Source organism: Oncorhynchus mykiss, chromosome 20, assembly GCF_013265735.2.
Source record: "Oncorhynchus mykiss isolate Arlee chromosome 20, USDA_OmykA_1.1, whole genome shotgun sequence".
Classification (NCBI taxonomy): Eukaryota; Metazoa; Chordata; class Actinopteri; order Salmoniformes; family Salmonidae; genus Oncorhynchus; species Oncorhynchus mykiss.
Genome location: NC_048584.1, coordinates 27,561,603 through 27,705,781, shown reverse-complemented (window position 1 = coordinate 27,705,781; position 144,179 = coordinate 27,561,603). Strand labels below are relative to the sequence as shown.

The window sequence follows — 144,179 nt, the reverse complement described above, 5'->3', positions numbered from 1 at the left end:
GACATATCCCAGAAAGGTGATAGAAGAACGGTGGAACTCACACTTCTCGGCTTTCATGAACAATTGATTCTCCAGGAGGTGCTGAATTACCTGTCTGACATGGAGTACATGTTCTTGGGCAGATCGGAAAAAAAACAGGATGTCGTCCAGGTAGACGAACACAAATCGGTTTAGCATGTCCCGGAGCACATCATTGACCAAAGCCTGGAAGACAGTGGTGAATACAAATGGCATGACCTCATTCTCATAATGTCCACTGGCTGTGTTGAAGGCTGTCTTCCACTCATCCCCTTCGCGTATCTGGAACCGGAACGTGGGGAGACGCAATGAGAAGGAACTGTATTGTCTCACTGTGGTTACCAGAAACCCATAATTGAACGGGCACAGTACTATGGGTGACTTCCCCTATAGAGCGGCCGTCCAGTGCCCTAGCATCCATGGGCACAGAGAGAGGCTGAGTGGGAATACCAAACTCCGAAGCTATTGTGGCATCCATAAGACATTCATCAGCCCCAGAGTCAATGGGCACTCGGAGAGACTTAGAATAGTCTCCCCACAGCACAAGAGCAAAAAGGGGTGTGCGGGTGATGGGAATTAGGGAACTCCCAGTCTGACTCACAATAGTACTGGTAAGCAAACTGATAGCCTAGGTCTTCCCAACTGCATAGGCTCAGGAGTATCCAACTCACCCGTCATAGATTCACGAGCGAGCTCGGGTGACTTCAACGCCTCTCGGAAGAGCTGCCTTTGGATACTTCTGAATTCCATAGGAGGTGAACGCGCCATATCGGGTGCACGAGTGTGCCCGAGACCAGACCTCCTTTCACTCTTGCATTCCCTTAGGCGTCCATCAATTTTAATGGTTAAGGCGATAAGAGAGTTGAGGTCCACCGGCAGTTCCCGAGCAGCTAGCTCATCCTTTACCTCCTCAAATAATCTGTGCAGAAAATAATTGAAAAGATACTCCAGATTCCAGGCACTCTTGGAGGCAAACGTGCGAAAGTCCACCGCGTCGTCTGCCACACTGTCAGAGTTTTGACGTAAGTCAAGCAGTTTGCTGGCCGCCTTTCTCCCGGACACTCAAAAACTTTTAGAGTAATAATATACGCCATATTCGATCGGTCTGAAAAAAACGAAGATGGCTGTAGCTCAAACATAAGCGAGCACTGACAAAGAAAACCCCGGCAGGCACCAGGATTCCCCGAATATCGCTCTGGAGGAGGTAATTGGGGTTCGCGGGGAGTCGGGATAGGCTGTTCAAACTCACCACAGATAGCGGAAAAAAATACTGGGTGATTGGGGTTTTTCAGAGGTGGCAGACAGTCTGAGCTAACTCTCTGATTTGCTCCATAATAGCCTTTAACCCATGGTCGTGGCATTCCGTCAAGGAACTGAGCCCTTCCAAAAGGCCCTGTAGCAACTCCTGATGTCTCCCAATGGTGGCTCCCTGCAGGGAGACAGCTTGTCGGAGCTGGTCCAAGTCTGCTGGGTCTGTCATGGCCAGTTCGTACCATTATGACACAAGGCGAGACCCAGATGCAGACACAGGAGGCAGATGGTGGGAGTCTTATAATATTTACTAATCCAATAGGGTAAGGCAAGAGAATGGTCGTGGACAGGCAAAAGGGTCAAAGCCAGTTCAGAGTCCAAAAGGTACCAAAGGGCAGGCAGAATCAAGATCAGGGCAGGCAGGATAATCAGGCAGGCGGGAAAGTAGTCCAGAGTCCATCAGGAGTCAAAACCGGGAAGACTATCAAAAGAGAATATCAAAAGGAGTACGGGAAAAACACGCTGGTTGACTTGACTAAACATACAAGATGAACAGGCACAGAGAGACAGGAAACACAGGGATAACTACACTGGGGAAAATTAGCGACACCTGGAAGGGGTGGAGACAATCACGGTGACAGATGGAACAGATCAGGGCATGATACAGTGTCTGTTGGAAAGCAGACTGAACCAGGTTTTCCTCTAGGATTTTGCCTGTATTTAACTCTTTTCCATTTATTTTTATCATAAAAAAAACTCCCTAGTCCTTGCCGATGACAAGCATACCCATAACATGATGCAGCCAACACCATGCTTGAAATTATGATGAGTGGTACTTAGTGATGTGTTGTGCTGGATTTTCCCCAAACATAACACTTTGTATTTAGGACAATTAGGTAATTTCTTTGCCACATTTCTTGCAGTTTTACTTTAGCACCTTATTTGCAAACAGGATGCATGTTTTTTACTATTTTTATTCTAGAGGCTTCCTTTTTTTCACTCTACAAATTAGGTTCGTATTGTGGAGTAACTACAATGTTGTTGATCCATCCTCAGTTTTCTCCTTTAACTGTTTTAAAGTCAGCATTGACCTTACGGTGAAATCCCTAAGCAGTTTCCTTCCTCTCTGGCAACTGAGTTAGGAAGCACGCCTGTATCTTTGTAGTGACTGGGTGTATTGATACACCATCCAAAGTGTAATTAATTATTTCACCATGCTCAAAGGTATATTCAATGTCTGCTTTTTTTTTTTACCCATCTACCAATAGGTCAACTTCTTTGCGAGGCATTGGAAAACCTCCCTGGTCTTTGAGGTTCAATCTGTGTTTGAAATGAACTGCTCGACTGAGGGACCTTACAGATAATTGTATGTGTGGGGTACAGAGATGAGGTAGTCATTCAAAAAGCATGTTAAACACTATTATTGCACACACAGTGAGTCCATGCAACTAATTATGTGGCTTGTTACGCACATTTGTACTCCTGAACTTATTTAGGTTTGTCATAAAAGGGCTGAATACTTAGACTCAAGACATTTCAGATAAACATTTTTCATTAATTTGTAAAAAATAAAATAAAAACATAATTCCACTTTGACATTATGGGGTATTGTGTGTTGGCCAGTGACCAAAAAAATCTAAATTTAATACATTTTAAATTCAGGCTGTAACACAACAACATGTGGCAAAAGTCAAGTGGTTGAAAACTTTCTGAAGGCACTGTGAATCGGAATGGTCTTTTTAATATGTCCCAAATAGAATCTCAGACTCAGAGGTACAAAGCTGTGACAGAATAGGGACCTGGGATGCCACCTCTGTTCAGTTCCCTTTCTATGAATAATTAGTGATGTGTGTCAATATTGCGCCCCATAGTAACCATATGGTTAGTCCGGGCAGACAGGCGATTGTTTGGTGCTGTGAAATATTGTGTTGCCCTGTGAGTGCTGGAGCCAGTGGACGCAGGAACTGACAGTTACATTGTGTTAGTGAATGGGAAAACTTCTGAGGCAGAGATGCGAGTGGACCCAGACAGAATGTCCTGACCCTGGATAGAAAGGCCGATTTGACATGGTATAGGCTCTTCCTTCATCTCCTCAGACTAGCCATTAGGCAGACCAAAAGGAAGCCCACTTAACTTATGGATGCCTTTCAAATAGGACATTTTCAAAAAAGAATATATTTATGTCAGACATGTTGTGGGAAAAGCCTTTCTCCTCCACTTTGATTTAGTTAAACTGGTTACTTAACAGTAGTAGCATACTGGTTAGCTTTCTTCTTTAAAAAAAAATACAGTTAATACTATGATACCAGAATACAAGTATTTTGTAAGATATACCAGAAACAATATCTTTATAAACGGTCATATTCAGTGACTGTCTTGGTATTTGGATGTCATCCATCCAAACATTTTCATTATTTTATTTGTCAGGGACCATATGCAACTTTATTGCAGTCAAATGCAGCCTTTTGATGATTTTGCTTTCCAATTTGATTTCCATATGCAGTTACTCTATCCCACAGCAAATTCAGTGTGTATGTGAATCAGAAATGTATTATGGCAGCTAGGTACCACGTAATTGACTTTTTTGTTTGCTTATTTATTATATTTATAAAGTAACACATTCAAATTAATTGTGGTTACTTTCTCACCCATAACTATTTTGGGGGATTACTTAGTTATCTCTTTTGGGAGTTTATTTTCAATACTTAATATAGAAATAGTACTCAGAGCCAACCAAAACTATACTATTTATATGTACAGTAGGCTATTGCTTCCAAAAATGTGTAGTAAGAAAGTTTAGGAATCTCAGAATTAAAGTAATTCCAGTAAAGCAGCTTTATACCACCATCATATGCTTCTCATTGTCATTTAAAGGTCCAACACAGCTGTTTTATAGCCTAGTGGTTAGAGCGTTGGGCCAGTAACCGAAAGGTTTCTAGATCGAATCGCCGAGCTACAAGGTAAAAATCTGTCGTTCTGCTCCTGAACAAGGCAGTTCGCCCACTGTTCAATGGCCCTCATTGTAAATAAGAATTTGTTCTTAACTGACTTGCCTAGTTAAATAGAGGTTAAATAAAAAATACAAATAATAATAATAATATTTCAGTATCAAATCATTTCTGGGTAACAAGGAAGTACCTTACTGTGATTATTTTCAAATAAAATGGTTAAAAAAAAAGAACAAACATAACTACTTAGCAAAGAGCAATTTCTCAAACAAGAATTCTGCTATGACTGTCTGGCAGTGGTCTGAGTGGGCAGGCCAAAACTCCATCCCACCAAATCAAGCTGAAATTTCAGGCGGTCTTTTCAAACTACTCCTACACTAAAATGGCATTTTCACAATATTATTCCAACCTCATAGTGTGGAAAAATATACAAAACACAGGACAATCAGGTTTTTAACTGCACTGGGCCTTTAACAACTGTACAGGCCATTTGATATAGACCATATGCATAGCAACTTTGTTAAATCAATTAATAAAAACAAAGAATATTAAGTTGTTCTTCCAACAAACATGTGATATGACCATGTTATTTGTGATACAGTATATTGCAGAATAGCTGTGCTTAAGTCTGAGAAAATGAGAGCAAGTGCTTATATTGTATGTGCAACCTGATCAAAAACCCATATCTCCTCTGATGTTGTAATCCACATCACTTTCATCATCCCTCTGCCAATTAGCATTCTGTTAGCCCATTCGGCTTTGTTCTCTAATAAAGACAGGCTAAATTGATGCCCCGTCCGCCTTTATCTTAAAAATAAAGTTGAACAATTAAGGCTCATGTCTCTTTGCACAGCTTTTGATCCTTCACAAAGCTTTCCCACTTGCTGCTTTTGGGGATGTAATGTGAGCGCCCTGGTGGACCTCAAGCGAGGCAGTAACAAGCATGGGACGGCTCCCTTGTTTTTGCTCAATCAGGGGCATTGAGCGGCAGCGTTTAAACTATCAGTATGATTTATTTGTCTACATTGACCTGCAGACACTGCTTAATTACCCTGTGATAATATCAGGCAGCGCCTCCTGACACCAACAGAAAGGCCAGCCCCTCGTGCTCTGTGGACCAACTGTTGACCTGATGGTCGGCATGACAGGCAGGGGTTATAGGTCAGGCCCGCACTGACCACTCCACACTGTTTCTCTGTGGAGACCGGAGCCGAAGACCATGCCCATGTAGTCAGGCCGACGAGGCTGCTGGGTAAATTATTCTCATTCCCCCTAACGAGGTGTTAAAATAGGACGATGGACAGGACAGTCCCCAGTAACGTCGTGATGGCACTTAACCAGTCAGTCTGGCCCAGAGTGATAAATCCTTGACCAAATGCACTCCTCTTTTACAAATGCTAAGCTCATAATTGTCATGTCCAACACCTTCATCATTAAATATTCAGTGTTGTTCTGCTTTAGGTTGATTACCTAAGAAAACAGTGATGTTGGGGAATTGAACTTTTCACTTTCTTTAGAAGTTCATAATACATGACGGAAAGGAAAAGTAATTTTGCACTTTAAAAATGTGAAATAAAGTTAAATCTTTGCAACAGTCAAGGTAATGAAAAAGGATATAGAATTGCTTGAAGTGAATTAAGGCAAAGTTAATTACAAGGCGAATGATGTCTGGAAAACAAACATTTAAAAAACACAGCTTGATACTAAAGAAACATTTAACATGTTCCTTCTTTGTTTATTCAATTGTGTTTTCTATATGCTTTGACACCGGGGGGTAAGCTTTTTTATATCAATTTGAACAGTCAATGAAAGTAAATGAGAAGGTATGAAAAAATCATGAGACAGAAAGTCATTAAAATCCATACTGACTCACAAAGTATTTTACCAAACAAAGTGCTGCCTTGTCATTGCAGAAAACTGAAAAGGAAGTTGTACCCTGTCATTAGATGGTTTCTCTCTGTCGCCTTGATGGAATATGATAACTTGTTGCAAGTCAACACATTATCAAAACAACACGAAATGTCTCTGATTTGGAAAGAATAGCAAACACGATCAATACAGTAAGTCTTCAAGGGTTTGGCTATGCAGCTACAGTATTACTTTGATCTCTCCTTGACAGTTCTCAGCTACAATAAACCGTTTTCTTTCTCATTATTTATTATCAAATTGACGTTTCATTTCATGACTAATGAAAGTTTTTCTTTAGGTGGGTACATTTGCAGATGGAATTTCACAAATTAAAAGTGTTAAACCCTTCCATCAAGGCATCAGTAAGGCACTAGAATGGATGTAAATACCTTATGTGCAAAGACAAACAGAGTTCCATTAAAGTTGTTGCCTCCTATGTTTGACTGATGTTGGGGGTGCCAGATAAAAGTAAGGTAGCCTGATTCTTCTAGTGTGAACAAAAGCCAGTCTCTGCGGGCCACAGCCGCGCTCCCCACAGACTCCAGTTACCTGGGAGCCTGCAGCCTGGAGTCTGAGTAATGCTCCCCACACAAAGAGCATGACAGCAGAAGTGTGGAGAGAGTGATGAGGCGCCCCACTGGCCCTGCCTCTGCGCCTCTTCTCTGGTTCTCTTTCAGCCCTGTCCATGCCCTAGTGCCAGAGGAGAGTAAACACTGTGTGTTCACACCAATAGCCTCTTTTCTCGTGCCGCCATTGGGGCCTGCCAGCAATGTGGCCTGAGGAGCTAGTGAAAGCCAAGATCTACTACAAACAACATCATTTGTGATTCAAATTGAAAGGGAGTTATTTGATAGACATGTCAAATTAATCTTCCCTTCAAAACTTCCCACTTAAGTTAAGCAAAATCATTACAATAATCACAATTACATTTGGTGTAATACTAAAAAAAATATATAAAAAGAACGCCATCCGACAAAACAGACTGTTAAACAAATCCCAAATATTGATATTGCTGATATTGATGTACTAATGCATGTTGAATTAGAGATTGATTTGTAACCAGTAATCAATAATAATATATTGAAACTAAAATTACTCAATGCTTAAAGCCTGATGCAAAATTGCTGCTAAACAACTGGACCCTCTCTCATATCTTATCACCCACCCCATGCCATAAACACCCTCCACCCCCTCCTCCCACAGCCACAAGTGTCCCACAGGGCAGAAGCGCCAATCTCTCTCCAGGGTGAGGCAGCCCTCCCTCTACTCAGGGCCCCATTGTCAAGGAACCCACATCCCCTGGCCTTGGGAACTGACTCGCAACAGTTTGCAAGTCTATGTGCTTTGCTCAGAGCCTGCAGATACCTTTGTCTACACCAGGCAGGGGAGCTGATAGCGAAGTTGGAACGTGTCATCATAGGGCACCCCAAGTCTGCAGAGCAGCCACATGGCTCCTGGGCCTCCCAGCCACCATATCCAACAAGGACATTCAAAGCACTGGCCATTCGTTAAACAGAAACTGGGACCCGGTCCCCATGCTCTTCCTGGTCTCATCGCTGTGGCAACAAACAGTAGAGTATGGATTTGTAAAGGCTAGACGCAGCCCTGAAGTACCGTTTCTAAAGGGTCGTTCTTAAGCTCTCCTTAAGCTCTGGCTGAACAAGCCTAAGAGGCTTTTGGTTGGTTGGGGGGTATTGTCCCATTGCATCAATGCAATAATATCTACAGTGCCTTCAGAAAGTATTCATACCCCTTGACATATTCAACACATTTTGTTGTATTACAGCCTGAATTAAAAATGTATTAAATATATTTGTTACCCATCTACACACAATAACCCATAATGATAAAGTGTAAGCATGTTTGTAGACACTTTTGCAAATGTATTGAAATATCTCATTTACATAACCATTCACACCCCTGAGGAAGTACTTTGTAGAAGCACCTTTGGCAGCGATTACAGCTGTGAGTTTTTCTGGGTAAGTCTCTGAGAACTTTCCACACCTAGATTGTGCAACATTCGGCCATTATTATTATCTCTTACAAATTGGTTGCTGATCATTGCTAGACAACCATTTGCAGGTCTTTCCATAGATGTTCAAGTAGATTTAAGTTATAAATGTAACTCAGCCACTCAGGAACATTCACTATCTCTTGGTAAGCAACTCCAGTGTAGATTTGGCATTGTGTTTTAGGTTATTGTCCTGCTGAAAGGTGAATTAATCTCCCAGTGTCTGGTGGAAAGCAGACTGAACCAGGTTTTCCTCTAGGATTTTGCCTGCGCTTAGCTCTTTTTTAATCCTAAATAACTCCCCAGTCCTTAACGATTTGTAAGCATACCCATAACATGATGCAGCCATCCATCTTGATTGGTTGCATCACTGCCTGTTATGGCAACTGCTCGGCCTCCGACCACAAGGCACTACAGAGGGTATTGTGTACGGCCCAGTACATCACTGGGGCAAAGCTTCCTGACATCCAGGCCCTAAAAATTGTCAAAGACTCCAGCCACCCTAGTCATAGACTGTTCTCTCTGTTACCGCAAGGCAAGCAGTACCGGAGCGCCAAGTCTAGGTCCAAGAGACTTCTAAACAGCTTCTACCCCAAGCAATAAGTCTCCTGAACATCTAATCAAATGACTATTTGCATTTTCCCCCACCCCCTTTTACACCTACATATTACCTCAATTACCTCGACTAACCAGTGCCACGGCACAAAGACTCTGACCCTGTATATAGTCTCACTATTGTTATTTTACTGCTGCTTTTTAATTACTTGTTACTTTTATTTCTTATTCTTATTATTTTTTCTTTTTTTTGAACTGCATTGTTGGTTAGGGGCTCGTAAGTAAGCATTTCACTGTAAGGTGAATCTACACCTGTTGTATTCGGCGCATGTGACTAATGCATTTGGATTTGACTATTGTGTTGTATTGGATTTTCCCCAATTATAACACTTTATGTAGACTTTGTTTGCCTTGTTGCAAACAGGATGCATGTTTTGGAATAGTTTTATTCTGTATAGGCTTCCTTCTTTTCAGTGTCAATTAGGTAAGTATTGTGGAGTAACTACAATGTTGTTGTTCCATCCTCAGTTTTCTCCTATCACAGCCATTAAACTCTGTAACTGTTAATGTCACCATTGTCCTCATGGTGAAATCCCTAAACAATTTATTTTCTCTCCAGCAAGTGAGTTAGGAAGGATGCCTGTATCTTTGTAGTGAGTGGGTGTATTGCTGCACCATCCAAAGTGTAATTAATAACTTCACCACACTCAAAGGGATATTTAATGTCTGCTTTTTTTTTGCCTTTTATCTAACAATAGGTGCCCATCTTTCCGAGGAATTGGAAAACCTCCCTGGTCTTTGTGGTTTAATTTACATATGTTTGAAATGTACTGCTCAACTGAGGGATCTTACGGATAATTGTATGTACAGAGATTAGTAGTCATAAATAAAATCATGTTAAACACTATAATTGCACACAGAGTGAGTCCATGAAACTTATTATGTGACTTGTTAAGCAAATCTTTACTCCTGAACTTATTTAGGCTTGCCATAACAAAGGGGTTTGTATTTGTATGTATTATGGATCCACATTAGCTGTTGCCAAGGCAGCAGCTACTCTTCATGGGGTCCAGCGAATTTAAGGCAGTTACACAATTTTAAAAACATTACAATACATGTATTACAGAATTCACAACACACTAAGTGTGTATACTCAGGCCCATACTCCACTACCACATATCTACAACACAAAATCCATGTGTACGTGTGTGTATAGTGCTTATGTTATCATGTGTATGTGTCTGTGCCTATGTTTGTGTTGCTTCACAGTCCCCGCTGTTCCATAAGGTGTATTATATCTATTTTAAAAAATCTGATACTACTGCTTGCATCAGTTACCTGATGTGGAATAGAGTTCCATGCTGTCATGGCTCTATGAATACTTATTGACTCTTGACATATCACCAAATTATGTCCTTTCAGCTTTTAATTTTTTATTAATTTGTTCTATATATAAAAACATATTAATTAAAAATGAAAAGCTGAAATGTGTGTGTGTATATATATTTAATCCATTTTAAATTCAACATGTGGAAAAAGTCAGGGGTTGTGAATACTTTCTGGAGGCACTGTAGACGCACAACATACAATTGCTTCAGAGCAGGTGAAGATGTGACATCTTGACATAAACAATGTATTATTTGAATATCAATTGACAAAACAGTTGGGGCAGGATGGCAGGATCAAGGAAATTTTTAAATTTTGGATTAGTAATTTAATACTTGAAAAGGGGTGTCTACTGCAAGTAAATGGGGAAACGCCATTATCAACAATTATTGATATATAGTGGCAATGACATGAGATATTTGGTCCTATTTGCCACCAAAATACTGATATTGTTCACATATAATTTGATGATATGTCAATAACATAATGGAAATACATATGAAAAGAAAGTTAAGGTCACCATACAGCTAGACCTTTAAAAGAGGGTTGTCTCAGGAATACCTTCCCAGAGAGTGAGCCAACAGTCAAGGCAGGAGACGTAGTCAAGCAGTTAAAGAGTGACATGGGATGAATTGTTTCTGCCTCTGCCTATTTCCCAGCCCCCGGTTGCCACAGTAAATGTCACAATGACCATGGGATCAGTTCAAAGCCCAGCAGGGAAGGTCAATGTAATGTTATGTGTGACATGATATTCAACAATTCCCGTCCTTAGCAACAACACAAGAATGCTGCTGAGCCAAGCGCTCAACAAAAATCTATGAAATTGCATTAATATCAACAATATTTCCATGTCTTTGTGGAGGAATGGAAGGAGAGGTATCAGGATCAAAGGACTGTTGGAGACATTGATGGGTTGAATATGCTGCATGAAAGGGAAGGGTATCCTAAATAATTGTAGATATTACTGAGAAGACTTTATATAGCTACAGGTGTAAAAGTTAATACACTATTTTAATACACTATGAAATTCTAACTTGGAAAAAAAACTTTCCCTATTTGAATGGTAACTCTCCAGGCAAATAACCTAACTTACAGAGGACCACAAGGAAAAATATCAAGTGGTCAATAAACCCAGTTGAGTCGACCAAAATGCAAGAGACTAGAGGGGTATGCACAGGAGTACTGGGACATGTGCTCTCCCTGGTGGAACAGAATGCCTCTGTTCCTGAATCTACTTACTAGGACAAGTGTCTGCCAACACACTGGCCTCGTAGTTCAGATAAGTCTACACTGCCACCAAGTGGTTATTTTTTGCAACCCCTTACGGTCTTTCAAACACTGATGGAACACAATCCCATTGAAAGTTGAGGAAGATTATCTTTTTTATTTTATTTGACCGTTATTTAAGCAGAGAGTCAGATTGAGACCAAGGTCTCTTTTGCAAGGGAGCGTTGCATGTGCCATTATTCATACAAAACAATCAGGTTGTGTTCCCTGTCGTAAAGCACTAAAGCTAGGGCTCCCGGGTGGCGCAGCGGTCTGCAGCACTGCATTGCACTGCTAAAGGTGTCACTACAGATCCTGGTTCGATCACAGGCTGTACCACAACCATCTGTGATTGGGCAGTGGTCCAGTGCCTGATCACAGTTGGTCCAGCGTTGTCCAGGTTTGGCTAAGGTAGGCTGTCATTGTAAATAAGAGTCTTAACTGACTTGCCTAGTTAAATAAAAAAGCTAATGGAAGCAGAAAACATTCATGTCCACATCCAGTGTAGAAAACTAAACTATGTTCTGCTTCATCATCATTATACACACACAAGCATGTAGTTTACACAAATCACATAGATAGTTTCTATGGCGATTGACTGAAGATAATTCTTTTTTTGGGGGGTATCAATGGGCCCTGATTTCTTAGTTTAGGGGTTTGGTCAAAATTGGTAAACATTGTCATCAACCATGTTTATTTTTCATATTACTTTCATATGTGCTTGCACTGTGCACCCAGCAGGCACATGTTTTTGACTGCATACAAAACAACTTGCCGAACAGAGATGGTGGCAATTTGCAGAGCATTTAATTATGAAGTGTCATGCAGAAAGAGACAGGAGCAGGTTGCATTTTATTTATTTATTTATTTATTTATTTATTTTACCTTTATTTAACCAGGCAAGTCAGTTAAGAACAAATTCTTATTTTCAATGACGGCCTGGGAACAGTGGGTTAACTGCCTGTTCAGGGGCAGAACGACAGATTTGTACCTTGTCAGCTCGGGGGTTTGAACTTGCAACCTTCCGGTTACTAGTCCAACGCTCTAACCACTAGGCTACCCTGCCGCATGCATGGCTCCCTCCCATGAGGGGAACAAGACTTTTGGCACCAGTGGAAAGCAGGAGCCATTTATTGCAGTGAGCCAGTGTTGGACAACTCAGTCCTCCCATCTATACCCTTAAAGTCTGTTGTTGTTTAGAGAAAGAATTACATAACATGTACTTTCTTTTCAAGAAATGGCACTCTCTGTGCAGAGCCGTGTTGTAGTGGAAACATTCCCCGGAACAAGTCGCATGTAAGACTCCCCGCTGGGGACCAGGGTTCAATCCCCGTGTCCACTGTTCCTCCCACCTGCCGGTCTCCCCCTCTGATTTCCTTACTGTCTAAATGAAGTGAAAATATCTAAAACATATATCTAAAAAAGTAATGGCACAATTTGAGACATGCTATTATGTAAATCTAACCCACCCCTAAAAGTGAAGTGCGAAAATATACCATCTGCAATGATTGAATCCTGACCTTATTATATTGAAATCACCACAAGGATAAACATTCTGTTTGGTCAAAAGTGATTATGAAGATTGTAGTCACAGACATAGGTAGTGGTACATTGGCAATGATAGCATAGAAAAAAAGAATCTGCATTAGTACAGTATATAAAAAATTACAAATATACAGGAAGTCTCTGGTAGCTTGACTTCAGACAGGAGATATGAAAAAGGGAGGATTCCGTTGCTGTCTATATTGGTTTGAAATTTATAGGCCTTCAACATTGGATTCTCCCATCAGCACTGAGCTGTGGATGATTCCTAGCCTGGTCTCTTCATAGTAAGGTGCACCCATTTCCCTCCCCAGTATGATGTCATATGTCTGGCCAGACCCACACACGGGGTAAGACACAGTCAGCCTCTGCAGATGTTGTACTGTGAAAGAGTCCAAAAAGGCTGGCTTGCTTCCTACAGAGTTGCACTTGATCAGCGTGAGATGTTACACCTCCGAGTTGTTCAGCAGGAGGTGGGCTAGTTTGTGGGCTAGTTTGAACTCTGGCCTGAGGAGGCCGGAAAACGCCATCCATATCAAGCAGTACAACTAAGCCTGACCAGGGTGCCTGAGGGCCAACATCTCCAACAAGGCCCTCACACAGCACAGCAAGCGTGATTAAGACATCTCTGTGTGGGAGAGAAAACAGACCACACAGTCCATTTAGACAGAGAAGCACATCTCAATGAAGTCAGGCCAAGATGGTGGCTCTGATCCCTTTATGAAATGGATCCTGTTCCCCAGCCAGAGACTGAGGAAATCTTCGGACCAAACTAAACAGCTTTTGGACGATGAAGAGAGAATGCCCAATCACGGACTGTCTTTATTATCTGTTTGTAGCTCTGTCCAGGCTGAGCTGCTCCGTGGGCTGTTTAAGGCTGTCCTGACCAGCTGGAATGGAGGATATTGGCTCAGGAGCCTTGTTAGCACAGGGTCACATCTGTAAACAACAGAATGAACAGTAAATAGAAACAGTTCATCCTGGTCCTCACTCAAAGATGACTCCCACAGTACATCTAGCAAGTCATTAGATGTCTAACATGATTTTAATCTATATACTTGGAGCATTCCTGTGTCTTTCCACATTGGTTTGTATTTTCAGGCCAATGTGTGTGATTAAGTGACATATTGGCAGATATTAGTCTCATACTTCCTGTAATTGCATGATTGTTTGGAGGTGTTATGCAAAAACACGAGGGCCTTGGATGGAAAAACAGATAGGTTAAGTGTTTTTAGAGACAAGCTATTGCTTAGCAGTTCATTTCTAGTATGTTTCAGGGATTCTGAGAACATCTGTTAAAGATGTGAGATGTGTGCCAGTAACTAGTTTGAGTGTTTGTTGGTTGTGATCACTGATCAGGAACACAGGACACATCCAGCTGTGGTCTATTAACTCCCTCCCTGAGAGATGAGTGTGTCCCTTTGTTTCAACTCGGAAGGGTCATTGGATACTATGTGCAGTTCCTTATTGAATCACATTCATGTGCCCGCGTGGAGACACACACACTTGCTGTTTAATAGTGCTGGCCACTCTACCATAAAGGCCTGATTGGTGGAGTGCTGCAGAGATGGTTGTCCTTCTGGAAGGTGACCATTAGGTTCTTTTTCACCTTCCTCCTCCCCCGATTGCTCAGTTTGGCCGGGCAGCTCTAGGAAGAGTCTAGGTGGTTCCAAACTTCTTCCATTTAAGAATGCTGGAGGCCACTGTGTTCTTGGTGACCTTCAAAGCGGCAGAATTGTTTTTGTACTCTTCTCTATATCTGTGCTTCTACACAATCCTGTCTGGGAGCTCTACGGACAATCGCGTCAACCTCATGGCTTGGTTTTTGCTCTTGACATGCACTGTCAACTCTGGGACGTTTATATAGACTTTCCAAATCATGTTCAATCAATTGAATTTACCACAGGTGGACTCCAATCAGCTCAAGGATGATCAATGGAAACAGGGTGCACCTGAGGACTCTCATAGCAAAGGGTTGGAATACTTATGTAAACAAGGTATTTCCGTTTTTTAAACAATTGTTATATAATTTCTAAAATTGTTTTTGCTTTGTCATTGTGGTAGTGTGTGTATGTTGATGGGGAAAACAATCTGTATTTAATTTTGCCAACCAAAGTGCCTAACAGCAGTAGCTGCTTATGAAAATGAGCTAGGTAACCAACGACTGTAGTTACGTGTACAACGCAAGTTACCTTCCTTTCAAGTAGAAAGAAAACCAGCATAGGCTAGTATAATGACTTGTGACCTTTTATTGTTGAGAGTACATTGAGTTAGTTAACGTTAGCACGTGTTTTGTGTAACATAACTCGTACATCGCCTTAGTCCATACAAGTGCCCTTATTTTAGCGCACCAAAAACGTAATACTTCCAGATCAACACCATTGTAAAGCACAATTTCTCCCCTTTCCAACAGAATCAATTACATTACCTAAACGCTGCCCGTTTCTGCATAATTCAAGCAGGAAATTAGCCCCGTCGGGTCTTTAAAAAAAAAAATAAATGTTTTTAAATGGCGGGTGGGGAAGCGAAACTAATGTGTGATAGTGAAATTGAGAGATGTGTGGGGAAATAGTTTTTTTTTCACTCGATCTGTCCAACTTATCGCCTCTAAAATGTAAATAAAACACTATAAAGAGTTTGTGTGATTAGATACCTATTTGAAGGTTTGTGTCGAATTTGAATTGGGTTTTTAGGGCGGTGCTAAAGTGATCTTAGAAGTAAACAGCGGCTTTGAGAATGATGATCACATGCAATGATGACGAAAAAAATTACTAGGTATCCCCCTTACCCTCGTCACTGTCCATTTCTTATTTTTAAAGGATGATAGAAGTGCTACATCTGGTGGAAAGAGATTGTAAAACAGAAATAGTTGCTTTATACGTGCTGTACGTTACGACACGTCAAGATGTAACGGAGGGTCTGTTTTTTCAACTTTTCTCCAATACTATTGGATTAATACTAGAGCCATTACCATGTCGATCAACGCTTGAATAGAAACCTAGTTCACACCCCCGATTTTGACGTCAACACAGTCCCACTTGGTAGCCTCGTTTGAATGTTGCGGTTGCGCACATTTGTACGGAATGGGGTGAGTTTACGTTAGTGACATGCAAGCTAATGTTAGCCCACCAGTGCCGGGATACAGCTAGCTAACTTAACTATTGTCTGGTGGGCGCATCTAGTTAACCTCAGATTTGACCTAAACAAAATAGTTAAAAAGGCTATAATATCTAATTTCTAGGTTACTTTGCAATGAGTTTGCATCGAGAAATGTGGATGTTTTTCCTACCCTGCTAAGTGATGACGTCAAAGGTTGCGACAGGAAGTGTAGTTCTGTATGATAGCCACATTAGCGGCTGATTAGCGCTTCATTACAGGCAAAACGTAATGCAAGGGTAAACCTACATGAAACATAGACCTTCCATAAAGTAGTTCTAAAACTCCCCACGGAAAATGTATCTTGGAAAAACAATTGGAATAATTTCCGGGTTTTACCGGTCGTTGTATAGGTATTATGACTCGAACTGTGGAACTCAATTCGACAAGGGTTGTTGACGTCAACTGCATGCGTTCAATGGAGAGACTCATATCATGAATAGGCATCCTCGAGACAACTCCAATGTAAAGTGTTTTTTCTCAAAGTTGCCGGGATGTCACGTGTCCTACTTATATCAGTGCACTCGTAACAACTTAAGCATTACGAACATTTTATTATATCAAATAAACCTCACGTAGCAAATAAGCCATTAATGTTTGTTGTTGACCAAATTCGACACTCTCACTGACCTCCCATACAACGAAAAAACGTCACCTGCTGGAGGGAAAATATTTTCCGCCGAGTTGGGTCTCTATTTTCTTCTCCGTCTACACCCATTGCATTTGCTAGGTGCGCTTGAGCTACACATTGAGCAAATCCGCTGTCAGACCGAACAAACCAAAGTACCATAAATATATCAATTTCACAAATGCCGCGTTCAAAACAACTCGGAACTGGGTACTCGGAAATCTCCGAATTCTGTGCGTTCAAAACAACTGGGACCAAGGGGAAAAACGAGCTTCGATTGGGGGAAAAAAGTCGTTTTGAACGGTCATCCAACTTGGAATTCCAACTCGGAACTCGGGCATCTTTCTAAAGCTCAGACTTTCTGTCCTGAATATTACTGACGTCATGATTTGATTTCGTATTTTTCGGAGTTCCCAGTTGTTGTGAACGCAGCATCAGTCAAAGCGTGGCCTTTTGGGATAAGTAGTTCCCAAGTCCCGACGTCAGGAAAATCATTATTTCCCCAAACCCCTTTTCAGTCCTGTAAGCGGTGTTCAGCGGTGGTTGCTACCGGGGAGTGACGTCAGTGATAAGTTATTTTTCACCAAGACATTTCCAGTTCCCAGTTTATGATTTGTAGCCCTATCAGCAGCACTGATTTGTTCTAGGCCTAATGTGTTTTTGACAGTCCAGACGAAATTATGATTTTTACCATCTTTTACAAAAAGGAAGATCGCACTTCTGACTCCAGGGTAATTGGTCAAAGCGTGAAATACTCGTTCTTAAAACTATTCTTGTTTGCATATGATTTTGTAAACCTTCAACATCAATTTAAAGCTGCAATGTATAACTTTTTGGGCGACCCAATCAAATGTACATAGAAATGTGAGTTATAGACCAGTCATTGAAAGCAAGTCTAAGAAGCGGTAGATCCGTTCTATGTGCGCTATTTATATGCTTCTCATTCTTAAGTAGATTTTTATCACCTTTTACTTTTGTACACCAGCTTCAAACGGCTGAAAATACAATATTTTTGGCTAATGAAAATATATTTTACAGTGGTTTAGATGGTTCAATGATTTTCTACACTATAAATTGCTTGTGTTGTCACATCAACTGAAATTAGGCGAACTTAGAATTTTTGCATCTATGAAATGGTGGAGTGATTAGAACGGCACACAGTAAGTTGTATCTTTTGTAGTTGTAAAATCATTTTTGGGTGATATGAAGGTAGACTTCCTAAGCTTTCCAAAACTGTATTGCAAGCAAGGATTATTAACAGTTAACAGAGCATTGGAACTGTTGTACACATTGGCCACACTGTGGTACATGGTTTGAATGAGAACCAAAGAGGTCTGGATATGGCCCCTTAGGAGGAATGGAAGAGTCTGGGTCTGGTCTGCATGGTCTTGGCAGTCTGGGAGGATTTCTATTTCTCTATTGGGGCTCAACTGCTTGCAAAACAAAGCGCTGGTTCTATAGGGAGACCAAAACAAAGCTCTGGTTCTATAGGGAGACCAAAACAAAGCTCTGGTTCTATAGGGAGACCAAAACAAAGCTCTGGCTCTATTGGGAGACCAAAACAAAGCTCTGGCTCTATTGGGAGACCAAAACAAAGCTCTGGCTCTATAGGGAGACCAAAACAAAGCTCTGGTTCTATAGGGAGACCAAAACAAATCTCTGGCTCTATAGGGAGACAAAAACAAATCTCTGGCTCTATAGGGAGACCAAAACAAATCTCTGGCTCTATAGGGAGACCAAAACAAATCTCTGGCTCTATAGGGAGACCAAAACAAATCTCTGGCTCTATGGGGAGACCAAAACAAATCTCTGGCTCTATAGGGAGACCAAAACAAAGCTCTGGTTCTATAGGGAGACCAAAACAAAGCGCTGGTTCTATAGGGAGACCAAAACAAAGCTCTGGTTCTATAGGGAGACCAAAACAAAGCGCTGGTTCTATAGGGAGACCAAAACAAATCTCTGGCTCTATGGGGAGACCAAAACAAATCTCTGGCTCTATGGGGAGACCTGTGACAGATAGGAAGACCCTCTTGATTTGTTTTGTAACTGAACCAGTCATGAGGGTGTCTTCATCAAAAACAGAAACACTATTAAGTTGATTGGCTGTTAAATTGAAATTTGACCTCCAGACATTTTGAACAAAGGCTAATTTGAACAAACTATGAATTGTATCACCCTTTTTATCAAGCCAATGCATATAAATAACAGCCTTTGTGTAATCCTGTCCATAATGACATTTTTGTTCTGCACTATTAAACAGCAAGTGTGTTTGTGTCCGCGGGCACGTGAATGTGATTCCAGAAGGAACTGCACATAGTATCCAATGCCCCTCCCGAGTTGAAGCAAAGGGACACACTCATCTCTCAGGGAGGGAGTTAGTAGACCACAGCTGGATGTGTCCTGCGTTCCTGATCAGTGATCACAACCAACAAACACTCAAACTAGTTACTGGCACACATCTCACATCTTTAATAGATGTTCTCAGAATCCCTGGAACATACTAGAAATATACTTCTAAGCAATAGCTTGTCTATAAACACACTGCTAAATCATCTGTTTTTCCATCCAAGGCCCTCTTGTGGTTTTGCATAACACCTCCAAACAATCAGGCAATTACAGCAGGTATGAGGCTAAATGTCTGCCAATATGTCACTTAAAAGGATCCAACCCTGTTTTTCAATTTTTTCCTAAAATGACATACCCAAATCTAACTGCCTGTAGCTCAGGACCTGAAGCAAGGATATGCACATTCGTGATACTATTTGAAAGGAAACGTTTTGAAGTTTGTGGACATTTTAAATGAATGTAGGAGAATACAGCACATTAGATCTGGTAAAACATAATACAAAGAAAAAAACATGCATATTTTTATTTGTACCACCTTCGAAATGCAAGAGAGGCTATAACGTAATATTCCAGCCAAGGCGCAATTTAGATTTGGGCCACTAGATGGCAACAGTGTATGTGCAACGTTTTGGACTGATCCAATGAACCAGTGCATATATGTTGAAAATGTTGTATCAAGACTTCCCAAATGTACCTAATTGGTTTATTAGGTACATTTGTAGGACTGTTACGCACGCCTACAAAAATTGCAAACATACAGTTTGTAAAAACAAAAATCATATCGCATCCCCAGTTACTAAACTCGTGATAGAGCGTCGGCAACCACATTTGCCGAGCCCTTCACATAGGCTATCTGTACATTATATCCTTGTACAATCAGAGCCCACCGCATAAGGCGGCGGTTCTGATTGTACATTTGTTTCAAGAACACCAATGGATTATGGTCCGTGAAGACCATTACAGGCAAGGCACTGGAGCCCACATATACCTCAAAGAACTGTAAGGCAGGCAATAAAGCCAGTGTCTCTTGTTCAATTGTAGAATACCTTGACTGACACGAGTTGAACTTACGGGAGAAGAAACAGACGGGCCGATACACTCCGTCTTCATCTTCCTGTAAGAGAACCGCACCCACCCCCACTATACTAGCATCTACCTCTAACTTAAAAGGTTTGTCAAAGTTGGGGGACGGCAAGCACTGGGGCACTACAAAGTAGCGCTTTAGCGGACTCAAAAGCATAGTTAAAGTCCTACACGTTGGCCTAAAAAAAAAAAAAAATGTGGAAAGACATAGGAATGCGCCAAGTATATAGATTAAAATCATGTTAGACCTCTAATGACTTGCTAGATGTATTGTGGGAGTCATCTTTGAGTGAGGACCAGGATGAACTGTTTATATTTACTGTTCATTCTGTTGTTTACAGATGTGACCCTGTCCTAACAAGGCTCCTGAGCCAATATCCTCCATTCCAGCTGGTCAGGACAGCCTTAAACAGCCCATGGAGCAGCTCAGCCTGGACAGAGTGACAAACATAAAAAAGACTGTGATTGGACGTTCTCTCTTCGTCATCCAAAAGCTGCTTACTTAGGTCCGAAGATTTCCTCAGTCTCTGGCTGGGGAACAGGATCCATTTCATAAAGGGATCAGAGGCACCATCTTGGCCTGACTTCATTGAGATGTGCTTCTCTGTTTAAACGGACTGTGGTCTGTTTCTCTCTCTCTTGGTCAGGCTGTTGTACTGCTTGATATGGATGGAAGTTTCCAGCCTCCTCAGGTCAGAGTTCAAACTAGCCCACGTGACTGACCACAGCCTGTTATACTGTGCAGGTGTCCATGATCTGGTGGCCTGTGGCGTCATCAGCCCAAGAGTGTACCTGTAAGGACCACTCATTCTCTTTGCTGCACCAAGCAGACAGCTCCAGCTTGGTGCAAATAAGATGCCTGACCATCTGGTACATGTCCCAACTCAACATGGCCCTCCTGCTGAACAACTCGGAGGTGTGGCACATCATGCTGTTTAAGTGCAACTCTGTAGGAAGCAGGCCAGCATTCTTGGACTCTTTTGCAATGCAGAATCTGCAGAGGCTGACTGTGTTGTACCCCTTGTGGTAGTCTGACCAGACACATGACATCATACTGGGGAGGGACATGGGTGCACCTTACTATGAAGAGACCAGGCTAGGAATCATCCACAGCTCAGTGCTGCTGGGAGAATCCAATGTGAACAACAAAGATAGACAACAACGGAATCCTCTCGTCTAGAGTGAAACTACCAGATACTTTTCTATATTAATGCAGATTCCTTTTTTCTATGTTAACATTGCCAATGTACCACTACCTATGCCTGTGACTGCAATCTTCATGGTCATTTCAATATAGTAAGGTCACGATTCAATCATGTATTTTCACACTTCACTTTTAGAAGTGGGTTTGATTTGCACAGCAGCATGTCTCAAATGGTGCCATTACCTTTTGTTTCAAATATATATTTGAGGTATTTTAACTTAATTTAGACAGTAAGGAAATCAGAGGGGGAGACAGGCAGGTGGGAGGAACAGTGGGAAGGGTGGACACTGGGACTGAACCCTGGTCTCCGATGGGGAGTGTTGTATGCGACTTGTGCAAACACACATCCGACAGTTTGTACTTATTTAGTAATACTTTTCGAGGAAGCATTTCAATAACAGCAGTTAGGCTCTTTCCTTTTAATTAAAGGTCTGCTTCAATATTCATCAACACAATACCTGTTGTTTGGCTTTGCTGAAATATCTACTTCCTTTACGGTATAATTTAATTGACATGAAATTGAATTTCATTGACAAATGTCCTTCAGTCTACCCTGCAAGGATAACAATTTGTTTGCTCTTTCAAATCTGCATTTATTAACATAGTAATTACAATAATCCATTGAATTAGCTTTGATTGTATATTATGCAAAGAAAATACAAAAAAATGAAGACAAGGGAAATTATTGGGGAAAGATGATTTAAAACAAATACAACAGAATTAGTTTGCACAGACTTTTTTTATATATAATTTTAGCTGTATGAAAAGTATAGCGTCAAAATTGTACACAATTAAAAACTAAATAATTAGGTATAGGGCAAACAGCAAGGCACTGATAACAACATTCATTATTATCACCACATCAATCCAATTGCATTGGTATAACTTGGTCATCTGAAATTAATAGGACCTAATAATACATTTTGAAACATTGTACATGTATGACAGTTGTGTAAAAAGTGCAAATAGAACTAATATACACAGCACAAGACAATAACCTAATGAATATCATTCATTCTGCTCTTGCAACCCTTATTCTCTTGCTACCTTAGAAAACAGTCATGTCACTCAAGTAGGCACAGTAAAAGAATGGACAAGAGGAACACTTTTTAATTTTTTTTTTTTTTACAAATATGCTGTCGGAAATGTATTAATTCGGTCTAATGAAATTCAACATTACAATGGGGCAGTTCCCAGCATTCAAGACCACTTGGTTTTCACTATCCCTGGTTCACCTGAGTAAGCAACAGTCCCAGGTTACCCCTCTGATTATCCTCTCCATCTCCACCATAGGCTGCCCATTTAAATGGTTAAAGGAACAGGAAAAGTATTGGTAGGACTCCAGGCTGTAGGCCTAGAACAACCAATCAAAGACTAAACTGAATACCCTGCTCTACCCCAAACAGATTCAGGTGTGGTTAAGTAGATGCACGAGCTGAGCATATGTAAATAAATCACCATACTTTCTCTTGAGAGAAACTCAGATCTTGTATCCTGTAACAATGTCCCCAGGACTCATCTCCTCTATCACAGGAATAATCACAGGTCTATGGGGGCAGTCATAGTCCGACAGCTCAGATAAGTCACTCTTCACCTCCAGTCCCAACTCTCTCGTTACCTGCAGTGAAGAGCCTGACCCCTCGTTAGGCAACATGACCTCCCCACCGCTCCACTCCTGGTCCTTCAGTCCAATGGGGAGGCGGAGGACCTCTTCCTGGGGGGTACTGATGACTGTGAGGGTCTCATCTGGCAAAGATTCCATGGGGGTCTGCAGCAGGGGGGAGCCACCTGTTTGTAACTCACTCAGAATGTCTCTTTCAGGCTGCATAAGGGACTCACCTGAACTCATATGTGTCAGCACGGAAGCCTACCAGAGAAGGAGAATATGCAACATTCAGTCAAACATTCTGTGGGTGAAATATGTTTTTAAATTTGCTATTGTTTTGACAGTGTTTACAGGTAGTAGCATATCAATAGTTTGATAACTCCAATAGGAACATGACACTCCTCATTTCTACAATGTACCACCAAGTGCTCTCCTGAAACTCTCTGCATGACTATAATCTAGTCTATATGTAGTAGCTTTATGACTAAATCCACTGCAGTGCAGGCCAAACAGTTGAAAGGCTGAACACACCAAAATCTTTGGTTGAGGGAATGAGCCGCTTGTCAGTTTCCTGTATATCAGCCACACGATGAACGCAATCACCACCATGGCAACGATAGGGATCACAATGTAGAGGGCAGTGTAGCTAGGACCTACAGGGAACAAGTCCAGCAGTTAGACGGACAGTCAAACTGATTTCACATTCAAAACTGTAGTATTCTAATTGAGCATTTGCTGCTAAAATCAGCCATAATATGACAATACAGACAAATATAACTTTCAAAGGACGTATCAGATATTAGCAGATGTGGTTTAGAGCTAATATGACTGACGTATCCATCATGTGAGAAATTTAGAGTCTTACCAGAATCCCCATGCTTCCCCTCAATGCATATGTTCTGGTGAGCTGAGACATGAACATTGTTCATTTTTCCTTTCATCTTGACGCAGTGCCTATCCATCTTTCCATCGACTGGTATTTCAGCCTCACACACATGGTGTTGCTTGTAGGAGCAGGTAAAACTATGCTCTTTCTGGGGAAATAAAAAAATGAATATATTTAGCCTATGTTCCAAAAAAAACTGTTTTATATAATGTTCATAAAAATATAGGAAATGTGTTCCCTTTTTAAAAATAAAGCTTCTTTGCTTGCAAGTGAAAACTATTTGCAGCGGGTATACACATGAGAAAAATCTAAATTTCTACAAAGGTGGTTCCCAGAAACCATCATATAGTAATTCCTAAGTCATGAATTTCCAGCAGTTCTCACCAACGGATCTTCTGCGACAACCATGTAATGAAATTCCTTATGATCCGGTCTTTCATTTTTGATGATGGCATATTTGTAGATGTGAAATGGGTGAATGAATTGAACTTTGATAATTTGATCAGATACAGCAGAGATGTTGACAGGTGGGAAATCCAATGAGCCTAAAAAAAACACACAAAAGACCATTACTTTGTGAAAAAATCTGAGGTCAGAAAATATGTTCAAAATCTCCCGGCTCTGAGCATTGTGTGGTCAGATCAACAAAGAAATGCTACATGTGCTGCAGTGCATACAGTGTACTTACAAACCCTTTCAAGATACTACCCCAATTCAATCACTACATACTGTATAACATTGTTCCCATAATTCACCTTTTGGTTAGCTCAGTATTTATTTCACCTTTATTTAACCAGGTAGACTAGTTGAGAACAAGTTCTCATTTACAACTGCGACCTGGCCAAGATAAAGCATAGCAGTGTGAACAGACAACAACACAGAGTTACACATGGAGTAAACAGTAAACAAGTCAATAACACAGTACAAAAAAATAATAAAGAAAGAAAAGATTTTATATACATTGTGTGCAGAGAGATAGAGATACTAGTGTGCAAAAGAGCAGAAAAGTAAATAAATAAAAACAGTATGGGGATGAGGTAGGTAAATTGGGTGGGCTATTTACCGATGAACTATGTACAGCTGCAGCGATCGGTTAGCTGCTCAGATAGCAGATGTTTAAAGTTGGTGAGGGAGATAAAAGTCTCCAACTTCAATGATTTTTGCAATTCAGTCCTGTCACAGGCAGCAGAGAACTGGAAGGAAAGGCGGCCAAATGAGGTGATGGTTTTAGGGATGATCAGTGAGATACAACTGCTGGAGCGCGTGCTACGGGTGGGTGTTGCCATTGTGACCAGTGAACTGAGATAAGGCGGAGCTTTACCTAGTATGAACTTGTAGATGACCTGGAGCCATCTGGCGACGAATATGTAGCGAGGGCCAGCCGACTAGAGCATACAGGTTGCAGTGGTGGGTGGTATAAGGTGCTTTAGTAACAAAACGGATGGCACTGTGATAAACTGCATCCAGTTTGCTGAGTAGAGTATTGGAAGCTATTTTGTAGATAACATCGCCGAAGTCGAGGATCGGTAGGATAGTCAGTTTTACTAGGGTAAGTTTGGCGGTGTGAGTGAAGGAGGCTTTGTTGCGAAATAGAAAGACGATTCTAGATTTGATTTTGGATTGGAGATGTTTGATATGAGTCTGGAAGGAGAGTTTACAGTCTAACCAGACACCTAGGTACTTATAGATGTCCACATATTCTATGTCGGAACCATCCAGGGTGGTGATGCTAGTCGGGCGTGTGGGTGCAGGCAGCGAACGGTTGAAAAGCATGCATTTGATTTTACTAGCGTTTAAGACCAGTTGGAGGCCACGGAAGGAGTGTTGTATGGCATTGAAGCTCGTTTGGAGGTTAGATAGCACAGTGTCCAAGGAAGGGCCAGAAGTATACAGAATCGCCCGCAGCAAGAGCAACATCATTGATATATACAGAGAAAAGAGTCGGCCCGAGAATTGAACCCTGTGGCACCCCCATAGAGACTGCCAGAGGACCGGACAACATGCCCTCCGATTTGACACACTGAACTCTGTCTGCAAAGTAGTTGGTGAACCAGGCAAGGCAGTCATTAGAAAAACCGAGGCTACTAGTGTGAGAACTTACAATGTACCACCACGTCTGAATACACTGTATCATCGTAGGTGAATGAAATTTCGGGAGAATTGGTATTCTGTCCAACAGCAGTCAATATGAAACGGTAGCCCTCTTCTATTACTTTGGTAAATGAGGAGACATCGCAGTGGTAGAGGGAAGTGTTTGAACAAACCAAGGCAGCACTGAAAGATAGAGGAAAACAATTTTTGTGGGTTAGTGGCAACCTCTGATTTGGACTAAAATGTTAGTTCACAATTACAATGGAAAAGCTGACAAAGAACTGTTGACAGGACTTTACATTTGTATGGGTCTGACAGTGCATTTCAATTTTCCAATTTCTACTTGAAATTGTGGCAAGAAAGACTTAAATAATATTCACTGGCTATTTAACCTACATTGGATAACATAGGCCCTATTTGGTGAGAGATTAAGAAACCTCTTAGGTGCTGCAGCACCTACCCAGAATATTTTCTTGTCATTTCCACATTGAACTGTGGCTGCAGAGATGGTTCACTGTAGTTCCAATAGATCACATTGTGAAAATTGTGGCAGATGAGGCTCACGTTGACGGGAGGAGGAACTGTAGGATAAAATAGTAGAAAGTCAGTCAGAACCAGTTTCTAAAACTGTGCTATAATTAAGCAATAAGGCACAAGGGGGTGTGGTATATGGCCATTATACCACTGCTAAGGGCTGTTCTTAGGCACGATGCATCACGGAGTGCCTGGATCCAGCCATTAGCCTTGCTATATTGGCCATATACTGGTAAGTTGGTGGTTGAAGATATCCCTCTAGTGGTGTGGGGGCTGTGCTTTGGCAAAGTGGTTGGGGTTATATCCTGCCTGTTAGGCCCTGTCCGGGGGTATCGTTGGATGGGGCCACAGTGTTTCCCGACCCCTCCTGTCTTAGCGTCCAGTATTTATGCGTCGGGGGGCTATGGTCAGTCTGTTATATCTGGAGTATTTCTCCTGTCTTATCTGGTGTCCTGTGTGAATTTAAGTATTCTCTGTCTCTCTCTCTCTCTCTCTGGACCTGAGCCCTAGGACCATGCCTCAGGACTACCTGGCCTGATGACTCCTTGCTGTCAACTCTCTAGAGACAGCAGGAGCGGTAGAGATACTCTGAATGTGATCGGCTACGAAAAGCCAACTGACATTTACTGCTAAGGCTTCTTAACAGCTTCTACCCCCAAGCCATAAGGCTGTTGAACAATTAATCAAATGGCCACCGGACTATTACATTTACCCCCCCCCCTCCCTTCCATTTGTTTTGTACACTGCTGCTACATGTACAAATTACCTCTAACCTGTACCTCCACACACTGACTCGGTACCGGTATCCCCTGTATATAGCCTCGTTGTTGTTATGCTATTGTGTTACTTTTTATAATTCTTTGCTTTAGTTTATTTGGTAAATATTTTCTTAACTCTTCTGTTGGTTAAGGGCTTGTAAGTAAGCATTTCACGATAAGGTCTACACTTGTATTCGGCGTATGTGACAAATAAAGTTTGATTTGAATGTCTGTTTATGTGAATAAACAAGCAATGAATAGTGTAGAGAATATTGTACCATCTAAATTTCTGTGAAATATATTTTCAATAACCAAAAATATTGTATTTTCAGCTGTTTGAAACTGTGTACAAAACCAGAAGAAAAATATGTAAAAAATACATGTAAGAACGAGAAACAAAGAAATAGAGCACATCTACCACTTTTTAGATGTGTATTTTACCTTTATTTAACTAGGAAAGTCCGTTAAGAACAAATTCTTATTTACAATGACAGCCTAGGAACAGTGGGTTAATTAAACTGCCTTGTTCAGGGGCAGAACGACAGATTTTTACCTTGTCAGCTCGAGGATTCAAACTAGAAACCTTTCAGGTTACTGGCCCAATGCTCTAACCACTAGGCTACCTGCCGCCCCCATATGCTTTCTATAACTCACATTTCTACGTGCAGCTTTAAGTTCACTGGGATATATTCAAGATATGGGCTGCATTGTGTGCAAGTTAAACAACCTGATAAATCTCCAGCACAACATATGGTATAGTAAGTGATTGCAGGGAAGATAACATCTCACTTGCAGTAGAAGCCTGGCACTATTAGCTGAGGAAGGTGAAAATATCAGCCTGTATGAAGTCAGAAAGGAACTGGTCTCATTGTCAGGGGATAATTGGATGTTGGATATAACAAAATGTTCATTAATTACAGAAGAATTACTCATGTTTCAGTGGGCCATTATGTATGGTATGTAGTGCACGTACAAACGATTGAACATTTCCTCACATAGCATCTGTGCTGTTTTGGGGAAATACACTTCCGGATTTAGTTTCACAACATAAATGTTACTTTAGAGTGGAGAAAGGCAATATCCTCTGTTCTGTGGAGCACAACACACTAGACTAGACCACTCCATAAAAAACACTGAGGGTACAGTAATAACCCACACATGAAGTTAGACGTGTCAGATCACAGAGGTGTCAGACCACAGAGAGGTCTACTGTAACTGTATGTTTTTCTCTGTGGTGTAAGTGTGAAATCTACAGTGAATTTCCCACGGAGGTTGAAGGAACAAAAAACTTGACTTAGGCTACTGGCATACAAACATAATGCAAAACCAACTGACAATAAACAGTGCTCACCACTTATTGCGAACTAGCACCTTATTTATTGACAACAACTGACTACTTTAAGGATAACTGTTTGTGTATCAGTCTGAATAAAAGAAAACACATGGACTGACAATATTGTAGCGAAGGTTCGACCGGGACTCGAACGCAGGTCCAGCGACTGTCAACCCAACACCTTAGCAGTTACGCCAAGAGATCCTCGAACATATTTTCATACTAAGCATACTTTTGGAATAGCAATATAAATTCCAAGAACATTAGCATATTGTACAGTGGCCTATAGCCTGCATTATGTTGTCGAAAAAACTAAGCATGAATACTGTATTAAATACTTACAGTAACATCAGCTCCAAGTGATTAATCACAAAGCAACATTTATAGCCAACTATTTTAGGGCAAGAATTACTTACCGTAAGAGTCGACATGACGTTGACATAAAACGAATATCAGGGAAATGTGGGCTAATCCTATCCCGACCATGTTTTATTTTGTCGAGTCTATAGGCCTATGTAAAACTATATGAAACGTATTTGAATGTCTATATGAATAAGCTATTGTTATTTTAGATGACTTGAGAGCCTTTTGTCTGTCTAAATAAATTGAGGCATTTCCGGTACAGCCAAACCTCAGGACGTTGCTCCAATCGGCAGGCTACACCGTACACAACTTCCAATGAAATGTTAGACCCGCCTGCTACAAACGTTTACTGGCAGTAGGAAAACTCCCGTGCAGTGATATTATGTCGCCTTGAAGTTTCCACATCTCGGATCAGCTTCCTCTCCCGGAAACCAAACCTTAACTCAGGGAACCAGCGCAGAACGACTGCACCCTCTCATTGCAGACGAAGTTCCAGGCCGACCCGCGGTACTACAGGCATTGTTTGCAGTTAACAGGATCCCCCATTTTGGTGAAGGGGGAAATGGCGAACTTCGTGGTCCATCTTCGTGTAAATACTTACACATTTCGAATACAATCATGGTACCAACAATTACTTATATTACACCAGATGTATGTTATTGAATCTATTTTTTTTGGCCCTCAGCGTGATTTGGTTGCACTACTCTCTTGGGAGAGAAAATGTTCAAAGTATATTTAGAGGAAATGTTGCCGTTTTAAAGCACGTTTTCTACTATTATACCATTTTGTCAATGGGCAGAGAGAACATTTTGCAAGTTTATAACATTTCCTGCAATTATAAACATTTTGCCATGGGGTGGAGAGAAATGTTTGCTGTTTTGAACCACATTTCCTGCAATTGTTAGTTGACATGGCTAATTGAGTGCCTGACACATCAAAAGGAATAATTGCCAATTTTCGTAATTGCGCCTTGTGTATTCTACTAGTCCAGTGCATTATCTATGCACTTGAGAGGATAGGAATCCTTCATGGTTATATAGTTCAGCTGCCTGTAGTCTGCACAGAAGTGCCTTTTTTATTTTATTTTTTTATTTTTATTCACAACAAATCAATACATAAAGCATACGAGGGAACACAAGCATTCATAGATTACAAACAATAGACAATTGAGCTAGGGGGTACAATATCACATTACAATTACACAAGGACTTAAGGGACATGCATATACTTACATTTCTAACAGCTTTTTTGTTAGTAGAGCATTTAACCAGATTTTATAAAAAATAAAACAAATACAAATATTTGTATGTTAAGTTCACACTGGAATCACCCCATACTTTTTTAAACACCTCCCTATCAAGTATTTTAGCTACTTTAGCACATGGCTGCAGTGGACAGTTGTTCCAGATGTGATGTCCAGAAGTTGAAGAAAAATCGAGGTACAGTGCCTTGCGAAATTATTCGGCCCCCTTGAACTTTGCGACCTTTTGCCACATTTCAGGCTTCAAACATAAAGATATAAAACTGTATTTTTTTTGTGAAGAATCAACAACAAGTGGGACACAATCATGAAGTGGAACGACATTTATTGGATATTTCAAACTTTTTTAACAAATCAAAAACTGAAAAATTGGGCGTGCAAAATTATTCAGCCCCCTTAAGTTAATACTTTGTAGCGCCACCTTTTGCTGCGATTACAGCTGTAAGTCGCTTGGGGTATGTCTCTATCAGTTTTGCACATCGAGACACTGAAATGTTTTCCCATTCCTCCTTGCAAAACAGCTCGAGCTCAGTGAGGTTGGATGGAGAGCATTTGAACAGCAGTTTTCAGTTCTTTCCACAGATTCTCGATTGGATTCAGGTCTGGACTTTGACTTGGCCATTCTAACACCTGGATATGTTTATTTTTGAACCATTCCATTGTAGATTTTGCTTTATGTTTTGGATCATTGTCTTGTTGGAAGACAAATCTCCGTCCCAGTCTCAGGTCTTTTGCAGACTCCAGGTTTTCTTCCAGAACGGTCCTGTATTTGGCTCCATCCATCATCCCTTCAATTTTAACCTTCTTCCCTGTCCCTGCTGAAGAAAAGCAGGACCAAACCATGATGCTGCCACCACCATGTTTGACAGTGGGGATGGTGTGTTCAGGGTGATGAGCTGTGTTGCTTTTACGCCAAACATAACGTTTTGCATTGTTGCCAAAAAGTTCCATTTTGGTTTCATCTGACCAGAGCACCTTCTTCCACATGTTTGGTGTGTCTCCCAGGTGGCTTGTGGCAAACTTTAAACAACACTTTTTATGGATATCTTTAAGAAATGGCTTTCTTCTTGCCACTCTTCCATAAAGGCCAGATTTGTGCAATATACGACTGATTGTTGTCCTATGGACAGAGTCTCCCACCTCAGCTGTAGATCTCTGCAGTTCATCCAGAGTGATCATGGGCCTCTTGGCTGCATCTCTGATCAGTCTTGTCCTTGTATGAGCTGAAAGTTTAGAGGGACGGCCAGGTCTTGGTAGATTTGCAGTGGTCTGATACTCCTTCCATTTCAATATTATCGCTTGCACAGTGCTCCTTGGGATGTTTAAAGCTTGGAAAATCTTTTGTATCCAAATCCGGCTTTAAACTTCTTCACAACAGTATCTCGGACCTGCCTGGTGTGTTCCTTGTTCTTCATGATGCTCTCTGCGCTTTTAACGGACCACTGAGACTATCACAGTGCAGGTGCATTTATATGGAGACTTGATTACACACAGGTGGATTGTATTTATCATCATTAGTCATTTAGGTCAACATTGGATCATTCAGAGATCCTCACTGAACTTCTGGAGAGAGTTTGCTGCACTGAAAGTAAAGGGGCTGAATAATTTTGCACGCCCAATTTTTCAGTTTTTGATTTGTTAAAAAAGTTTGAAATATCCAATAAATGTCGTTCCACTTCATGATTGTGTCCCACTTGTTGTTGATTCTTCACAAAAAAAATACAGTTTTATATCTTTATGTTTGAAGCCTGAAATGTGGCAAAAGGTCGCAAAGTTCAAGGGGGCCGAATACTTTCACAAGGCACTGTAAATATTGCTTGTGTCCAGAATATTTTAATTGTCAGTCATTTCCGAACAGGCTATCATTTATTTAATTTGTGGTACAACTTTTGAATTAAAACAAATATTTTGTGTTTAGTGTGAACAATATGCTAGCTGTAATACTAATCAAAGCATGCTAAGCTGTCAATTTTCTCCTGAAACTGTAGAAATGTCATTTCCATCACAGTCATTGCCATCACAAAGTTAAGTGTGGTGGAAATGACAGAAAGTGGTGGAAATGACACATCCATTACCTTATTTGTTTTTATTGTACTTTTTTATTTTTTTATTTGTACTTTAGGCTTATTTAATCATGGTTTAAATTAATTTAATCTAGAAAATGCTCCATGGTGTGCACAAAAACTAAGTAGTTTTTGTCTTTATTTTTAGAAGATTCCACATAAAACAGCTCAGAGGTCACAGACATATAGAAACAATATAAAAATGATCATATACGATACCAGGAACATCTGCAAAAAGACAGGGAGAGATACTGGAAGGAAAAAGAGAAGGGAGAAGTGAAAGCTATCTCTGAGCTTACAAAGCGAGAACAAAGAAACAAGAGATGGAAATGTAACCAACGGAACAGTTGCAATGGAGACCTACTTATCAGCCAACACACCACCTCAGTCACCAGATGACTTGCAGCCAGAACATGAGGCCAACATACCTGCCCCCGATGCACACCCTGATACCCCCTCCTCATCGTCTGCAACATGAATGAGAAGTCAAATACTTGCTGGAAGGAAAAAGGTTGGAAGAGGTCGCTCAAAAGCCTACAGAGATCTTAATATGACAAATGTCAAACTTGATAATGCTTTACGGAAAGCTGAGAAATACAAAAAAAGGTACGATCGACTGATGAACAAAATGAAGAGACAAGATTCCCCAAAGACAAAACAGCAAATGAAGGGAACTCCAAAGAATTTGAGAATGATTTTATTGTTTCAAAATGCCATCATTGCAGAGTTAAAACAAAAGTATTAAAAAAAAGGTGCAGTGCCAAGGACAAACAAGTGGCTTCAAAAATGCTCAGAGGAAACATCCTGAGAAAGTATGGGCTGGTCAAAGCTACAAACAGAATTAGGATTTTCAGCAAAAGCAATGAGGGCAAATGAAAACAGGCCATCAAGTCTTCAATACTCCAGGAAAAATCAGTGTAACAGAATTAGCACAGCCACAGAAGAGAAAATCATTAGATTCTATGAACGTGATGACATCAAAACAACAACAGGGAAAAAGGACCCACTAACGAGGAACAAGATGAACAAGCAGAAGCGCTTCTTGAATGGCACAATTCAGAACCTTTATCAGAAGATTAAGAAGGAATATTTAGAAATTCAAATTTCCTACTGTGAATTCTGCAAAAGATGTCCTTTTTGGGATGTCAAGCCAACAGTTCAGGATAGGGACACATGTCTCTGCAAAACCCACGCCAACCTCCAGTTCATGGCGGACTAACTACAGTATCACAAAGTGATCAGCTGCAGCAACACTGAGAAAGTTTTTGAGTCTTTGTGCTGTGTGAACCCGAAGAAAGAGTGCATGTATAGAGAGTGCTCCCATTGCCAAGCAAAATAGCTTAAATGAAGAATTTATGCTATTGCTAGCAATCAAGAGGAAACTCTGAATTAACAACTCAAAAAGACCTCATGTTATGCTCTTCAAATGGATGTTAACTGTGAGGGCCAAGATGCCCATGCACCCAATAATGATAGTATTCAAAAAGTTTAAGCTGCCTATCAATCATTGTTTTTGAAACCAGTGGAAACCCAGTGACAATGTGCTCTTGCAACAGCTACAGAATCCCAGCCTATGGAATAAAAGTGGGGCTTTTATTGCTCAGCTATTGCATGCTGATAAAAAATATTTAATCCATAGGCCTAATGGACAAATGTTCAAACTCATACATTTTTGATAGACTTAAAGGGGCAATCTGTTGCTACATCCATTTTTGGACATATAAATTATATATATATCCATTGATTTTTGAAGAATATAACTTATAAATGCCTCAGGAGCTTAGTTCAACTTCACACTCCATGAGAACCCAAAATACAAGCTTGTTTTTCTCCAATGTTTGTAACATTGTAAATGTAAATAAACACTGTAGCCTCATAACATGGTTAAAACAATAATTTTGATATCATGGATGGTCAGGCTAATCTGAGAGTGGTTACATTTCTCCAGGCCCATCCCTTAATTACATTTTTGGATTATCAAGATACCAAATTGTCACCAACAAAACGTGTATCAATAGGCCTATAGCAAATGCAGCACATGGCATTAATTTTTCACATGTAAATAGCACTTTTCAGTAGTTCTCAAAGCATGCCATTTCATGAGCGCAGCATTTATTTTTCAACTCGAATCAATGAGCCCAATCAGTCCTCCATGACAACAAAATCATAAACAACAGAGTAGGGTTGGCTAATAAGTCCTTCGTTTTGGGGTTATGCCCAGGTAAAACAATTTGGCTAATATATATATATATATATATATATATAAAATTTCCAAGTCCTATTCTTGAAGATCAAGGGGTATAACATGTATTGTAATGACTGGAATTCTGATAGACTTTGGTTTTTAATGGAAAGATATCATTTTAATCATGTAGTTGAAAGCGATGGTTTAGAAGAAGTCTACATAACCAACCAATAAAGTAGAATTTAACATCCATATATGGCCAGCTATGTAATCTTTAACATTGATTTATCCTGCAATAGATGTGGTTCAATTGGTACCATACATTTGTATCTTCTTTGAATGCCTCTTAAGGGAAAAGTAATCGGAAAGTAACTGAATGTAATCAGATTACATTACTGAGTTTGGGTAATACAAAAGTTACGTTACTGATAGTAAATAGTAACTGTTTTTTTAAGAAGTAGTTTAAAATAAATGGTCCAATTCACACACTTATCAAGAGAACATCCCTGGTCATCCCTACTGATGATCTGGTGGACTCACTAAACACACATGCTTAGTTTTGTAAATTATGTCGGCATGTTGGAGTGTGCCCCTAGCCACCTGTAAAAAAATAAAAATAAAATGGTGCCATCTGGTTTGCTTAATTTAAGGAATTCGAAAACGATTTGTACTGTTACTTTTGATACTTAAGTATATTTTAGCAATAACATTTATTTTTTATACTTAAGTATATTCAAAACCAAATACTTTTAGACTTACTCAATTAGTATTTTACTGGGTGACTTTCACCTTTACTTGAGTACATTTTCTATTAAGGTAACTTGACTTTTACTCAAGTATGACAATTGAGTACTTTTTCCATCACTGATGCTGGCCCATGTTGACTCCAATGCTTCCTACAATTGTTGGCTGGATGTCCTTTGGGTGGTGGACCATTCTTGATACACACAGGAAACTGTTGAGTGTGGAAAACCCAGCAGCATTGCAGTTCTTTACACACTCAAACCGGTGCACCTGGCACCTACTACCATACCCTGTTTAAAGGTACTTAAATATTTTGTCTTACCCATTCACCCTCGAAATGGCACACATACACAATCCATGTCTCAAGGCTTTAAAATCATCCTTTAACCTTTCTCCTCCCCTTCATCTACACTGATTTGAAGTGGATTTAACAAGTGATAACAATAAGGGATCATAGGTTTCACCTGGAAACCTGGTCAGTCTATGTCATGGAATGAGCAGGTGTTCCTAATGTTTTGTGCACTTATATAAAGTAAAATAATAAAATCCCATGAGATATGCCTACAAGATATACTTTTATGTAGCCTATGCTGTTTTGAATCCATTTGTATGTATGGATGACTGTGTTCAAGTCCAGGTATGTGTGCCACAAGCCTGTGTTAGCTTGCTGTGTAAAGCCTAGCTCTAGGCTCTATTCATAATTGGCCATTTTGTGGTTAAAAAACACGAACATATAACTACTTGACATTCCTGTAATGGACTTTATATTAGGTTATAAGATAAGCTATTTCACGTTTTAGCCATGTTCTTCAAAATCCACGGGGAAAAAATGTCACGCTGATCAGTGGGAATCTTATAGGCCTCAGAAATTCACAAGTAATAGTTGAAAAATATGGTCTAAAAGGGTTAATAAATAGGCCTTGTTGTGAAAAACTCAATCCAGAGACTAATTTATCATTATAATAGTGAATCTTTAATACAGACGACCTACACTGTGAATATTTAAATTATGTATTCAATATAGACAAGAAAATACAATAATTTGTGTTATTAGTTTAAGCACTATGTTTGTCTATTGTTGTGACTTAGATGAATATCGGATCAAATTTGATGACCAATTAATGCAGAAATCCAGGTAATACCAAAGGGTTCACATACTTTTTCTTGCCACTGTATAGTGGGAGGTGATAATACTATCATATTGTTTACACAACAGTCCTTTTATACAAGCAACAGTTCAAGAACACAATGGCCTTGTGTAAAGGTGTAGTGATAACAGGATTCTATGAAATGTATGTCACAGTCCAACACAGAACAATAACATAACACTTGAGAAGTTACAACAGCTCACCTCAATTCTGCCACAAACTTTGATGCAATGGAAACCATAAGCATCACCATACATGATATATCTGAGCTGTTGTCAGACAGAACTTAAAACCGTCTGGTTTTTGGGAAATTTTCATTTTACACAGAAAGAGGTGGTCTGAATGGAACTCCTGAAAGGTAACTTTGTAATAATAATCTGGGAAAAAGGGAGGTTCATAGGGATCGGGGTCATTTCCAATAGAGCAATCTGGATCCCCAATTAAGGTTGAAACAGTGGCCAGATCCGTCAGGTAATTTAAGCTCGCTTCTGTGGTCATGAACATCTGGTGGGGAGGAGATACTGCTGTTGGGAGGAGATACTCCTCTCTCAAATTCATAGTCATAGTAGCCCCGCACGACCATCCTGAACTCGCAAGCTTCCACTCTGTTTCACTCGCGGTTTCAAACGGATCAGAACAGTTGAAGCTCATGAGATTTTAAGATGGTATTATGAAGCTATAGTCATAGGTCTAAACGGCATAGGATGGCCATCCCATTGTGATTTTGAAGCCATAAAAGATTTATCTGTCATGGAGACGTTTGTGTGTGTTTGATTCTTAGTTGAGGAAATAGATACAGATGTGATTGTGCAACCTGGTCTCGCAGCATTTCGTATTATTTTGTACTTAAATCCGAGACGCTCCATTTATTATGATATGTTACCTTTCGTATGGTATGTATTAATTTGTGGATGTCCATCACCCATTTCGCATGATAAGTTACGAATTCTAGCTAGGTGGCTAACGTTAGCTATCTTGCTAATGTTAGCTAGACTAGGGGTTATGGTTAAGTTTAGGAGTTAGGTTAAAGGGTTAGGGGAAGGGTTAGCTAACATGCTAAGTAGTTGCAAAATAGCTAAAAAGTAGTAATTAGTTGAAGATTTACTATTTTGCTAAAATGCTAAAGTTTTCCATGGTGCGAACTCGCAACCTTTTGGTTGCTAGACGAGCACATCATACACGCACCCATCAACCCAGACCAATCACCCTCCTTTCATTTTTGCCTTAAGAAACCATTTGTCTCATGTAACCATTTGAAACTTAAAATATAATACTAAATGGAGTTTCTCAGATTTACGTACACACGCTCAGTGTATAGCAAGTGTGCCCACTCTGGTACATGTGCTCTAGCCAACAGCTCGCAGGTATAGCCTACATGATGAGATTATTATGGAGAAAAGAATGAGATTATTCTTATTTGTCAAATGGCAGCCAAGCATTGATCATCATGTCACCAGAATAGGACCCTCAATATGTATTGGAAAGGAGCAGCAAGCTCATCACCTTGCACTTTCACCACCCTGTGAAGTTAATCATAATTGATTTAATCTGTAGCCTAAAAAATGTAATGCTTTCCCGACAAGTCATAGCGGGAGGACCACACAACATCTCATCGCATGACTCCAAGTTTACTTAAAATCAAATATAATTTTATTTGTCACATGGGCCGAATACAACAGGTGTAGTAGACCTTACAGTGAAATGCTTACTTTCAAACCCTGAACCAACAATGCAGTTTTAAGAAAATACCAACAAAAAAAACAGTAAGTGACCAGAATAACAAATAAGAGAGCAGCAGTAAATAACAATAGCGGGGCTATATACAGGGGGTACCGGTACAGAGTCTGTCAATGTGCGGGGGCACCGGTGTCAAGGCAATTATTCAAGTGACTATGCTTAGATAATAACAGAGAGTAGTAGCAGCGTTCCAGAGGGCGGGGGGGGGGTAGTCTTATGGCTTGGGGGTAGAAGCTATTTAGGAGCCTCTTGGACCTATACTTGGTGCTCCGCTACTGCTTGCTGTGCAGCAGCAGAGAGAACAGTCTATGACTAAGGTGTATAGAGGTCCTGGATGGCAGGAAGCTTGGCCCCGGTGATGGACTGGACCATACGCACTACCCTCTGTAGTGCCTTGCAGTTGGGGGCCGAGCAGTTGCCTTACCAGGCAGTGATACAACCCATCAGGATGCCCTCAATGGTGCAGCTGTAAAATCTTTTGAGGATCTGAGGATCAATTCCAAATCTTTTCAGTCTCCTGAGGGGGAATAGGTTTTTCCATGCCCTCTTCACGACTGTCTTGGTGTGTTTGGACCATGTTCGTTTATTGGTGATGTGGACACCAAGGAACTTGAAGCTCTCAACCTGCTCCACTACAGCCCCGTCGATGAGAATGGGGCGTGCTTGGTCCTCCTTTTCCTGTAGTCCACAATCATCTCCTTTGTCTTGATCACATTGAGGGAGAGGTTGTTGTCCTTGCACCACACGGTCAGGTCTCTGACCTCCTCCCTATTGGCTGTCTCATCGTTGTCGGTGATCAGGCCTACCACTGTTGTGTCATCAGAAAACTTAATGATGGTGTTGGAGTCGTGCCTGGTCGTGCAGTCATGAGTGAACAGGGAGAACAGGAGGGGGCTGAGCACGCACACCTGAGGGGCCACTGTGTTGATTATCAGCGTGCCGGGTGTGTTGTTACCTGCCCTTAGCACCTGGGGGGAGGCCCGTCAGGAAGTCCAGGATCTAGTTGCAGAGGGAGGTGTTTAGTCACAGGATCCTTAGCTTAGTGATCAGCTTTGAGGGCACTATGGTGTTGAACGCTGAGCTGTAGTCAATGAATAGCATTTTCACATAGGTGTTCCTTTTGTCCAGGTGGGAAAGGGCAGTGTGGAATGCAATAGAGATAGCATTATATGTGGATCTGTTGGTGCGGTATGCAAATTGGAGTGGGTCTAGGGTTTCTGGGGTAATGGTGTTGATGCGAGCCATGACCAGCCTTTCAAAGCATTTCATGGCTACAGATGCGAGTGCTACGGGTCGGTAGTCATTTAGGTAGGTTATTTTAGTGTTCTTGGGCACAGGGACTATGGTGGTCTGCCTGAAACATGTTGGTATTACAGACTCAGACAGGGAGAGGTTGAAAAATGTCAGTGAAGATACTTGCCAGTTGGTCAGCGCGTGCTCGGAATGCACGTCCTGATGCTCTCATGCATATTTCAGTGTTACTTGCCTCGGAGCGAGCATATAGGTTATTTAGCTCATCTGGTAGGCTTGTGTCACCCGGCAGCTCTCGACTATGCATCCCTTTGTAGTCTGTAATAGTTCGCAAGCTCTGCCACATCTGATGAGGGTCGGAGCCGGTGTAGTATGATTCGATCTTAGTCCTGTATTGACGCTTTGCCTGTTTGATGTTCATCAGCGGGCATAGCCGGATTTCTTACAAGCTTCCGGGTTAGAGTGCCGCTCCTTGAAAGCAGCAGCTCTACCCTTTAGCTCAGTGCGAATGTTGCCTGTAATCCATGGCTTCTGATTGTGGTATTTACGTACCAAATGTTTTATTGTGTATTGCCTTGTGAAAATGTTTTATTAACTCTATTGATTAACTGTATTCCCTCACTGATGTTCTCCCCAGGCCAGCCTAGGAGGACACAGAAACATGGATACTACCGGTAGCTTCAACCTGAGGGTTAAGAGAGAATACTAATGCCACAGTGGAACGTGATTGCTTATTAATCTAGCAAATGAGATCATGTGTCGTCATTGTTTACCACATGGTAAATGTAAAGTTGTTTTCCTGTCTTTCACAGGCATCTCCCCTGAGGAGAAGAGAGGAGGCCGTGGGCCCTCAAACTTTAGCTCTGTTTAAGACCCTATGGGCATGGGGTGAGGTTAGCACCATATGGAGATTAGTGACAAAAGTAAACAACATTTTTATGATTTTTCATAAATGCTAGTGCTGTGATAGATGGTTTATTTTTAAGTGAACATGGCTGGCAAATGTACAAAAAAAAGAAGTAATAATAAAAAGTGTTATTGAACGAAATACAGACAAGACAATAACAACAATTACAAGACAGCGATAAATGTACAATTTTGTGAGGTGAAGAAACCTCTTTCTTGAAGCATGAAATAAATCACCACTTATATACAGTGCCTTGCGAAAGTATTCGGCCCCCTTGAACTTTGACCCTTTGCCACATTTCAGGCTTCAAACATAAAGATATAAAACTGTATTTTTTTGTGAAGAATCAACAACAAGTGGGACACAATCATGCAGTGGAACAACATTTATTGGATATTTCAAACTTTTTTAACAAATCAAAAACTGAAAAATTGGGCGTGCAAAATTATTCAGCCCCTTTACTTTCAGTGCAGCAAACTCTCTCCAGAAGTTCAGTGAGGATCTCTGAATGATCCAATGTTGACCTAAATGACTAATGATGATAAATACAATCCACCTGTGTGTAATCAAGTCTCCGTATAAATGCACCTGCACTGTGATAGTTTCAGAGGTCTGTTAAAAGTGCAGAGAGCATCATGAAGAACAAGGAACACACCAGGCAGGTCCGAGATACTGTTGTGAAGAAGTTTAAAGCCGGATTTGGATACAAAAAGATTTCCCAAGCTTTAAACATCCCAAGGAGCACTGTGCAAGTGATAATATTGAAATGGAAGGAGTATCAGACCACTGCAAATCTACCAAGACCTGGCCGTCCCTCTAAACTTTCAGCTCATACAAGGAGAAAACTGATCAGAGATGCAGCCAAGAGGCCCATGATCACTCTGGATGAACTGCAGAGATCTACAGCTGAGGTGGGAGACTCTGTCCATAGGACAACAATCAGTCGTATATTGCACAAATCTGGCCTTTATGGAAGAGTGGCAAAAGAAAGCCATTTCTTAAAGATATCCATAAAAAGTGTTTAAAGTTTGCCACAAGCCACCTGGGAGACACACCAAACATGTGGAAGAAGGTACTCTGGTCAGATGACACCAAAATTGAACTTTTTGGCAACAATGCAAAACGTTATGTTTGGCGTAAAAGCAACACAGCTCATCACCATCCCCACTGTCAAACATGGTGGTGGCAGCATCATGGTTTGGGCCTGCTTTTCTTCAGCAGGGACAGGGAAGATGGTTAAAATTGATGGGAAGATGGATGGAGACAAATACAGGACCATTCTGGAAGAGAACCTGATGGAGTCTGCAAAAGACCTGAGACTGGGATGGAGATTTGTCTTCCAACAAGACAATGATCCAAAACATAAAGCAAAATCTACAATGGAATGGTTCAAAAATAAACATTTCCAGGTGTTAGAATGGCCAAGTCAAAGTCCAGACCTGAATCCAATTGAGAATCTGTGGAAAAAACTGAAAACTGCTGTTCACAAATGCTCTCCATCCAACCTGTGCAAAACTGATAGAGACATACCCCAAGCGACTTACAGCTGTAATCGCAGCAAAAGGTGGCGCTACAAAGTATTAATTTAAGGGGGCTGAATAATTTTGCACGCCCAATTTTTCAGTTTTTGATTTGTTAAAAAAGTTTGAAATATCCAATAAATGTCGTTCCACTTCATGATTGTGTCCCACTTGTTGATTCTTCACAAAAAATAGTTTTATATCTTTATGTTTGAAGCCTGAAATGTGGCAAAAGGTCGCAAAGTTCAAGGGGGCCGAATACTTTCGCAAGGCACTGTACATACAGTTGAAGTGGGAAGTTTACATACACTCAGGTTGGAGTCATTAAAACTAGTTTTTCAAGCACTCCACATATTTCTTGTTAACAAACTATAGTTTTGGGAAGTCGGTTAGGAGTAATTTTTCCAACAATTGTTTACAGATTATTTCACTGTATCACAATTCCAGTGGGTCAGAAGTTTACATACACTAAGTTGACTTTGCCTTTCAACAGCTTGGACAATTCCAGAAAATGATGTCATGGCTTTAGAAGCTTCTGATAGGCTTATTTTATTTTTATTTCACCTTTATTTAACCAGGTAGGCTAGTTGAGAACAAGTTCTCATTTACAACTGCGACCTGGCCAAGATAAAGCATAGCAGTGTGAACAGACAGCAACACAGAGTTACACATGGAATAAACAATAAACAAGTCAATAACACAGTAGAATGATTTATTTGTTTTATATATTTAAAAAAAATTGTCTATATACATTGTGTGCAAAAGGCATGAGGAGGTAGACTAATAATTACAATTTAGCAGATTAACACTGGAGTGATAAATGATCAGATGGTCATGTGCAGGTAGAGATACTAGTGTGCAAAAGAGCAGAAAAGTAAATAAATAAAAACAGTATGGGGATGAGGTAGGTAAATTGGGTGGGCTGACATAATTTGAATCAATTGGAGGTGTACCTGTGGATGTATTTCAAGGCCTACCTTCAAACTCAGTGCCTCTTTGCTTGACATCATGGGCAAATCAAAAGAAATCAGCCAAAACCTTAGAAAAAAAATGGTAGACCTCCACAAGTCTGGAGCAATTTCCAAATGCCTGAAGGTACCACGTTCATCTGTACAAACAATAGTATGAAAGTATAAACATCTAGGGAGGGGTGTCCATTAACATAACATTCTGTTCGTTTTTGTGTAGCACATGCGCAGGACGTCACCATGTTTTTATTACTGACAATTGTCTGAATCTGGTCCCAAAGACAATGGTGAGTTTTATTTAAAAGGGCTGGTATAATCCATGTGCTCCGAGCAGATATTTTAGTGCATGATAATCATGAATGAAATGAGGGTCTCTTTAGGTTCATCTTGTGTGTGTACGACTGATTTACTATCTGATGGTATGGTTCATCAAAACAAGTACAAAAATACTTAAAGTACAAATTCATTGTTTTCCATATCAAATAACTTGTTTCCAGTTTAAGTACAGGAGATTGAAAGAAAGCTTGAGATTATTAAGTAGCTAAGTGGTATTATTAAACGCTGAAACAGTTAGGCACCCTGGTTACATACTGTATCCACTAGCTTCACTTCGACACTTCATTGCATGCGTGGATCATTTTCTTTCTGTAGGTTGTCCTTCGGTGTTTTCCCCAAAATCCTCCATGATAACTTGAAAAGATGAGAAGCGATTCAGCATCAGTCATTTTGATAGCATACCTTTTTATAAATATTATATCATTCATCAAAATGTAATATCTAATAGCAATATTCATAAATATTGTAAAAACAAAATGTACTTAATATATTATGTATCAGCCTATAAGGCACGCCTAATTAGCATGGGGTGGCAGGTAGCTTAGTGGTTAGTGTTGGACTAGTAACCTACAGGTATAGGTATATATAGCTATATGTTGTTCTACCCCTGAACAAGGCAGTGTTCCACTGTTCCTAGGCCGTCATTGAAAATAAGAATTTGTTCTTAACTGACTTGCCCCCATCCCCCCAAAAAACATTTACATGGCAGCCTCAAGCTGTGAGGCTTAAAGCGAATTTGATAATTCTGTCAGAAATTAATCTCACTGACTAAATATAAAGTCCACAAAAGCTAACAACCAGCATAGGTCTTTAAGAACACTACCTAGCTAACTAGCCCAATATTGGACTAAAGGAGCATAATGTTAGTCCAATGACCTTTATATTTTCTGTTTAAAGGGCAAATTGCCTCTGGAAGACAAATACTCCATCTAAACGTATATTGATTCTCAATTGCAGTTCGGTTCTGGAAACATAAATCCCTCACGTCAAAATAATTTCACAAATATATATACTTATTTTACACTATTTTAACCGGTTGTAACAGTTGCAGCCAACAGTATTTTTCAGTGACAACATGTTTGTGGCATCTGTCTTGCATTTACATACAGGTGTTAGAAGACGCAGATAACTAATTTGCACAGGAAGTCAGTCCACTGTCCTCCATAACAAGCGCTGTAACATGGACATCTGGTTGTGTGATCCCTAACCCTAGAAAAGTGTGTATCAATTTAACCTTTAGTTTTTTTAAAGAAATTCTCGCCGATATGAAAGATAAGGTCCTTATACTTCAAAAACCACACCACAAGCGATGCATGTTAATGTTCAGATGGCGTGTTGCAACTGTTAACAAAAATATATATTTTTCCCCCTACAGAAGACGCCTTCGTCCAATGACTCTTACGTGTAATGTAACGGTAGTAAGAGTCATAATCAAGGGCCACCTAGTTAACTAGCCCGACTGGTAAGCTATCTAACAAACACACAAATATTGCTAATCTACAATAAATCAGTCTGATATAATATCAGTGTTATACCAGTATAAAGTTACCTTAAGATGCTAGCTATAAATACAAAAAAAAGTTATACTATTGAAAATCTGCCAGTCAAATGAAGCCTACCAAGATGTGAAAATGTGCCTCGTTGATTGGGGTGAAATCTGCACAGCGTTCACAATTGGCTCAGAGCAGAAAAGGGTGTGCCACGATTAGCTGCCTTCAAGGTACTGCTGAGAACAAAAGTTCCTCGGTGAGATTCATGTGACATAAATGCACAATTTGAGCTACTCCAGGAAATGACTTTGCAGGTTAGCTAAATGCTGCCCCTTCTATTAAACATCTCAAGTTGAAGGCCGAGCAAGATGCTGCAGGCAGTCATTAGCTACAAAGTTATCCTTCTAGGCCCGGCCCTGGGTATAAGTGACAAAAACGCACTTTTTTATGGGGGAGGGGGGGACAACGACTCTGTAGGGGTTTCAACTGTTAGAATAGTAGAATACACAAAGTTCAATTTCGAAATTTGGTTGTGCATAAGCAGTTTTCCTCCTGTTATTTCAGTCACTGATAGTCACTCAATTAGCCATGTCAGCTAACAATTGCAGGAAATTTGTTTCAAAACTGCAAACATTTTCTCTCCACCCCATGGCAAAATGGATGGAATTGCAGAAAATGTGCTGTAAAATGGCAAAATTTTCTTTCTTCCCCATGGTAAAATGTGTAGAATTGTAGAAAACGTGCTTTAAAATGTTATTAGGGCCCCCAAAAGGCTCGGGCCATCCCTGACTGTGTGCAATTTTAAAATAATCGGTTCAGAGACATATCTGGTGTAATATAAGTAATTATTGGTACCAAGATTGTATTCGAAATGTGTACTTACACAAAGATTGACATTTCACCTTTGATCCTCGATGCGTAGCTATTTGAAACTTAATCACGACGCACTGCAGCATCATTTCGCCGCACGTGACTTTTCCTATTCCTGTAAAAATGTGTAGTAGGCGGGTCTGGTAGTTGCGACAGGAACAGTTCATTGGAATTTGTTAACTGTGTAGCCTGCCGTTTTGAGCAATATCCTGGGGTTTGGCTGTGCTGGAAATGCATTTTGTCTGCATTTTTTAGTTAGACAGACAAAAGGCTCTCAAATAGGTATAGCCTATTCATATGGACATTCAGATACACTTCATATAGTTTTACATAGACACGACAACATTTGAAAATGGCCTGGGTAAGGATGGTCCACATTTCCCTGATCTTGGTTTTAAGCCAACAGGTCGACTCTTACGGTAAGTCATTTTTGCCCTAAAATAGTTTGCTTTAAATGACGCATTGATTAATCAGTTGGAGCTGATGTTACTGTAAGTATTTAGTACAGTATTCCTGCTTAATTCTTTCAAAAACATTATGCAGGCTATAGGCCACTGTACAATATGCTAATGTTCTTGGAAATGATATAGCTATTCCAAAAGTATACTCGATATATAAATATATTGTAGATTTCTTGGCCTAACACAGTTGTGGCTGCTTCGCGTGATGTATTGTTGTCTCTACCTTCTTGCCCTTTGTGCTGTTGTCTGTGGCCAATAATGTTTAACGTTACCATGTTTTGTGCTGCTAACGTTACCATGTTGTGCTGCTGCCATAATGTTGTTGTTATGTTGTGTTGCTACCATGCTGTGTTTTCATGTGTCACTGCCATATGTTGTTGTCTTCGGTCTCTCTTTATGTAGTGTTGTGGTGTCTCTTGTCGTGATGTGTGTTGTCCTATATTTTTATTGTATTAATTTTTTTTATCCTAGCCCCGGTACCCGCAGGAGGCATTTTGCCTTCTGGTAGGCTGTCATTGTAAATACGAATTTGTTCTTAACTGACTTGCCTAACAAAAACAGGTTTGCCGAAAATCTTCCCCCAGCCAAAATTCCCCCCACCTCTTCTAATTTCCTTAATTTTGAGTCAAATACTTTCTATAGAACGGACTTCAATTAATAATGCATGTATGTGTGTTATATTAAACAGAGGAGGGAGTACAATTTTGGCAAGCAAGAAACATTTCAGAACAACTATGGCAGAATTATTATCCTTACACTCTAAAAAATACTAGTCGAATAAGACCTGGGAGAGATGACGAATTTTGGCAAAGAGATGTATTTATAGACTAATAAAAATCAGTAGGGGATTTAGGTACGGGCGGCATCTTGGCAGCCGCCGGGTGCGGCGGGCGGGCGCTGAAGGGGCGTCGCCCAGGGCGCCATATAAACTAGAACCGCTGCATGCACTTGAAACAAATAGTCAAACCGAAAATTGCAGACAAAAATGCTTTCTGCTACTAAGATCAGTGAAATGTAGGCTAAACTGACAACGGAGTGAATAGCAGAAATCTGAACTAGCAAGCAAGTCGTAGCAATGAAGAACGCGAAGGGGGAGAATTCTAACAGGGGGGAGATTTTGGGGCACAACACCGAAACCACTCAGTTTTGGAAAGTTTTCTTTCCCGAACCTATTTGTTCAGAGATCCTGGCGTTACATTTTTTTCTTCAGTTTTTGCAATATAAAAGCGGTCAAAGTTCATTCGTGTTGCCTCTTTGTTAATTTTCCTGCCCCCACAAAAAAAACTTAATGTGAAAAAGTAGATTTTCAGACTGTACCTAATATTATAAGAGTTGATTTAGGTTGGGCCTGCCCAGGTTTATGGTTTACGCAACATTGTAACCTATGTTTGAGAACCAACATCTGCTCGGATAGACATGAGCCTGCAACTCTCATCTCTCCAGTGTTGCACTTTCATTTCCTATAGAATCATAGCCATGTGAGGGATTCTAAATGAACTGCAGCACCCCTGATAAATTGAAATGTACTGCAACAATTTCAACAATTTGACTGATATACAGTTCATATAAGGAATCAGTCAATTGAAATAATTTAATTAGGCCCTAATCTATGGATTTCACATGACTGGGCAGGGGTGCAGCCATGGTTGAACCTGGGAGGGCATAGGCCCAGCCAATCAGGAGTTTTTCCCCACAAAAGGGTTTTATTACAGACAGAAATACTCCTCAGTTTCATCAGCTGTCCAGGTTGCTGGTCTCAGACGATCAGCAGGTGAATACGCCGGATGTGGGGGTCCTGGGATAGCGTGGTTACATGTGGAGGCCGGTTGGACATACTGCCAAATTCTCTAAAACAACGTGGGGTGATTATTCTGTTTAATCAGCTTCTTGATATGCCACACCTGTCAGGTGGCTTGATTATCTTGGCAAAGGAGAAATGCTCGTTAACATTGATGTAAACAAATTTGTGCACAGAATTTGAGAGAAATAAGCTTTTTGTGCATATGGAAAATGTGTTTACATCCCTGTCAGTGAGCATTAGGGCAAGGATATTGATGGATTCAAGACAAGGTCCTTTTTATTGATATCTTTCTGAGTTTGTCAATGTGAAAGTAGACTGCCATTTAGATAATTTGTGCGATATAAAAAAAATATGAATACAGCAGTCATGTAAAATGACATAGAATTGCATGACATGCGTTTATATAAAGCCAACATTTTCCAGGGCCCTTGGCTACTAAAAATGCTCCCCTTGTTTGCAACTTCTATATGTGCCTCTACTCTACTGCTCTATGCCACTCTAATGCGATGATATGCATGCAATGCTTGATTATCACCCCCTCTTGCACTCACTTTTTGTTTCTGCATCTCCCAATTTACAGATTAAGCACTGGCTGTACATGTGGCTTGGTGTAGAGAAGGGACATGCTCTCCCGGAGTATGGGGGTAGTGTAGCGACCATAATCCAACACCTAGTGACCTCAAGAAGAGGTTTGGATCTCTTGGCATAACGGCTGAGCTGTTGGGTTGACAGTTGCTGGACCCGGGTTTGAGTCAGGACTAACTCCTGATTTCGCTTCAATATTGTCAGTCCATGTGTTTTCTTTTATTCAGGCAGTGGACTGATACACACAAAGTTGTCCTTAAAGTAGTCAGTTGTTGACTATAAATAAGGTGCTAGTTTGCAATAAGTGGTGAGCACTGTTTATTGTCAGTTGGTTTTGGCATTCTGTTTGTATGCCAGTAGCCTAAGTCAAGTTTTTTTTGTTCCTTCAACCTCTGGGGAAACTCATTGTAGATTTCACACTTACACCACAGAGAAAATCACAGTTAAAATAGACCCCCCTGATTTGACACATGCCTATCTTCATGTGTGGGTTACTACTGTACCCTCAGTAGGTTTTTATGGAGTGGTTTATGGAGTGATTTTTTTTTTTTTTTTTTCCAACACCGATACAGATTTATTGGAGGACCAATAAAAGCCGATACCGATTTAATCTGCAGATTTGTATATAAATGACATTTACAACAATACTGAATGAACACTTTTTTATTTTAACTTAATATCATACATAAATAAAATAAATTTAGTCTCAAAATAATTAATGAAACCTGTTCAATTTGGTTTAAATAATGCAAAAACAGTGTTCAAGAAGAAAGTAAAAGTGCAATAAGTGCCATGTAAAAAAAGCTCAAGTTTAAGTTCCTTGCTCAGAACATGAGTGCATATGAAAGCTGGTGGTTCCTTTTAACACGATCCTTCAATATTCCCAGTTAAGAAGTTTTAGGTTGTAGCTATTATAGGAATATACCTTTGACTATTGGATGTTCTTATAGGCGCTTTAGTATTGCCAGCCTAATCTTGGGAGTTGATAGGCTTGAAGTCATAAACAGCGCTGTGCTTCAAGTATTGCTAAGAGCTGCTGCTGCCTACCACCGCTCAATCAGATTGCTCTATCAAATATCAAGCTATATACTTAATTATAATAAACACACAGAACAACTTCCTGCTACTCATGCCAAGAATATAAGATATGCATATTATTAGTTGATTTGGATAGAAAACACTCTGAAGTTTCCAAAACTGTTTGAATCATGTCTGAGTATAACAGAACATATGTAGCAGGCAAAACCCCAGAGGACTAGCCATTCAGATTTGTTTTGTTTTTGAGGTCTGTCTGTTCAGTGAGTTCTCATTGGGAAACAATATTTCTTAGGCACTTGTTTGCAGTTCCTACCGCTTCCATTGGATGTCACCAGTCTTTGGAATTTGGTTGTGGTTATTCCTTTGTGCAATGAAGTACGGCCATCTTGGAACTGGGTAACACTTTTGAGAGTTGCGCAAGACTTGAAAAGTAGCGTTGGGTTGTTGTCTTCCTGTATTGAACACAGATAGACCCGTCTTCAATTTGATCGATATTAACGTTTAAAAATACCTAAAGTTGTATTACAAAAGTAGTTTGAAATGCTTTGTCAAAGTTTACTGGTAACTTTTGAGATATTTTGTAGTGACATTGCACAAATTGTAAGCTGTTTTTTTTTCTGGATCAAACGCGCCAAATAAATTGACATTTTGGATATATATGGACAGAATTAATCGAACAAAAGGACCAATTGTGATGTTTTTATGGGACATATTGGAGTGCCAACAAAAGAAGCTCGTCAAAGGTAAGGCATGATTTATATTTTATTTCTGTGTTTTGTGTAGCGCTTGCAGGGTTGAAATATGCTACTCTCTTTGTTTACTGTTGTGCTATTATCAGATAATAGCTTCTTATACTTTTGCCGAAAAGCCTTTTTAAAATCTGACATTGGCTGTATTCACAACGAGTGTAGCTTTAATTTAGTATCTTACATGTGTGATTTAATGAAAGTTAGATTTTTATATCATTTTATTTGAATTTGCCGCGCTGCATTTTCCCTGGCTTTAGGCCAAGTGGGACGCTAGCGTCCCCTATCCTAGAGAGGTTAACTAGTGATTATGGGAAGGTTTAAACTTTTTTTTTTTTTTTTTTTATTTTTTTATTTTTTTTTTAAAGATACGTTTAACTTGTTATGGCTGCAATCCCGATATATCGGGATAAGTGTCATCAACAACCGCTGAATAACATAGCGCTACATTCAATAAATATTACTACAAATATTTATATTCATGAAATCACAAGTGCAATATAGGAAAACACAGCTTAGCCTTTTGTTAATCCACCTGTCGTGTCAGATTTTGAAATTATGCTTTTCAGCGAAAGCAATCCAAGCGTTTGTGTAAATTTATCGATCCCACTACAAAACATTAAGTACACTTAGCATCAGGAAGCTTGGTCACGAAAATCAGAAAAGCAATCAAATTAATCGTTTACCTTTGATCTTTGGATGTTTTCACTCACGAGACTCCCAGTTACACAACAAATGTTCCGTTTGTTTCATAAAGATGATTTTTATATCCAAAATACCTCCGTTTGTTTGTCACGTTATGTTCAGAAATCCACAGGAAAGAGCGGTCACGACAACGCAGATGAAAATTCCAAATAGTTTCCATAATGTCCACAGAAACATGTCAAAGTTTTTTTATAATCAATCCTCAGGTTGTTTTTAAAATATCTAATCGATAATATATCAACCGCAAACGTCTTTCACAGTAGGAAAGGGAAAAGCAATACCTATCCAAATTTAGTTGCGCGAGCAAAACTTATGTGACCACTTGACGCACGTTATCGTTCTGGCTCATTTTTCAAAAATAAAAGCCTGAAACTATGTCTGAAGACTGTTGACACCTTGAGGAAGCGATAGGAAAATCTGGTTCATATCCCTTTAAATCCAGCGAAGGGAGGCTATGGAACATGAAGTTTTCAAAATAGTGTTTTCAAAACCCTTCCTGTTTTGATTTTCCTCAGCCTGCAATATCAGTTCTGTTATACTCGCAGACTATTTTGACAGTTTTGGAAACTTTAGTGTTTTCTATCCAATACTACTAATAATATGCATATATTAGCAATTGAGACTGAGGAGCTGGCTGTTTACAATGGGAACCTTTTCATCCAAGCTACTCAATACTGCCCCTGCAGCCATAAAAAGTTAATGCTAGCTAGCAACTTACCGTGGCTCCTTGCAGCCACAAGGTCCCTTTGATGCTGCACTCACGTAACAGGTGGTCAGCCTGCCACACAGTCTCCTCGTGGATTGCAACGTAATCGGCGTCCAAAAAGGCAGATTACTGAATATGAGAACTTGAAATCGGCCCTAATTAATCGGCCATGCAAATTAATCGGTCAACCTCTATTCTAGTGTGTTTGTGCTCCACAGAACAGAGGACATTGCATTTCCCCCACTCTAAAGTAACATTAATGTTGTGGAACTAAATCCGGAAGTGTTTTTTACCTTGTCAGCTCATGGATTTGATCTTGCAACCTTTCGTTTACTGGCCCAATGCTCTAACCACTAGGTTACCTGCTGCACCAAAATGTTAGCTTCCCTGCAATCACTTAAAATACCCTCTTATGTTGTGCTGGAAGATTTATCGGTTTATTTAACTTGCACACAATGCAGCCCATATCTTGAATATTTCCCAGCAAACTTAAAGCTGAAATATGTACCTTTTTGGGCAACTGACCAAATTCGCATAGAAATGTGAGTTATAGATTGGTCATTCTCATTGAAAGCATATCTAAGAGGTGTCTGTTCTATGTGCTCTATTTCTATGCTTCCAGTTCTTAGGTTTCCTTTTTGTGTCTTTTGGTTTTGTACACTAGCTTCAAACAGCTGAAAATACAATATTTTGGGTTAGTGAAAATATATTTCACAGTGGTTTAGATGGTGCAATGATTCTCTACCCTATGCATTGCTTGTTTTGTCACAAACTGAAATAAGACAAACTTTTAGAATTTTAGCAACCAGCTATCATAAACCATAATCTATTGGCATGGGAATTTTTTTGATTTACATTTTTTAAATATATTCTATACTATACCTGCATAGAAAAGGCGACATACTGTGCATGCAGTATATTTTTTTAATACATTTTTAAAATGGAGTTGTGGGACTTGAAAGACAGTACCTGCTCTTGTGAAATAACAGTGAAGTACTGCTGTGTTCTGTTGAAACTTTTCAGACATAGTGTTCAACATCAGACATAATGATCCCCAGAGTTGTTCGGGGAAATAAAAAACATTGTTTTGTGGATCTCCCTGTTACAATTTTGATCTGAATCAGTTATCCTTTGTTTTCTTTTAATTGATACAGACGAGTATGCTTTACCTGTGGATTGAGTTTAGCAAAAAATCCTTTACAAATAAATAAGGAGCTAGGTCGATCGATCATCAATCTGTATCTGCAGTTGTGTCTGAAAAATAGTAAAGGCTGAACCCGAGAGGACAATGTAGAATGGGCACTATTAAAGTTATATTAGGTGCCAGTGGATAGCGTTCAGCCACCACAGGTATGTCCGGCAAGAAGTCCAAGATATCTTCAGACAAGGTTTATTCAGATAATGGTTCGCTACACCACGCACCTCTGTATTGATGGCTCACAGTAAAAGTGAGTGTGTATAAGTGGTTATATTGAAAATAATAGAAAGGAATAACCATGATTTATAGGCTTACATACAATATACAGGCCCAGTAAACTGTGGAGGTATAAACTAAATATACAAAACAGACAGAATGACCAGGTGAATCCAGATGAAATCTATGATCCCTTATTGATGTCACTTTCAATCAATGTAGATGAAGGGTAGGAGACAGGTTAAAGAAGGATTTTTAAGCCTTGAAACAATTGTGCCATTTAGAGGGTGAATGGGCAAGACAAAATATTTAAGTGCCTTTGAATGGCGTATTGACACAAACCAGCTGCACTGCTGCTGAGTTTATTACTCTCAAGTTTCCTGTGTGTATCAAGTATGGTCCACCACCCAAAGGACATCCAGCCAACTTGTCTCAACTGTGAGAAGCATTGGAGTCAACATGGGCTAGCATCCCTGAGGAACCTTGTAGAGTCCATGCCCTGATGAAATAAGGCTGTTCTGAAGACAAAAGGCGGGGTGCAACACAATGTCTGCTGCAGAGGAACAAGAGAGCCATTTGAAAACAAGTTTTTATTAGTTCTGAAAACAAATTGGCTCCCCATTTTTAAAAAGATGGAGAACAACCTTTAAAGGAAAAATACTGCCGTTTTGGTGCAGGTACAGCCAACTAGCACAAAAATGATATTGTCAATATGATATATTATCAAACATAATATCCCAATATGTAAATGTATTGATTCCCCCCCACCCCCCTTCACTACAGTACACGCTAGCATGAGGCTACAAAAGGTTGCAAATGTACATAAACACGGCTATTAAAGCTACTATGTTTATAATATACAGTATATTAATTTCAATTTTATTTTTAAGAACTCTGTTTTTGCCATAGTCCTCATTGGCTTCCATGCTTTTGAAACGAGATCTTGTCCAAGGATGTCAGACACAAGCTTGGTTAGAGATGGTTGCTAAGCAACGGAGTACTACGATTGGTTGCCCAATATTCTGGGGTGGGGCTTGGTAAATTTGAATGACTGGCAGTAGAGGCTTAATCCTGATTTTACTTATGCAGGAAAATAAATGTCATAATTATAAATACAGTTTATACATGTTTTATACACATTTTCTGTACAAATAGATTTTAAAGACTATGTAAACAGACCATAAATGTAGTTTTTGTTTCCTTGGAAAAATGTATGCTATTATATGATACAGTACTTGTTGCATTTACAACTTGTCTAATCTTCAACTGATTTCAGCCAGTGTATGGCTGTGGATTGATTACATTGTTTGAATGGAATGTTGGCAAATTGTCAGTTCATCTAAATTATTATTGGAATAAAACTAAAACTGGCTAGCTAACAAGCATAGCGCAGATAAATGATTCAAATTCCTTATTTTACACTATCTTATCACAGCACTGGCAAACCATGTTTGACCAACTCCCTGCCCAAAATGGCTGACCTTTATCCCGTCATAACAAGGTTCATAACCATTCTAGTATTTTAATGCCTAATTCTATGGGCCAAACTCTCAAAATACATTGCTTCGAGACAACACAATCAGGAAAACACCAGAAAACATGGCATCTGGGTCATTTCAGCAAGCCATGACACTCCCCATCTCAAATTATTCTGAAATTGATTCTGCTGTTAGAAACCACTAAGATTAGCATCCCAGAAACATTATTTTGTTGAAATTTAATTTGGTCTCTGAGAAATTTAGCTAATTGATTGCACGCAAATTGTCAACTTTAAATTATAGGATTCACATTATATTGAACAAATTATAGTACCCAACATCCGATTTGGACCAAACTTATTCTTGCAATTGACTAAGACATAAGGAATCAAACAAAATTGTCAAAACCCATTCACGGATCCTCCACACCTCACTCCAATCCCAACCCAACAACCAGTATACAGTATCAGTTCTCTATGTTTGACAAGTAGTATGGAGCTGCAGCTTGGAGTATTGCTTCTTCACCATTTGCAATGTATTCCCTGTGAATCTGTTGACGTCCCCCCCTGTTTTAGAGAAATTAGCCATCTAAGTACTTTGGAAATAAATGAGTGTGAAAGTACCAGGTTTTGCCTACTCGATGTGTCTGTTCCTGGTTCTGCCACCACATGCTTTTATCCATTTAGCTGGTTTATTCAATTAATCACAACATTTTCTTTGCAATTTTGGGTAGAAAACCAGTAGCTTTTGCTCATGATGAAAGTGAATTGTGTGTTCAAGTCAGTCCTCCATGAAAGGAATTCAGTTTGTCCTTCTCTTTGCGACCTAATGCTTCAACCCAACTGACTTTGAATAGCCCAACAAATGGCAGCTCTCTGAGGGCTGTATGGTGCAATTCTCATATGAAGATTTTGCCCAAAACTATGATGGAGAAATGGACGAGTGACTAAAATGTTGTGAAAACCCTAATAAAATAATACATTGTAAACCACTGCATGGCAGTCGTGTTTTTTTTAATACAAATATTAGAAAATGTATTTGTGATTAGTGACATTTACCATAAAACCCAACCCAATACCATTATTACCATTGCAAAACACTATACAGTGTGTGTTTGGGACTTTTACCATAGAAGAACATTAGTGACCATAACATTGAACCATTTGGATCTGCTGTAGCCAAATGGTTTGCTTGTTCACCAGAAATGGTCTAACTAATCCATACCTTTTCGGAGAGATTAAAGCACACACAAGGCTGTTTCCTGGACACACAAAAAAGCCTAACAACATGACAAACTAAATTGCTTTCATGGGGGACTGGCTTCAATTGTGAGGATGACCATACAATCTATTTCCATCATGAGCAAAAATGATTGTTTTTTTTACCCAAATTTGCAAAGAAAAGGTTGTGATTTAATAAACACAAGAGATCAGCCACATGAAAAAATGTGTGGTGGTAGTAGCAAGAACAGCAGCATCTAGTGGGCAAAACTTGGTACTTCCACACTAATTTATAGTAAACAATGTAAGCAACTTCAATGGCTAATTTCTCTGAAAAACATCACCGAATGAAGAAGCAATACTCTAAGCAGCAGCTCCATACTACTTGTCAAACATAGAAAACCGATACTGTATACTGGCTGTTTGGGTGGGGTGTGGAGGGTACGTGGGTGGGTGGCTTTTGATCAGTTTATTGGATTATTCATGTCTTACTCATTGTTGGTATAACGTATGGTCCAAATAGGATGTTAGGTACTACATTTATTGAAGATTTTATATGAATCCTAGAAATTAAAATGGCCAATTTGGGTGCAATCAATAAGCTTAATTTCTGAGATGAAATATAATTTGAACTAAATGTTTTTATTTGCCCCGCACCCCAAGTTTTCTGAGCTAAATTTTTTTTTTATAATACAAAAATAATAATTAATAAATGTTTTGTTGTTGGACAAGACTGTAAAATCTCCAATTTAGAAAATCTGTTCCCAGGTATTCCCACACATAAATAGAGAGGCATATGTAGTCAATGTTTAAATCATGGTTCTGTTTTTGTCAAGTACTATATCTGTTTTTCGGATTCTTGCGGTCATTTTGAAGTGCACAAATGATTTATAACTATGTTTTGGTCCCCTTAATATTCGCTCAAGAAAACATTGGCCCACAACTGACTGTAATTGGGGACCCCTGGTATACAGGTTATTGTTGCAACATCACTTGGATAGATTTAATTGCTATGTTATGCTGTTTATAGATATAGCACAGTTTTTTTTTACAAACGCAGTCATTATATGGTAATTATACAACTCTGTTTGGACTGAGCTTGTTGATTCTGACTGACGTTCTACTATTTTATCCTACAGTTCCTCCTCCCGTCAACGTGAGCGTTATCTGCCACAATTTTCACAATGTGATCTATTGGAACTACAGTGAACCATCTCTGCAGCCACAGTTCAATGTGGAAATGACAAGAAAATACTCTGGGTAGGTGCTGCAGCACCTAAGAGGTTTCTTAATCTCTCACCAAATAGGGCCTATGTTATCCAATGCAGGTTAAATAGCCAGTGAATATTATTTAAGTCTTTCTTGCCACAATTTCAAGTAGAAATTGGAAAATTGACATGCACTGTCAGACCCATACAAATGTAAAGTCCTGTCAACAGTTCTTTGTCAGCTTTTCCATTGTAATTGTGAACTAACATTTCAGTCCAAATCAGAGGTTGCCACTAACCCACAACAATTGTTTTCCACTATCTTTCAGTGCTGCCTTGGTTTGTTCAAACACTTCCCTCTACCACTGCGATGTCTCCTCATTTACCAAAGTAATAGAAGAGGGCTACCGTTTCATATTGACTGCTGTTGGACAGAATACCAATTCCTCCGAAATTTCATTCACCTACGATGATACAGTGTATCCAGACCTGGTGGATGTACAGTGTAAGTTCTCACACTGAGCTAACCAAAAGGTGAATTATGGGAACAATGTTATACAGTATGTAGTGATTGAATTGGGGTAGTATCTTGAAAGGGTTTGTAAGTACACTGTATGCACTGCAGCACATGTAGCATTTCTTTGTTGATCTGACCACACAATGCTCAGAGCCGGGAGATTTTGAACATATTTTCTGACCTCAGATTTTTTCACAAAGTAATGGTCTTTTGTGTGTTTTTTTTAGGCTCATTGGATTTCCCACCTGTCAACATCTCTGCTGTATCTGATCAAATTATCAAAGTTCAATTCATTCACCCGTTTCACATCTACAAATATGCCATCATCAAAAATGAAAGACCGGATCATAAGGAATTTGATTACATGGTTGTCACAGAAGATCACTTGGTGAGAACTGCCGGAAAATTATGACTTAGAAATGACTGGGGAGCACTTGTAGAAGCTGAGATTTTTCACATGTACAGTTGAAGTCAGAAGTTTACTTAAATTTAGGTTGGAGTCATTAAAATTTGTTTTTCAACCACTCCACAAATTTCTTGTTAACAAACTATAGTTTTGGCAACACCATGAGACCACGCAGCCGTCAGACCGCTCAGGAAGGAGACACGTTCTGTCTCCTAGAGATTAACGTACTTTGGTGCGAAAAGTGCAAGTCAATCCCAGAATAACAGTAAAGGACCTTGTGAAGATGCAGGAGGAAACAGGTACACAAATATCTATATCCACAGTAAAACGAGTCCTATATCTACATAACCTGAGAGGCCGCTCAGCAAGGAAGAAGCCAATGCTCCAAAACTGACATACAAAAGCCAGACTACGGTTTACAACTGCACATGGGGGCAAAGATTGTACTTTTTGGAGAAATGTCCTCTGGTCTGGTCAAAAATGGAACTGTTTGGCCATAATGACAACAATAATGTTGTGGGGGTGCTTTGCTGCAGGAGGGACTGGTGCACTTCACAAAATAGATGGCATCATGAGGGAGGAAAATTATGTGGATATATTGAAGCAACAGCTCAAGACATCAGTCAGGAAGTTAAAGCTTGGTCGCAAATGGGTCTTCCAAATGGACAATGATCCCAAGCATACTTCCAAAGTTGTGGAAAAAATGGCTGAAGGACAACAAAGTCGAGGTATTGGAGTGGCCATAACAACGCCCTGACCTCAATCCTATAGAAAATGTGTGGGCAGAACTGAAAAAGCGTGTGCGAGTAAGGAGGCCTACAAACCTGACTCGGTTACACCAGTTCTGTCGGTAGGAATGGGCCAAAATTCACCCAACTTATTGTGGGAAGCTTGTGGAAGGCTACCCAAAAAGTTTGACCCAAGTTAAACAATTTAAAGGCAATGCTACCAAATACTAATTGAGTGTATATAAACTTCTGACCCACTAGGAATGTGATGAAAGAAATGAAAGCTGAAATAAATAATTCTCTATAATTCTGACATTTCACATTCTTAAAATAGGTGGTGATCCTACCTGACCTAAGACGGGGAATTTTTACTAGGATTAAATGTCAGGAATTGTGAAACTGAGTTTAAATGTATTTGGTTAAGGTGTATGTAAATGTCGTGTCTTTGGCTATGCCGGATTAAGTGATATGACATGCTATTCTATAAAATAATTTCTCCATAATTAATATTACCTGATTGAGCTAATCATGTAAATGTAATTAACTAGAGAGTCGGGCACCACAAAATAATATTTATAGAGCTGTTATCTCCCTGAATAAACTCTTAAAGACCTAGTAATATTTTACATCAATAGCAGTCAATATTAATCGTCATCTTAATTCAGTCTCATCTGAAAGTTGTAAATTCTTAGTTATCTGCACGAACCCTGGCTAACAAGTTGAACCAGCAATACAAAATTGGATTTAATTATTTATTTACTAAATACCTAACTAATCACACAGAATTACACATACACATAATTCAATCATAACTTGATTACAAATTACGTCATAAAGGAAAACGTCCCTAGCTGGCGGAACAGATATGACCGCTTGTTACAGAAAAGAAAAGGGGCTGGGTTTGAGTGAAAGAGCGGGAAGACTGAGGAACAAAGGGCGAAGCTGTGCTATCGTACATACAGAATCTTATGCATTCAAAATTACCGCCCATTTGGAAAATGCAATAAATATTTACTCTGAGCTGCGCTTCGGTAGGTTGTTGGTAGATGGAAGGCCGTGTTGCCCAACCGAGTCCAACCGAGTCCATTGTCCTTTGAAGAATGTCTCTGCTGGTAAATTGAATACGTTGTAGTAACGTCATTGTGTGGTAGACGGGATACTCTGTCTGTTCCTTCCTAACCCTCGTCTGCAGCGGCTGTTGCTAACTCAACGGCTAGGAGGTATCACTTCTGTAGTGAATAAGAGTTCAAAGTTCATACCATTCGCAACCAAAGCTCACGCTGATGTTGGCTTCGTTCTGTAGTTATTATCTGAACCATTCTGACATCGGACCGTCGTCCTCACGTCCTCGGAACAGGAGGTTATATTGTCGTCAAGGCTTTATATAGGAAGGGAGAGGAGGGCGTGTTTGAAAAGTTTTATAGCCCATGTCCTTTCACAGGGGCGGGCCTCTGATTGAGCAGAGCACCCAAATCTCACATTTTAGAAGCTAAAATCACATTTCATCCCATCACGAATAATTTCATTTTCAAACATTTAAATTGAACAACAATTCCATGTGAATCTGATAAACTCTACAGTGGGAAGTCTACACAGAGGTATGTCATCTTATCTTTGATGAGAACGTCTCAGATGACAACCGAACTGACATCATATTAATTAAGTACCATCGCATATGTTCAATTGTTCAGATTACCAGAATATAGTTAATTTCCCCCCACCTTCTGATGTTCCCAGAATCTCTATGTTAACCAAAGGTTTTGCAAATGTAACATCAGTAGGGTAGAGAGAGGAAAAAGGGGGGAAGAGGTAGTTATGACTGTCATAAACCTACCCCCAGGCCAACGTCATGACATAAACTTCAACTGTATCTACCTGCTGCTTTCACTTGCAAGCAAAGCAGCCTTATTTTTCAAAAGGAAACACATTTATATCTTTCAAATGTAAACGTTTGCATATTTATTTTTATTAACATTGTTGTAGTATAGCCTAAATATATTCCTTTTTTTTCTTCTTTTTCCCAGAAACAACACAACTTTGCCTGCTCTTACAAGCAACACCATGTGTGTGAGGCTGAAATACCAGTCGATGGAAAGATGGATAGGCACTGCATCAAGATGAAAGGAAAAATGAACAATGTTCATGTCTCAGCTCACCAGAACATATGCATTGAGGGGAAGCATGGGGATTCTGGTAAGACTCTAAATTTCTCACATGATGGATACGTCAGTCATATTAGCTCTAAACCACATCTGCTAATATCTGATACGTCCTTTGAAAGTTATATTTGTCTGTATTGTCATATTATGGCTGATTTTAGCAGCAAATGCTCAATTAGAATACTACAGTTTTGAATGTGAAATCAGTTTGACTGTCCGTCTAACTGCTGGACTTGTTCCCTGTAGGTCCTAGCTACACTGCCCTCTACATTGTGATCCCTATCGTTGCCATGGTGGTGATTGCGTTCATCGTGTGGCTGATATACAGTAAACTGACAAGCGGCTCATTCCCTCAACCAAAGATTTTGGTGTGTTCAGCCTTTCAACTGTTTGGCCTGCACTGCAGTGGATTTAGTCATAAAGCTACTACATATACAGTCCTGGCCAAACGTTTTGAGAATGACACAAATATTAATTTCCAAAGTTTGCTGCTTCAGTGTCTGTAGATATTTTTGTCTGTTACTATGGAATACTGAAGTATAATTACAAGCATTTCATAAGTGTCAAAGGCTTTTATTGACAATTACATGAAGTTGATGCAAAGAGTCAATAGTTGCAGTGTTGACCCTTCTTTTTCAAAACCTCTGCAATCCGCCCTGGCATGCTGTCAATTAACTTCTGGGCCACATCCTGACTGATGGCAGCCCATTCTTGCATAATCAATGCTTGGAGTTTGTCAGAATTTGTGGGTTTTTGTTTGTCCACCCGCCTCTTGAGGATTGACCACAAGTTCTCAAGGGGGTTAAGGTCTGGGGGTTTCCTGGCCATGGACCCAAAATATCAATGCTTTGTTCCCCGAGCCACTTAGTTATCACTTTTGCCTTATGTCAAGGTGCTCCATCATGCTGGAAAAGGCATTGTTCGTCACCAAACTGTTCCTGGATGGTTGGGAGAAGTTGCTCTCAGAGGATGTGTTGGTACCATTCTTTATTCATGGCTGTGTTCTTAGGCAAAATTGTGAGTGAGCCCACTCCCTTGGCTGAGAAGCAACCCCACACAGGATGGTCTCGGGATGCTCTACTGTTGGCATGACACAGGACTGATGGTAGCGCTCACCTTGTCTTCTCCGGACAAGCTTTTTTCCAGATGCCCCAAACAATTGGAAAGGGGATTCATCAGAGAAAATGACTTTACCCCAGTCCTCAGCAGTCCAATCCCTGTACCTTTGCAGAATATCAGTCTGTCCCTGATGTTTTTCCTGGAGAGAAGTGGCCTCTTTGCTGCCCTTCTTGACACCAGACCATCCTCAAGTCTTCGCCTCACTGTGCGTACAGATGCACTCACACCTGCCTGCTGCCATTCCTGAGCAAGCTCTGTACTGGTGGTGCCCCAATCCCGCAGCTGAATCAAATTCAGGAGACGGTCCTGGCGTTTGCTGGACTTTCTTGGGCGCCCTGAAGCCTCCTTCACAACAATTGAACCGCTCTCCTTGAAGTTCTTCATGATCTGATAAATGGTTGATTTAGGTGCAATCTTACTGCAGCAATATCCTTGCCTGTGAAGCCCTTTTTGTGCAAAGCAATGATGACGGCAATTGTTTCCTTGCAGGTAACCATGTTTGACAGAGGATGAACAATGATTCTGAGCACCACCCTCCTTTTGAAGCTTCCAGTCTGTTATTCGAACTCAATCAGCATGACAGAGTGATGTCCAGCCTTGTCCTCGTCAACACTCACACCTGTGTTAACGAGAGAATCATTGACATGATGTCAGCTGGTCCTTTTGTGGCAGGGCTGAAATGCAGTTGAAAAGTTTTGTGGATTCAGTTCATTTGCATGGCAAAGAGGGACTTTGCAATTAATTGCATTTCATCTGATCACTCTTTATAACATTCTGGAGTATATGCAAATTGCCATCATACAAACTTTGGCAGCAGACTTTGAAAATGTATTAAAATTTGTGTCAATTCTCAACTTTTGGCCATGACTGTAGACTAGATTATAGTAAGACAGAGAATTTCTACAAGGTACCAACATGTGCTCTCCTGAAACTGTGTGTCATGTTCCTGTTGGAGTTATCAAAACAATTGATATGCTACTTCCTGCAAACACTGTCTCAACAATAGCAAATTTAAAAACATATTTCACCCACAGAATGTTTGACTGAATAATGTCTATTCTCCTCTGGTAGGCTTCCATACTGTCACATATCGGTTCAGTTAGGTCACTTATGCTCCCTGAGAGAGCCATCCTGAGTGAGGTACAAACAGGTGGCTCCCCCCTGCTGCAGACCCCCATGGAATCTTTGCCAGATGAGACCCTCACAGTCTTCAGTACCCCCCAGGAAGAGGTCCTCCGCCTCCCCATTGGACTGAAGGACCAGGAGTGGAGCGGTGGGGAGGTCATGTTGCCTAACGAGGGATCAGGCTCTTCACTGCAGGTAACGAGAGAGTTGGGACTGAAGGTGAAGAGTAACTTCGCTGAGCTGTCGAACTATGACTGCTCCCATAGACTTGTGATAGAGGAGATGAGTCCTGCGCGTTCAGCCTAGGGTAAACAGACTGCTGCAACCTGATTGGCTGAACGTGATACGCAACATCCGGGACTAATATTTAGCCACTATCATGGTGGTGGAAAATTGTTTCATGAGGAAAACATGCATAGTTTTCCTGTTTTTATCCGCCTTCTCGCCAATAAATTAAGGAGGATATCGAAGCCTTTGCAGCCTGAATGGAGAATGTTTTAGGTACGAACCTGTCCACAGGGGATACAAGTATATTGCCAGCTGCATTTGGACGGTAAGATTAACTCAATATCGCCATCTGCGGTCTTTAGGTTACATCATACCTAATCATTTTGGTTTTTATTGTGCACATCTGTATATTGTATTTTTCATATAGCTGCAATTATCTTTTTTTATAAATAATAAGGCTGTTTCTATTTTGCAAACTAATTCTATTGTTTTTAAAATATTATTTTCCCCTATCATTTCCCAATATACAATAAATAAACTCGGCAAAAAAAGAAACGTCCCTTTTTCAGGACCCTGTCTTTCAAAGATATTTTGTAAAAATCCAAATAACTTCACAGATCTTCATTGTAGAGGGTTTAAACACGGTTTCCCATGCTTGTTCAATGAACCATAAAAAATTAATGAACATGCACCTGTGGAACGGTCGTTACACTAACAACTTACAGACTGTAGGCAATTAAGGTCAGTTATGAAAACTTAGGACACTAAAGTGGCCTTTCTACTGACTCTGAAAAACAACAAAAGAAAGATGCCCAAGGTCCCTGCTCATTTGCGTGAACGTGTCTTAGGCATGCTGCAAGGAGGCATGAGGACTGCAGATGTGGCCAGGGCAATAAATTGCAATGTCTCTACTAGAGGTCGACCGTTTTAATCGGAATGGAGGATTTTAATTAGGGCCGATATCAAGTTTTCATAGCAATCGGTAAACGTCATTTTTGGACACCGATTGTGGCCGATTACATTGCACCCCACGAGGAGACTGCGTGGCAGGCTCACTACCTGTTACGCGAGTGCAGCAAGAAGCTAAGGTAAGTTGCTAGCTAGCATTAAACTTCAAGCATTGAGCTGTTTATGACTTCAACGCCCGAGATCAGGCTGGTGTAACCGATGTGAAATGGCTAGCTAGTTAGCGGGGTGCGCACTAATAGCTTTTCAATCGGTGACGTCACTCACTCTGAGACCTTGAAGTAGTTGTTCCCCTTGCTCTGCAAGGGCCACGGCTTTTGTGGAGCAATAGGTAACAATGCTTCGAGGGTGGGTGTTGTCGACGTGTACCTGGTTCGAGCCCAGGTAGGGGCGAGGAGAGGGACGGAAGCTATACTGTTACAATGGCAATACTATAGTGCCTATAACAACATCCAATAGTCAAAGGTATATGAAATACAAATGGTATAGAGAGAAATTGTCCAATAATAACTACAACCTAAAACTTCTTACCTGGGAATATTGAAGACTCATGTTAAAAGGAACCACCAGCTTTCATATGTTCTCATGTTCTGAGCAAGGAACTTAAACGTAAGCTTTTTTACATGGCACATATTGCACTTTTACTTTCTTCTCCAACACTTTGTTTTTGCCTTATATAAACCAAATTAATTTAGAACGTGCGTTGAAGATGTCGTTCCCATAGCAACGATTAAAACATTCCCTAACCAGAAACCGTGGATTGATGGCAGCATTCGCGTGAAACTGAAAGCGCGAACCACTGCTCTTAATCAGGGCAAGGTGTCTGGTAACATGACCGAATACAAACAGTGCAGCTATTCCCTCCGCAAGGCTATCAAACAAGCTAAGCGTCAGTACAGAGACAAAGTAGAATCTCAATTCAACGGCTCAGACACAAGAGGCATGTGGCAGGGTCTACAGTCAATCACGGACTACAGGAAGAAATCCAGCCCAGTCACGGACCAGGATGTCCTGCTCCCAGGCAGACTAAATAACTTTTTTGCCCGCTTTGAGGACTACAGTGCCACTGACACGGCCTGCAACGAAAACATGCGGTCTCTCCTTCACTGCAGCCGAGGTGAGTAAGACATTTAAACGTGTTAACCCTCGCAAGGCTGCAGGCCCAGACGGCATCCCCAGCCGCGCCCTCAGAGCATGCGCAGACCAGCTGGCCGGTGTGTTTACGGACATATTCAATCAATCCCTATACCAGTCTGCTGTTCCCACATGCTTCAAGAGGGCCACCATTGTTCCTGTTCCCAAGAAAGCTAAGGTAACTGAGCTAAACGACTACCGCCCCGTAGCACTCACTTTCGTCATCATGAAGTGCTTTGAGAGACTAGTCAAGGACCATATCACCTCCACCCTACCTGACACCCTAGACCCACTCCAATTTGCTTACCGCCCAAATAGGTCCACAGACGATGCAATCTCAACCACACTGCACACTGCCCTAACCCATCTGGACAAGAGGAATACCTATGTGAGAATGCTGTTCATTGACTACAGCTCGGCATTCAACACCATAGTACCCTCCAAGCTCGTCATCAAGCTCGAGACCCTGGGTCTCGACCCCGCCCTGTGCAACTGGGTACTGGACTTCCTGACGGGCCGCCTCCAGGTGGTGAGGGTAGGCAACAACATCTCCTCCCCGCTGATCCTCAACACTGGGGCCCCACAAGGGTGCGTTCTGAGCCCTCTCCTGTACTCCCTGTTCACCCACGACTGTGTGGCCACGCACGCCTCCAACTCAATCATCAAGTTTGCGGACGACACAACAGTGGTAGGCTTGATTACCAACAACGACGAGACGGCCTACAGGGAAGAGGTGAGGGCCCTCTGAGTGTGGTGTCAGGAAAATAACCTCACACTCAACGTCAACAAAACTAAGGAGATGATTGTGGACTTCAGGAAACAGCAGAGGGAACACCCCCCTATCCACATCAATGGAACAGTAGTGGAGAGGGTAGCAAGTTTTAAGTTCCTCGGCATACACATCACAGACAAACTGAATTGGTCCACTCACACAGACAGCATTGTGAAGAAGGCGCAGCAGCGCCTCTTCAACCTCAGGAGGCTGAAGAAATTCGGCTTGTCACCAAAAGCACTCACTAACTTCTACAGATGCACAATCGAGAGCATCCTGGCGGGCTGTATCACCGCCTGGTACGGCAACTGCTCCGCCCTCAACCGTAAGGCTCTCCAGAGGGTAGTGAGGTCTGCACAACGCATCACCGGGGGCAAACTACCTGCCCTCCAGGACACCTACACCACCCGATGTCACAGGAAGGCCATAAAGATCATCAAGGACATCAACCACCCGAGCCACTGCCTGTTCACCCCGCTATCATCCAGAAGGCGAGGTCAGTACAGGTGCATCAAAGCTGGGACCGAGAGACTGAAAAACAGCTTCTATCTCAAGGCCATCAGACTTTTAAACAGCCACCACTAACATTGAGTGGCTGCTGCCAACACACTGACACTGACTCAACTCCAGCCACTTTAATAATGGGAATTGATGGGAAATGATGTAAATATATCACTAGCCACTTTAAACAATGCTACCTTATATAATGTTACTTACCCTACATTATTCATCTCATATGCATACGTATATACTGTACTCTATCATCGACTGTATCCTTATGTAATACATGTATCACTAGCCACTTTAACTATGCCACTTTGTTTACATACTCATCTCATATGTATATACTGTACTCGATACCATCTACTGTATCTTGACTATGCTGCTCTGTACCATCACTCATTCATATATCCTTATGTACATATTCTTTATCCCCTCACACTGTGTACAAGACAGTAGTTTTGGAATTGTTAGTTAGATTACTTGTTGGTTATTACTGCATTGTCGGAACTAGAAGCACAAGCATTTCGCTACACTCGCATTAACATCTGCTAACCATGTGTATGTGACAAATAAAATTTGATTTGATTTGGGGAAAAAAATTGAACAGGGTTCATTAATTATTTGAGGCTAAATTGATTTTATTGATGTATTAAGTTGAAATAAGTGTTCATTCAGTATTGTTGTAATTGTCATTATTACAAATAAATAAATGTAAAAAATAATAGCTTGATTAATCTGTATCGGCTTTTTTTGGTCCTCCAATAATCGGTATCGGCGTTGAAAAATCATTATCGGTCGACCTCTAGTTCGTACTGTGACACACCTAAGACGGTGCTACAGGGGGACGGGATGCACAGCTGATCGTCCTCGCAGTGGCAGACCGCGTGTAACACCTGCACAGGATCGGTACATATGAACATCACACCTGCGGGACAGGTACAGGATGGCAACAACAACTGCCCGAGCTACACCAGGAACGCACAATCCCTCCAGTGCTCAGACTGTCTGCAATAGGCTAAGTGAGGCTGGACTGAGGGCTTGTTGTAAGGCAGGTACTCGCCAGACATCACCGGCAACAACATCGCCGATGGGCACAAACCCACCGTCGCTGGACCAGACAGGACTGGCAAAAAGTGCTCTTCACTGACGAGCCGCGGTTATGTCTCACCAGGGGTGATGGTCGGTTTCGCATTTATCATTGAAGGAATGAGCGTTACACCGAGGCCTGTACTCTGGAGCGGGATCGATTTGGAGGTGGAGGGTCCGTCATGGTCTGGGGTGGTGTGTCACAGCATCATCGGACTGTGCTTGTTGTCATTGCAGGCAATCTCAACGCTGTGCGTTACCGGGAAGACATCTTCCTCCCTAATGTGGTTCCCTTCCTGCAGGCTCATCCTGACATGACCCCCCAGCATGACAATACCACCAGCCATACTGCTCGTTCTATGCGTGATTTCCCACAAGACAGGAATGTCTGTGTTCTGCCATAGCCAGCGAAGAGCCTGGATCTCAGGTCTGGGACCTGTTGGATCGGAGGGTGAGTGCTAGGACCATTCCACCCCAGAAATGTCCAGGTGCCTTGGTGGAAGAGTGGGGTAACATCTCATAGCTGGAACTGGCAAATCTGGTGTGTTCCATGAGGAGGAGATGCACTGCAGTACTTAATGCAGCCGGTGGCCACCCCAGATACTGTTGATTTTGACCCCCCCCCCCCAATCTACACACAATACCCCATAATGACCAAGGAAAAACAAGTTTTAGACATAGACATAATGAAGTAACACATTTGCGTAAGTACTCAGTACTTTGTTGAAGCACCTTTGGCAGCGATTACAGCCTAGTCTTCTTGGGTATGACGCTACATGCTTGGAACACCTGTATTTGGGGAGTTTCTCCCTTTCTTCTTTGCAGATCCTCCCAAGCTCTGTCAGGTTGGATGGGGAGCGTCACTGCACAGCTATTTTCAGGTCTCAACGGTGATGTTCGATAGGGTTCAAGTTTGGGCTCTGGCATTCAAAGACTTGTCCCTAATCCATTCCTGTGTTGACTTGACTGTGCTTATGGTCGTTGTCCTGTTGGAAGGTGAATCTTCTCCCCAGTCTGAGGTCCTGAGTGCTCTGGAGCAGGTTTTCCTCAAGGATCTCCCTGTACTTTGCTCCGTTCATCTTCCCTTTGATCCTGACTAGTTTCCCAGTCCCTGCCGCTGAAAAACATCCCCACGGTATGATGCTGCCACCACCATGCTTCACCGTAGGGATGGTGCCAGGTTTCCTCCAGATGTGACGCTTGGCATTCAGGCCAAAGAGTTAAATCTGGGTTTCATCAGAGCAGAGAGTCTTGTTTCTCATGGTCTGATATTACTTTAGGTGCCTTTTGGCAAACTCCAAGCGGGCTGTCATGTGCCTTTTACTGAGGAGAGGCTTCCGTCTGGCCACTCTACCATAAAGGCCTGATTGGGGGAGTGCTTCAGAGATGGTTGTCCTTCTGGAAGGTTCTCTTGTCTCCACAGAGGAACTCTGAAGCTCTGCTCGAGTGACCATCGGGTTCTTGGTCACCTCCCTGACCAAGGCCCTTCTTCCCCAGTTACTCAGTTTGGCCAGGCGGCCAGCTCTAGGAAGAGTCTTTGGTGGTTCCAAACTTCTTCCATTTAAGAATGATGGAGGCCATTGTGTTCTTGGGGATCTTCAATGCTACATAATTTTTTTTGTACCCTTCCCCAGATCTGTTTCTCAACACAATCATTCTAGGGTATTGTGTGTAGATTGAGGGGAGAAAATAATTGAATCCATTTTAGAAAAAGGCTGTACCGTTACAAAATGTGGAGAAAATTGAAGGGGTCTGAATAGTTTCTGAATGCACTGTATACTATTTATATCTAATATAAGCAAATTCAATTGATTATTGTAATTACTATGATATTAAATACAGATTTGAAAGAGCAAACAAATTGTTATGCTTGCAGGGATGTCTGAAGGACATTTTCATGTCAATGAAATTCTACCATAGAGGAAGGGAAGTAGGTATTTCAGCAAAGCCAAACAAATAGTATTGAATGAATAGTGGAGCAGATCTTAACAGGAAAGACCTTAACTGCTTTTATTGAAATGCTACCTCACAAAGGTACTACTACTACTAAATAAGGAAGAAACGCCGGATGTCTGTTTGCTTTCATTTTACATTTTAAGTTATCACCTGCTCGTTCCTCTAAATGGCATGGGCAGACTGTGCATCAGGAAGAGGCCCCTAGACTAGTTTCCAGTAAGAGGAGACAATTCCTCTGCCTTTAATTACTACCAGTGAAAAGTAAATCAGATATTCCCATTGTTCTAGTTCTGAGAATGTATGTGAAGTGGGAGCCTCAGGGCCATTACAAAAGCCTGGCTCTCACGGGGAGCAGGTGTAAATCAACAGGAGGAGAAAGGAGGGCCGCAGTGAAACAGTGATGGGATAGAACAGCTGGGGATGCCCCAAAATGGCTCCAAGGCAACCACGTCAAAGGTTGTCAGGATACTTTCACAAAAACACTCTTCTTAACTCTTTGTATGCCTGCACATGATTTGTTTCTTCTTGAGAAAACTTCTAAATTACCATTGTTGTCACACAAGGATATTCATAAAATATACTGAACAAAAATATAAATGTAAAGTGTTGGTTTCATGAGCTTAAATAAAATATCCCAGAAATGTTCCATATGTTGTGCACAAATCTGTTTTACGTCCCTATTAGTGAGCATTTCTCCTTTGCCAACATAATCCATCCATCTGTGTGGCTTATCAAGAAGCTGATTAAATTGCATGATCATTACACAGGTGCACCTTGTACTGGAGGCAATAAAAGGTCACTCTAAAATGTGTAGTTTTGTCACACAACACAATGCCACTGATGTCTCAAGTTTGAGGGGGCATGCAATTGGCATGCTGACTGCAGGAATGTTCACCAAGCTCTTGCTAGAAAATTGAATGTCCATTTCTCTACCATAAGCCGCTGTCATTTTAGAGAATTTGGCACTATGTCCAACCGGCCTGACAACCGCAAACCATGTGTAACTATGCCAGCCCAGGACATCCACATCCGACCTGCGGGATTGTCTGAGACCAACCTCCTGGACAGCTGATGAAGCTGGGTTTGCACAACCAAAACCATTTTTACACAAACTGTCCGATTTTTGTTTAGTATAGAATAAAATGGCATAGAATATACTTTTATTTATATATATATATATAAAGTGAATTATACGATATTCTACGTAGGATCATTTGTTTTTCTTACGATAATGCACTTTCTAAATGCAATAGGTAGTACGTTTTGATCAACTGCAAAGCCTAATTTGACTCTCAAGGTCATTGGGGTTTATTCATTTATGCTTTGTCACAGGTATGTACAAATTGCCATAAATGGCAATTACTACAAAGTTGAAGTAAGTTTGAATTGAGGAAGTATGGTAAAGTTCAGCTTTTTATCTGTTCCAGACCCTGTGTTCCAGATGCCTATTCATACAACACCCACACACACCTCAAGCCAACATCCACCCACACACCTGAACCCATGACACTGCTTTACGCCTCTACGCTAGCACGTTAGTATTCATGCCAGCATAATATTATCTTGTTTTCGTGCGAAGGTGTGATTTGCCCACACACATTGATCCTAAAAAAAATTCTAACAAACTTCACACAACTTTATGGCACCAGTTGCATAATTCAATTAATTTATCAGACAGTGCAGTAGTGTGTGTGTGTGTGTGTGTGTATATATATATATATATATATATACACACACACACACACACACACACACACAGTGGGGCAAAAAAAGTATTTAGTCAGCCACCAATTGTGCAAGTTCTCCCACTTAAAAATATGAGAGAGGCCTGTAATTTTCATCATAGGCACACTTCAACTATGACAGAAAAAATTAGGGGAAAAAAATCCAGAAAATCACATTGTAGGATTTTTTTATGAATTTATTTGCAAATTTATGGTATAAAATAAGTATTTGGTCAATAACAAAAGTTTCTCAATACTTTGTTATATACCCTTTGTTGGCAATGACAGAGGTCAAACATTTTCTGTAAGTCTTCACAAGGTTTTCACACACTGTTGCTGGTATTTTGGCCCATTCCTCCATGCATATCTCCTCTAGAGCAGTGATGTTTTGGGGCTGTTGCTGGGCAACATGGACTTTCAACTCCCTCCAAAGATTTTCTATGGGGTTGAGATCTGGAGACTGGCTAGGCCACTCCAGGACCTTGAAATGCTTCTTACGAAGCCACTCCTTCGTTGCCCGGGCGGTGTGTTTGGGATCATTGTCATGCTGAAAGACCCAGCCACGTTTCATCTTCAATGCCCTTGCTGATGGAAGGAGGTTTTCACTCAAAATCTCACGATACATGGCCCCATTCATTCTTTCCTTTACACGGATCAGTCGTCCTGGTCCCTTTGCAGAAAAACAGCCCCAAAGCATGATGTTTCCACCCCCATGCTTCACAGTAGGTATGGTGTTCTTTGGATGCAACTCAGCATTCTTTGTCCTCCAAACACGACGAGTTGAGTTTTTACCAAAAAGTTTTATTTTGGTTTCATCTGACCATATGACATTCTCCCAATCTTCTTCTGGATCATCCAAATGCTCTCTAGCAAACTTCAGACAGGCCTGGACATGTACTGGCTTAAGCAGGGGGACATGTCTGGCACTGCAGGATTTGAGTCCCTGGCAGCGTAGTGTGTTACTGATGGTAGGCTTTGTTACTTTGGTCCCAGCTCTCTGCAGGTCATTCACTACGTCCCCCATGTGGTTCTGGGATTTTTGCTCACCGTTCTTGTGATCATTTTGACCCCACGGGGTGAGATCTTGCGTGGAGCCCCAGATCGAGGGAGCTTATCAGTGGTCTTGTATGTCTTCCATTTCCTAATAATTGCTCCCACAGTTGATTTCTTCAAACCAAGCTGCTTACCTATTGCAGATTCAGTCTTCCCAGCCTGGTGCAGGTCTACAATTTTGTTTCTGGTATCCTTTGACAGCTCTTTGGTCTTGGCCATAGTGGAGTTTGGAGTGTGACTGTTTGAGGTTGTGGACAGGTGTCTTTTTATACTGATAACAAGTTCAAACAGGTGCCATTAATACAGGTAACGAGTGGAGGACAGAGGAGCCTCTTAAAGAAGAAGTTACAGGTCTGTGAGAGCCAGAAATCTTGCTTGTTTGTAGGTGACCAAATACTTATTTTCCACCATAATTTGCAAATAAATTCATAAAAAATCCTACAATGTGATTTTCTGGATTTTTTTTCTCATTTTGTCTGTCATGGTTGAAGTGTACCTATGATGAAAATTACAGGCCTCTCATCTTTTTAAGTGGGACAACTTGCACAGTTGGTGGCTGACTAAATACTTTTTTTGCCCCACAGTATATATAGTGCAGTAGCCGGTACAGATGTTAATATTGCACATATTGGCACTAAGTTTTTTTCTCTATCCATCTTCACAAGGATTAAACCAAAATATTATCTACAAAGTAAATGTACGTTTGTTGCCTTTACAATTTTCTGCTTGTTTATCTATATTACCATATGTGCCGTGTCGTCACAAACCTTTTGTTCCCTCTTTTAACTTTTAACTTCCATAGTTAAAAATGGCACTGAGTTGAGCTAAATCTGTCATAATACCTTCATATCATCTCTATTACGGAGAAAACGTCACAAACAAGATAACTATGCCTCTCATGGAAGTTAAAAAAGGGAACTATGGTTGGTTAAAAAGGGCACAGAGCTGAACCAGGTCTGTATGTCATAATACCGCGCTATAGCTAACATGGCATCTCTCCTGATCCCCACTCTACTGCTGTGCTACAGCTCCCTCAGTCGCTGCTCAGAGAGTAAGTCCCGTCTTAATATTCAACATGATGCATGGTTATAATATCGAATGCCTGCAATGTGTATCTCTCTTTCAGCTTAGGGGAAAATGTCTTGCTTTATGACACTGGTCTCCATTTCAGGCAAAGAATATCCTCTAGATGTCTTCGCACCACAGGAGGTGAAATTCCACTCCCTAGACTACAGAAATGTCTTGCATTGGAAGCAACATGCCAACTCTACCAACGACCAACAATACTTTGTACAGTGGAAAGTGTGAGTATCAAAACTGTTTGAGTCAAAGCTTTGTGAATCTGTCATAGGCTACTATATGAACACACATATGTTTACTATATCGTCCTATAGCTCAAAATCATGTAGGACAATGAGCTAGGCATGTGCTGATTGCAATTCAGGAGTTGTTGTTTAATTTTCTGTTCAAACAAATGAGAAATGCTTTTCAGTATGTTTTCTTATAAAAACTGTACATTTTACAACAAGTAAAACACAGGTGAAAAAATGTACATGTATCAAGACGTGACATGCACCTCTCCTACTTTGTTTCAATTGATATTTCTGGGCCTGTATTCGTAAACCGTGTCAGAGTAGGGGTGCTGATCTAGGATACGTTTTGTTTTATGGATCATGACGAATAATATTAAATAGACCGAGGGGTTGCTACTCTGAGACGCTTTATGAATACAGGCTCAGATTATTCCTTAAATTTCTCCCCACCTCAGATATGGGGAGAAGCTGTGGACCAATGCAAAGGAGTGTCATGGCATCAGCCGGCTGCTCTGTGACCTGAGCAAGGAGACATCCGACTCCAGAGAATGGTACTACGCCAGGGTCCATGCAGCCCACTCAGGGAACCAATCACCATGGGTCATATCTGCCAGATTCAACCCTAAGTGGGAGAGTAAGTGCTTCTCATTACTATCCATGGTAAATGGGTAATCAGAAGTCTTTTATGTAAACAAGGATTTACAATTTCAGAGCTGTCGTTACTAGACAGCGTGGTTTGGCCTCTGTATCTTGCAGCCTCTGTCAGCCCACCGACTATGAAACTTCATGTGACGGAGAAAGGCATTGTGGTCCAGCTCAAGCCTCCACGCTCTCCCCACAGGAGATCTAATGGCAGCTGGATCAGTGTGAGGAGGCTGCAAAGAATGTCATTTACTATACACCTCATGCAGAGTGATGTTGAGGAGGTAACTAGCTTCTATTTTTTATAATTAGTCAATTGTTCTCAACAATGGAATTGTCCAACTTTAACTCAAATGCCCCGTTTATACCTTGCGCTAACGTGTTTTTGGGGATCTGATTGCGATGATCCAATCACTTCTTATCAAGGTTTGTTGCGTCTACACTTGGTAATTAAAAGGTGTCTTATCTGTCCACTGTGTCTGCATTGTAACCAGATGTCCTTGTCCCTCTGTGTATGCAAATTACATACACAGACAAAGGTTGCATGTTAACATCAGGTATAAAGGGAGCTTAAGACTTGAGACAAAATGGTCACAGAATAGTTATAAACTACTGAAATAGTTGAGGTTCACAGAATCCTTCAAGCTTTTTAACTTGATGAGTGCTGCCAAGTGATTCAGAAGTCTTCAGAGTTATGATTAACAACTCAAAATATCTCTAGCACTTCTGTCTAAGCCTATTCTCTGACTAATCCTTGTGAAGGAAACATTTGAAATGGAGGGCTGTGCCAAACAGCTCCTGATCTCAGATCTGAGCCCCAGGACCACCTACTGCCTGACGGCCGAGAGTCGCTTGCACCTGCTGGGCCGTAGAAGCACCCGGAGCCCTAGGGCCTGCATCACCACACTGTGAGGGCCAGGATCTAATGTCTTCCCCCAGGTATGCCTTACGTTACCCAGCACTTTGCGCCTCGGGAGCAGGCAACACCTGAGACAGCCAGCCGAGGCTAGCATCAGAGTCTGGCCTTTGTTGGTAGCCTAAAGTGTAGACCGGTTGTACACTCTCAGGGAGTCAGGGGAGAAAGGCTGTTCAAAACAGGCTGTCGGCCAGGACAAAAGATTACAAAATGAGGGGATAAGTATTACCGTCATCTAGGAGAGAGAAATCTCTCCCTAGAGAGATATTCATATGGGGCGAGCAGTGCCTTGGGATTACATTTGCTTTGTCAAATCTTCCCTTTGAGTAAAAAACTTCCTTGTTCTGTATTTTTAGATTATTGACATGTGCAAAGTCACCCAGATTTGTTCTTGGTTTTAGCTTTGAGACACTTAAGTTTCTATCCTCTTTTTATTTCCCCCTGCAGGGGAAAATGTAGCCCTGGATTTCTCTGCCAAACCGGAAACTCAACATGATACTGTGACAATCAAACCTCACTTGAAGTATAGACTGATTTATCCACTATTACCTCAGGTACTGCACAGGGATGCACTTTTAGGATCCTTCACATTTCTTTCATCGATAACTTTGTTGACTAATGTTGTACGTAAAACAATGAGTAGACACCAAACAATTAAACATTGTGATATGTCATCAATAATTAAATTACCGCACACATAGCAGGGGTAGGTAACTAGATTCAGGCACGCACTGATTTTTGTCAGAGTGGATGGTTTGGGGGGTTGGAACACAATTATAATAATTTGTGCACTGCAGATTGACCACAACTAAACCCAAAATGAGATTTCCTAAATCAAAATCATTTTTAGATGAATTTCTTGGTGATTTGAAAGTATTATTTTTTAACCAAGAACTTAAAATTTTGGGAGGACAAAATATCCCACTTGCGGACTGCCTGTTGCATATTAAATGGAAAGGGGGATACCTAGTCAGTTGCACAACTGAATGCATTCTGCCAAAATGTGTCTTATGCATTTAACCCAACCCCTCTGAATCAGAGAGGTGCGGGGGGCTGCCTTAATCAATGTCCACGGGAGCAGTTGTTGTTGGGGATTAACTGCCTTGCTCAAGGGCAGAATGGCAGATTTGTCCACCTTGCTGGCTCTGGGATTTGAATCAGCAACCTGGCCCAACGCTCTTAACCGCAAGGCTACTTGCCGCCTCACTATGCTAATAGGTAGATATTGATAAAGCACAATCATTCCTATCCTTGTGTAGTTGGTGCTTGTGTAGTTGGGGTGGGGTTGCACTGTAAGATAGATGTGATGGAGCTCTGCTGTTCTCTGCCGTCTGTGTTGACGAGGGACAAAACAACCTACCGTCTCCTATATAATTGCTAAGGTTGCTTTTACCCAGGCAGCCCAATTCTGATTTTTTTTTCTTCACTAATTGGTCTTTTGACCAATCAGATCAGCTCTGAGAAATACTTGACGTGATTGGTCAAAAGACCAATAATGTAGAAGAAAGATCACAATATGGCTGCCTGTGTAAACACAGCCATAGAATCCCAGTAAATTAGTCTCCTGGGTCCTGATTACATTGACATGTAATCAATGAATGTAATGAATCAATAATTCAAATAATGAATCAGTTTTACTAGCACTGGTTTTGCAGAAAGCTGCTTTTTTTATTTGCCATGACTGATATGTGGTTGTCTTACTTGAATGCACTGACTCTAAGTTGCTCTGGATAAGTGTCTGCTAAATTACTCATTACACTGTCTGTATTCAAATGCAAATAAAACCTACTCATTTTGCTTTGACAAACATATCCTTGCGGATATCTTTATTGAGGTTGATTTACAGAAGGGACACTAATAATTCAAAACAAATATGAACAATAATTGTTTATCTTATACTACAGTCATCTCAGACAACAATTAAAATCTACAATTCATAAATTGCAATTTCAGATCGTACAACAAATCCTTTTGTGTAAGATCGACAGTCCATTTGATCGCTCTTTATGAATGCATCCTACCTCATACTGTATCTTTACCATCTTATCACTATAGATTTGTTCTGTTTCCACCAACCTGTATGGAGCATGACACGGGACAGAATCATATATTTCACATTTCATTCATTCAGTCTTACGCATGCAGCAACAATTCTAACCCTGAATAAAATTACTCTCACTATTATGCTCTGGCTTAGATTGTTTTGAATTGTAACAGAATGGCAATATGTTTTCAGACTATGGTTTTTGATAACCACCAAATGTGTGTATAATACATGTATAATAGGATTTTTTGTTTTTACAAATCATACATTTTCATGTTTAACAGGGTTTAAACCTCATCTATGAAGGAAAAAAATCTATTACAATGTATTCAATTTCTTGGGATAAACACAATACAGATGATTCATTCAGGAAATAACTAGAATACATACACTAGGTCACAAATAAAAGTATGTACATGGATACTACATAACAAATCAACTTTCTTTTTTAATAAAATATATTTGTCAATTTTACTTTTACATAATTTCACAAACCAAACGGCTGATTTAAAAATACAGTATCAAAAATCTGTCTCATGGAATGTGAGTGACTTTGAGCTTTGGTGAAAGTGTTGGGAACATAGGAGACAGGTTGTTTTCTCCCTCGTCAACACAGAGTCTGCAGATCAACAGCAGAGCTCATTCACGTCTATCTCAGGGTTCTCCCCCCCCCCCAGCACTACACAGCTGATCCTCAGGACCAAGTTTGGGAAACCCTGCTATAGAGTACCACAATATGAGTCATAGATACCCATAGAACCTAGCGGTTAAACAGGGAAATGGTTTCAATCGTTTTTCCACCATTTTTCCCATAGGGGATTTTAGAAACACTTCTAATAAGGGCTGTGTAGGCTTACCCTGGCGTGACGTTTTGATAACAGTCACACATCTACACCCTAGTCACACATCTACACATACCCTATACAGAAATGTCTGATTTACATAAGTATTCACACCCCTGACTTAATACATGCTAGAATCACCTTTGGCAGAGATTACATCTGTGAGTCTTTCTGGGTAAGTCTATAAGCGCTTTTCACACCTGGATTGTACAATATTTGCACATTATTATTATTAAAACAATTCTTCAAGCTCTTGTCAAGTTGATTGTTGATCATTGCTTGATGGTCATGTTCAAGTTTTGCCAAGCATACTCATAACATGATGCAGCCACCACCGTTTGAAAATAGGAAGAGTGGTACTCAGCGATTGTTGGATTTTCCCCAAAAATAATGCTTTGTATTCAGGACAAAGTTTAATTCCATTGCCACATTTTTTGCAGTTTGACTTTAGTGCCTTATTGCAAACAGGATGCATGTTTTGGATTCTTTTTTTTTCTTCTGTACAGGCTTTCTTTTCACTTTGTCATTTAGGTTACTAATGTGGAGTAACTACAATGTTGATCCATCCAGTTTTCTCCTCACCAGCAACTTGAGTTAGGAAGGACGCCTGTATCTTTGTAGTGATTGTGTGTAATTAATAACTTTACCAATGCGCAAACAGATATTCAATGTCTGCTTTTAAAAATAAATGTTTTTACCCGTCTACCAATAAGTGCCCTTCTTTGCGAGGCATTGGAAAACCTCTGGTCTTTGTGGTTGAACCTGTGTGTGAAATTCACTGCTCGACTGAGGGACCTTACAATTATCTGTATGTATGGGGTACAGAGATGAGGTAGTCATTCAAAAATCTTGTTAAATACTATTGCACACATGCAACTTATTTAGGCTTGCCATAAAAGGGGTTGAATACTTGGTGAATCAAGATATTTCAGCTTTTTATATTTAATTCATTTGTAAACATTTCTAAAAAAAAAAACATGGTATTGGGTGTAGGCCAGTGACACAATTTCAATTGAACCCATTTTAAATTGACTAAACATTTTTGAAAAAGTCTAGGGGTGTAAATACTTTCTGACGGTATGCATTCAGATTTGTTTAGTATGGTCATCTTGAGTTGATTTACATTTCCAGAAAGAACGTGGGGGGTTTCTGAGGATTCATGCTGGTTGAAAGACCTATCATGCTAATCAGCCATTCTTGAAGTGGTTCAAGTATAAAAGAAGGTTGAGGTCAACTGAAGTATTACTTAAAGCCTGTGATTATTAATATGGGGATAAAACAGCACTGGGATTCTGCGGTGTGAACAAAATGTGATAAAACAAGTTTCAAAAAAATAAATAACTAAAGATCTGTAAATGTCTGTCTCAATCTCTTGCACTGTTCTTCTCCCAAGCACAGCAAACACAATGCTAATAAAAAGTATGAAAAAGAAAGCCTTATCAAAGTTGTTGTATTAATGGCAGGCATAACATGTCAGGATATAGCAAGGACCCCATAAATTATCTAGCTATGACAATGTGATCTCAAAGGCAGTGTTTCATTATTTTTTTTTTAAATAAGATATTCTTCCAGTTGTACTGACTTCAACAGCTGACTGGGAGGTACTGTTAGGAATGTTGATTTAAATAAAGAGAAGTACTCCAGATTTAAAATAGTACTACAAAAGGAGATTAACTTTCAATATTTTTTGAAAACTGTATAAACGGGACAAACAAATACTGTACGTTGGATATTTACAGGACAGTTTTACATGTTGCTCGGTACTGATGACTTACATGGGACTGAATATTTAGACGATAACAACTTGAATAGTCTAGGTGCATCAAAAAGGCGGTTCCTGTCAACAAAAAGCTAAGGAATACTGCATCTGTTACTCAAACAAGTATTGGAATATGTTTTTTCAAAATGTCATTCCATCTTTAGGAACAAAGGTGTGAAATAATCAATACTGTAATGATAACCATTCATACAGAATATACATTTATGATAAGCCAAATAAAACACCTTCATACTTTCCCCCCATCCAATCACCATTTCTTTGTTCTTCAAAATAGTGTTTGCACAGGAAGCTAGGTAGACTAAGCCCCCATGTGAATTGGTTTCGAGCCAAATGGTCATATTCCACAAAAAACACAGCAGCGAATAATGCTGAATAGTCTGTACAGTAGTGGGACTGGTTCAGTTGTTTGTAACGCTTGTCTAGTCGTATAGTGGTAAGGTAGTGGCTGACCAGGCCTTGCTTAGTGTTTCAGTGTTGAGACTAGGATCTCCAGTGTTGTTGGTTGCACTGTTACTCTACATCTGTCAGTTGAGCCACATGTTGACTTCCAGACAGAAGTCAAAGATGAGCCAAAGACATTCAATATTACCTCTGACATTGGACAGAACTTGTCCTAAAATAAACACTGTGGCATCTATAAAATAGAATCGATGAACAAAATCAATAGAAAACAAAATAATAACCAGCATTAAATCAAATTGGAGAAAAATATATTTATAGACAAAAGCAAATGAACATTGTTTGACATTTTAAAGTACGCATCATTTTCTAACTTGAGATGCCACGATCCAAACCAGTGTGTGTGCAGAAATGGCGCCATTTTTGCAACAAAAAATGGAATGTGTTCAATCAACCTGATGCTATTGAAATATGTTTTTTCCCCCAATATTAAATTACCAAGCAAAATATTACAGATATAAATAAAAAAGCACAGGTATCATCAAGCAGCAGTGGCCCACATTCAGGTTAAAAAAAACATGAGGGCAGTGGAATGCCCTGGAATGTCAAATAAGAGTTGTTGATCCAACTCAAACGTTAAAGATTCTGCTCTGGTAGCCTGGTAATAAGGCAGCTTATTTCTGCTATGACAAGAACTTTTTCTCTAGTTCGAAGACGGAGGGGCGACTGGGGCTGCTCTGAATTCGGCAGAGGGGCACGGTGCAGTCACGTTTCTGCCCCTCCGTGTCCATGTCAAGCAGAGAGCAGTCCATCTTGACCTCAGCGGAAGAGAGGACGATGTTGAGGCTCCTGGCGCTCTTCTCACCAGAGTAGTGGCCCAGGGAGTAGCTCTTGTTTTGGCCCCTCAAGAGACCCCAGGAGTGGGGTTTGCCACGGAGGGACAAAGGCCGGGGTCTGGAAGCAACAGTCTCCCCACTGGCTGCTCTCTCAGGGGTCTCCTCCCTGTCAGACTTCTTCTGAGAGGTCATGGTGGAAGATTGTCCCGACGAGGTTGTGTGACAGCCAGATGTACCATTAGCTGTGGAAATAAATTAACAGTCAGTTTCATTGCAACAGTTTTGGGCACAGTGGTGTCACCTCACAGCATTAAACAACATTACTGCATTATACAGTCCTGACTGTCACTTTCACTCACTGTCCTGAACGACAGATGAGTTCTTCCTTCGGAGGCTAGAGCCCATGCTCTGAGGCGGAGTCTGCTCTGGGGCTGCAGGCTGGGGGAGGGGCTCGACCTCAGCTTGAGTCCTGCTGCCCGGACCCTGTGGCTGGGAGCCGCTGTTGGGCTGTGCTCTGGGGTCTACCTCCTTCACAGGGATGGGCTCAGGCCCCTCCGCGTCCGACTGCAGGAGGCACTTGGTGGAGTTGCACTCTGAGATGGAGGACATGGAGATGAGGTTGACAGGGCCTTGGGAGCCCGCCGACAAGGATAAGGCTGCTTCCTCCTTGCGAGAGGAACGTCCACAAGGGGGGCTGGTGCTGCGGCGGAAGCGTGTGGCGCGCTGAAACAGACCCTCTTTCTTCTTCTTCTCCACGCTGGGCTGGGGCTCAGGGTCGTCTCCCGGTGGGGCCTTGAGCGTGTCACGCAGGTCGAAGCCCAGCCCCACCGAGGCCAGCATTGAGGCACAGACGTAAAGCACGGTATCTGTCCGGCGGCGAGCTGAGGCCCTCTTCAGACTGTTGGTGGGGGTGTGCTGGGGGGTGGTGCTGGTGGAGCTGGCTGAGGTGGTGCTGGGGTCCTCCAGGCCTTCCCCAGGGCAGCCTCCTGCCGTCCCCTCACCCCCCTGCTGCTGCTCATCCTTCCACAGAGGTAGATCGATGTAGACCTGATTGGGGAACTTCAGTTGCTTTGGTTTGCTGTTGTCCGAGCTATCTGGTGAGCAAATCTCATCTTTATTGGTCCCTAAAAATGAAGGACGAGGACAGAGACAAATAGTCATTGATAAGCTTTTGACAGGGACTAAGAAATGGTATTGTTGTATCTGATTATATTAGAAAACAGATTTCCCTCACCTTGCTGCTCTGCAAACAATGCAGCCAATGGAACGGACTTCTGGGACTTCACCAGACTGGTGGACCAGGGGTTGTTTCCATCAGACAGTGGCCTCACTCTGCCAGGACAAGTCAGTTTCATCAAACAACCCACACAGACACCATGAAGATGACAGAAGAAATACTGAACGGAGATGGAAAGAAACATTAATGTCCTGTACCTTTCAGCACAGTTTCCCCGCTCCTTGGTCTGAACGGAGCTCGGTCCCCACGTTCGCCCCTTCTTCTTAATCCCCTTCTTGACGTCATCAAACTCCTCCGGCTTGTAGATGGTGCTTCGTCCCCATGTCCTGTTGCTCTCGTCCAGAGTCACTGTGATGAAGGAGCGAACATCAGTCAACAACTGGCAGAGTACTCCAATGCCCCAGTGACAAATCTCTGTGAGAGTCCAGGCCAACAGCAGATATATTAGTCTTCAAACACCTGAGTAGCTAAGCAATTAGAGGACTGGATTATTTGAGAAGACAACCTCCACCGCAATAAGAAATATAATCCCTGCAGCTGAACACTGGTTAGGAAATCAAAAAGACCCAGTATTTTGATGTCAATATTTCAAGAACAGGTTGGGTTGCAAACAAAAAAAAAACACCTTCTGTGATAAACATTACAGGTTACAAACAGCCTCTGACGCATCCCAACGTGTTCTTCATTTCAAAGCAAACCCATATTATTATTAGTAGTAGTAAAAACCCTGAAACACCCTGGGATTTTCAGAGGAAAAATCAGTAATGATGATAGTCCATCAAGTTGTCTTAGTAGCCAGAAGCACACAGGCAGCAGCTGGTAGCCCGTTGTTAGAACTTTAGCAGTTGAGAAACACGTTAGCCGGTGCACACACAGCGGCCACATCCCAACAATGCCGCAGTTGCTTGCCTTTCTTCCTAAACCCAGTAGAGGGCTGGCATTCGCTGGTGATATCCACATCCTGGTGATACACATACATACTGCCCCTTCGAATACTGTCAATGCGGGCACACACTAGAGGGAGAAAACATTCACGCAGAACCACATCAGCATTTGGTGAGGGAAGCTTACCCAGTCATAACAGCTATGCCACAATGAAGCACACATAAAAATACTTTATTTGATAGTTACATTGTTTTGTTATGCATTTAACCCAGGTCTGTCGTGTTCCTGTGTTAATGCAGTATGTGGATTGATTGTCTAAGGTGCACTTACACTGGATGGCCCGAAGGCGGGGTATGAGTGTGGGGCTGCTGGGGGGGCTGGAGCTGTTCAGACTCCTCCTCTTGTCCATGGAGGGTGACGCCTGAACCGTGATCTTGTGCTGGAAATCTAGAAAACAGAGACACAGGCAAGGGTGGTTGGTCACTTGTTTAGCTTTTACCATTCGTGTAATCTCTAGTGGACAGACTACGCAACATAAATGGTATCGTAATGTCTGTCAAAAGACTGGGATGCGATGACTAACGAGCAACAGTAGTTCCGGTGCTTTGGTTTTCCATCACTGGTTATTTTGAGATTATTTGGGTGAGGTGGGGCTTTAAGTGGGGGCGGGATTTCAAGCTTTGATTTTAAGTGGAACACTTTTTTGGCTGAGAGTTTCCGTTTAGGGGGGTGGAGACTTTTTTAGTCTTGTTAATATCTTACCTCATACATCTATGAGAAAGACAGAACCTAATTGAGCATTTGAACAAATAACGCAACATTTTTGTTCTGGGTGTCCGAGATTACCATTGGTGTAAAATTTGTTGAACTTTTTTTCTCAACTCGAAGATAGTCTGTCTTTAAGTCAATGTTATCTCGACAAGACAGAAAGCCGGTCAGAAACACCCACCTGACGGGAGGCTGATGCGGTTGCCGTCCTTGAGTTTGAGGCGGCTGCGTTTGAACTTGCCCTTCCTCTTCTTGACGTTGGGCTTGTCCTTGTTGAGCTGGAAGATGAGGATGTTTAGTTCCCTCTCCAGCACGTTGATCTCCCGCTCCGCCAGCTGCTGCTCCCTCCTCTTCAGCAGCTCCTCGTGGGACTTCTGCTGCAGCGCCGCACGCGTCAGCTCCTCCTCACGCGAACGCAGCTCCTACAGGAAGGAAGGAACACATGTAGGAGGGTCACATGACAGACAACTCTGTATAATATACTTTTTCCCCCTACATTTTTCATTTGGTGGGGTGCACGACTCGCCCAAAGTAACAAAATTATAAATTGAGACCAATCGAAGCCGAGGAGGAGGAGGGAGGGAGGGACAGCGATAGGCAGGTGTGCCCACCTCTGCAATACAATGATAGGGGAAACACTGGAAAATTATCCACATCGACAGGTTCTAGACAGGGCATTATTTCCTTATCCCTTCTATCATTTTTGCTAAAAATAATTCACAAATACCTTCCTTGTTTACAGATTTACCTTTGCAAATAACAAAGGTAAATCTGCAGCATAGCAGTGATCAGTGCCCTGGAGCAGAGCCCTGCGTGAAGGAGAGCTCTTTTAAGAGAGGCTGGCCAGCACTCACAGGTTGTAAATCCCAACTGGCTTCATGGAGCTTTGCAGAGACCTTGTGGTGTGTGGGGAAGCGATGACATAGCCAAAGACCACAAGCTAAAGGGGGCCCCTCAGTTGCTGAGGCACAGCTACAGAGTGGTAGAGAGGCATTGGACTGCCTGGCTAAGAGGCTGCCAATGCTTGATTGTCAACTAGGTTGCAAATGAGTAGGGTTAACAAAATCAGTTGATCTCCTCTACAGGGCGGCATTTGCATTTCATGTTCTTGCTTTTGTTTAGGTTCCTCTCATAAAACGGAATAATCCTTAATGAATTACTTCTGCAAAGCAGCTTTACAAACTCACTGAAGTGAAAATTAGATTTATGTTGTGTAACAACGTTGCAACTTGTAATGTTGAAAAACTATATAATCATTTGTGTTAAAAATAACTGAAACAATAGCCCTATATACGTCCGGCAAAAAACGTCACTGAAGTTTTAGAAGAAAGCTGAACCTCATTATACCTACAGTAGGTTTAGACTTATGGTCCCTCATAAATATAGATGGATAAGCGTTTTAGATCATATGCAACCTTTAACAATGGAATGTAGAAACTCACACTGGAGGAACAATAACACACAAACACACACACAATTGTACCTCTGTACATTTCTTGTGGTCAAGTTTCAGTACAATAACTTGTTCTCCAATGTGCTTCTGTTACCTTTTAGAGGTAATGAAATGAACCGGTGTCGTATGGGGAAATAACATGAAGAATTGACATGCTAGACAATCCCTGGAAGAGGTTTGACATATTTCACAATTTGCCAAGTTTGCTGCTTAACAATTCAGCTGAATTTACATGAAAGCGCATTTGATACAGCAATTACAAATCCCATTTGATATAAGAGGAGGGACTAAGGGAAGCAGCTTGTCATATTAACAAGGGGAAATACTTTAAACCATTAACACTAATACCTTATTTTGTTAGACAAGATTAGCTCGCTCCCAGAAATTAACCATTCAAATTATAGCATTTCCTTAACTACAGGTTTATTGCACAGCTGCCTTCCAACCGCTTCTAACCTTATACTTCTCAGTTTATACTTGAGCTATACACCTTACCTACTTAATGAATCAACAAAGGATGAGTAAATTATAAAACAGGACAAATGTACTTAGTGAAAATACAAAATACATTGCACAACATCTTGCACTGTTTCCCGAGTGCTGACATAGTGCCTCTCACGATTCACATCACGGCATTATGTTTGAGATTACATGCCCCTACACTGATCAAATGAACGAAGGCATATGGGGAGGGATGTGACACTTGCTGTTATTACAGATATATGGTCTTAATTTGACCTACATTGTCACAGCAACAAAAGAGTGATCAAATTAAGCTCCTAAACCTGTACCTTCTCCTTTGTCCTGAGCTCGTCAAACATCTCCTGGATCTCCACCCTCCAGTCCTCCTGCATGGAGTGGAAGGAGTCTTGGGGCATAGTGGCCATCACCGCCTCCTCTATGGCTGTCAGCTGCTCCAGGATAGAGGCAAACGACGGCCGGATGTGGGGGTCCTGCTCCCAGCACTCTGAGATAAACAACAATGTGGAACCAAGATTGGGATCAATGTTCTGGAACTAAATCAATACCAATATCTAGTTGTGTGATGTAATTATTATAATTATTTTGAAGTATATATGATTTATTGTCACATACACCAGATAGGTGCAGTGAAATGTGTTGTTTTACAGGGTCAGACATAGTAGTACAGCACCCTGGAGTAAATTAGGCTTAAGTGCCTTGCACAAGGGCCCATCTGCAGATTTTTCACCAGTGTCGGTTTGGATATTTGAACCAGCGACCAAATACACACACAAATGTCCTGGAATGAGAATGTATTATCCTACGAATGTACTTCAGGCAACATGAGTTCTTCAAAAATGGGAACAGATGGATGGTCGGACTTGGTGGGAGCACCTTCCATGAGCTTGGCGAAGGGTTCTGGGCAGGTGGATGGAATAGGGAGGGTTAACTTGTTGACAGCCACACCATAGGCCACAGCCAGCCCATCAATCCCACGGTAAGGTACCTCTCCTGTCAGCAACTCCCATAACAGGACCCCATAACTAGTAGAGAGAACACAGATACAGTGAGCACAATGTCCTAATATTATAACACTATTTTAACACTCAAATTCACATTGCCTAAACCTTTCTTGTTGTGCTTAAACCTGCCATTATTTAGTATTCAACATGTCCATTATTCAAGGACAAGTTCCTCTAAACAGGAACTTGTCCTTGAATAATGGACATGTTGAATACTAAATAATGGCAGTAAAATGTTGTTTACCTGTACAGTGCAAACACAAATGATCCTGTTGAGATTAAGCACCAAGCCTACAGTAATCATCTTTCATAAAATGAATGTTAGCTCCTGATGCATCAGATTGTAGCTACCAGTGGAGGGTGTTCAGGGACACTGTAGGCTATACTGCACATAGTAGTAGTACAGAATGTACAGAAAGTTATCTGATAAAACAGTTTTGGTTTAAACAAAATAACAAATCAAATGTATTTTTATATATATATATATATATTACATCAGCTGATATCTCAAAGTGCTGTACAGAAACCAAGCCTAAAACCCCAAACAGCAAGCAATGCAGGTGTAGAAACACGGGAGAGCACTTATCAGAAATAGGCCGGGACAAATGTTTATAAATGTATCATGGAGTATCATGGTGCCACCTTTCCAAATCATAATTTCCTAAAAACCCTATTGATTCCAGTCTGACTGTGTTTGGAAAAGAGAGTGGAAGGAGCGTGCTGTTATTTTTTTTACCTCCAGACATCGCTGCCTTTGGAGAAGAGGGAGGACTTGATGACTTCGGGGGCCATCCATGAGTACGTGCCAGCAGCACTCATCTTGGTGGTGTTATGCCACTCTCTGGCTAGGCCAAAGTCTGTGATCTTCAAAGTCTTCCTTCCAATGTCATCGTTCTCTATTTTTTCAAGCAACAAAACTAGGTAAAAAGTAGAGGACAGAGGAGAGGGTTGGTTTGGCGACACACAATGGGATATCTTCCAGGTGTAAAAACAAATTTGAAAAATCTGCTTTTTCATGGGTGGTGTGTTCGGCTTTTTCAAGATGACAGCATTATAATAGATCTGTCCCCAGGTCTTAAACATTCTTTATACTGATACATACAGAACCTGTCTATAAGGCAAAACCGAACACACCACCCTTTAACTGAATGAATAGGCTAGAAACAGTATGAAGTGTTCTCAGAGGACTGCAGTTTTTGCTTTATTTAAAGACTAATATAAAGCACTTTGTGCGATTCAAACAATATAAATATGCAGTGAAACCCGATTACTACTCCTCTAATTTAGAAGACATTCTTCCTCATGGACATATAGACAATATGGATATTACATACTGTACCCAAACTATAGGCCTAGCTAAAGAAGGGAGGCCATTGTTTACTTTGGCAGGTGTGCCACCCTCTACTTATTAAGAACCTATTAACATTGGCATTCACCCCAGGTTTGGACACCTGTTGATTAAAGAGAATGTGTAACAGTCTCTAAGACTGGGGGTGGTTGCCTGAAAGTCAGATATCAGCTCATTCTGTCCTTGACTCCTCCATATCAATACCATATCCAACTTGGCCAAGCTAACAAAACACCATTATCTAAAAACTACAACACATATTTAATTTTACAAGGGAACACTTTTAACTTTCCCATGCCCTGAATGTTAATAATAATCTACTCCAGAATAGAGCATAAAGTAGATAAGGACAGCCAGAAGAGACCTTGACTCTACTGCCAGCTCACAGTCACTGACTTGCCAAATGAGAGGGTGACAAAGCACACAACATAGGCTACATCTGGAGGGTAATGTAACAAAATCACAGTGGACAAGGATAGCAACAATATTGTGGAGAGCTATGGCAGTGTAAGATTATTTTTGTCCTTATTTGTGTGTTATTTGTAGAAGATAAATATACTGTAACTGACATAGCAACAACCTTCATTTAGATTGAAATATGTTCCTTAGAGTGGCACAATTTTCAAGTAGGCTTATAGGAAGAAACTAGGCCTATTCCTAAATGTGACATTTGGCATTCCATTTCAAAACAGGTTTTTCTGGCTTAATGAGAGCCTATAAAATACAGCGGTTTCATCTCATTGTTCATGATTCTATAAAATCTGATTAGGCTAGTTACCCGACATAACTCTATATTTTTCCCAAACAGGATACAGAAAAGTGGTATGTTCATTGATAACAGACTCCCTGATTACATGATATACTAATGCTAACCTTTCCCTGAATGCTGGTCCAAACCTCTGAATACAAGTCGGGTTGACATAGGCTGTATTTCAGTGAGACGCCCATGGCACATTTCAGGCCTTTAAAGGAGTTTCCTCAGATGTGGATGTCGGAACCTGAGCTCTGCCATAGTAATTAACATGATTCAGTAGCAGGGAGGGGAGCAAACCACAGCCTAAAGGACTAGACCATCTTTAAAAACCAATTTGTTGAGTATTTCTAACATAGACTAGACCTATAGTTGGTCTATTTGGCCGTAGGCCTGGGTGGCACTGAGAAAAATGTCTTTCCCCTTGTTCTTTTTCAGACCATTTCCCTTGTGTTTCTACCACATTATATAAACAAAAGAGTTAGCCTTAAAAGGTACCAGCTGAAGGTGATAATTTGTAGACAGAACACTGGGTTGAGTCAGTCAGGTTTTCTCCAGCTGTTGGGCTATTCAAGATGCTGGATAATAGGCAGTTCTTTGGTGGCAATATTTTTTTTTTTAAATCCAGTTCTCCTTTCAGAAAAAAAAACTACAGTAAGCGAACTACTCATTATTCTGGTTAATTGCAGGGAAGTAAAAAAAAAAAAGTTTCCTTGCAATCTATAGTAATGCTTAGCTTACTTAAGCCCTCCTCTGTAAGGGCATATATATTTACAGTAACAATTGTATAGGTTAGGGTGTAAACTTGAGCGCTAGGCGCAAAAATAGCCATGACTTGGATACACAAAATAACACTGTGTGCACTCCAACAGGGCACTATTGTTACCTCCATTCTGGAGCGAGATTCTTGACATTCTTTAACCTTTGCATCTCTGTGCCCGAAACTACAAAATTAAAGTGTTATGAGGGCTGGCAAGAGGCCAAGTTTCAGTGTGCTCTGCACTGCCTGCCAATGAACATTGCATCCATCTACAGTACCTCTCTGCTCTCCAGCTCCAATCAGCAAGAAGGAATAACCTCTTGTAAAAATTTTTTTTTAGAAGAATTTAAAAGTTGCAGCTGTTTTGGAGATTAAATATAATGAAATTAAGCCTTTCAGACCTGGGAGTCTGGGCATTCTTGTGGCTGCTGTCACCTAGCAACTAGTGCTTGACCACTCCATTGTGCAAACTTATGTTAAGCTTTTGCCCCTCATTAGCGGCATTCCTCCTTCGACCGAGGTATTAAAAGATTAAGACACACAAAGACACACAATTTCACTGACTTTTTGATAATCCCTTAAAATAATCATTGATCAAATCAGTGTGTAGTACTACACCAAGTAAATTGTGGGTTGATCAGTTCTGAAGGTGAAGGTAGTTGGGTCGTGAAAGTTTGTGCACTGCATTTTGCCTCATCTTACAACACATGCTCAAGACAAACATTCACAACAATATCCCACAGATGAATTGCCCTCTGGGCTCCCTTATTTGTGGCTGGTGTCCTAAGTAACTGGTTTAAACAGAAAGTATATAGTTCCCAGTGGGGGTCAGTGGGTAAATTTAGTGAGCCCCTTAGACAAACACATTTCCCCCCAATTAAATTCAGCAAGCCACCAGTGCTGTCTGTCACAATAATGTGGAAAGATACACATACTAACTTGTGTTAGCAGTGCAGTGCTGCTTGGGGGTGGGGTGTGAGCCAGTGTCTATTGTCCATTTAACATGTGCTACCCGAATAGCTGTTCAATAGAAGAGGTTGGGTTTGCCCACACCCCCACATCTGACAGTACTATGTAGACACGTGTAGGAATCCCCGGTGAAAACAAAAATACAGCTAAATGAATTGACGAACAAGGTTCACCTTCTGAGAAATCTGAACCTGATAAGACAAGCCACTATCGGTATACCGCAGAACGGACACTGTGCCAAAATCATGTTTCACACAACACAGCGGTGATGTCTCACTCTGAAGTACATAGACACAGTCATAGTAAACTAAAAAATGTTCATGCATTATTTAGAGGGACGACTCAGAGGCCTCAAAAGCCCCACCAAGGTTTGAGTCTAAATATTCTCACCAACTGAAAAACATGCCTAAAACCCAACTGTAGCAAGGGTCAGTTCTAGAATCTTCATGTTTTCTAGTGGCTCAGTTTGGGTTGGTTCTTGCAACACCGGGATTGTGGGTTTGATTTTCACATGGGCCATATAAGCCTAATATGAGAGGCTTAGGAAAATGACCATATTATCATTACAGTTGTGAGCGCCAACATTGAAACAGCACTCATGTAATTTAGGAGCACATACATGGTTTGAAGTTGAGTGTTTAGTAAATCAGGGGCTTAATTTGAGACAATATTTCTGGGGTGTTGGGGTTAGGGACCCCAGCTGAGCAAACGTTGATCTTCACATCCTCTCAAGGGTCCCCCCCCTGCATACAAAGACCCAAGGATCTGGGTTTCTGAGGATCAGCCACATGCCTAACAGAACGACAAGCAGATGGAGAGCTCTCAGCTGCTTGTACAGGCCTCTGAAGTTCATAGGGGTGACCGAAAAGGACAGAGTTGGGAGAGGGAAAGTTGCCTGTGTACTGTGGAAATTAATGGAATGCGGAGATGGTGCAATTTCATAGCAGCAATGATTCTGCACTTCCCAAAGGCAGACTGACGTATTTGGGTTAGAATGTAAAACATTACTGCTTTGGCCAACTTAAATTAAATCTGTAATATGTAACTTTTTGGGCAACCTGACCAAATTAGCATAGACATGTGTTATAGATCTGTCATTCGCAATGAAAGCAAGTCTAAGGGGTAAATCTGTTCTATGTGCACTATTTCTATGCTTCCAGTTAAGTTTCGTATTTGCGTCTTAATTTTGGTTTTGTACACCAGCTTCCCAGCTGAAAATACAATAGTTTTGTTTAGTGAAAAGATATTGCACAGCAGTTTAGAAGATAAGATGATTCTCTACACTTGCTTGTTTTGTAACAAACTGAAATTAGGCCAACTATTATAATTTTAGCAACCCGGAAATGGCAGAGCGATTTCTGCATTTTGCACCTTTAACTTAATGTATTGTCACAGAGTTTTCGTTCAATTATGTCACGCAATATGGGACAGATACTGTACCAATACTTTTGGGGATCACATTTTGTTTCGGCTCCGTACTCTGTTCTTGGGATTTGAAATGATACAATGACTATGGAGGTTAACATGCAGATTGTCAGCTTTAATTTTAGGGTATTTACAACCATATTGGGTGAACACTTCTACATTCATATGGAAGCTACCATGATTACGGATAGTCCTGAATCAATCGTGAATAATAATATATACTCAAAACATGCTAATGTCTCACCATTAAAATATCAGGGGAGGTGAGCATTTTGGGGGGGGGGTATGATATTTGTACGTGTAAATTTTAAGCTCATCATTATTCCCGATTCATTCAGGACTATCCATAATCATGGTAGCATACACATTAATGTAGTGTTTAAAAATATACTATTTACAATAAAAGTGACTCTAAAATTAAAATACATTACTTACCATTCATTGCTATTGGGCACAAAATAATCAGAAACAACCACAAACAGTTTGTCAAGTCACAAGCTTGATGCAATCATTGCCTGCTATTAATGTGGTATTAAATACTAAACTTGTGACTACTTTAATACACTTAAGTAAATTTGACCCAATACTTTTAGTCCTCTAAAATTGGGGGGGGACAATGTTCAAAAGGTGCTATAATTTATAAACGGTTCACCCGATATGGATGAAAATACCCTCAAATTAAAGCTGATTGTCTGCACTTTAACATCATTGTAATTGTATAATTTCAAATCTAAAGTGCTGGAGTAGAGGCAAAACATGTTTCACTGCCCCAATACTTTTGGAGCTCACTGTGTGACAACAAGTATGACAATAGTCATCTTTCAACATGCCACTGTGGCCAGGTGTTTGATTGATTCGTGAATGAATATGATCATCATCCTCATCATGTTCAAGCATATCATTAATGTGGGATTAGCATAAGAGGGTTTCAGAGAGTTTGTGTGATAGTTTGAACAGGGAAAGTCATGGCGGAGAAGACCTTGCTCTGGGTTCCACAAATCATTCCTTCAAATGCCAACCGTCAACTCTCAGTTGCAGGCCTATCTACAACGTGCATGCAGTGTCACCTGAAGTTTAAGTACAGCAGCTGAGCTAACATTACAATAGCATTCTAGGCAGCTTTCCTAATCAGACAACGTGCAAAACCCAACATTTCTTGGTGCTAGGAGATATGTTTGTCAGTTTTACAATGATAGTAAAAGTGTATTCATGAGCCTTAGGGTAATGTTTTAGTTGGTAGAGGAGATTGTTGACCATTCCTATGGCCATGCTCAGATTCTCATCTGTTCTGAAAAGTGATGGGTGGCTATTTTGAGCAGATGGTAATATTGTTATGTTGCTTACTGTTGCAGGATTTCAGGTCACGGTGAATAATGGGCACAACAGCCTCCTCGTGTAAGTAGTGCATGCCCCTGGCGATTTGAACAGCCCAGTTGACAAGAATGTGTGGGGGTATCCTCCGGCCTGTCAAAGCCCGGTTAAGAGTCCCTCCACGAGCATATTCCATCACCAAGCAAAGGTTCGGCTCCTCAAGACAGACACCTTCAAGTTTTATTATATTGGGATGTTGTAGCATGGAGAAGAGCTTGGCCTCTTGTTTAACACCATCCGAAGTTGCAGTAATGTCTTCGTCAGGATCCTGTCGGGCTGCCTTTACAGCAACCTCTTGGTCCTTCCATGCCCCTCGGTAAACTTTACCGAATCCCCCGACACCAATGATTTCCTCTAAAACGAGTTCACTAAAATCTATTTGCACGGGAGTACTCGGACGCTCCCGCACCCCTACAGTGCTACCGTCGGGAAGTCTGTAAATTGCAGGTTGATAAGTAACATAATTCGCAGGGAAAATCCCAACTCGGTGGTTAATTTTACCCGTCCACCATCCTTCATCTCCCGAGATCGCAGCATCCTTCGAGAGGACCTCAACCACGTCCCCCCGCCGCAGACTAAGTTCGTCTTCTCCAGTACTTCCATAGTCAAACACAGCCGTCCACAGCGACCGGGAAAGAGGAGCAGAATGAGCCCAAGCTCTTGCGTTGGGGGAATCTGTCCAGTCATGCTCTCCAGTGTCTGTCGGTCGCCCCTCACCGTTTGGGAAACCAACCTTGGAAACATCCATTTCTCGGTGTCTGTAGCAGAACCATAGGGTGCAAAGCTGCTGCAAAATCAAACGACCTCTACACTCATTGGAATGCTCGTGAATCGTTCAGAACGATTTCACAAATGGTCAAGACGGTCCCAACATGGTATTCCAATGTCCTGGTAAGACACGTTTGCCACTTTCCTCCACGTCGCCACTCTGGTCAAGTTTATTTGTGGATCAACTTCTGAAACGTAACTATTCATTTAGTTAACTAGTAACGTTACCTAGTTCGAATGCTAAGACTAGCTAGCTAGTCACCTTTAAAGTTACGCTAGTTTTAAGGAAAACAAGGCACATTTATGTAGCTAGCTACTTATCAGGGTGTACGTGGACGTTGACCCAGTTCCACTACGGACAGTGAAAAATAACCCCCAATTACTGCTAGCTAGCTTAGTAACTAGAAAAAACCCATACCTACAGTAGCTGTGCTAACGTTAGCTCCTGAATTATCTAGCAGGCTATGAAGTTTAAGTGCCAAAATAGTAACGTTACCTGCACATTCAGTCGAAATAAACTTGGGTTTAACACCAGAAACATACGCCAACAGTAGTAGTTATATCATTGTTGGTAACCGAGCTACGTTTTCATCTAACTTTTAGCTGGCAAGTTTAGCTAACGTTAGTTTAATCGCTCTCCAAACCTTTAGTTAGCTAGCCCATTCTTTACGCTAGCTAGCTTAGGTCGTCAGCCCATTGACACTTTAAAAAGTTTGAATATAAATGCAGCTAATGTCTTGTCAGTATGAATCCTCGTGTAGCCAACAATACGAAGTTTTAATGATTCGCTAGGATCCGAAAGATAACCAAACGTTCCATCAACTTTCCTCAGAACAATCTGCACGGCACCCGATATCGCTCTTACTACACACACTGGGCTGCCTGAGCAGCGGGCTGGTCCTGTTGGGAAGTTTTCTCGCTCGCTCCAGTTTAGCTCGTGAACACGCAGATTGGTGGATTTCCCCTCACGTGACATGAATGTCTTTACAGGAAAACAAGGGGAGGAGCCTCCGTGTGCAGAAGAGTGCGCGCAGTGATGGCATATTATGCCATATTATTGATGACAGCAGTAATAATGAATTACATTGCTGCCATGTGTAAAACCATTATCTCATGAGCACCAACACGACAATCACAACTTCAACCAAACAGATATAACTGTTGATTAATTATACATGAACTAGCCTACATTCATTTTGTCTATAAGTTAGGCATATAATTAATTGCTAATACTGTCTAGGATGTTATGGCAGAATTGGGGGGAGCTGTTGTAACTTCTCAAGGGTTATCTTATTTGTTTTGTGTTGGACTGTGATGTTATGCATTTCATAGAGTCCTATTAGCACTGCACCCTAACACTAATACTGTGTTCTTGAACTGTTGCTTGTATCAAATGACTGTTGTGTAAACAATATGATAGTTTTATCACCTTATTAACCTTTTAAGACCATCTTTTTGAACTATTACTTGTGAATAGCTGTTTGTTTTTTTCAACTATTACTTGTGAATTTTTGAGGGCCTGTAAAATTCCCACTGATCAGCGGGACACGTTTTGTTTGTGGGTTTTGACAACGGCTACTGTTATTGTCATGTTCGATGGGGACGTTGCATGATTCGTGGCCTATCTATGCTTTACATTCAATCACCAAGATGATACTTTTTTCTTTCAATAATATTTTAAAAAATATATAATATCAGTCCCAAAGAATAGAGATTTTTTTTGTTGTTGTTGCTTTAGAGTCAATAATAAATGTGAAACGATGTCAATAACCATAAGGTCGATTCAATTCAGGATCAGCTCATAAACCGCATGAGGGTTTATGAGGGTTTAGTTTTAGTGATGCAGCACCGTATAGCTAGAGTGGCTGCTGCTCGTGCTCTCTCACGAGCTGCGCATCTGGACCAGTGATGTGTATAAACCCTGGAGGACTAACAGGGGGCGCTGTATTGAAGCCATCGCGTAGCCATCTTGGTACTCCTTCGTAAAACATGTTTTTGTTTGTTGAAGCGATAGAAATGCATGTATTAATGTCTACATTCGTTTTAGACACGTGTATTCTATTACAGACACCTTAATGCACACTTTTGAATTAAATTATGTGAGCTTAATATAAACAAATATGTTTTTGTTGTTGTTGAGATTACTAATGTTACTGTCCCCACTACAAAAAACGTGTACTTAAATACATGTTATTTTGTCTTTGAAACATTTAATTGAAATACTGTAGAATCCCATTAATTCCTATGGAAGACCGCGCCTACCGGGGCGAGCCAATATGGCCGACCGGTGGCTTCAAAGCCACACAATAGACAATACATAGCATCAGCAATCCAGGGTTTATGTGCATAATTCATGTAGACGGACGGAGGTAGAGAAGAAGAGAGGATGAGAGAGAGCTGTCCGCACCATGTGAGATCTGACATTTGGATGAAATGATGCGGCGAGTAAATTGCGAATGATAGCTTGATAGAGCCAGTAGGGCTATAGTTTCAACATGGTAACAACGTAGTATATTGGGCTACATATGAATTTGACCATCGTGATACGAATCTATTGCAGTTGAGGAGGATGGGCTCGCAACTGGTACAGACTCTGCGTCAGGGGGTTTGGGCATCATTGACAGGAGGTTGGTACCATGACCCGGACCAGAACACATTCAATAACTCCTGTCACCTCTATTTGTGGATGTTCCTTCTTATGTTGCCACTATCACTACATTTGGTGAGTATAAATTCAATCGAAGGCCCAGATCTTGTGTTGGCTTATAAGGTTTAGTGCGCCGCATCACTAAGCGCCCTTTTCATTGACAAACACGGTTCTCTTGGAGCAACATTCCGTTATAATCTTTTATTTACAGTGATATGTTTTATCCTCAGCACTGAAACATTTCCGCCTATTTATTAATTGTATTGGCAGAAAATGGAATGGTCGCATTTTTCTCTGCATGCCGTTGGCTAGTATGTAGCACAGTGATGGAACGCATGGCTGCCACAGTGATGAAAAAGCAGAAAAGTCCAGGCATTGTAAAGCTGACTGTAGGTAGCCTACACAGCGTTCACAAAGACAAACGGCAGCACACCTCACCTTCTCTCCCTTTTGGATGTGATAGTATAGCATACAGCACGCACTCACCTGCATTTGATCAATTTATTTTAGTGGCAAGTAGTCCTACGTCATTAATGATGCTGTTTGTGTTTGGTTTAATTTGGTCAAGATAGCCTATAAAAAATACATTCCGGCACCAAATGTTGTGGTTGTGGTCTCTTTAATGTGTCACTTTATTTCTATCGTAATGGAATTGAATGTATTTTAATTTCAAGAATTCTATGCTATTTCTTGTACAGAATAGGCCTACTATGTTTCAGAATATGACCTATTGTCTGGTTAAATAAAGGGAGTTTCATTTAATATTAATTTAAGAAAAAACCCATAACGCTTGTTTCAGAGTTTATCTATAAATAACTTGATAAAAAAAGGTCAAACGACATACAGTATGAGCTACTCTGAAGACCAAAAGCCTTCTGATTATTTGTGCAGATGCTAAAGTGATGAAGGACTGTCATTCTTATGTAATGGTGTAATATTGTCCCACCACTAACCCATTTCAAGGAGATTAGTTTTGTCCTCTATTTCAAGTTCTTATTTTATTCCCTATACCACAGAATGTGATATTGTGTCACTTCATAAGGGCCTGAATTTCCATACGCTTGATTTCTCAGAAAATAGATATCGATATATGTTTTTATACAAATAATATAGAAATAGCTCTTGTCAATTAATTGTTTTTGGTTGATATATTACTTGACAATAAAATAGGCTGTAATTTTAAATGAGAATTTGTTCTTAATTGACTTGCCTAGTTAAATAAAGGTTAAATAAAATACAAATTGAATACAATGTTATTGTGTGATTCTGAATTTTTTGGGCTTGGTCCTCAGGGTTTGATGACAAGGAGCTAAACACAAAACGTATGACATCCCTTAGGCTGACAGTTCCTCTGAATTATAGATCAGAGCAAGTCACAAGCCCACAGTTTTACTGTTCATAATTTCATGTAGGCCTATAGCATACCTGTGTTTCAACATAATGAACACCATGGCTATTGCACATATTTGTTTCTATTGACAGGTTGGTTGATTCCTCTGATGACTCACTCATCTCAGTATGTAGCTGAGGGGCCACATGACTACATTATATGGTCGGAGCATTGACTTTTCATTCAGATCATCCTCAGACAATAGTTTTTCTTTCAGTGTCGCTCTTGGCTGTTTGAGCATAATATTGCAGCCCCAAATAGCTGCTTTGGCGTTGTGTTTCAGACTTAATTTGAGGCTAGTTATCATATTATTGAGGAAAGGTTGGGATGCACTATGTGATGAAGAAGATTGTCATTTTTTATTGGAATATTATTTTATTGTCAGGATATGTGTTTTGAGATATTGAGGGAGTTTGTGTGTTCTATCCTCAGGCTCTTCCGCCCACCACCATGGCACTTAGTATATACTGCACCTCAGTCACCATCTTCTTCATCACGATAAAGATGGTCAACTATCGCCTTCATGTGATGTTTGATAAAGGTGACGTTGTGCCCCCAAGCAGTCTCTCTGATGTCATCCAAGGTGCAGAGAATAAAAGCAACGCGTCAGATTCATGTCTTGCAGCTAAATTAAGGTGAGCCTGTTTATAAAAACAAAATGTATAATAAATATAATCCAAAGTACACAGTCCATTCAGGGTGGCAGGGTAGCCTAGTGGTTAGAGCATTGGACTAGTAACCGAAAGGTTGCAAGTTCAAATCCCAGAGCTGACAAGGTACAAATCTGTCGTTCTGCCCCTGAACAGGCAGTTAACCCACTGTTCCTAGGCCGTCATTGAAAATAAGAATTTGTTCTTAACTGACTTGCCTAGTAAAATTAAAGTATTCAGACCCCTTGACCTTTTACACATTTTGTTACATTACAGCTTTGTTCTAAATTTGATTAAATTATGTTTTTCCACATCAATCTACACACGATACGCCATAGTGACGAAGTGAAAACAGGTTTTTAGAATTTTTTGCAAATATATTAAAAATAAAAAACAGAAATACCATATTTACATAAGTATTCAGACTCCTTGCTATGTGACACGAAATTGAGCTCAGGTGCATCCTGTTTCCATTGATCATCCTTGAGATGTCTCTACAACTTGATTGGATTCCACCTGTGGTAAATTCAATTGATTGGACATGATTTGGAAAGGCACACACCTGTCTATATAAGGTCCCAAAGTTGACAATGAGTGTCGGAGCAAAAACCAAGCCATGAGGTTGAAGGAATTGTCTGTAGAGTTCCGAGACAGGATTGTGTCGAGGCACAAATCTGGGGAAGGGTACCAAACATTTCTGCAGCATTGAAGGTCCACAAGAACACAGTGGCCTCCGTCATTCTTAAATGGAAGAAGTTTGGAACCACCAAGACACTTCCTAGAGCTGGCCGTCCGGCCAAACTGCAATCGGGGAGAAGGTCCTTGGTCAGGGATGTGACCAAGAACCGGATGGTCACTGACTGAGATCCAGAGTTCCTCTGTGGAGATGAGTGAACCTTCCAGAAGGACAACCCTCTCTGCAGCACTCCCCCAATCAGGCCTTTATGGTAGAGTGGCCTTACGGAAGCCACGCCTCAGTAAAGGCACATGACAGCCCGCTTGGAGTTTGCCAAAAGGCACCTAATGGACTCTCAGACCATGAGAAACAAGATTCTCTGGTCTGATGAAATCAAGATTGAACTCTTTGGCCTGAATGCCAAGCGTCATGTCTGGAGGAAACCTGGCACCTTCCCAACGGTGAAGCATGGTGGTGGTACCATCATCATGCTGTGGGGAAGGTTTTCAGCGGCAGGGACTGAGAGACTAGTCAGCATCGGAGCAAAGATGAACGGAGCAAAGACCTATCCTTGATGAAAACTTGCTCCAGAGTGCTCAGGACCTCAGACTGAGGTGAAAGTTCACCTTCCAACAGGACAACAACCCTAAGCACACAGCCAAGACAACGCAGGAGTAGTTTCGGGACAAGTCTCTGAATGTCCTTGAGTGGCCCAGCAAGATCTTGGACTTGAACCTTATCGAACATCTCTGGAGAGACTTGAAATTAGCTGTGCAGCGATGCTCCCCATCCAACCTGACAGAGCTTGAGAGGATCTGTAGAGAAGAATGGGAGAAACTCCCCAAATTCTGGTGTGCCAAGCTTGTAGCGTCATACGCAAGATGACTCAAGTCTGTAATCGCTGCCAAAGGTGCTTCAACAAAGTACTGAGTAAAGGGTCTGAATACTTAAATGTGATATTTGAGTTGTTTTTTGAAATATACATTTACAAAAAAAAATAGTTTTTGCTTTGTAGATTGATGAGGGAAAAAAACAATTCAATACATTTTAGAATAAGGCTGTAACGCAACAAAATGTGGAAAAATTCAAGGGGTCTGAGTACTTTCCAAATGCACAATAGAATGTCTCTTATGGGTAGTGCTTTTGTCTTGAAAAACATGATGTCATCCTTTGATAAATGAACTACCACAGATGGCCACATACTCTACATCTTTCCAAATAGGAAAAGCAGCACGGTTCCTGACAGTGTTGCCATGACAATGTTGACGAGAAACAGGCCGAGTCCAGTCATCCAGGTTACAGTGAAACAGACAGAAACGGACCCTGGGTTGATTGGTGTGGTTAGTGTACCATTATAACTACCCTCGAGCTCCATTCTACTACTATATTATATTATGGAATAGACATTTTTGAGTTAAAGCTAAGATGTGAATGAGCACTGCCCCCCCCCCCCCCCCCCCCTATTCATCATCATCCATATTTCTTGCCCTTACAGGAGTGCCCAAAATCAGAAGACTTAAAGAATACTGAAGGTACTGTACTCTCCTATAATTTTAACACTGGTCTGATTCCCCCCTATAGTGGGAAATGGGTTTTCTATTTACAAATCTCACTGTGAGAATAACATGCTCTTCCTGGAATGCATTGTGTGGATGTAGTGATAAAATGATAATACTACTCATTATGCTAGCCCAGCACATTATTGCTTCAAATATGCTCAGATAAGCATGTTGTCAGCTTCCAATAAATATTCTCACATAATGTTGGATTTGCAAAGTGTTGCTGAGAAGATCTATATTCTTTATTGTTAGTTAAGAGCAGAAATTGTAAAGACTGAGATGTTTTTTCTTATTTTTTCATTTATGAGCCATTCTAAATTCCGGTCAATATGCTCTTTGTAACATTAATGTATCTGTTGCAGCCCAGAGTGACAGTATCCCCAAGGAGAAACAACCCAGAGTGAGCCTACAGCCTGAGCAAGAGCTCTCCCCAGAGGACCTGTCTAGCCCCAACCCTGACCAGGCTGCCCCTCTCCTGCTGGGGGAGCAGAAGCATGTGGCTGATAGGGAGATTGCTGATGAGGGACTGCCCTCTTCCAAGGGGAGTGATGAAGAAAGCACAGACGAGACAAAGCAGGAGAAACAGCTCCAACAGGACCCCAACAACAACTCTCTAGAGGTCATTCAGGAGCGTGATGACCCCCTCCCACCTCCTCCTCAGAATGACCAGCCAGAGGAGACATACTGCTCAGATGAGATTGCTGTTGTCTTTGTGGACAACTCTGGCCCATCAGCCCGCCTGGATGAGAACGACATGGTCAAGATCATCATCACCATGAGCTGTGATGCCCAGACGGCTGCGGAGCTGGAGGAGTCGGTCAAACAGAGCATCCTGGAGTCTGCCCAGGCACAGATGGGCATCGACCCCCATGGAGGGGCTGCTGGCGACTGCCTCATCAAAATCCCAGTTATCACCTTTGACTCACCTGAGGATGATGAACGGAGTGGTGCAGAGAGTGAAGGGGAACCCTTATCTGAGGCTGACTCTGCTGAGCTGCAGACCCCAAGCCCAGATGGCCAGATCACCAAAGAGTTGATGAGCGCTGACTCTGCCGCTCTGGACTGCCGGGACTTAGAGTACAACGAGGCAGACCTGGAACACCCCAGCCCCCAGTTGACCACAGCCGACAACAGCTCCTCTGGCATCGATGTCCACTCCCACCCTGACGAGAACGACCCTCCGGACCTCAATGTGGATGCAGATGGCTTCCTGCGAATCCCGTCTATGTTCAGGAAGTACGGCCCAGGGGGCAGGACACACGTGCGAGGCCTGAGCATGGACAGCGGGAAGGATGCAGTCCTCATTGCTGACAGATCACAGAATAAACAGACCACCATGACCTCATCCAAGTCAGACCTGGAGGCCAAGGAGGGCCAGATCCCCAACGAGTCCAACTTTGTGGAGTTTGTGTCGCTGCTGGAGTCCATCAACAGCACCAGGGGAGCCAATGGCATTGAAAACCCACCAGAGGAGGTGACACATGAGGAGGACAGAGCCATGGAGGAAGGTGAGTCCAGGCATATGTAGGTTGTCAGATAATAATTATATACATGTAGACAGGTAAGACTTTAGGAGATAAGTTATTGTCTCTGTTGTGCAAATAGCTGTGTTTTACTCATTCTTTATTGGTAAAATTGAAAACGAGTGTTGCTTTTGCAGAGGATGTCACTGCAAAAATTGAGGATAACACAGAGACAGAGAGCCAGCAGGAGCGGCCAAACCCTCCCAATACTCTGGCCACAACAGGCACCCTCCACACCATCCCCGAAACACGGATCCCCATTGTGTCTCCAGACAGGTAAACCTTTTCAAATGTCTCTTAGATATAAAAGGTCATCATCACAATTTACTTTATTTTGTTATTTGATCTGATCTTTATTGTAAATGAATGCATTTTTTTATATAATCGTTGTATAGTTTGTCCTCTACTCTCAGTCCCCAGACAGACCGGGATAAAGACCCAGACTACGACTCCCTGCCCTCCCAAACATCTCAGTCAGAGAGCTCGATGCTCCAGGTCATATGCAGACCAGAGGCCACCAACAAGGAGGACGCCTATACTTTTCATACAGTCCACAGTAAGTGCAAAATATTATTGTGTGGCATCAATTCACTGAAGTCTACAAACTGGTTACAAACCCTGGATAATGTCGTAGTGAACTGACCCTTCGATAATCTCCGCCCTAGAATTTTGGCCAACCAATCGCAGCACTTCAATGGATATCAACTGTCGATACATCGGAGAAGCATCTGTTTAAATCGCTTGAAAACTGAAATAAATGTTTAAATGGCTAAATAATTGAATAGTATCTTGCTACTGTGATTCTTGAAATGCAAAGCTTGTTGTAGTATTTTTTTAAATGTGAAATTATATTTTGTTTAGTTCAGCTGGTTAGCTAGCTCTAAGTCACATTGACCACCAAAAGTTGCTAACACTAGCTAGCCACTTAATATAACCTGTTTTTCTCAAAATGTATGTTAGCTAGCTAACTCCCGTCTGCTGTCAACATCAGGAAATGATTTGAGAGCACTAGTTTGCTCCAAAAGTGGTTATAGCTTTGACTGCTTGCTGACAGTGAATTCAGAGCCAGTCAGTGGCAAGCTACACTACAAACTTAATTTTACCAGGCTCCCGTGAAGCAATTGTAATGACAGTCCACCACAACATAACCAAGAGTTTCCTGATTAGCAAGGGGTAGTCTGTTTTTAATTTAATTGTCTATTAGAAACACAGTTTTAGAATATTGTGAGTGGATTTGTTTATTAGAAACACAGTTTGAGATCATTGTGAGCGGATTTCGGGCAGTGGTTCAATGGGAAATTGGGCTTCCCGGGAAAATGTTGGCAGAGGTTGCAACAGTAACCAAGGGTGAATTGTCTGTGCTATTATTGCCCAACTATTGTATAACATACTGTATGTATAACACTTACGTCATATCAGGTAGGTGTTTTAAATGTGAGGTTCTGTCTGCTCTCTATTCCAGGAGACAGACCTCGTAAACTGTATGCTGAGAGAGCCCTAAACCTACCCCTCGGAGCTGAACTTATCACAGGCAACATGTGGTACTATAACCTCAATTATTTCATATGTAATATTTGTATGAAGTTTTTGTTGTGTTCTATTTACATTTGACAATGTTTAATTTTAGTTGTTTTTAAAACGTCATGGGCTTTTACATGTGAACCTTGTCGTGTACCCAGTGATCTCCTGTCAACTTCCTCCAACTCGGAGTGCCAGGACGGGCTGGCGGGTGGACATACAGACTGCCCCTTCCAGCGCCGCATCATCCCTTCACACAGGCTTCGACCTCGGAGAACTCACCCTGAAATCTTCCAGGTGACTACACCCCCCCCCACCCCCCCACCTCAACCCCTTTCCCCCATCCCTTTTCCCCCACCACCCATTCCTCCCCTCCTTCCCTCACCCAAAATCTTCCAAGTCACTACACCCCGCCCCTCCACTCTTTCATCTCCTCTCTCCTCTCCCTTCCACTCCACCCATAAACCCCTATCCATCCCAGATAGTGGACGCAGGCAACCAAGGCCAAGCGGTGCTCCGACTCAGCACTGCAAATCAGAGTGCTGGCCATTACTCAAACTATAGTGACTCTGTGAGCAGAACAGAAACTGCCTGCCTGGCTCGGACATCACATAGCACATCGTTCCTCTCAGCGCTAAATTCACAATGTATGGTTCATAACACACACACACCACACACAAACACACACAGGAAATACACTGGGTGAAATGTACTGATGATTATTACTTAACTGATCTAAACATTATCTGTGTCATGACAGCGTGTAGTCAGTTGTTATGAGTTGAAACTAACAGTCATGACGGTTTAAGACATCTATTATGTCAGTGTTATGTAACCCTTATGACTAAGGGTTCAATTAAAGTGATATTGAGATTTATTTTACACTACAACCTGAATTCCACCTCTGACAGGAGGAGGACTCGATTGATGAATCATCAGAGACCTCCACACAGGAAAAGCCTTCTCGTAAGCTGTACTACAAGCTCAAGCTTTTTCCTGGGAAGTGGGTAAACATCTTGTATGACCGGCTCGCCTTGTTGGCGCTATTGGACAGGTAAGAGAAAAAGCTCCCATTCTATCTTTCCTTTTCCATTTCTCAGCGATTGATCAACTAGTTAACAGAGACTCGACTTTGACCTTTGCTCTCTCTCCTCAGGAACCAGGATGTGGTGGAGAACATAGCAGTTGTGTTCCTGGCCTTCCTGGTGGCCTTCCTGGGATTCATCCTGCTCAACCATGGCTGCTTCAAAGACATCTGGGTTTTCCAGTTCTGCGTGGTCATAGCTAGCTGCCAGTACTCATTGTTAAAGGTAAGGAAGGTATCTATTTTGTAACAAAGGATAAGGCTTAATCAACCGTACAACTGTTGCTGATCTGTGTTGACATAATTCAGATCAGTGATAGGATACCAGATCTGTGATAATACTGTGCCATTTTCAATGCTCCACCACATACTCCACTGTAACAATGGAATTAAGCTTTAGCTAAGTACTTTTTATCGGACACATTGCTGATGGAAACGCATTTCTCTGTCAGTCATTGACTGTATATCAGTTAATCACGTTAATAACACTTTGAACAAATTGTTTGTATTACAGAGTGTCCAACCTGATGCAGCCTCGCCGACACATGTGAGTCTGTATAGAACATATTCTAAAGGCATACTGTGAAGATACAAGTAACTGCCAAAATAATGGAAACACTTGATTAAATGAGGGATACGAAGTATATTGAAAGCAGTTGCTTCCACACAGGTGTGGTTCCTGAGTGAATTAAGCCATTAACATCCCTTCATGCTTAGGGCCATGTAGAAAAATGCTGGGCAGGCCATTATTTTAGCTACTGTGGCTATGCCCCCATAGGATGACAACGCCCCCATCCACAGGACACGAGTGGCCACTGAATGGTTTGATGAGCATGAAAACGATGTAAGCCATATGCCATGGCTGGCTCAGTCACCAGATCTCAACCCAATTGAACACTTATGGGAGATTCTGGAGCGGTGCCTGAGACTGTTTTTTTTTCACCACCATCAACAAAACATAAAATTATGGAATTTCTCGCTGAAGAATGGTGTCGCATCCATCCAACAGAGTTCGAGACACCTGTAGATTCATTGAAGCTGTTCTGTTGGCCAAACGCTCTATTGAGACACTTTATGTTGGTGTTTCCTTTATTTAGGCAATTACCTTTACATTTTCACTGGTTGTTTAGTATTTACATTTTTTCCAAACTAGATTGTTCAAGGCTTTCTCTGCTTCATTTCACTCCCCTCTTGATGTTTTCCAGGGACACAATCAGATTGTTGCCTACAGCCGGGCTGCTTATTTCTGTATTTTCTGTGGCCTTATTTGGATTCTGGAACAGATGTTAAGAAGGAAGGACCTGCCTGTGTCCACTGTATATGGCATCACCATAGTATTAGCAGATGCTCTCAAATTCCTGAGAGACATTTTAGTGGGTAAGTCACGTACCATAAATCATTTCTTGTACCTTTTTTCAGTCAATTCCATTAAACAATTTTAGATTATGTTTTATTTTGACATTCTAAAAAACGTATAGTTCTAAAGTCCTGTCTGTTCTATATTCGACAGGCATCACTTACTGCTTTCCTATCACATTTCTCGTTGGCCTGTTCCCACAAATCAACACCTTTATGATTTACCTGCTCGAACAAATAGACATTCATTTCTTTGGTGGAACAGGTGAGTAGCACTCTCTTTTCTGTTTCGCTTGACCTTCATAATTATGAACTGAATGCATACTGTACCACCATAAACTTAACCCTTAACCTGATTCCTGTGTTTCCACTTCCTTTGTCAGCTGCAACTGGACTCCACTCAGCAGTGTACAGCATATTCCGTAGTCTGACAGCATTGTCTTTGCTGTACGGTTTCTGTTTTGGAGCTCTGAAGGTAGGAATGAATTCATTATTGAGTAAAGATGTGTGTATGATTACATGAAGGATATGTTTTGCACTGCGATGGAACAGTTTGTTGCTGCAGAGGCAGTTTAGTCGAGCATGAAATGGTACAATAATCAATATTTCTGTTCTGTTCTAAAGGAGCCCTGGGATGAACAGCATACCCCAGCCTTGTTCTCTGGGTTCTGTGGCTTGCTGGTGGTTCTCTCCTATCATCTGAGTGGGCAGAGCAGTGATCCGACTGTGCTGATGTAAGCCGCCTGCTTTTCTGCTCCTATTGTTATGCCTGCTAACATGCTGACTGTATGAGAGTTGTTAGTGCTAAGGCTAAGATATTCTCCTATTTGTTTTGTGCACATACAGGTCTCTGATCAAGTCCAAACTGATGCCCACTCTTGTGGACAGTGAGGAAGAGGGTGAAGACTCAGAAGACATCAAGGATCCTCTTCCAGAGAAGCTCATGAATTCAGTGGTAAGTCAGAGACTTGCATTGTTTTCTCCACCTCCACTCAACTGCTGTCCTCTGTTTTTGTTTCAGGACAAAAGTTTGACTTTAACACATTATTATATTCCGCAATTGTGATATTGTATGATTTGCTTTTGCATTTGCAGAAGGAGATTCTTCTTTCGGATCTTGTGGTCTGCTCCATTGCCTACATTTTAACTTTTGCTATTACTTCAAGCACTGTCTTCCTGTCCCTAAAGGTGGGTAACCTACATCCAAACACTATCCATAAACGATGTGTCATAAATGTTGTTTGTGTCATAAAGCAATGTTGTCTCATCAGTAAATAATTACTGTGGTGTAAATGTTATCTGATCGGTTCAGTATTCAGTCAACCCCCTTTTCTCTCCATCTCGCTCTCTCTCCTTTCTCTCCATCTCTCTCCCTTTATATCCCTTTCTCTCCATCTCTCTCCATCTCTCTCCCTTTATATCCCTTTTTATCCATCTCTCCCTCTCTATCCCCTTTTCTCTCTCCCTCCCGCTATATCCCTTTCTCTCTATATATATATTTCTCTCTCTCTTCCTCTCTCTCTCTCTCTCTCTCTCTCTCCTTTTCTCTTCTTTTCTCTCCACAGCCCTTTGTGACCATAGTACTGTATGCGCTGGCAGGGACAGTGGGCTTTGTCACCCACTATCTCGTACCCCAGTTACGGAAGCACCACCCTTGGCTCTGGATCTCTCACCCAGTGCTAAAGAGCAATGAGTACTCCCAGTTTGAGCCCAGAGGTCAGTCCTGCCTTTATTGATAAACAAAAAAAAAAAATCTGACACAATGCAGTTTTTCCTACTATAGACCTTTTGCATCTGACTCTCTGGTACAAATTTGATGAAAGACTACATTTAATAGCCTATAGTTCTATACACGTGTGGGTTCAGTTAGTTGGGGAAGACCTATCTCCTGTGCTTTCATCTATACGGATTTGTCAAGTACTGCAAAAGTAAGAAACAGCTCTTGTGTGTGGTGATTAAAGTTGATTTCATTTTCCAGATGATGCTCAGTTGATGTGGTTTGAGCGTCTGTACGTGGGCCTGCTGTGTTTTGAGAAATACGTGGTTTACCCAGCCATCATTCTGAGTGCGCTCACCAATGATGGATTCTCACTCAGTCACCGTAAGAAGCTAGGCATCCAGTAAGTACCTTTCTCCTAAAGATTTTAATAAAAAACACATACTCCCTCCTTTCCCTGAACCAAGACCCAGACCTGGGTCAAATGCCAAAGTATTTGAAAGTATTTGATGTGCGCTTGGTGTAATTTAGGGTTTGTACTTTTGGAACTATTCCAGTGGTTCCATTGTACCAAGCTAACTAAATCAAGCACATGCCAAGTACTGGACTTATGTATTGCAGGTTGACGTTTATTGTCATGAGTCTTGCTTGCCCTGGAAGCAGAACTGATCGGTTTCCACTAGATAGGCCAACTGCAAAGTCAAAATTGTCGATATCATAAAAATTAATGAAAACAAAAATGTGCTTTTTGGTCATAATTTAAGGTTAGGGTTATACATTAGGGTTAGCAGTGTGATTCAGGTTAGGGTTAAGTTTAAAATCAGATTTTATGACTTTGGTCACTAGCTAGCACAACCACAATCTGCAGAGCTGCCTTCAGTACATGAGTCATCTCAATAAATGCCAACCTGTGTATGTATTTGACCCAGGTCTTCTAAGAACCATTTTCAGTCTGTATAACATTCAGTTTGGAATGTCAAGTTAATCTCTTTGTAGGTAGACATTATGAAATACTTTAAACTTGCCTCTGTCTAGCTTACGTAATTACCTTAAGATGTCAACATAAATCTTAATGTACAGGTAACTGCCAAAATAACGGAAACACTTGAGTAAATGAGCATTACAAAGTATATTAAAATGAGGTGCTTCCACACAGGTGTTGTTAATTAAGCAATGAGTTAATTAAGCAATTAATATCCCATGATGTATAAAATGCTAGGCGGGCCATTATTTTAGGAATCAAAAGGAAAAGGCGCAACACTCGCTCACCATTACATTTTTATGTTTTATTTAAGCAAGGTTAAAAGATGAACGTTTTAGCCTTCATCTGAATAATCATCAGGATTATTCTGATGAAGGCCGAAACATGAATCTTTTAACCTTGCTTAAATAAAACAAATCACGTTTAATGGTGAGCGAGTGTTGCGCCTTTTCCTTTTCTATGATAAAAAAAAATATTGGTTGCACCTCGACTGACGTCGGTTGGTTGAGCGTCCTCCACTTCTTTCCACAGGTATTATTTTGGCTACTGTGGTTATGCCACCATAGGAAGATAATGCCTGCATCCACAGGGCACGAGTGGTCACTGAATGGTTTGATGAGCATGAAAATGATTGAAACCATATGCTGTGGCTGTCTAAATCACCAGATTTTAACCCAATTGAACACTTATAGGAGATTCTGGAGCTGCGCCTGAGACAGCATTTTCCAGCACCATCAACAAAAAAGCTGGTTATGGTATTTCTCATGGAAGAATGGTGGCGTATCCCTGCAATATAGTTCCAGACACTTGTAGAATCTATGCCGAAGTGCATTGAAGTTGTTCTGGTGGCCCAACACTCTATTCAGAAACTTTATGATGTTTCCTTTATTTTGGCAGTTACATGTAGCAGCTGGGGAAACCTTATCCAGAAACACAGTTCTTCATAGGTTTATAAAGTCTCCACCACTCCCTTCTGTGCTTCTTGGAGGTGGAACAAAACCCTTAGCACCTTAATCAACCACATAAATATCACTTTCAACCCAGTCTGAATTATGTACATGTACTAACTAGTAGACAGTCAGTCACTTTGATGTCATCATCTGAACCTGGTCATCATGACAACAGTCACTTTGCATGTCAATTCCCTTGCTAGGGAAGAAAGTGTGATGTATACACAATATTCGCTAGTATTGGTGCATTTGTCTCCCCTGCTCCCCTCCCACTCAATGTCACCCCTCTGCTTTGCTCCGCTGTGTCACGCCTGTACACCTGAGTCGCTCAGGTCTCTGTGTCTCGCTCCAGCTGTGATGTCTTGTTGATGACAGTTGCTGGGATGAAGCTCCTCCGCGCCTCCTTTTGCAATCCCAGCTTCCAGTTCGTCACTCTCATCTTCACTATCGTCTTCTTCGAGTTCGACTGCAGCAGGGCCTCAGAGACCTTTCTGCTGGACTTCTTTATCATGTCCATTGTCTTCCACAAGGTCAGTCTGCGACGTGACCGGAGACTGGTACACACACTCCCAATGACAGACGTCTCACTACAATAAGATAGGAAAGGAATACAACTCACTATGAGTGCGGTCCCCAACCTCCCTACAGTTGATTAACAAACATACAGTTTTATTCTGGGTCTATATGAAGCAGCAAACACCTGCCAGCTGCTCTGTATGTAGAGTGGCCTTCCTACTTTTGATTATATTGGATTTATTTTTAGGATCTGGTCTAAAAATAACTGGCTTTGCTGTCTGTCAGTGACTCACAGCAGGTCTTTGTTCCTCGACAGCTCAGTGATCTGCTTCACAAGCTCCACTTCATCATGGTCTATATCGCACCGTGGCAGATTGCATGGGGCAGCGCCTTCCACGCATTCGCTCAGCCCTTCGCTGTGCCTCGTATCCTTTGGTTTTCACGTGTAGGAACTACACAAGCTTCCGCATATGTTTTGACGTTGCTCTGACTGAAACTGTAATGTAACTGTGAATTTGACAGAAGATATGTGAGTATGGTAAACCTGTTGTCTCCAATTGAATTGATACCTGGTGGATTTTCCGTTGTTGTGGTGGTTCTCCTTCATGATGCAGCTCAGATTCAGCCATGTTGCTGCTGCAAACGTTTGTGACGACTCTGTTCTACACTCCTCTCAGCCCCTTCCTGGGCAGTGCCATCTTCGTCACCTCCTACCCACGGCCCGTCAAGTTCTGGGAGAGGAACTACAAGTAATGGCTTTTCACCGCATGAGATAAAGCACCATGAAATATGCATGCACACCTTAAAGCACCACAGTGTGTCGGCCGCACCCCAGGGCATTCAGCCTTAGAGATGGGACATGGGAAAGTCCATTATGAATAAAGAAGGTGACAAGGGACGTCCGACTCAATTTGAGTCTATGACCAAACCATTGAGTTAGGTCGCTGTCAATAATTTTTCATCTGGTGAAAGTTCATTGTTAGTCACTCACCTCTGTTTCATCTGTTTTTATTAATGTGCTCAGAAAATATGCAAGTGGTGAATTATATGGCCTCCTAGAGCCCCTGTTGACATCCATATAGGGACATTTCTTTCTCAGAGATGATGTCATGCACTCAGCTGACTGAGCCAAGTTTTAATGCTATCCTGGATCCTTGGGATCCTTTTACCCTAACCACTACACTTACCCTAACCTTAACCTTAACCCTTACCTTAACCATTTAAAATTTAAACTTCAAGGGGGTAGGGACGTCCCAAGGATTCTGGATAGCAAGGACCCTGAGCTAAGTGTTCTAGTCTAGGGGTATACAAGCAGAGTATAGAGACCACTAAAGATGATGGATAAAAGCAGTCTTACTCAGGACGTTTACCACTGAAAAGAATGGTCACAGTTCTGGTCTGCTTAAGGGATGTCTCTCCCATTGTGATAGCAACTAGGTCTGGTCTGCTTAGTTCATTGACTGTATATGAACCAGAAAAAAGGATCGAGTGAGATGTCTCGCTTTCTTTTCCGTCTCTAACATTACTCCAGTCACTGAGTTATTGATGAGGATATATGTAATTAATTTAACACAGAAAATGTCCTAAAAATAAACCAGAATTAGACCATGTTTAGCTTATTTCAATGAATGTACTGTCTCCCTAATCTATGGTTTTGTACCATTTTGCAGCACCAAACGCATTGACAACTCTAATAGCAGACTGGTATCTCAGGTTGATAAAGAGACAGGTAACCTATTGAGTTTATTGAATAAATATCAACATGTTTTTTCCCCTAATTAATGTTAAAATAATCATCTGAATTAGAACTTCTCAACTCTACAAGGATCTTCTCATGGTTAATACGTTGGTTTGTTGGTCATGTCAATCAGTGTATTTTACATAAGCCTTTATTCCCCCAGGATGCGACGACAACAACCTGAACTCCATCTTCTATGAGTATCTGACGCGCTCTCTGCAGCACTCTCTGTGTGGTGACCTGATGCTGGGCCGCTGGGGAAACTACAGCTCTGGAGACTGCTTCATCCTGGCCTCTGACTACCTCAACGCCTTTGTTCACCTCATCGAGATCGGCAATGGCCTGGTCACCTTCCAGCTCCGAGGCCTGGAGTTCAGAGGTCAGATACTGACTAATATACAGCAACACAGTGAGGAGCACTATACCACACCCAGAACCATATACATCTATATACACATAGATACTCTGTTTCTCTGATCACACTACTGATATGGGAAATATCTTCACTGTGTTGAATGTTACATGTTTGATATGTTTCATTTCATTCTGAAGTTATTCCAATTTTATCTGAAATTGTTTTCTAATAATCCTAAACCTTACATCTCGACCACAGATTTAAAATCACCATTAACATGATGGTCTGTGCTCCTTCTCCTCCTCCCCAGGTACATACTGCCAGCAGAGGGAGGTAGAGGCCATCACTGAGGGGGTGGAGGAGGATGATGCCTGTTGCTGCTGTGAGCCGGGCCACCTGCCCCACGTTTTGTCCTGCAATGCGGCCTTTAACCTGCGATGGCTGGCCTGGGAGGTCACCACCACCAAGTACCTGCTGGAGGGCTACAGCATCAGCGAGAACAATGCTGCCATCATGCTGCAGGTGTACGACCTGCGCAAACTGCTCATCACCTACTATCTGAAGGTTGTAGACCTTTTTACTTCTTATGGAAATGTAACAGACAATAACGTTTTTTGAAGTTGAATTGAACCTATGATCTAAGCAGTATTTTAAACTGGGTGGTTTGAGCCCTGAATGTTGATTGGCTGAAAGCCGTAGTATGTCACAACGTATACCACGGGTATGACACAAATGACTTGTTTACAGTTCTAATTAGGTTGGTAACCAGATTATAATAGCAATAAGGCACCTCAGGGGTTTGTGGTATATCGCCAATATACCACGGCTAATGGCCTGTGTTGCGTCGTGGATATGAACAGCCCTTAGTTGTGGGTTATTGACTATATGCCACTCCCCCTCAGGCCTTATTGCTCAATTATATATATTTTTTTTTTTTACTTTCAGCATCTTTGTAATTCATTACCGGTTTTATTTCATAAGCAGTTAAATACATTTCATCCCATAGTAAGTCTGAGCTTATGCAGGCAAAAGGGAGTAGACCATAAAATCATCAATCTTCTGTTATTATTCCCTCTTGTTTCACCTCTAGAGCATAATCTACTACCTGATCCACTCCCTGAAGCTACAGACGTGGATCAAGGATTCCTCTATCACGGAGGCTCTGGTGTCCTACACCAAGTGGCACCACATAGAGAGAGACCCGGCCGTGTTCAGCGTTAAGATAGACGAGGACTACGTCCACTGCCTCCAGGGCGTCACCAGGGCCAGCTTCTGCAACGTCTATCTGGAGTGGATCCAGTACTGTGCCAACAAAATGGAGGAGGTAAGTAGAGATGTGATATTGCAATGAACAGTACAATCATGCACGTAGTCAGGAAAAACTCCAGGCCCTAGTCTAGATCATTTTTCCTGATCAGGTCATGTGGTCAAGAAAAACTTCAGGGCCTTATTATGACATGCAGTATGACCCCATGTTGTACAGTTTGGTTTCCTTGCTGCTGGTCATTTCAGTGGATGTGAACAATGAGAACCTTTGACCTTTGTGCTTTGCCAGCCTGTGGACTGTGACGAGGACTCCCCTCTGGTCACTCTGTGCTATGCCTTGTCTGTGCTGGGCAGGAGATCCTTGGGGACTGCATCTCACAACATGTCCAACAGGTAAACCTTCCATAGCTGTCAAACATTCATTCCTTTCATGTTAAATATGGGATTTATTACCCTCCAGGCATGGACGGTAAAAACACATCAATCTACACTAAGCTGTAGTTCCATTGAGTTTCAGCCTCTACTCATGGACGGTAAAAACACATCAATCTACACTAAGCTGTAGTTCCATTGAGATTCCAAAAGGGGGCAGCTATGGCTCTCGTGTGGTCAGGTGCCACAAAGAGGGACCTCGGTAAATTACAATTGACAAAAGTCAGAAGTTTACATACAGTGCCTTGCGAAAGTATTCGACTTCAAACATAAAGATATAAAACTATTTTTTTGTGAAGAATCAACAAGTGGGACACAATCATGAAGTGGAACGACATTTATTGGATATTTCAAACTTTTTTAACAAATCAAAAACTGAAAAATTGGGCGTGCAAAATTATTCAGCCCCTTTACTTTCAGTGCAGCAAACTCTCTTCAGAAGTTCAGTGAGGATCTCTGAATGATCCAATGTTGACCTAAATGACTAATGATGATAAATACAACCCACCTGTGTGTAATCAAGTCTCCGTATAAATGCACCTGCACTGTGATAGTCTCAGAGGTCCGTTAAAAGCGCAGAGAGCATAATGAAGAACAAGGAACACACCAGGCAGGTCCGAGATACTGTTGTGAAGTTACCAGTTTAAAGCCGGATTTGGATACAAAAAGATTTCCCAAGCTTTAAACATCCCAAGGAGCACTGTGCAAGCGATAATATTGAAATGGAAGGAGTATCAGACCACTGCAAATCTACCAAGACCTGGCCGTCCCTCTAAACTTTCAGCTCATACAAGGAGAATACTGATCAGAGATGCAACCAAGAGGCCCATGATCACTCTGGATGAACTGCAGAAATCTACAGCTGAGGTGGGAGACTCTGTCCATAGGACAACAATCAGTCGTATATTGCACAAATCTGGCCTTTATGGAAATTGATGGGTCAAATTGATGGGAAGATGGATGGAGCCAAATACAGGACCATTCTGGAAGAAAACCTGATAGAGTCTGCAAAAGACCTGCGACTGGGACGGAGATTTGTCTTCCAACAAGACAATGATCCAAAACATAAAGCAAAATCTACAATGGAATGGTTCAAAAATAAACATATCCAGGTGTTAGAATGGCCAAGTCAAAGTCCAGACCTGAATCCAATCGAGAATCTGTGGAAAGAACTGAAAACTGCTGTTCACAAATGCTCTCCATCCAACCTCACTGAGCTCGAGCTGTTTTGCAAGGAGGAATGGGAAAAAATTTCAGTCTCTCGATGTGCAAAACTGATAGAGCCATACCCCAAGCGACTTACAGCTGTAATCGCAGCAAAAGATGGCGCTACAAAGTATTAACTTAAGGGGGCTGAATAAATGTGGCAAAAGGTCGCAAAGTTCAAGGGGGGCGAATACTTTCGCAAGGCACTGTACACCTTTGCCAAATACATATAAACTCAGTTTTTCACAATTCTTGACATTTCATCCTTGTAAAAATTCCCTGTCTTAGGTCAGTTAGGATCACCGCTTTATTTTAAGAATGTGAAATGTCAGAATAATAGAAGAGAATGATTTATTTCAGCTTTTATTTTTTTCATCAAATTCCCAGTGGGTCAGAAGTTTACATACACTCAATTAGTATTTGGTAGCATTGCCTTTAAATTATTTAACTTGGGTCAAACGTTTTGGGTAGCCTTCCACAATAAGTTGGGTGAATTTTGGCCCATTCCTCCTGACAGAGCTGATGTAACCGAGTCAGGTTTGTAGGCCTTCTTGCTCGCCCACGCTTTTTCAGTTCTGCCCACAAATTTTCTATAGGACTGAGGTCAGAGCTTTGTAATGGCCACTCCAATACCTTGATATAGATACTTTTGTACCTGTTTTCTCCAGCGTCTTCACAAGGTTCTTAGCTGTTGTTCTGGGATTGATTTGCACTTTTCGCACCAAAGTACGTTCATCTCTAGGAGACAGAACGCGTCTCCTTCCTGAGCGGTATGACGGCTGAGTTGTTCCATGGTGCTTGCGTACTATTGTTTGTACAGATGAACGTGGTACCTTCAGGCATTTGGAAATTGCTCCCAAGGATGAATCAGACTTGTGGAGGCCTACAATTATTTTTCTGAGGTCTTGGATGATTTCTTTTGATTTTCCCATGATGTCAAGCAATGAGGCACTGAGTTTGAAGGTAGGCCTTGAAATACATACACAGGTACACCTCCAATTGACTCAAATGATGTCCATTAGCCTATCAGAAGCTTCTAAAGCCATGACATCATTTTCTGGAATTTTCCAAGCTGTTTAAAGGCAGTCAACTTAGCGTACGTAAACTTCTGACTCACTGGAATTGTGATACAGTGAATTATAAGTGAAATAATAAATTGGAAAAATGACAATTGTTGGAAAAATGACTTGTGTCATGCACAAAGTAGATGTCCTAACCGACTTGCCAAACCTATAGTTTGTTACCAAGAAAATTGTAGAGTTGTTGAAAAACGAGTTTTAATGACTCCAACCTAAGTGTATGTAAACTTCCAACTTCAACTGTACAAATACACTGTAGTATCACAGTGGTACGCAAGTCTCTTTAAACTCTAACCCTCTGTTTGTTGTAATGTGTTTGCTGTAATGTGATTAAAAAAGACAATGCTCCCTTTCTCTGTCTCTCTAACTCAGTTTGGAGTCCTTCTTGTATGGGTTCAACACTCTGTTCAAAGGAGACTTCCGTATCGCCACTAAAGATGAGTGGGTGTTCACGGATATGGATCTGCTGCAGAAAGTGGTGGCCCCAGGTGTGAGGATGAGTCTCAAGCTCCATCAGGTATTCACAATAGCCTATCTTGAAGACAATAACATTTGCTCTCTTGTTCCCTTATTGAAGTAGAATGTGTAGGTGACTGTACATTTAACCTTAAACTCTTCCTGTGCATTCTGTACATGTATCTATTAACCATGGTATCTTGCTGTACAGTGCCTTGAGAAAGTATTCACACCCCTTTACTTTTTCTAAATGTTGAGTTAAACTGAATTTAAAATGGATTAAATGGCCTACACATAATACCCCATAATGTCAACATGGAATTATGTTTTTACAAATGTCTACAAATTAATTAAAAATGAAAAGGGTAAATGTCTCGAGTCAATAAGTATTCAACTCCTTTGTTATGGCAAGCCTAAATATGTTCAGGAGTAAAAATGTGCTTAGCAAGGCACATAATAAGTTGCATGGACTGTGTGCACTAATAGTGTTAAACAGGATTTTTTTTTAATGACTACCTCATCTCTGGACCCCACACATACAATGGTCTGTAAGGTCCCTCAGTTGAGCAGTGAATTTCAAACACAGATTCAACCACAAAGACCAAAGAGATTTTCCAATACCTCGCAAAGAAGGGTACCTATTTGTAGATTATTAAAAAATATATATTTATATATCCCTTTGAGCATGGTGAAGTTATTAATTACACTTTGGATGGTGAATCAATACACCCAGTCACTACAAAGATACAGGCGTCCTCTCTAACTCAGTTGCCAGAGAGGAAGGAAACCGCTCAGGGATTTCATGATGAGTGAATTGAAAATTGTTAGAGTTTAATGGCTGCGATAGGAGAACACTGAGGATTGATCAACAACATTGTAGTTACTCCACAATACTAACCCAAATGTAAAGAAGGAAGCCTGTACAGAATAAAAATATTCCAAAACATGCATCCTGTTTGTCCTAAATACAAACTGTTATGTTTTTGGCAAATCTAGTACAACATACAGTATTACTGAGTACCTTTTTTTTCAAGCATAGTGTGGCTGCATCATGTTATGGGTATTCTGGTAATCGTTAAAGACTGGGGAGTTTTTCAGGATAAAAAAGACGGAATGGCGCTAAGCACCAAATCTACACTGGAGTTTCTTACCAAGAAGACAGTAAATGTTAGTTTTTACTTAAATCTACTTGAAAATCTAAGACCTGAACATGGTTGTCTAGCAATGATCAACAACCAATATGACAAAGATTGAAGAATTTAGAAAATAATAATGGGCAAATGTTGCCCAATCCATGTGTGGAAAGCTCTTAGAGACTTACTCGCAGCTGTAATCCCTGCCAAAGGTAATTCTAACGTCTATTAAAATATATATATATATATATATATTTAACCAGGCAAGTCAGTAAAGAACAAATTCTTATTTACAATGACGGCCTACCCCGGACGACGCTGGGCCAATTGTGTGCCACCCTATCACAGCCAGATGTGATGCAGCCTGGATTCGAAACCAGGTACTGCATTGATGCCTCTTGCATTGAGATGCAGTGTCTTAGACCACTCTATTGACTCAGGGGGTTGAATACTTATATATCTAATTCATTTTTCAGATATATATTTTTTTATACAAATGTTTGAATTTTCTTCCACTTTAACATTATAGAATATTTTGTGTATATTCTTGACAAAAACATTAAATCCATTTATATCCCACTTTGTAACACAACAAAATGTGGAAAAAGTCTAGGGTTGTGAATACTTTCTGAAGGCACTTTACAGTAGAGCTGCAAAGATTGATTTATTTAGGCCAGGATGCAATCAAAAGCGCATTGTCGATAAGTGCACTGACTGCACTTTGCTTTTAAAGGTTATTTACCCTTGAGCTGACATCTGCAGCGTTTACTGTGAATGTGATTCCCGCAAATGTCAAGAGAAATTGCCTTTAAAAGGAGCAATTCACGGGTAAAAGCAGCGGATGTCGGCTCCAGTGCAAATTGCGCTATAAAAGTTTTCGACAATGCTCTGTTAATTGAATCCTGTCCTTTAAGTGGTTCAGTAAATCCCTGAAATAAAGCTTTTACTTATGGCGGTTCTACTTACTGCTCTGTTCCTTGGTTGTTCTCAGGACCACTTCACATGTCTGGAGGAGACCGAGGAGCCAGCCATCTTGTACGAGGCCATTAGTAACTACAAGACCAGTCTGGTGATCTGCCATGAAAGCGACCCAGCCTGGAGGAAGGCGGTTCTGTCCAGCCGGGACACTCTTCTCACACTGAGACACATGGTGGATGACGGCACGGACGAGTACAAGATCATCATGCTCTACAAACGCCACCTCAGCTTCAAGGTCATTAAGGTGGGTGTGGGATGAATGGTGTAGGGTGTAGATGCCCCTAGACACTGATCTTGGGTTAGTTTTGCATTTTCCCCACCAATGGTTAAAAAACTTCACCCCAGATTGGAATGAACAGTTGTGCTGAACTCATGATGAATTCCAAGCCCCTATTCTGTAGCCACTTCTGTAGATCAGTGAGGAGTGTATAAAGTAAGCAATATGGCAGTTTTTCTACCAATCAATAGGCAAGATGAAGCTATTACAATATTGCTTACATCTATCCAGTCCTTTCAGATCTATAGAAATGCCTATGGTATTATAGTTCAAACTGGAATGATTCAGCATTGCTGTCTATTCAAGCTGTGTGAAGCTGTCTGGAACATGAGATGAAGTTACACTGATGTGCCTTCAAAAAGTATTCACACCCCTTGACTTTTTCCACATTTTATGGTGTTACAAAGTGGGATTCAAATGTATTTAATTGTAATTTCTTGTCAACAATCTACCCAAAATACTTTAATGTCAAAGTTTTAGAAAAATTATAAAATATGTATTACATTATTTTTTTTATTTTTTAAAGAAGAAAAAAATACTAGTATATCTTGATTAGATAAGTATTCAACCCCCTCAGTCAATACATGTTAGAATCACCTTTGACAGCAAATACACTTGTGAGCCTTTCTGGGTATGGCTCTAATAGCTTTCCACACCTGGTTGATTGGTTGATAATCATTGCTAGACAACCATTTTCAGGTCTTGACATAGGCTTTCAAGCAGATTTAAGTCAAAACTGTAACTCGGCCACTCAGGAACATTCACTCTTCTTGGTAAGCAACTCCAGTGTAGATTTGGCCTTGTGTTTTTGGTTATTGTCCTGCTGAAAGGTGAATTAATCTCCCAGTGTCTGGTGGAAAGCTTTTTTATCCTAAAAAACTCCTCAGTCCTTAATGATTTCAAGCATACACATAACATGATGCAGCTACCACTATCCTTGAAAATATGGAAAGTGGTACTCAGTAATGTGTTGTATTGGATTTGGCAAAAACATAACACTTTGTATTCAAGACAAAAGGAAATTGCTTTGCCAAATTTTTTGCAGTATTACTTTAGTGCCTTGTTGCAAACAGGATGCATGTTTTGGAATTTGTGTATTTTGTACAGGCTTCCTTCTTTTCACTCTGTCAATTTGGTTAGTATTGTGGATTAACTACAATGTTGTTGATCCATCTTCAGTGTTCTCCTATCACAGCCATTCAACTCTAACTGTTTTAAAGTCACCATTGGCCTCATGGTGAAATCCCTGTCTGTACCTTTGAGTCCTGTCTGTACCTTTGGGTGTATTGATACACCATCCAAAGTGTAATTAATAACTTCACCATGCTCAAAGGGATATTAAATGTCTACTTTTTCTATTATTACCCATCTACCAGTAAGTGCCCTTAAAAACCTCCCTGGTCTTTGTGGTGGAATCTGTATTTGAAATTTACTGCTCGACTGAGGGACCTTACAGATAATTGTATAAGTGGGGTACAGAGATCATGTTAAACTATTATTGAACACAGAGTGAGTCCATGCAACTTATTATGTAACTTGTTAGGCAAATGCTTACTCCTGAACATATTCAGGCTTGCCATAACAAAGGGGTTGAATACTTATTAACCTAAGACATTTCAGCTTTTCATTTTTAATTCATTTGTAAAAACATAATTCAACTTTGACATTATGGGGTATTGTGTGCCAGTGACAAAAACCTAAATTTAATCCATTTTAAATTCAGTCTGAAACACAAAATATAGAAAAGGTCAAGTGCTGTGAATATTTTCATAAGGCACTGTATATTAATAGAGTTTATAGCGTGGGCAGTGTGGGGTAGACGAGTTGTTGGTTTGGTTAATGAAGTAAAGAAACGTTATCCAAATGGATCTGCCATATCCAATTGATTAAAATTGTGATTTAATCAGAGTAAAGAAATGGGGAATTGGACATGGTGTGTGATGTGTTTTCAGGTGTCAATAGTACTACCCTGATCCCTCTCTCTGCCATCGCCAGTAGATTGAAGTCATGATTTAATCATAGTATCGTAGTTGATTAAAATTGTGATTTAAATCAAAGAAGTATGGATTTGGAGTGTCATGTGTATTCAGATATCAGTAATACTACCCTATTCATCCTCTCCTCTCTTCTAGATCAATAAGGAGTGTGTAAGGGGTCTGTGGGCCGGCCAGCAGCAGGAGCTGGTGTTCTTGCGCAACCGCAACCCAGAGCGAGGCAGCATCCAGAACTCCAAGCAGGCCCTGCGAAACATGATCAACTCGTCGTGCGACCAGCCACTGGGCTACCCCATGTACGTGTCCCCCCTCACCACCTCCTACATGGGCACCCACAAGCAGCTGAGGAGCATCTGGGGCGGCCCTCTCAGCCTGGACAGCATCAGGACCTGGCTCTTCTCCAAGTGGCTGCGGTGAGTGCTGGCTGCCAAGGGGAAACAGAAGGGTATCGTTTATCAGCCAGTCTGCTAGAGCTCTGCTCCCCTATGGATGGAATCCAATCAGGGACTTTTCTGCTGTGATAGCACCACTCTTTCCAAACCCTATAGGGCTAAAGTTCTGCGACATGTTTGGCTGCATCCAGAGAGATTGAAATAACTGACCATTAGCATCTTCTGTTAGGCTAATGGAACTTTTATGTTTAGAGTGTTTATTGGGTGGAGGCACAGCTGCACTGTGTAAGCTTTTTATAGGTCCATGCTTTCGATTGACATTATCAATCCAGATTCATTGCCCTTGAGTTAAACAACATTTTAATAGAGCTGTCGGACGGCATATAAAGGTAACATAGGGCTACTGTGTGTGTGTGTGTTGTGTTGCAGGGTGCGGAAGGATAACCTGACCAGTTGTAACAGTGGTGGGAACATGGAGGATGTGGACTGTGCAGGGGGCTCCTCTTCTCTGAGCCACAACCCAAACTCCATCACCTCCCAGAGCCTGAGTCTTTACCAGGCCAGGCCCAACAGGACCTCTCACGCCAATAGGCAGCACGCTGCAGGTTTGGCTCACCAGATTTTCTCTACTGGAGAACGTATGCTACGTATGCTCAACAAATGCAATATATGATACGTTTAAAGGGATGGTTCACCCAAGTTACTAATTTACATATTGGTTTCCTTACCATGAAAGCATTACACATCTAAGTAGAGTACATTGATGTGTCTTGCACAGCTATGTTCAGGGTTCTGCCATGTTAAGTTCCGACAGCCATGTTCAGGGTTCTGCCATGTTAGGTTCTGACAGCCATGTTCAGGGTTCTGCCATGTTAGGTTCTGACACTGACTGTGTCTTCTTGTCTTTATGTGCATCCATCCAGCCAGGAGAGAGTACCGGAGCCGCTCAGTGCAGCCCCAGAGTCAGCGGCCTCCAGTCACCAGCCAGTCAGGGCCCATCCTGGACAGCCAGCAGGTGTCAGCTTCTGCCAACGGCCTGGTGCAGCGCCTCTCCAATAGCCAGCTGTCCTTCAACACCTCCATCGCCTCCATCTTCTCCCAGGTGCCGCGGCTCTCCACGGCCGGGGGCCAACTGAGCTCCCAGCTCCAGGCTGCAGCCCACCATCGTTCAAGCCAGGTGTCCTCCTCCAGCTCTACCCTCAGCCTGCTGTTCGGCAAGAGGAGCTTCTCCAGTGGTCTGGTCATTTCCGGCTTGTCGGCGGCCGAGGGGGGCAACACCACGGACACGCAGTCGTCCAGCAGCGTCAACATCGCCATGGGTGGGCCCTCCTGCCGGTCCACTAGCCGAGCCACACAGGTAGAAGCTACAGCCCGATAACATATTTAGTAGCATTTATTAAGCTTAATTCAAGAGACTATATTAACGTTTAACTATGTTGTGGTTACCTATGTTAGCATTTAATGTCAACAGTTGGAGGACACTTATCAGATGTGTCAGAACCTTTAAATAAGTCAAATTCAAATGAAACTAAATGAGCTTTTTAGTTGGTACAATGCATCAGATTTCAGATTGTATTGAAATAATTCTGAATGAATTAAGAATTTTCTATCTTTTCTATGTTGCTCCCAGTGGACATCAGAGCCCTACGAGAGTATAGATGCATCCTACTCCAACACTCCCAATGGTGCGAAAGACAACAAGCCTTCAAGTGACAAAGGCTGCACACAGGTCGCAGATAAGAGCCAGGAGGACACAACAACTTCTGAAACCCACGAACTTCCAGAGCTAAAGACTATCTGAGACCACCAACACCTACCTCACTCCGCAGCATGTTCAGCCCCAGTGTTCTGAATGTAAACAACAATGCCTGTTGCTCGAGTGACAAAATAAACTTTTTTGTAAGAAAGACAACTCCTGCACCGTTCATGATCCTACACCGGGAGGGTTGTCTAAAGGGTTGTGAATTATGTGGTGTGTCAATAGTGTACTAAACTCATAAACACTTAACAAATTAAACACATTCAAAGGTTCAGTCGTGTTCAGGGTGTCGCTGGATCACTGGATTCATGTCATACTGTGGAGTAAATGTGAACAATAATCACAGATCACTTTAAGGATATATCTGGTGCATGAGATATGGGCACTTTCCATGGACTGATGTTCATTTTTCACAATGTGCTCAGTTTACCAATAAAAAACCTAACAAAAAGGTGCTTGAAACAAAGTTTTGAGCGTTCATAAATTGGAAAATATTTTGTCACTTTCTAAAGGTTGTATCTCTTGGTTGGTGAGGTGCCAGCTGGGAAAGTAGAACACTTAAGCCTTTTCTCAATTGTGCAAAAGTAAGTCCTCTCCTCGACTCCTTCCTCTCCTCCATGACCCGGAAGCTGATAATTGGTCGCCATATGTACGAGTGTCATTTTGTTAATAGGTGAACAGAGGAGTTTGCTCCTCTCCTCGATTGCCTCTGCAGAGGATTCTCGGGTGTATCCTACCGCAGATGTTTCGTCGTAGGAGAAAAGCATGCATATGTTTAAAAACAATACACAACTGATCCTTTTAGTATAGATTGTCTAGAACACCTCCATACGTTTCTTTTTACCACACTAAGGGTCTTGCCCATTAACCCTCTGAATGGCACACATACACAATCCATGTCTCAATTGTCTCAAGGCTTAAAAATCCTTCTTTAACCTGTCTTTTCCCCTTCATCTACACTGATTGAAGTGGATTTACCAGTGACATCAATAAGGGATCATAGGTTTCACCTGGATTCACCTGGTCAGTCTATGTAATGGAAAAAGCAGGCGTCATAATGTTTAATGCACTCCGTGTATATAAAACAGAAAAATCCAGTTTCTGACTGCACTGGGCCCCACTGCGCTCTTTAAAGGACCTTTGTATCAAATAGTGTCTGTTACAGGTGAGTAGGTTTCAAAATATATAAGAATACTGGGAGAGATGGAGACCCACACACTGTCGGAAATTAGGAAAAATCCAAAACAGGTTTAAATGCAAAAATAGAGATGATTTATTGGGACATAATGATGCCCGAAAAGTTCATAATGTAAGGTGAAAAAACTAAAACGTTTCGGCATCAAGCCATTAGGGTTGCATTCAGTATGCCAGAACGGTACGCAATGTTGAATTCAACAGACACAGAAATGGTACTGTACTGAACGACCAGTTAAAAAATGTTGTGATTATGGTGGCCCGAGGGCAGTTACCATATTATGGTGTGCTGCACGAGTTTTGCTAATTCAGATGGTCACACCCATATTGATCAGGCCAAATCCACCAAATGATCTTACTAGATCATGTCCCAAAGGGAGATGTCGAACCGAGTTGACTGGAAGTCAACCAAAATAAAGGCATAGTGTGTATGGGAGAATGGAGGTTTAAAAACGTATGGATTGCTGCATCATGCATATAGCTAACACACATGACTTGCAGTAGTGCAACAATTTTCTCTAAATCCAGTTTGTTCAAAGGTGTACTATGTGCTCTGATATTAGAGAGCCAGAGTTTGTTAACCAGTGGTGAAATAACAGTTCTCATCAATTGCACAATATCACACCAATATTATGGTGTACATGACAGGAGGCTGGTGAGGGGAGGACAGCTCATAATAATGACTGGAATGAAGTGAATGGAATGGTATCAAACACAAGGAAACCATGATGTGGTTTTCCACTGGAATGGAATAGTATTAATGTGTCAATACCATTCCATTCCAGTCATTACTGGTCCTTTGTAGTTCAGTTGGTAAGTGCATGGTACTTGTAACACCAGGCTAGGGGGTTTAATTACAGGGACTACCCATACTTAAAATGTATGAATGCATGACTTTAAGTCACTGAATAAAAGGCAATACATTGCATATATTATTCATATGAGCCCGGCGTCCTCCCCAATAAAGGTGCCACCAGTCGCCTGTGGTGCACATGCTTAATGTTGAATGCATTCAGATATAAGGCTGGATCTAATGTTGCCCGTCTGATGCCAATGCTACATTGGAGGCATTAAACGTCTCTAGATTAGCTGAGGTGATTTGTCGTGTAAAACGCTCTATCTAGAAACAATTTGTCCTTGCTTGCGAAACGTTTATCATCCAAAAATAACTTTACAAAATAACATATAAAATAGACTTACTTACTGTTAGCTGTTTTACCACAGATTTGTGTGACACAGCTTCGAGACAAATTTAGCTAAGTATCACAGTTCAGTTTTATGTGCAACGCATAACACCTATGTGTGGTTAAATGGCGCACAGTACGTTTACCTTCTGTATTGGTAAAATTATTTTGGGGTGATATGAAATTAGTTTCTGGGGTTTCTAAAACCGTATAACACGCGATCTTTATTAACTTTTGAAAGAGCGTTGGGATTGTTGTACACATTGGCTGCACTGTGGTTGAGAGCTAGATCTAATGTAGAACGACAAAAAGAGCCTGCAAATGATAGAAAAGCAGTTGGGAAATGAATGTTTCAATTTCAGATACTTATTATTAAGTCAATGAATGTGAATAAATGGAGGTGGTTAACTTCTAACCCCAGTGCCATATCTGCAGTGGCAAACATTTTGATTGTGCCAAAATCTTGCACATCCAATATTCTACTAATTATGGCAGTGCGAGACATGTTTTATATATTGTACATTTCATGCATATACATTTGAACAAAGAACATCACATTTGGGGTTAGATTCAATCCAATCGCCCTTTGTAGGCTATGCACCTATTAAAGGCAATGTTTCCGTGTTCACGGAGACCGGAAAGGCTGCATAATGCTTTTTATTTAACTAGGCAAGTCAGTTAAATAACAAATTATTATTTACAATGACGACCAAACCCGGACGACGCTGGGCCAATTGTGCCCCACACTATGGGACTCCCAATCACTGCCGGATGTGATGCAGCTTGGATGTCGGCTGAATCGGAAATTACCATTAAATGTCAATCGGGCTATAATGGGATCTTCCTCGATCACTATTTATTGGGTACAGAGACAAATTGCAAAGGTGTCTCAGGCAGTATTTGGAGTATCTAAATATAGTATAACCTAAACCTACAGTGGTGTAAACTACTTAAATCGTTCTTTACTTTACTACTTATATGTTTGACAACTTTTACTTCACTACATTCCTAAAGAAAATTAAAAAAAAACAAGAAAACGGTGCCTTTGTGTTTGTTTAACATAAGGAATTTTAAATGATTTTTACTTTTGATACTTAAGTATATTTGATCAATTACATTTACTTTTGATACTTGAGTACAGTATATTTAAAACCAAATACGTTTAGACTTTTACTGAAGTAGTATTTTACTGGGTGACTTTCACTTTTACTTTAGTAATTTTCTATTAAGAAATCTTTACTTTTACTAAAGTTTGACAATTGGCTACTTTTTCCACCACTGCCGATCAATGTATAGAGAGAGCAGTGCTGTAAGAGGGTGCAGTCCATAAATTAGATGAGAGCTCTACCATCTATGCCAAAAGCCTGTGCCTCTGATGGCGACAGTAGAACTGTCATCACCGCATTCTACAGTATTCCCATGCTACAGTATTCACTGCATGCCATAGTCGTACATAGAGGCTGTCAGTCAGTCAGGACCAAAACATTTTCAGTGGTAACCCTCATTATGGGCCATACAATCACTACCCTCTGGGCATCAGTAGATACCGTCATTATGGCTCCTATATGGCTGTAAGGCAGTTTTCAGGCTGTTGTGAAAGGCTTCATGGATACTTGTTAGTCAGTGAGACCAGTCTCAGATACAGACCATCGTCACGGCTACACGTCAGTCAGCACCTACGCAATCGCCTCTTTCAGAACCCTATATACTATTCTGCCATTCTATCTCTCTCCTGTTTGATTGGGGGCTTTAATGTTTGCCAGAGAATACCTGGAGTAGCTCTTGTTACCAGCATGAGGGCAGTAGTTGGTTGGGTTTGTAGAGGTAGGGGGCATGTAAAGGGATCCCATTAAAAACTTAGTCAAATGTTTTCAGAGCCTGCAGCTGGTTAGATCAGCGAAGCGGGGTCTCCCTCCGACTGATTGACATCTCGGAATGGCAACATCTCACAATAAGCTGTTAACTGGGTTGAGCGCAGACAGAAACACTTTGTTCTGGACTGGGGCCCGTCCAACCCAAACAGGACCTCGCACCTGAATCTAATCCCACCTCTCCACACTGCTGTGGGGAAGGGAGTGAGAGTTTTGGGAGGCTAGGGGAAGGAGTGGGTCACAGCTTTTTTTTTACCCTTGTTCTGGCTGTGTTGATGCTTTTGGAATTGTGGGAAAATGTAAAAAACTAAGCTCACATTCTTCCCAAACTGTCCAGTCTGTCAATGGCATAATTGGTTTTCTGGTCTTGTTTCTTCACGGCTGCCATCGTGAGCAGCCTTCGCTGGGTTCAGCTGTCAGTCTCACAATGCCTCACTCGCTCTCTTTCTCTTTCTGTGTGTGTGTATTTGTATTTATTAAGGATCCCCATTAGCTGATGTGTGTGTGTGTGTGTTGTGTGTTGTGTGTTGTGTGTTGTGTGTTGTGTGTTGTGTGTGTTGTGTGTGTGTGTGTGTGTGTGTGTGTGTGTGTGTGTGTGTGTGTGTGTGTGTGTGTGTGTGTGTGTGTGTGTGTGTGTGTGTGTGAGAGAGACACTCAACCTAGCTCCCACAGCCAAACCCCAGGTCATGCAATATACTGTAACTCTATGTTCAGTAGAAGATGTAGAAGAAGTTACAGAGAAGATATTGACTTCAATACTACGGAGTCAAAGGATAGAATGTACATCCCCTTCCATATGTAGTACAGTAAGTGGAACTCTCCCTTTAGAAAAAAATTGTTCTTAGATGGCCTCCAACCCTGTCTTTACCTTCTACCTCATGTGTCCTGAGGTGGATTCTTCAGGTAAGGAACACTGAGGCCCACAGAGTCCCCCTTCCTGCCTGCCTGAAGCCAGTGTGCTGAGTTACCAGTTGTAGGAGTGTAACATACAGGCTCCAACTCTGTCACACTGCCTCAGGGGGAGAGGTCCCAGCTTTCCTTACTCCTGATTCTACCCTTGCAGGACCAGTGGAAAGAGCATGCTCTCTGCCCGTCACTTGTTATTGCTGACAGAAGGGGTGATTTGCTAACATGTTATCAGTATACAAGGAGCTGTTTATGGGGGTGGCAGGCAGCCTAGTGGTTAGAGCGTTGGGCCAGTAACCAAAATTTTGCTGGATCGAATCCCTGAGCTGACAAAATAAAACATCTGTTGTTATGCCCCTGAACAAGGCAGTTAACCTTGAAATAAGTCTTTGACATACTTGCACGGGGCTCCCAAGTGGTCAGCAGTCCAAGACACTGCATCTCAGTGCTAGAGGCGTCACTACAGACCCTGATTCGATTCCAGGCTGTAGCACAACTGGACGTGATTGGGAGTCCCATAGGACAGCTCACAATTGGCCCAGCGCCGCCTGGGCTAGGGTTTGGCTGGGGTAGGCCGTCATTGTAAATAAGAATTTGTTCTTAACTGACTTGCCTAGTTAAGTAAAAAAATATATCAAAAGACGGTCCGTGTAAGTTCCGATTTTCAGGTGTGGGTGGATTTAAATGTGGAATTCCTGTCATTGGCCAAATACACAGCCAACACGTTCTGTCCCTTCAGAAAAGCAGTTCAACCTTATAACTCCGTTCTATTAATCTATTCATTAATCAATTAATAGCTTCCATACCACGCCTCAGTGCCAAGATAATATGAGGTCTTTCAATTTCTGCTTTATATTTCAGGTTAGCTTTGTAATCTAGCCACAACAATGATAGTTCGTATTGCCTTATTAATAAACTGCTGTTTCTGTAAATGGTTAGCTAACTGATATATCCTAGCTACAAGAGGTGGGTAGGTAACGTGATACAAGTAACACATTACATGTACTCAACTAAAATTTTGGAGGAATTTGTACCTTTCTAGTTACTCTCTGTTGGCAGTACTTATACTCTTACAAAGTTTTTACTTACTCAGTACATAATGGCGCTGGAGGGGATGGCTACGGATTTATGGGTTCCTAACCAATTGTGCTATTTTGTGTGTATTTTTGCAGTGTTTGTAACTTATTTTTATACATAATGTTTACGCTACCGTCTCTTATGACCGAAAAGAGCTTCTGAATATCAGAACAGAGATTACTCACCTCGAACTGAACAAAGATTCTTCTGTAATGAGTCTGACGCGAAGGATATACTGCAGCTCCCGGACAAGGCCCAATACCCTGTCATTTGTATGAAGAGAAAACGGAGATACAGGGGCTGAAGATTCGGGTGCCTTGTGAGAATTTGTTGGCGAGTAGGTAACCCACCTCTACCATCCGTCTTACTGGCCAACGTGCAATCACTGGAGAATAAACTGGATGAGCTCTGTTCCAGACTATCCTACCAACGGGACATTAAAAACTGTAATATCTTATGTTCCACCGAGTCGTGGCTGAACGACGACATGGATAATATACAATTGGCTGAGTTTTCTCTGCATCGGCAAGACAGAATAGCTACCTCCAGAAAGACGAGAGGTGGTGGTCTGTGTCTATTTGTCAGTAACAGCTGGTGCACGATATCTAATATTAAGGGAGTCTCTAGGTTTTGTTTGCCTGAGAGTTTATCTATATTTTTGCTGACGCAAAATGCTGGCACTAAGACTCCCTTAATACAGAAGTGGTCAGATGACACGGACGCTAAGCTACAGGACTGTTTTGCTAGCACAAACTGGAATATGTTCCAGGATTCATCTGATGGCATGTGATGACATCACCCCTACAGTGACCGTACGTACATATCCCAACCAGAAGCCATCGATTACAGGCATCATCCCCACCGAGCTAAAGGCTAGAGCTGCCGCTTTCAAGGAGCGGGACACTAATCTGGATGCTTATAAGAAATCCCGCTATGCCCTCAGATGAACCATCAAACAGGCAAAGCGTCACTACAGGACTAAGATTGAATCCTACTACACCGGCTCTGATGCTCGTCAGATGTGATAGGGCTTGCAAACTATTACGGACTACAAAGGGAAACCCAGCCGTGAGCTGCCCAGTGATGCGAGCCTACCAGACTGGCTAAATCCCTTTTATGCTCACTTCGAGGCAAGCAACACTGAAGCATGCATGAGAGCACCAGCTGTTCCAAACGACTATGTGATAACGGCGATGTGAGTAAGACCTTTAAACAGGTCAATATTCATAAGGCCGCGGGGCCAGACGGATTACCAGAATGTGTACTCAGAGCATGCATGGACCATCCAACCGTGTCTTCACTGACATTTTCAACCTCTCCCTGACCGAGTCTGTAATACCGACATGTTTCAAGCAAACCACCATAGTCCCTGTGCCCAGGAACGTCAAGGTAACCTGCCTAAATGACTCCCGCCCTGTAGCACTCACGTCTGTAGCCATGAAGTGCTTTGAAAGGCTGGTCATGGCTGACATCAACACCATCATCCCGGAAACCCTAGACCCACTCCAATTCGCATACCGCCCTAACAGATCCACAGATGACGCAATCTCAATTGCACTCCACATTGCCCTTTCCCACCTGGAAGTCTAGGTCCAAAAGGCTCCTTCACAACTTCTACCCCCAAGCCATAAGACTGCTGAACGATTAATCAAATGGCTACCCGGATTATTTGCATTGATCCCCCCCCCCCTTTTATACACTGCTGCTACTCACTCTTATTATCTATGCATAGTCACTTTATCCCTACCTATATGTACATATTACCTCAATTACCTCGAAAAACCTGTACCGTTGACTCGATACCCCCTGTATATAGTCTCGTTATTGTTATTTTATTGTGTTACTTTTTTTTACTTTAGTTTATTTATTAAATATTTTCTTAACTCTTATTTTTTTTAAACTGCCTTGTTGGTTAAGGGCATGTCAGTAAGCATTTCACTTTAAGCTCTACACCTGTTCGGCGCATGTGACAAATAACATTTTATTTTATTAAAAGTAATTTCTGAAAGAACTAACTTACTTTTAATCCATTACATTTTACCGAATCACTTCAGTTACATAGATTTATATTATTGTATCGTCGCTGTTGGATTAAAACCTCTTTTTTTTTACATGAATCGATACTAATTGTTCACCTTTATGTCTGTATGAACGTTTCACAACCTCTTGACCAATAAAGTGTATTCAAAATAGCTTGTCATCAAAACTCGGAGAAAAGTTGTCTGTCAATCCCCGTATCTCCACCACGGCTCTTGAAGTGAAGCACGCATCTTCACTGTTGAGAGTTTTGTTTGTGTGTTCTTAGCCACACGCGATCAGAGGTAATTTATTTATTTTGTACTTTTACCACTTTTTCTCCCCAATTTCGTGGTATTCAATTAGTAGTTACAGTCTTGTCTCATCGCTGCAACTCCCGTACCGACTTGGGAGAGGCGAAGATTGAGAGCCGTGCGTCCTCCGAAACACAACCCAGCCAAGCCGCACTGCTTCTTGACACAATGCCCGCTTAGCCCGGGAAACCAGCCGCACCAATGTGTCGGAGGAAACACCATACACCTAGCGACCGTGTCAGAGTGTATGCGTCCGGCCCGCCACAAGAGTCGCTAGAGCACGATGGGCCAAGAACATCTCTGCCGGCCAAACCCTCCCCTAACCCGGACAACGCTGGGCCAATTGCGCGCAGCCCCATGGGTCTCCCGGTTGCAGCTGGCTGCGACAGAGCCTGGACTCGAACCAGAGAGCTAAGTTACACTTTATTTCCGCCTTTGTAATATGAAATATTTATGGAGTAAGATAAGTATTTCTCAGATATAATTCTGCTGTTGATATTGTGTTTTGAGGGAGAGTGCAAATGAAATGGCTAGCTTTGGCTAACCCAGGATCTGACAAAGTTTAATCTCATGTTTTTAGCTCTCCATATGATTTCTGTTTGTTGGATAACTAGCCACCTTGTCATTGGCATAACGAGTGAACAAATTAATCAGATGTGTGTGACAATAGCTAACTAGCTATCACGTTAGGTTGCCACTAGATATTATGGTTAAGCTAGCTAGCTGCATTGTCACCCATGTAGCTAGCTAACGTCAGCTAGATCAACAGGTCAGCCCAGAGCAGCATCCTCCCACTACGTTGCTCTCTCTCACTCTGTGTGTGTGTGTGTGTATCTAAATGTCATTCTGTTTTAATAACAAGACCAAAAAGCACATATGTCATACAGTGAGTGCATCATCTAATTAAGCTTACCCCTTGACTTATTCCACATTTTGTTGTTACAGCCTGATAAAAAAATATATTACATTGACATTTTTCTCTGTATTTTTGGACTTGGAAAACGTCATCAAACTCAATTGCCTTTTCTTACAATTGTTTTATTTGGCTTTTCCACATTTCAAATTCAGTAGGGAGATGACAAGCCTAGTCTGGGTGAAGTGAATATGTTGGGACCTCTCCACTAGCTGACCACCACTACCAAGGCCCTCCCCCTAAACTCTATGTATGAGAGAGCGGGTCTGGAATCAGTGTGGCAGGATAAGATTATTACAAGGAGGCAACTTGATTTAACTCTGATAGCTTTTATTCAAATGTTTATAGTGCGAAAAGTTAAACAATTAGTAAATCATGCCGCAAGAGTTACCCGATCAGGGCAAATAGGCACTAAAACAAATAAAGTCAAATCTGAGCGGTGCCAGATTCTGTTCCGGCTCAAATCAAGCTCTGGAAACGCAGCAGTTGGCGTTCCTTAACAGAAATATGCAAAAACCCTCGGCTAGGATCTCGCTAGCTTGTGCTTGGCTCTGCCCACCTCCTTGCTTGTTCCGCATACTGTGCATCATTGGCTCCCATTGTAAATGGCGTTGATGTGCACATGCTCTTTAAGTTGCGACTCTAAGGGCAGTATTTTCATTTTTGGAAAAAAAACGTTCCCGATATTTTCTCAGGACAAGATGCTAGAATATGCATATAATTGACAGCTTTGGATAGAAAACACTCTAACGTTTCCAAAACTGTAAAGATATTGTCTGTGAGTATAACAGGACTGATGTTGCAGGCGAAAGCCTGAGAAAAATCCAAATCGTAAGTGCCCCATATTTTGAAAGCGCTGCGTTCCAATGAGTCCCTATTGAGCTGTGAATGTGCTATCAACCAGCTTACGCTTTCTAAGTATTCCCCAAGGTGTCTACAGCATTGTGACGTAGTTTTACGCGTTTATGTTGAAGAATAGCCGTAGGCGGCTACATTGCGTAAGTGGTCACCTGATGGCTCCCAGGGTGACTCTCGCGTAAAATACAGAGGTAGCCATTACTCCAATCGGTCCTACTGAAAAACGAATTGTCCCGACGGATATATTATCGAATAGATATTTGAAAAACACCTTGACGATTGATTATAAACTACGTTTGCCATGTTTCTGTCGATATTATGGAGCTAATTTGGAATATTTTTAGCTGTTTTTGTGACTGCAATTTCCGTGCGATTTCTCAGCCAAACGGGAAGAACAAATGGAGCTATTTCGCCTACAAAAATAATATTTTTGGAAAAAAGGAACATTGGCTAGCTAACTGGGAGTCTCATGAGTGAAAACATCCGAAGCTCATCAAAGGTAAACAATTTAATTTGATTGCTTTTCTGATTTCCGTGACCAAGTTACCTGCTGCTAGCTGGACAAAATGCTATGCTAGGCTATCGATAAACTTACATAAATGCTTGTCTAGCTTTGACTGTAAAGCATATTTTGAAAATCTGAGATGACAGGGTGATTAACAAAAGGCTAAGCTGTGTCTCAATATATTTCATTTGTGATTTTCATGAATAGGAATATTTTCTAGGGATATTTATGTCCGTTGCGTTATGCTAATTAGTGTCAGGCGATGATTACGCTCCCGCATGCGGGATGGGGTGTCAGTAGAGGTTTTAAACAAAGGCACATGCACATTAGACAACAGTTCGCTGATAAAGTGGATAATGAGATATGAATGAGCAAGATCATTTAAAAAATATATTGCCAGCCAAGCACCAATCATCATGTCACCAGCATACAAATAATACCCTAATTGATATGTATTGGAAATCTGCATCAAGCTCATCAACGTGCGAAGTTCATTCCAACTTATTTAATTTGCCTAATAAACTTTTCATGCCTTTTCCACATCGTGGTGGGAGGACAACAAAACATATCATTGTGTGACTCCACATTTACCTTGACTCCACATGATGTTTAGGGAGTGTACGTTATTTCTAATAAGGGATACATGGAGTTCTCTGAAATAAAAATGGATGGCTCTCTCTTCAGCAGTGGCATGTATTCATGGATGCCAAGTGAAGCCAGGTTCCCCAAATATTTTACAAATAAAAATGATAACATTAACTTTCGTCTCTCTGTGATTTCATAATTTTCCTTAAATTTGCAAGTGGCTGAATCTCACTGGAGAAATCATCTGAGCAAGGGAAACTGTGCCCCTCTGTCTCAGTATGTGTAGCCCATGTGTCTGATGCTTTCTGGAACAAAAGAGTTTGACATGTTGCCGCCATAACATTTGATTGATTGATGCCAGAAAACTTGGTGTCACGTTCGCGAGGAGAGACGGACCAAGACGCAGAATGATTGGAGTTCCACATCTTTATGTTTGTGAAACTTAAACAAACCAAGCAACAAACAACGACCGTGAAGTACCGTAGTGCTACAAGCACTCACTCAAAACAATATCCCACAAAGCAGGTGGGAGAAAAGGCTTCCTAAATATGATCCCCAATCAGAGGCAACGATTACCAGCTGCCTCTAATTGGAACAATACAACCCAGCCACATAGAAAATCAATGACTAGAACAGCCCCCTAGTCACGCTCTGACCTAAACACCATAGAGAACCGAGGGCTCTCTATGGTCGGGGCGTGACATTTGGCCTCCCTTGAGCAAAACGTCATCAGTCAGAAGAACGTGTCCAAGAACTGCTGGTGTTGATGTCCTGTAGTAGCTAGCTTGCTAAATCGGCCCTTTCCTAAGCCATGGATGGAGATGGGGATTTGGACTTGTGGTTTTGCTGGTTCATTGTTGCCCATGCAAAGAAGTTACATTAGCAAGCATTTTAGCTAGGTAGCCTATGAAAACAGAAACTAAAAGCGTTCAACTAGTCTACAAGTAGGGTGAGTCCCACAACTTTTTTTTTACTTACACACACACACACGATATTTAGCAACATTGATTGGACTAAAATCTTTTTGGTATTTTTAAGTTTATTTTCAGTGTATTAAACTAAGCATACAGTGTTGTGAAAGATATTTGCCCCCTTTCTAATTTTCTCTACTTTTGCATATTTTTGATACTGAATGTTATCAGATCTTCAACCAGAACCTAATATTAGATAAAGGGAACCCGAGTGAACAAATAAACACAACAATTACATACTTATTTCATTTATAACAACGTTATGCAACACCCAATGCCCCTGTTTGAAAAAGTAATTGCACCCTTACACTCAATAACTGGTTGTGCCAACTTTAGCTACAATGACTCCAACCAAATTCCTCCTGTAGTTGTTGATCAGTCTCTCACGTTGCTGTGGAGGAATTTTGGCCCACTCTTCCATTCAGAACTGCTTTAACCTCTTAGAGCTCTAGGGGCGCTATTTCATTTTTGGATAAAAAACGTTCCCGTTTTAAGCGCGATATTTTGTCACGAAAAGATGCTCGACTATGCATATTCTTGACAGTTTTGGAAAGAAAACACTCTGAAGTTTCAGAATCTGCAAAGATTTTGTCTGTAAGTGCCCCAGAACTCATTCTACAGGCGAAACCAAGATGATGCATCACCCAGGAATTAGCAGAATTTCTGAAGCTCTGTTTTCCATTCTCTCCTTATATGGCTGTGATTGCGCAAGGAATGAGCCTACACTTTCTGTCGTTCGCCCAAGGTCTTAGCAGCATTGTGACGTATTTGTAGGCATATCATTGGAAGATTGGCCATAAGAGACTACATTTTCCAGAGGTCCGCCCGGTGTCCTTTGTCTAAATTTGTGCGTAATCTTCAGGTGCAGGCATTTTCTCCTGGGATTCAGGAGAGAAAGCATGTTTCCAAGAACGATGTATCAATGAAGAGATATGTGAAAAACACCTTGAGGATTGATTCTAAACAACGTTTGCCATGTTTTCAGTCGATATTATGGAGTTAATTTGGAAAAAAGTTTGCGTTTTGAGGACTGAATTTATGGATTTTTTTTGGTAGCCAAATGTGATGTATAAAACGGAGTTATTTCTAATACACAAGGAATCTTTTTGGAAAAACTGAGCATCTGCTATCTAACTGAGAGTATCCTCATTGAAAACATCAGAAGTTCTTCAAAGGTAAATGATTTTATTTGAAGGCTTTTATGTTTTTGTTAATGTTGCGTGCTGGATGCTAACGCTAATGCTAACGCTAAATGCTAACGCGAAATGCTAACTCTAGCTAGCTACTTTTACACAAATGATTGTTTTCCTATGGTTGAGAAGCATATTTTGAAAATCTGAGATGACAGTGTTGTTTACAAAAGGCTAAGCTTGAGAGATGGCATATTTATTTCATTTCATTTGCGATTTTCATAAATAGTTAACGTTGTGTTATGCTAATGAGCTTGCTGATAGATTTACACAATCCTGGATACAGGGGTTTTTTCATAGCTAAACGTGACGCAGAAAACGGAGCGATTTGTCCTAAACAAATAATCTTTCAGGAAAAACTGAACATTTGCTATCTGAGAGTCTCCTCATTGAAAACATCTGAAGTTCTTCAAAGGTAAATGATTTTTTTGAATGCTTTTCTGTTTTTTTGTGTAAATGTTGCCAGCTGAATGCTAATGCTAAATGCTACGTTAGCCATCAATACTGTTACACAAATGCTTGTTTTGCAATGGTTGAGAAGCATATTTTGAAAATCTGAGATGACAGTGTTGTTAACAAAAGGCTAAGCTTGAGAGCTAGCATATTTATTTCATTTCATTTGCGATTTTCATGAATAGTTAACGTTGCGTTATGGTAATGAGCTTGAGTCTGTATTCACGAACCCGGATCCGGGATGGGGAGATCAGAAAGGTTAACTCAGTGACATTTATTGGTTTTCAAGCATGAACTGCTCGTTTCAAATCCTGCCACAACATCTCAATTGGGATTAGGTCTGGACTATGACTAGGCCATTCCAAAACTTTACATTTGTTGATTTTTAGCTATATTCATGTATACTTGATTGTGTGTTTTGGATCATTGTCTTGCTGCATGACTCAGCTGCGCTTCAGCTTCCACTCCAGCTCACAGACGGATGGCCTGACATTCTCCTGTATAATTCCCTGATACGGAGCAGAATTCATGGTTCCTTCTATTAAGGCAAATAGTCCAGGTCCTGAGGCAGCAAAGCATTCCCAAAACATCACACTACCACCACCATGCTTGACCATTGGTATAAGGTTCTTACTGTGGAATGCAGTGTTTGGTTTTCGTCATGGCATAATGGGACATATCACAATCTCTTTCTATAATGACAGGAATGGAGGAGGTCAATATTACAGTGAGATTGCTAAGGTGAACACCGCCATGTTTTGTTTTGCTCAACCTAGAGCGAGGCACAGACACAGTCTCAATGGGGATAGCTGATCTGACTACACTGACTGTGCTAGTGGGAGACTACACTAATCTGGCAGGCTGGCAAACAGCCTGGTGTCTGGCCTGCACCCCATCTCATTGTGGAGTTAGAGGAGTTAGAGCTCTGTCTATGTTCATAGATAAGATGAGAGCACCCCTCCAGCTAGGATGGATTCTGTCACTCCTCAGCAGGCCAGGTTTGGTCCTGTTTGTGGGTGAGTCCCAGAAAGGGGGGGGCAGAAAACAGTTTTGAACCAGCGATTGAGTTGTGAGAGTCTGCTGTACAGCTCATCACTCCTAGTTAATCTATGCAGCCTACTCAATCACTTTAAACAGACCTCCTGGGCCATATATAGCGTTCCTCACTGAGTTACCTGAATTCCCATTGGACCTTGTAGTCATGGCAGATATTCTAATTTTTGGTGGCTTTTGATATTCACATGGAAAAGCCCACAGACCCACTCCAAAAGGATTTCGGAGCCATCATCAACTCAGTGGGTTTTGTCCAACATGTCTCCGGACCTACTCATTGCCACATTCATACCCAGGATCTAATTTTCTAATTTTGTCCCGTGAAATAAATATTGTTCATCTAAATGTTTTTCCTCATTATCCTGGACTATCGGACCACCATTTTTTATTATGTTTGCAATCGCAACAAATAATCTGCTCAGACCCCAACCAAGGAACATCAAAGCCGTGCTATAAATTATCGGACAACCTAAAGATTCCTAGATGCCTTTCCAGACTCCTTTCACTTACACAAGGATGTCGGAGTACAAAAATCAGTTAACCACCTAACTGAGGATCTTAATTTAACATTGCGTAATAGCCTAGATGCAGTCGCACCCATAAAAAACAAAAACATTTGTTACAAGAAATGTACTCCCTGGTATACAGAAAATATCGGACCCCCGAAGCAAGCTTCCAGAAAATTAGAACAGACATGGGGCTCCACCAAACTGAAAGTCTTCAGACTAGCTTGGAAAGACAGTACCTGTGCAATATTGAAAAGCCCTCACTGCTGCTTGATCATCCTATTTCTCCAACCTAATTGAGGAGAATAAGAACAATCCTAAATATATTTTAGATATTGTCGCAAAGCTAACTAAAAAGCAGCATTCAACAAGAGAGGATGGCTTTCACTTCTTCAGCAGTGATATTCATGAACTTCTTCGATGAAAAGACCATGGTCATTAGAAAGCAAATTACGGACTCCACTTTGTATCTGCGTATTTCTCCAAAGCTCAGTTGTCCTGAGTCTGCACAGAACTGCCAGGACCTAGGATCAATGGAGACACTCAAGTTTTTTAATCCTGTATCTCTTGACACATTCATGAAAATAGTCATGGCCTCTAAATCGTCAAGTTGCATACTGCACCCTATTCCAAATAAACTACTGAAAGTGCTACTTCCAGCTCTTGGCCCTCCTATGTTGAACATAATAAATGGCTCCATATCCACCGGATGTGAACCAAACTCACTAAAAGTTGCAGTAATAAAGATTCTCTTAAAAAAGCCAAACCTTGACCCGGAAAATGTAAAAAAAATAATTGGCCTATATCCAGGCCAGGTCGCAGTTGTAAATGAGAACTTGTTCTCAACTGGCCTACCTGGTTAAAAAAAGGTGAAATAAAAAAAAAAAAATCAAACTTCCCATTCCTTTCATTTTCTTTTGAAAAGCTGTTGCCCAGCAACTTACTGCCTTCCTGAAGACAAATAATGTATACGGAATGCTTCGATCTGGTTTTAGACCCCATCATAGACTGAGACTGCACTCGTGAAGGTGGTAAATTACCTTTTAATGGTCTCAGACCAAGGCTCTGCATCGGTCCTCGTTCTCAAAGACCTTAGTGCTGCTTTTGACACCATCGATCACCACACTCTTTTGGAGAGATTAGAATCCCTAATTGGTCTACAAGGACAAGTTCTTGCCTGGTTTAGATCTTATGTCAGAAAGATATCAGTATGTCTGTGTGGATGGTTTGTCCAAATCAATTGTACGTTTTGACATTCCTCAAGGTTCCGTTTTAGGACCACTATTGTCATTGGGAAACACAATGTCAACTTTCACTGCTATGCAGACAACACACAGCTGTACATTTCACTGAAACATGGTGAAGCCCCAAAATTGCCTACCCTGGAAGCCTTTGTTTCAGACATAAGGAAGTGGATGGCGGTAAATGCTTTGATTTACTTTACTCGGACAAAACAGAGATGCTAGTTCAAGGTCCCAAGAAACAAAGAGATCTGCTGTTGTATCTGATCTTGATGGTTGTATAGTCATCTCAAATAAAACTGAAGGACCTCTGCGTTACTATGGAACCTGATCTCTCTTTTGACGAACATATCAAGAATATTTCAAGGACAGCTTTATTCCATCTTCGTAACATTGCAAAAATCAGAAACCATTTGTCAAATAATTATGCAGATAACCTAATCCATGCTGTTGATATTCCTCTAGTGGTGTGGGGGCTGTGCTTTGGCAAAGTGGGTGGGGTTATATCCTGCCTGGTTGGACCTATCCGGGGTTATTGTTGGATGGGGCCACAGTGTCCCCGACCCACCCTCGTCTCAGCCTCCAGCATCTATGATGCAATAGTCTATGTGCCGGGGGGGGCTAGGGTCAATCTGTTATATCAGGTGTAATTCTCCTGTCTTATCTGGTGTCCTGTGTGAATTTAAGTATGCTCCCTCTAATTATTTTTCTCTCCCTCCCCTCCCGGAGGACCTGAGCCCTAGGATCATGCCACAGGACTACCTGGCCTGATGACTCCTGGCTGTCCCCAGTCCATCTGGTCGTGCTGCAGCTCCAGTTTCAACTGTTCTGCCTGCGGCTATGGAACCCTGACCTGTTCACCGGACGTGCTACCTTGTCCCGGACCTGCTGTTTTTCGATTCTCTCTACCGCACCTGCTGTCTCGTCCTCTGAATGCTCGGCTATGAAAAGCCAACTGACATTTTCTCCTGAGGTACTAACCTCTACAACCACTGTGACTATTATTGCTATGAACGCTTGAACATCTTGAAGAGCAATCTGGCCTTAAATGGCCATGTACTCTTATAATCTCCACCCGGCATGGCCAAAAGAGGACTGGCCACCTCTCAGAATCTGGTTCCTCTCTAGGTTGCTTCCTAGGTTCATGCCTTTCTAGGGAGTTTTTCCTAGCCACTGTGCTTCTACATCTGCATTGCTCGCTGTTTGGGGTTTTCGGCTGGGTTTCTGTATAACACTTTGTGACATCTGATGATGTAAAAAGGGCTTTATAAATACATTTGATTGATTGACCCATGTTTGTGCTGACTTGTGGTAACACTGTGGTTCTAAATCAGTAGTTGTTTAGTAAACCGACAAACATGAACTTGCTTGACCATGCAGCAGGTCCTATAACTGTTTGTTATATGCAATATTTGCTTTGTGGGCTATAGTATATACAGTGCATTCGAAAAGTATTCAGACCCCTTGACTTTTTCCACATTTTGTTATGTTACAGCCATCAATCTACACACAATACCCCACAACGACAAAGCAAAAACAGGTTTTAGGACATTTTCGCTAAATTATAAAAAACATACCCTATTTGCATAAGTATTCAGACTCTTTGTTATGAGACACGAAATTGAGCGCATCCTTGAGATGTTTCTAAAACTTGGAGTCCACCTGTGGTAAATTCAATTGATTGGACATGATTTGGAAAGGCACATCCCAGTCTATTTAAGGTCCCACAGTTAACAGTGCATGTCAGAGCAAAAACCAAGCCATGGGGTTGAAGGAATTGTCAATAGAGCTCAGAGACGGGATTGTGTCGAGGCACAGATCTGGGGAAGGGTACCAAAACATTTCTGCAGCATTGAAGGTCCCCAAGAAACACAGTGGCCTCCTTCATTCTTAAAATGGAAGAAATTTGGAACCACTAAGACTTCCTAGAGCCAAACTGAGCAATCGGGGGAGAAGGGCCTTGATCAGGTGACCAAGAACCCAATGGTCACTCTGACAGAGCTCTAGAGTTCCTCTGTGGAGATGGGAAAGTTGTCCTTCTGGAAGGTTAACTATCTCTGTAGCACTCTACCAATCAGGCCTTTACAGTAGAGTGGCCAGATGGAAACCACTCCTCAGTAAAAGGTACATGACAGCCCGCTTGGAGTTTGCCAAAAGGCCCCTAAAAACTCTCAGAGCATGAACAAGAATCTCTGGTCTGAAGAAACCAAGATTCAACTCTTTGGCCTGAATGCCAAGCATCACGTCTGGAGGAAATCTGGTACCATCCCTACGGTGAAGCATGGTGGTGGCAGCATCATGCTGTGGGGATGTTATTTAGCGGCAGGGACTGGGAGACTAGTCAGGATCAAGGCGAAGATGAACAGAGCAAAGTACAGAGAGAACCATGATGAAAACCTGCTCCAGAGTGCTCAGGACCTCAGACTGGGGCGAAGGTTCACCTTCTAACAGGGCAACGACCCCATGCATACAGCTAAGACAACGCAGGAGTGGGTTCGGGACAAGTCTCTGAATGTTCATGAGTGGCCCAGCCAGAGCCCGGACTTGAACCCGTTCGAACATCTCTGGAGAGACCTGAAAATAGCTGTGCAGCAACATTCCCCATCCAACCTGACAGAAATTGAGAGGCTCTGCAGAAAATAATGGGAGAAACTCCCCAAATATAGGTGTACCAAGCTTGTAGCATCATACCCAAGAAGACTTGAGGCTGCAATCGCTGCCAAAGGTGCTTCAACAAAGTACTGAGTAAAGGGTCTGAATACTTATGTAAATGTGATATTTCAGTGTTTTATTTTTTGTAAATTAGCAAACATTTCTAAAAGCCTGTTTTTGCTTCGTCATTATGGGGTATTGTGTGTAGATTGATGAGGGAAGTTTCTGAAGTATGGCCTTGTAAACAGAAAGGGAGAAATGTAGAACTCTACGGGTCTTCAGCGAAGTCCTGCCAACCTTTTGATACAGGATGCGGTGATGAGTATCAACTGTCACCTGTAACAAAATGAAGGGCACTATGGTAGATGGTACAGTATCTATCCAAAGGTTTAAGATTAGTAGTTGCTGCACTTTGATAAATAATATCACCATAATTGATACAAACGGGGCTTCCGAGTGGCGCAGTGGTCTAAGGCACTGCGTCTCAATGCTAGAGGCATCACTACAGACACCCTGGATTGGATCCAGGCTGTACCACAACCGGCCGTGATTGGGAGTTCCATAGGGCGGCACACAATTGGCCCAGCATTGTCCGGGTGTGGCCGGTGTAGGCCATCATTGTAAATAAGAATATGTTCTTAACTGACTTACTTGCCTAGTTAAATAACGGTTAAATAATTTTAAAAAATAAAAATAAATCAGAACCAGTGGTGATTTTAGCATGTAAATCTTGGCGGGGCAAACTCTAAACAATACATTAATTGCACTATAATGGCAACAAGCAGTGCCCACAGACAGCATCTCTTTCTTTCCAGCACAATGGAGTGAATCCTTACCACCACTACACCTGGCTATCAGCGGAGCAATTCATTCA

General features: G+C 41.3%; 5 protein-coding genes and 1 long non-coding RNA gene across 13 annotated transcripts; 4 read left to right on the top strand and 2 right to left on the bottom strand.

Moving 5' to 3' along the window:
- Positions 1 to 14,828: 14,828 nt before the first annotated feature.
- On the top strand, positions 14,829 to 21,959 carry LOC110499284. Of its 2 annotated transcripts, none has more exons than XR_005037976.1 (3): positions 14,829 to 14,882; positions 20,057 to 20,131; positions 20,440 to 21,959. It is a non-coding gene; the product is annotated as an uncharacterized LOC110499284 (long non-coding RNA). The 2 variants fall into 2 exon arrangements; XR_005037975.1 differs by lacking the exon at positions 14,829 to 14,882 and adding an exon at positions 15,721 to 15,973.
- On the bottom strand, positions 21,875 to 29,189 carry LOC110499283 (interferon gamma receptor 1-like). Its single transcript, XM_021576325.2, has 7 exons — positions 28,927 to 29,189; positions 26,346 to 26,466; positions 25,896 to 26,068; positions 24,179 to 24,339; positions 23,774 to 23,942; positions 23,440 to 23,561; positions 21,875 to 23,169 (listed from the first exon to the last, which is right to left on the bottom strand). Exons 1-7 carry the CDS (start codon positions 28,994 to 28,996, stop codon positions 22,783 to 22,785), a joined length of 1,203 nt encoding a protein of 400 aa, XP_021432000.1. The 5' UTR covers positions 28,997 to 29,189; the 3' UTR covers positions 21,875 to 22,782.
- A 16,314-nt stretch (positions 29,190 to 45,503) lies between these two features.
- ifngr1l (interferon gamma receptor 1-like) lies at positions 45,504 to 63,553 on the top strand. Of its 2 annotated transcripts, none has more exon segments than NM_001124416.2 (7): positions 45,504 to 45,772; positions 56,647 to 56,767; positions 57,045 to 57,220; positions 57,460 to 57,620; positions 60,391 to 60,559; positions 60,772 to 60,893; positions 62,716 to 63,539. In NM_001124416.2, coding segments are annotated over 7 exon segments (1,176 nt in total). In that variant the 5' UTR covers positions 45,504 to 45,705; the 3' UTR covers positions 63,076 to 63,539.
- Positions 63,554 to 73,152: 9,599 nt separating this feature from the next.
- Positions 73,153 to 76,865, top strand: il22ra2 (interleukin 22 receptor, alpha 2). Its single transcript, NM_001281388.1, is given in 6 exon segments — positions 73,153 to 73,243; positions 73,364 to 73,496; positions 73,961 to 74,139; positions 74,262 to 74,431; positions 74,910 to 75,086; positions 75,511 to 76,865. Coding segments are annotated over 5 exon segments (696 nt in total). The 5' UTR covers positions 73,153 to 73,179; the 3' UTR covers positions 75,060 to 75,086; positions 75,511 to 76,865.
- Positions 76,866 to 78,996: 2,131 nt separating this feature from the next.
- map3k21 (mitogen-activated protein kinase kinase kinase 21) lies at positions 78,997 to 95,159 on the bottom strand. Of its 5 annotated transcripts, none has more exons than XM_036956108.1 (11): positions 95,056 to 95,159; positions 87,528 to 87,708; positions 86,664 to 86,812; positions 86,099 to 86,274; positions 84,036 to 84,276; positions 83,417 to 83,533; positions 83,111 to 83,215; positions 82,399 to 82,549; positions 82,199 to 82,296; positions 81,324 to 82,088; positions 78,997 to 81,206 (listed from the first exon to the last, which is right to left on the bottom strand). In XM_036956108.1, the coding sequence occupies exons 2-11, from the start codon at positions 87,608 to 87,610 to the stop codon at positions 80,812 to 80,814; spliced, it is 2,280 nt and encodes a 759-aa protein (XP_036812003.1). In that variant the 5' UTR covers positions 87,611 to 87,708; positions 95,056 to 95,159; the 3' UTR covers positions 78,997 to 80,811. The 5 variants fall into 5 exon arrangements, with proteins under 5 accessions (XP_036812003.1, XP_036812002.1, XP_021431996.1 ...); XM_036956107.1 differs by having other exon boundaries at positions 95,049 to 95,156; XM_021576321.2 differs by having other exon boundaries at positions 93,389 to 95,108.
- A 1,366-nt stretch (positions 95,160 to 96,525) lies between these two features.
- Positions 96,526 to 124,300, top strand: pcnx2 (pecanex 2). 2 transcript variants are annotated; one of them, XM_036956106.1, is made up of 34 exons: positions 96,526 to 96,905; positions 98,653 to 98,855; positions 100,769 to 100,886; positions 101,042 to 101,078; positions 101,468 to 102,613; positions 102,766 to 102,904; positions 103,042 to 103,184; positions 104,091 to 104,169; positions 104,308 to 104,443; positions 105,058 to 105,200; positions 105,303 to 105,456; positions 105,745 to 105,777; positions 106,436 to 106,607; positions 106,741 to 106,851; positions 106,970 to 107,061; positions 107,211 to 107,320; positions 107,433 to 107,541; positions 107,682 to 107,774; positions 108,152 to 108,302; positions 108,565 to 108,706; positions 110,588 to 110,765; positions 111,068 to 111,176; positions 111,371 to 111,500; positions 112,422 to 112,480; positions 112,653 to 112,868; positions 113,155 to 113,408; positions 113,935 to 114,168; positions 114,400 to 114,503; positions 117,200 to 117,344; positions 119,408 to 119,638; positions 121,804 to 122,078; positions 122,487 to 122,662; positions 122,981 to 123,414; positions 123,688 to 124,300. In XM_036956106.1, exons 1-34 carry the CDS (start codon positions 96,753 to 96,755, stop codon positions 123,856 to 123,858), a joined length of 6,180 nt encoding a protein of 2,059 aa, XP_036812001.1. In that variant the 5' UTR covers positions 96,526 to 96,752; the 3' UTR covers positions 123,859 to 124,300. The 2 variants fall into 2 exon arrangements, with proteins under 2 accessions (XP_036812001.1, XP_036812000.1); XM_036956105.1 differs by having other exon boundaries at positions 103,024 to 103,184.
- The last annotated feature ends 19,879 nt before the right edge of the window (positions 124,301 to 144,179 follow it).

Bases quoted from the DNA above. Each gene is read 5' to 3' on its own strand.
- LOC110499283 (XM_021576325.2), bottom strand. From the start codon at position 28,996: ATGGTCGGGATAGGATTAGCCCACATTTCCCTGATATTCGTTTTATGT. The intron at 23,943-24,178 runs GTGAGAACTGCT...TTATTTCCCCAG, and splicing joins TTGTCGCAGAAGATCCGTTG to AAAGAGCATAGTTTTACCTG. The intron at 23,170-23,439 runs GTGTGTTCAGCC...CTTCTCTGGTAG, and splicing joins TCCCTCAACCAAAGATTTTG to GCTTCCGTGCTGACACATAT.
- ifngr1l (XM_036955526.1), top strand. From the start codon at position 47,628: ATGTGGAGGCCGGTTGGACATACTGCCAAATTCTCTAAAACAACGTGG. The intron at 56,768-57,044 runs GTAGGTGCTGCA...ACTATCTTTCAG, and splicing joins ATGACAAGAAAATACTCTGG to TGCTGCCTTGGTTTGTTCAA. The intron at 60,894-62,715 runs GTGTGTTCAGCC...CTCCTCTGGTAG, and splicing joins TCCCTCAACCAAAGATTTTG to GCTTCCATACTGTCACATAT.
- map3k21 (XM_021576321.2), bottom strand. From the start codon at position 94,163: ATGGATGTTTCCAAGGTTGGTTTCCCAAACGGTGAGGGGCGACCGACA. The intron at 86,813-87,527 runs GTAAAAAAAATA...TCTCTCTACTAG, and splicing joins AAAGGCAGCGATGTCTGGAG to TTATGGGGTCCTGTTATGGG. The intron at 83,534-84,035 runs GTGGGTGTTTCT...TCTGTTTTCTAG, and splicing joins CCGCATCAGCCTCCCGTCAG to ATTTCCAGCACAAGATCACG.
- pcnx2 (XM_036956105.1), top strand. From the start codon at position 96,753: ATGGGCTCGCAACTGGTACAGACTCTGCGTCAGGGGGTTTGGGCATCA. The intron at 105,778-106,435 runs GTGAGTCTGTAT...GATGTTTTCCAG, and splicing joins ATGCAGCCTCGCCGACACAT to GGACACAATCAGATTGTTGC. The intron at 110,766-111,067 runs GTCAGTCTGCGA...GTTCCTCGACAG, and splicing joins TGTCCATTGTCTTCCACAAG to CTCAGTGATCTGCTTCACAA.